Source organism: Sceloporus undulatus, chromosome 1 (genome assembly GCF_019175285.1).
Source record: "Sceloporus undulatus isolate JIND9_A2432 ecotype Alabama chromosome 1, SceUnd_v1.1, whole genome shotgun sequence".
NCBI lineage: Eukaryota > Metazoa > Chordata > Lepidosauria > Squamata > Phrynosomatidae > Sceloporus > Sceloporus undulatus.
The window spans coordinates 229,415,082-229,559,260 of record NC_056522.1 but is presented as its reverse complement, the minus strand read 5'-3'; the positions used below and the strand labels follow the sequence as shown (position 1 = coordinate 229,559,260).

Below are 144,179 nucleotides of genomic sequence, written 5' to 3'. Positions count from 1 at the left end.
AACATTGTTAAGCATGATTCACACCTGTACTGATATGGAGAAGAAGAAAAAATGCAAATTATTGTAAGTGTGTGTGTGTATCCAATAAGCAATGTTAGATTAGCCAGGTAAGATCTGTTCTATTGTTTGGGAAAATAGTAGAGGGTTGACATTGAAATGATCCAGTACAGAGAGAAAATCCTGCAAGTGAGAATGCACATGGAGATATGTAGGCACTGGATACACTCTTTCTCACAATCAGGGGCCCAGATTAAACATCACTTCTCAGCAACAGGGAAAATCTGATGGAATTCTCACCCAGGCTAGCTTTTGGGTTCCAGTAACTCACCTTGCTGTTTTACCCTTAGGATTCCTCTCTTAGTCTGATACTTTGGCTGCAAGATGACTGCTATTCTGTGAATGTATTGATCAGTGAGTGGGTCAATGTGGTAAAGCTAGCCCAGTTCTCCCATTCAGTTCTTAACTGAAAACAGACAGACCAAGTTTAAGAAATTAAAACTAATGAAGATTTATTATATAAAAATTAAGTTTAACATCAATACACTGAACTTTTTCCACAGTCCCAGATCCCAAAATCATATTCAGATCTTATTAATTCCTCTCTTCCTAACTGACTTCTGTCTCTCTTGAAAAAAGTTTCTGCAGACAAACTTCTATGTTACAGTCTTTGTCCCATGTTCCTCCTTCACAGCACTCCAGGCTGTGATTGCCTGGTTCTACCCAGGCTTAACCAGCTTCTCACTACACAGAAAAGCATACAGACACAGCAGCATGTACACTGGGTTCTTTCTCACCACTGTTGAATGCATGGCGTGGAGGTTGTGGCCAGTGCATGTGTCAGAACTGGGGAGGTTATAGAGGGAATAATCCCATTCCTCCTGCCCACACACACCTACCCACTGAATGCAGGGGGAGAACATTTTATGATTACCCTACTGCTTCATGTAGCCTGAGCAGAGCTTAGAAATAACTGGTTAGAAATTATTAGTTCCTTCCAATTACCAAGTTATATCTAACTTAAATTACACTGGAAACAAAAGAAAGATAATGCCACTCCTCCTTCTGTGATGCTACTATAAGATTTGACCATATAACTCCTGTTTTAAAATCACTCTACTGGCTGCCAATCAGCTTCCGGGCACAGTATATGGTGTTGGTCATTACTTTTAAAGCCGTATATGGCTTGGGCCTGAGTTACTTGCAGGAACGCCTCTCCCGACACAATCCGCCCCGCAATCTCAGAATATCTGGGGAAAATCTACTGGAAATACAATCTACCAGATTGCACATGACTTCCCAAAGAACTTTTACTGCCGCTGACCCTAAACTGTGGAACAGCCTGCCAGAAGAGATCCGTCTTATCACTACCTTAGATGCCTTTAAGAATGCAGTCAAGATGGAGCTCATCTGGCCTACCCTCCTGAGCTTGATTAGGACATTCCCCTCAAAGAAGACTCTTTGTATATAACCACTGATGTACTTATTGGAACTGGATGTATTTATTGGAACTGTTGGATTTTATGATTGCACTGTATGTTTTTATCAGGTTGTAACCCTGCCTCGATTAGTAGGGAGAGGTGGGCCAATATAAATAAAAAATTTATTTATTTATTTATTCATTTATTATAACATTTAGCATAATGGAGGAGTCTAGTGTCACTAAACGGTGGAGAAGGAAAACCACATGGTGCTGGCTCATGTTGTGCTCTGTATCATGCTCTGTTCTGAGTACAGAGGTAGCAAGGAGGTAGCCAGGAGGAGACTGTGTTTTGTATAACAGGCCTGCACTCTATAACATTCAGATTGATTGATTGCTTGCTTGGTTGATTTCTCCTTCCTTCCTTCCTTCCTTCCTTCCTTCCTTCCTTCCTTCCTCCCCCCCCCCCCCTTTTTTGGGAAAAAGAATAAAGTGAGAGCCACTGTGGTGTAGTGGTTACAGTGTTGGACTGGGACTTGGAAGATCCGGGTACAGGTCCCCACTGGGCCATGAAATTTGCTGGGTGACCCTGATCCAATTGCTGTCTGTCAGAAAGATCCACCTTAGAAGGTGGTTTTCTGGATAATATGGAGAATCATAGAATCATAGAGTCGTAGAGTTGGAAGAGACCACTAGGGCCATCCAGTCCAACCCCTGCCATGCAGGAAATCCAATTCAAAGCATCCCTGACAGATGGCCATCCAGCCTCTGTTTAAAGACCTCCAAGGAAGGAGACTCTATCACCTTCCGAGGAAGTGCATTCCACTGTCGAACAGCCCTTACTGTCAGGAAGTTCCTCCTAATGTTCAGGTGGAATCTCTTTTCCTGTAGCTTGCATCCATTGTTCCAGGTTCTGTTCTCTGGAGCAGCAGAAAATAAGCTTGCTCCCTCTTCAATATGACATCCTTTCAAATATTTAAACAGGACTATCATATCACCTCTTAACCTTCTTTTCTCCAGGCTAAACATCCCCAGCTCCCTAAGTCATTCCTCATAGGGCATGGTTTCCAGACCCTTCACCATTTTTGTCGCCCTCCTTTGGACACGCTCCAGTTTCTCAGTGTCCTTTCTGAATTGTGGTGCCCAGAACTGGACACAATATTCTAGGTGGGGCCTGACCAGAGCAGAATACAGTGGCACTATTACTTCTCTTGATCTAGACACTATACTTCTATTGATGCAGCCTAAAATAGCATTGGCCTTTTTAGCTGCCGCATCACACTGTTCACTCATGTTCAACTTGTGGTCTACTTGGACTCCTAGATCCCTTTCACACGTAGTTTCATTCAGCCAGGTGTCACCCATCCTATATCTGTGCATTTTATTTTTCCGCCCTAAGTGCAATACCTTACATTTCTCCGTGTTGAATTTTATTTTGTTAGCTTTGGCCCAGCTTTCTAGTCTATTCAGGTCGTTTTGAATCTTGATTCTGTCCTCTGGGGTATTAGCTATTCCCCCTAATTTGGTATCATCTGCAAATTTGATAAGTATGCTCCCAATTCTGTCATCCAGGTCATTGATAAAGATGTTGAATAGCACTGGGCCCAGGACAGAGCCCTGTGGGACCCCACTGGTCACTTCTCTCCAGGATGAAAAGGTGCCATTGTTGAGCACCCTTTGAGTTCGGCCGGTCAACCAATTACAGATCCATTTAACAGTTCCTTTGTCCAGCCCACATTTTACAAGCTTGTTTGCAAGTATGTCATGGGAAACCTTGTCAAAGGCCTTAGTGAAATCAAGATATACTATATCCACAGCATTCCCTTCATCTACCAAGCTGGTAATTTTATCAAAGAAAGAGATTAGGTTTGTCTGGCATGACTTGTTTCTCTGAAACCCATGTTGACTTTTTGTGATTATGGCATTGCCTTCTAGATGTTCACAGACTCTCTGTTTAATGATCTGCTCCAGAATCTTTCCTGGTATTGATGTCAGACTAACTGGACGATAATTGTTGGGATCCTCTTTTTTCCCCTTTTTGAAGATGGGGACAACGTTTGCCCTCCTCCAGTCTGCTGGGATCTCTCCTGTTTTCCAGGAGTTTTCAAAGATTATTGCCAATGGCTCCGATATTACATTTGCCAGTTCTTTTAATACCCTTGGATGGAGTTCATCTGGTCCCGGAGACTTAAATTCATTTAGATTAATAAGGTGTTCCTCTACTATCTCTTTACTTATTCTGTGCTGAAATTCCCCTATTCTGTCCTCTGCTCCATTGTCCTCAGCTTGAGCACCCTTTTCCTTTTCTGAGAAGACTGAGGCAAAGAAGGTGTTGAGTACTTCTGCCTTTGCTCTGTCTTCTGTTAGCATTTTGCCATCTTCTCCACGCAGTGGCCCTACCGTTTCCTTCTTCTTCCTTTTGCTGCGGACATATCCAAAAAAGCCCTTTTTATTGTTCTTAACCTCTCTAGCAAGCCTGAGTTCATTCTGCGCTTTAGCTTTTCTGACTTTACCCCTACACATGCCTGCTATTTCTTTGAATTCCTTTTTTGTGATTTCCCCCTTTTTCCATTTCTTATACATGTTCCGTTTCAAACTCAGCTCGGTTGAAAGTTCCTTAGTCATCCATCCTGGTTTCTTGAGACACCTCCCGTTTTTCTTTCTCACTGGAACTGTTTGAAATTGTGCCTTCAGTATCTCTCTTTTGAGAAACTCCCATCCGTCCTGAACTCCTTTATCTTTTAGTATTTCTGACCATGGAATTGCCCTCAATACTTCTCTAAGTTTACTGAAATCCGCTCTCCTAAAGTCTAGGATGCATGTCTGACTATGCCTGGCTTCTCCTTTCCACTGTATTACAAACTCCAGGAGAACATGGTCACTTCCACCTAATGATCCCACTACTTGCACCCCATTAACCAAGTCATCCTTGTTGGTTAGGATCAGATCTAAAATAGCTGATCCCCTTGTTGCCTCTTCCACCTTTTGGACCATGAAAGTGTCTTCCAGGCAAGTGAGGAATTTGCTAGGCCTTGAGGATTTTGCTGAGTTTGACTTCCAGCAAATATCAGGATAGTTGAAGTCGCCCATCACTACTACATCTCTCTTTTCTGACTGTGTGGTCATCAGTTCTAGAAAGATATCATCCAATTCCTCCGTCTGACTTGGGGGTCTGTAGTAGACTCCCATCGTAACATCCTTGTTGTTTCCCTCCCCTTTGATTTTTATCCAGATGCTCTCCACCTGGCTTCCATGATTGATGTCCAGGATCTCTTCAGTGGTGTAAATATCTCTGACATATAGTGCTATTCCTCCTCCTTTCCTGTTTGGCCTATTTCTCTTAATAAGGTTATACCCCTCTATTTCCACATTCCAATCATGAGACTCATCCCACCAGGTTTCAGTGATGCCTATTATATCATAAGATGAGAACCAACTTCAGGAAATGTATAAATGTAACAAATAAGTAATAAATATTTACTATTAATTAATTAGTTAATTAAACAAATGTTTACTTCATAAATGAGAAATATTGATTTTTGAAATGGTAATTAATTTAGAAAGCCTTTTTAAATATAGGGCTTTGATGAGGCTAGCAAAACTGCATTTCAGCAGGATAAAGACATTTTTGGGCAGTATTTGTCACACAACGTCATGTTTCTCCTGTTGCTGCTTTGCTTTTAAATCATTGGTAGAGTGCCCCTTTCACTGATGGCCAAAACTCATCAATAGCTCCCAATATCGCTGCTATTCCATTGGTCCCTCTTGTGCAATAAATCCCTTCTGCTGCAGTAACAATATGATGTATGAGGGAGCACAATTCTCCCTTTCTGCATCTCTCCCCACTTTCCTGCTAGCTATTACCAAGCACGCCAAGGTTGTTTTTACTCTGTGCCTTTTGTTTTGCCTGTGATTGTGTAATTACATCTAAATGATAAAATATTTTATTGTTTCCTCAATATTACAGAGTCACAGCATAAATTGAAATTACAATTAAATTAAATTAAAACATTGAAAGGCATATATGTGCTGAGTAGGTATTCATAAGGAGGAAGGTGGAGTTATGGAGCTGGTGTGGAAGGGACCATGGATTGACAAAGCAACACACGCGTGCAATTGCAAAGAAGTGTGATTCTGAACATTTTCAAATCAGCATGTTCCCATTTGCTTCGTTAACGTGATTGTTGCATAAAAGAGGCTGGTAGGATAAAGTCCACAGGGAACTATAACTGTAACTATTATTTTTAAAAGCAGCATCCCAAGCTGTGATCAAAATCCTGTAAACTTGGATAAGAAAAACCTCTCTGGGATCTCAGAACAATGTTTTGCTTCATCTTGCTACATGCTATTCTTTAGGGCCAAAAGAGACATTTACTTAATGTGCATGCAGCTACCTATCACACTAGTTAATTTCATTTTAATTAATAAAGGCACAAGGGGCACATTCTTTATCACTTCAGCACAGTGCTTGGGTAAGGAAAGCCATTCTTTTTGTTCCTCAGTACAATCACAACAAATATCACACAAACACCTACACACAAGCTTGGAACATGGAGAGAAGATCTTTCCTTTTGGCACCAATGGGATTTTTTTGGTAAAGCATTGTAAAGCATTCTAACTTCATGAGAGCGAGGGTGATTTTTGATTTTCCTGGATAGAGATAAATGCATCTCAGTATAGAGGGCTAGGAATAACAACTTCTGCATCTGTAATTCATTAAAGTAAAATTGGAGATATTGCTACATGCCTTGACATTAAACATAACATCTAGTTTTGTCCTTCCTCAATCTCGGCAGCTGAGCTGGCAAAAAAAAAGTTCCCTGCCCCTTTTCTATTCACTACAGCAATTCCAGCCCTCTGGAAATGCTACCAAAAGGACTGGGGAACCCTACTGCATGGTCTGATTTGTCATGGGGCAAATGAAGGGAATGCTCTCAAAGTAGGAAAAACCTAGCTTTCATTAATGGAAATCCTTAGCCAAGAGGGGGGATAACTGGGGTGAGTCTGTGGAAACGTTTTGCCCTGGGATTTTCAGAGGGCAGCTCAGATCTCCAGAACTGCCAAATAAATAAATACATAAATAAATAAATCTCAAAAGCAATACAAAACCAGAAATTGCCAGATGTTCATTTTTGTTTTGAAAAGCAAAACAAAATCAGAAATTGTCGGATGTTTATTTTTGTTTTGAGAAACAGGCATATTTTCTCCTGTTAAAACAATGAGGGGGGTGACTTATAAAACTGACCTGCTACTCTTTCAAGGCATCTAGGAGAAATAAGCAAAAAAGAAATGGCCAACTCTGTGGAACTAGGAGGGGTTAAGGGCTGCAAAAACAGCCTTGTGGGCTGCACTTTGTCCACACCACCTTATCACATCCCATTCAGGTGATCCTTAATCTTATCCCCTGAGAACTGAATTTGGGTATGTATATGTGTTTGATGAGGTGAAAAGCCCATCAAAGACTGAAGATTTAGGAGTGCGACAGACAGGTGGCTCAACGCCGCCCCTTTCAGCCCTGGAAGCAGAGTGCGGCAACCAGACACTGCACCCTGCACAAGGGGCAAAAGGAACCCACGAAAAAGGGCTTTTTTTTTTTACCGTAGAAGGGGTGCTGCTGTGGTGTGGTATTATGACACCCCTTGTGTGCAGAGCTGTTTGAGCACTACACATGATGGACATCATCATGGTGCACCCCGTGTAAACAGGTGCGTGCCTAGATGGCACCCCAGCAGAGGAAGAAGAGCTTGGAGTGTGTGAATGCTCAGCCCTTCTTCATCCCTAGTACTCAGTCAGGCCAGCACAAAGTGCCGGTCTGTACTGCCTTTTAGATCCTTATCCTAATATTTGTCACTGCAGAAGTGTGTGTGTGTGTAGCAATTCCTTATGTTTAAATTAAGAATGGAACATTTTCTATCTGCAAAATTTCTGTACTTTCTTATCTTACTTTCTCCATGATTAATTTTTACAGGTCCAGATGCAATTCTGGGCTGATGTCTGGCTGAGCTACCCCTGTTCTCATGTGAAAGATTCCTGTTTTTCACGTTGTTCACTCAGTTTTGAATTGTCTTTACATTTTTCCTTGCATTTTTTCCAGAAATAATATGTGGTTCTCTCATCATAAAAGACAAAGCCTTCATCTTCCTCCTTTTGCTATAAAACTGGAGCCAATTAAGTGTTCACTCACCCCAGGAACATACAAGCTTGTAAGATGTAGTTTATCAGCAGGGAAGTCACAAATTACCAGTCTGGCTTGACTGTAGACATCAAGAAGAGATCTTAGACTGGCATCTCGTTACCGGTTCCTGCTGAGTTTCTGCTTTCCCCTCCCTGGATCATTCATCAAAACTCATTGTAAGCACTTTGATACTATTATATGCAGGAAATTAATTAAGGTAAAAGGTAAAATGCAAACTGATAAAATTAAAGGGTTTGAAAGTTATACTGATATCCTACTGCTCACTCATATTACTGGAGATGCCTCTGCATGAGATAAGTATGAAGATTTAAAACTTCAGATGGTCTTATATGTATATTTCTTTATCAAAGCATAGTTTTACTTCAATTTATGCTTGATGTATGGAGAACTTTTCCTAAATAGTTACACTGTGCTGAAGTACCAGCTGGCAATAACTTGGATTTCTTTCAAAAGTTTGTTCATAGGAATCAACATATTCAGATCATAAATCCAGCTTAATTTTCAACATTTATTAGCTGCATCCTACAGCTTCCTTATCTACAAGGATTTCAGATTGGTCTGTTTGGAGGCTACATCTGTGTACTCATCATGAATTAAACTCTTGTGGTGTGCTCAATATATGATAGTGTATATGTAGGACATTATTTCCATACAGAATTATGCGATCTACCATATGAAATGGCCCTGAGCAAGAAAATGTGAAATATTTACATGGGGAATGGAAGTCAAAAGGAGAAAACAAGTGGAAATTGTTTTGCTCACAGTGGGTCCATTAATTACAATTACAGCACTATGATTCTACTTTAATTACCATGACTATGTCCTACAGAATCCTGGGATTTGCAGTTTAGGAAGGGGCATTTAAAATTCTCAGCTAGAGAGCTCCTCTGGTTCCTTTGATCAAACTACAAAATCCCAGGATGACATACGATGCATCCATGGCAGTTAAAGTGAAATCATAGTCTATAATTAAGTTGTGTGAAAGGGTTATCTGTAAAAACTAAATGAAGTACAGTGAGCCCGCGCCATATGTGGACTCCTTATAGCGGGGTAGGCAACCTACAGCCCGTGGGCTGAATCCGGCCCGGCAAGCCCTTGGGACCAGCCCCAGCCCAGTCCTGCTGCCGATTGGCGCTGGGGCCTTTGGCCTCTCGTGCGAGGGGGCAAGGGGGGGCAATTGTCTATAGAAGCCTCAGAAACATGCATTTATATTAACATTTTTTTAAAAAATCAACAATTTTTTTGCGTATCCTCCATTTTTAAAAAAAGTGTCCTCCATTAGAAAATTTTGTCCTACATTTGTTCCAGTTTATTTATTTATTTAATTTTTAAAAATTATTTAATTACTATTTTTTTGCCTCCAGCCCCCCAGTTGTCTGAGGGACAGCAACCTGGCCCCCGGCTCAAAAAGGTTGCCTACCCCTGCCTTATAGGCAGCTTTCAGCATACGCTGAAGCCGCCTAGGAAATGGGTGAATGCCCAGCACGCGTGCATGTCTGCGCAGCAAGCATGAGCCCCATTATATCCAATGGGGCTTGCGAATGGCATGCATGGCCACACAGTGAGTATGAACACCATTCGATATAATGGGGCTCAAGCATACAAGTTTTTTGCTTTATGCGGGGGTGGGGTGGTGGTGGTGTTCCGGAACAGATCCCCCGCATAAAGTAAGGGCCCACTGTATAGAAATTTCACATGAAATGCCCCATGTGGAAGCAGCTCTGGTATAAGAGAAATGACAGTAATTAGTAGGCCTTAACCTATGTCATAAGATTCTCCATAGCATTTGGTTGCTTCCACGTTGGTGGAGTGATGAATCAACTCTGATTTTCAGAATGAACTTTAAAGTACCTGCGGAAAGTACTGAACCCATTTTGAGGATTCAACATCCTGGATAGCTCCATTAAAGTTTAGCGTGGATTCACTGATCTACTGATGTGGAAACCATTGAGGATTGCCTGTGCATAACTTTCATTAAAAAAAACCACAACTCTAGTCTTCAGGTGCATTTTGATCCATCATTGTTCCTTGGCAACCTCCAAGTGGCATATTAGGAGAAGGTCTAACACTGTTCCTGTCATGCATGGTCTGATAGTGTTCTGTAAACATTTCTGTACTAAATGACACATTTTTACATAGTTGTAAAGATGACCTAGAAGCCTCTGCTGTAACACATTGCACCCACTCATTTATTACTGGCTCAGTAACAGTCCTGGCTTAGGGACAGTTAGCTTGACCCCACTGGCTGCTTTTATGGGAGGGATGAGGAAAATATGGCATTTGGGCCACACATACCCCTCATTTTTGCTTCCGGCAGCAGTTAATTTCTAAGCAATTTTGTGTTGAGAAAAGTCCAATTTTGGGCCTAAAATGGCCCAGAGAGGTCCCAAGGTGTAAAGAAATCGTCCTTTATGTGGCATTTTTTGGGGAAAGTATTTTCATATGTGGGATGGGGATGTATATCCTTCCATGGTCTTCTGATAGCTGCACACCTCTAATTTATAGAGGAGCCCTAATGTATGTGATTCCTATTTGTTTTAACCATAGGATTAATGCAACTTCTCTGTGTGTGTGTGTCTGTGTGTGTGTGAGAGAGAGAGAGAGAGAGGGAGGGAGAGAGGGAGGCAGGAGCCATGTAATCAATTATCACGTATGTCTTCTTCCTCTTCTCCTCATCCTCTTCCCCCCCCCCCTTTCTCTTCCTATTCTTCTTCCCTTTCTTGTCTATTATACATTTACATGGCATTATAAAATAAACACACACTTACAATAATGCAATTGAAGAATTAGCTTGTTCATTGTTGATTTATACCAGTGGGGCTTCTGCCTCCTTTCCTCTTGGGTGACAACCCTGATGTCCTCCAATGTCTGCTTCTTGATATTAGGTCTACTGTTTGGGCAGCGGGCAGCCAGCCAGCAGCATCTACCTCAGACATATCCAGCTCTCCACCACCTCCGTGTTACTTTACAGTAAAAGGAAGGCTAGTTGGCCAACTGCTTGGTTGCTGCTCCCAGGTAAAGATCCAAGCAGCCATTCAAGCAACAATTGGACAGCTGTCACCCTTGCCACAAGGCTGGAATGGGCAACAGAGCAGCTGGATATGTTGGCAGTGACCAAGAGGTCTCTCACTCATGCTGGCCTTGTGGCAAAGGCTGGCATGGGCAAGAGGCTTCTCACTTGCTGTTTCCTTTACACCTGGTCACCTTGGGAGCTGCAACTGGCCACCTTGAGTCCCTATATTGGGAGAAAGGCAGGATATAAGAAAGCATAATAATAAAATAATAGTAACTGAGCAGTTGGCTGAGCAGCAGCTGAGAAGCCTCTTGGCCACACCAGCTTTATGGCAAAGGCTGGCATGGGCAAGAGGCTGTTCTGTTCTGCTCCCAAGGTGACCAGGGTAAAGGAAGAACTCTCAATCTTTCATTGGGTAGAGAGGGGTGCTCTTCCCGGCAAGGAAGGACACATCAGAGAGAGGTAAGAGAAGAGAAGGAATCTTTAAAAAAAATATTGTAAGAGGTTTTTCCCGGAGGATCGGAGTGTACGGGAAGGATTATATGGGAGGAGGCGTTCCTACAAGTAGATTGGACCAAGGCCATGTAGGGCTTTATAGGTGATAACCAACACCTTGTACTGTGCCCGGAAGCTAATAGGCAGCCAATGTAATGATTTTAAAATAGGTGTAATATGGTCGAACTTGGATTTTCCGGCGACCAGTCTGGCTGCCATGTTTTGTATCAATTGGAGATTCCGGGCGTGGCACAAAGGTTGCCCCATGTAGAGCATATTACAGTAATCAAGGCGAGAGGTTACTAGAGCATGTACGGCTGTTTCTAGGTCCCGCTGCCCCAGGAGGGGTGCAACTGGCGTATCAACCGAAGCTGATAATAGGCACTCCTGGCTGTCGCATCATTCTGAGAAGACAGTTGAAGTGACGAATCCAGGAGCACCCCAAAGCTGCGGACGCGGTCTTTCAGGGTAAGTGTGACCCCAACTAGAACTGGTGAACTTATCTCCATACCCTGTTTGGGGTTACCTATCACAAGTACCTACGTTTTATTTGGATTCAGCTTAAGTCTATTTTCCCTCATCCAATCCATTACCAACTTCAGGCAGTCATTCAGGGGGGGAGATGCCCTCCTTGGTCACTGAAACAGTCCGAGACATAGATAAATAAATTTGGGTGTCATCAGCGTACTGATAACACCCCGCCCCATGTCTCCGGATGATCTCACCCAGTGGCTTCATGTAAATGTTAAACAGCATGGGGGACAGAATGGCGCCCTGAGGGATGCCAGATGTCAGCTCTCTCATAGAGGAGCAGCTGTCCCCCTGCATCACCATCTGGAATCTGCCCGAGAGGTAGGAACGCAGCCATTGCAGAGCAGAGCCAGCAATTCCCAACTCTCTCAGGCGTTCCAGAAGGATACCATGGTCTTTGGTATTGAAGGCCACTGAGATGTCCAAGAGCACCAACAGGGCCACACTTCCCCTGTCAACGCACAAACGGAGATCATTGACCAACGCGACCAGGGCAGTCTCCACTCCGTATCCCGACCTGAAGCCAGGATCTTTGTTAGGACAAACAAAGGGGCATGAGAAGAGAGTATGTAAAAAGTGTAAATTTCCCAATATTCAAGTAGCAAAATCCTACTTCAGTGCTAGATTTGGGTAGAGACCATAATGAGGGAAGGTTAACTGAAACTTCCTACCTCCCAGCAAGGTTCTGATCCCGATCAGCCTTCAGTTCACAGCTGAAAATTAAGAAAACAAAAATAGTGACCCCAGATGATTTACAGAACTTTAAAGTAGACAATGAAGACATTGAAATAGTTCAAGATTGTTCATACCTTGGCTCAGTCATTAATCAGAATGGAAACTGCAGTCAAGAAATCAGAAGTGGACTAGGACTTGGAAGGGCAGCTATGAAGGAACTAGATTTGACTAGACATCTAATACTAAAGTTAAGATTGTCCATGGCATTGTACTATCTGCCCTTCGTAGCTGCAGGGGGTCCAATTTGGACACTCCCATGGATAAGAAAAATGTGGGACTTCGAGTCCCATTGTCTTCAGTGGCAGGCACAATGTCCATACAACTACTAACACGGCTGTGTGCCTGCACCCCCATTGGAATTAACGGGGCTTGCTGTCTATGGATGCTTAAATCAAGCCCGTGGATACTGAGAGTCTGCTGTATTTCTAGTTTTTATGTACAATAGTAAAAGCTGGACAGTGAAGAAAAAAGGTAGGAAGAGAATCAACTAATTTGAAATGTGGTGCTAAAGAAGAATTCTGCAGATACTGTGGACTGCTAAAAAGGCAAACTGGAGCAAATCAAGCTTGAACACTTCCCAGAAGCCAAGATAATTAAACTAAGACTGTTGTACTCTGGCCATATCATGAGAAGACATGACTCCCTAGAAAAGATAATAATGCTTGGTAAGGTAGAAAGCAGAAGGAAAAGAGAAAGACAGTATTACAGGTGGATTGACTCAATCAAGGAAACCACAGCCCTGAGCAGGGCACCTGAGGATAGGTTGACATGGAAATCTCTCATTCACAGTGTCACTGTAAGTGAAAGTTGGCTTGATGGCAATTGACAACATTAACAATAAAATATATCTTAAATCTTGAAAATTACGTTTTATTTTTAATGGATTGAATGGATCAAAATATGAGAAACTGCATAGTCAAGTGCATGTACTGTATAGCTATAAATCTGTTATAGGGTTCTTTAGTGGATGTATGTTCACTCAGGAACAGAGTTGGATCCATCTGTTCAGTGTGAGCTTGAATAGTACATTTTTCTGTTGCTTGTCTTCCTCTGCTCTTTGAATGAATCCTAGCCCTTCATAAATTTACAATTTGGATGCATTGCTGCATTTCAACTGGGATTATACCAGATGGTTGACTTTGTCTTAAGGACCAATCACAGTTTTTGTAACCTGTTCTGAATTCAGAACCTTGGTTTGAAGAAACATGGACCATACTGTAAATGTTGAATCGAACACATTATAACAATGTTCTATTTTTAAAAACAACACTATATTCTTATGTCTTCCAGTTGTTTCATTTGTTTCCTAACTGGGTCAACATACATTCATGAAAAGGACATACATTTCATCAATTATTTGTTGGACTTGCATGTTTAGTTTTCATTATTTTTTGGAGGAGCATCTTTTTTAAAGTACTATTTTTTGCTGTAAAAATAAATACAGTCATCCCTCCATTTTCACATGGGATCCATTCCAGACCCTTTCCCCCCCCAAAATGGAAATTCACAGATATTCAAGCTTCATTGTCTTGAATGGCTTCATGCAACATGGGCGCGCGTGGCATTTTAACCCTCTCCACTGGCCAGTCCGTAAAGGATCGAGACTGCAGACTAGAAGTCTGCGAAAATGAAGGATATACTGTAATGACATATTTTATTTTATAATGCCATTTATAATGCAATAAATAATTAATAATAGCAGGAGAGGTGACATGGGCCAAGATCTTACAATGTTCTTACATGGAGGCTTACTCTGAACCATTTCTGGGAAGTGGCAGACTCCACAGAGCCAAAGTTATACAAGGGGGTGGCTTGGTCAATAGGTGCACTATGAAATAGGTGTTTATCCAGGCCACCCTCTCTCCCAGAGCCTTGGCTGTGAGGAATCAGCCCTTTGACCCAGAGTCACCCATAGACCCAGAGACAGCCAGCAGTCTTCCTGCCCCACCAATATCTTCTCCTTTACTTTCGTCCCTGTCACCTCCTTTGGCTCCACCATTGTGTGTGTGTGTGTGTGTGTGTGTGTGTGTGTGTGTGTGTGTGTGTGCTTCAAGTTGCCTGTCATTTTATGGCCCCAGGGAGCCCTAGTGGTGCAGTGGTTGTATACCAGTACTACAGCCACAAGGTTGTGAGTTCAATCCCAGGCAGTGCTTCAAGGTCCACTCAGCCTGACATCCTTCTGTAGGTCACTGAAATGAGTACCCAGCTGGTTGGGGGCAATTAGATTACACATTGTAAACCACTTAGGGGAATGCTTAAGTTCACTGATAAGCAGGATAGAAATGTACTTGCTATTGCTACTGCTATGGTGATTCCATGCACTTAGGCACACTCAGAGCTTGTTTTGCCAGTATCTTCTTCTGAAATATAGCCTACAGCACCTGATATTCATTGGTGGTCTCCCAATCAAGGACTAACCAGGTTTTAACTTTGTGGAAAACCAGGAACAAAAGACAAGTTTTTAAAATGCAGGACAAAGGGTGGAAATCCTGATTTAAGTCTGGGTATTATGTAAACTTAGACTTTTGGGGCCATGTAGCATGAACAGCATGCAGCCAACCCATAGGGAATGCACTGTGTATTGGGCAAGCCCTCAGTTGGGTAACTGAGGGATCCAACATAACTATATGCTGGCACGCAGTTATGCTACACTAAAAGTGTTTTAAAATCTTGGCCTTGTTGTTGGGGTAGAAAATGTATGTTTAGAGCTTTTCATACCTGAAATCATCTTTTTATTTTATTGCTTTATGTTAAGCAAAGTGTAGTAATTACATTCTCTTCCTTGAGCTTTCTTCTGAGCATGTTCTCAAGAACACAGCTAGGTTTGGCTATTGCCTTCATAGTAACATCTATTGCAGTCCTGCTGAATGCTATCTTTTACATTTGATTCTTCCTCACCCAAATTAAGGCCTAATTTCAGAGTTTTGTTTTGGTTTTGGTTTTTTTTGTAATTTTAGATCAGTTTCTGACTAGGATTTGTATTTGTTGCTATTGTAAAGATAAACTTAAAAGGAGAAAAGTGGGAAATAAATAGCAAATTGGGTTATTTTTAATCTGAGCAGGCTACATTATTGCAAAGGTTAAACTGTGCTAGAGAGGTGATGTGCTAGAAAACTGGCACCTACCTTTAGTAACAGGTGGTGGAATTTGGCATGCATCTTTTTGGACTCCCTTTACTTCTTCGTGGTTAAATGGGTAGTTTGAGAATGTTCTTTTTGATAATTAGATTAGACAAAACCAACAGCTACATTCAGAAGAAGGCTTAGAGAAGGTAAATGGGAAAAAAAAAGACAAGATGTTTGGTGAGATAGCTAAATTGTATGCTGTGAGGAGGGGTTTTTTTCCCATTTTTGAGAGGTTTTTTCGTTGTTGTTTTTTTTGGCAGCATTATGATCTTGAGAAAGCAGAAGTGATTGAGCAGCAATGGGAGTATGACATATATTGGCATAAAAACCATTTAAGAGTTGAGGGTGGAATTTTATTGTTGTTGGAGTGGTGTTGTTGCTGCTGTTGTTGTGTGATTTTCAGTTGTTTCTGACTTATGGCACCCTAAAGGAAACTATCATGGGGTTTTCTTGGCAAGTTTCCTCAGAGTGGGTTTGCCATTGCCATCCTCAGAGGCTGAGTGACTTGCCCAAGATCATCCAGTAGTTTTCCATGGATGAGCCAAGATCTGAACTCTGGTCTTCAGAGTTGTAGTTCAGTGGAATATTGTATAGTAAGGTGCTATGTATGTATTATCATATACATATATGTGAATGTTCACCTCACCTTTACTAATAACACTAAGCTGTATCCACAATGCACAATTAGAGCACTAGGATTCCAGTGTTACTGCTATGGCTCCATTCTACAAAACTGTAGGATTTTTCATTTAGTGAAGTGTTGAGAATCATCTCACAGAGAGTTCTAGTGGTGTAGATCTGTGAAGTGGACTAGAGCTCTCTAGTTAAGAATTCAAAGTGCCTCAAGAAACTGAAGATTCCAGGATTCTGTAAGCTGGAGCCACAGCAGTTAAAGTGGTGTAATACTTTTGAAATTGTGTTGCGTGGATATATTCTAGTAAACCTCAGCATTAATAATTTAATAACAGTTTCTGTATTTCTCTGAAATGTCTTACAATCTCATACAGCTATACTGAATGCTCGCTACAGTCACCTGGCATTTTTTTTAAAGGTTTATTTGATTTATCGACTTGACTGGTACTTTCAGGTGCTGCATACTTTTCCAGCATATGTTATGGTTCCTGTAACTACATGACTGTTTCACTTATCCATGTCCAAAAAATAATGTCCTCTCTAGGCATTTTCTATGATATGCTTCCAGTAGTTCTCAACCATAAAGTTGTGCTGAAGAACCAAGAAATGCCTAGAGAGGTGTTACCCCTGGGAATCACTAGGTCCTCTGGTGTGAATCTATTGTCAGCTTCCACCAGAAGTTCATTCATTCATTCATTTTGGAAGTCATTCATTTCAACAGGGTTCACTATTATCCATGGTATCACATTTCCATGATAAATCCATGGATGCCCATGGATATTGGGGTCATAATCTACATTTATCCACATGGCAACATTGCTTTACTGGGACTAGCTCTCTTAGGTGGCTAGTGCAGAAAAATTGGATGGAAATTTAAATAAGTGATAAACAAACCAGGCATAGCACAAGCTACTACTTCAGCTACTTTCACAGCCTTTTATAGCTTAGTTTGTCACCCTGGGGGACTAACATACTTGGACATGGATCAAAAGATTCCATGATGCAAAGTAAACATATTTCTATTCAGTCAGTGTATACTTGTGTGTAATACTGGAGCAAACTCACTTTTCTCCTGTCTTTATTCACATTCTCACTTGGAATCTAATTTTAGACGGCCAGGAGACATTCCCACCAGAAAACTGGAGCCACTGGGGTTGCAAATGGGGGGAAATCAGTGACTTGCCCCTTCATTTCATATTTTTGAGTCTTGGCTTTAAAATGGAGAACAGAAAGTAACATCCATTTTCTCTCCTTATCTCTCATGTCTATACAGTTAACTAATGTCCCTGGTCTCAGCAAAATGACCCTCTGAATTAGTTACCTATTTTTGCAACATTGGTTGAATCCTTACACTGAATATTGTCTTGTTGGAATAATATATAGTAGTGATAAGCTGTCTGGTGGCTTCAGGTTGGAGTTCACCATTATTTTTCATAAACAGCAGCTGGTAACAAATCTCGTTGCCTGGCAGATGGACCTTTTCAAAGCTAATGATCAAGTGAGCTGCAATGGCTAAGCCTTTTAGTCTGTTTGCTCCTTTGCCAGATGCCCCAGTATTAAGCCAAGAAATAGCTATTTTGAACTGAGGATGGAAAGAGCATAGTGATATATATATATAAGAATTCATCACAACAAGAAAAGAAAGAAAGAAAGAAAGAAAGAAAGAAAGAAAGAAAGACTTGTCACAGAAACTCAGATATATGACCACATTATTTTGAACTTTTGCATCTGGTATGCAAATATAGAGTGGGGGAAAACATGCACTGTTGATGGTGCCATGTGCCTACACAGCTATCGCTGATGTCATTACAGCTGCTGATTTATTTCTAGTGATTTGTACTAGTTTTTAAGATTATTTTCCCCTCTTCCCCAACAGGGACGTAGCCAGGATTTTGGGAAGGGGGGGTTCCAGACTATGTGCCACCATTATAACGAGGGCTTGGGTGTGGAGGCACAGCAGCTCATGCCATTCATTATATCTAATGGAAGGGGGGGGGCTGGACCCCCCCCCCGGCTATGTCCCTGTCCCCAAAGTCTGCAACAATCAAAGCTGGAAATATTTCTGCACAGATCACAGATTTATCCAGAATACTTTAAGGAGGGATTTAATTCTTTACTAATTTTATCCTCTAAGGAAGCAATGAGTAATTTTAGCAATTTTCTTTTCACTGTGAGACTTCGTAAACCACCCAGTGTCTGATGCCTATTTGCTTTTCAAGACTTATACTATGCAAAATTCACATGTAGTACTTTTGCAGAAGAATCACATTTTTCTACAGAGGAAACATACTTTTCTCTGAAGAAAATATATTTCTACAGTGACTTATCATTTTCTTTGCAGAAATTGTTATTTTCTTTGCAAAACAGCCATGTGCCATTTCCTTCCTTCTTTTCTTCACATGAGTTTTCAGGAACCTATCTCTTATAACAGACAGAGATAGGGTTCTAAAACCTCAAGACTGATGCAGGATATTTCACATGGAAAGAAGCCAGCATAGTTTGAATGCTGGCCTCCAACTCTGGAGCTCAAGGTTCAATTCCCTGCTTGGCTGTGGAAACTTACTGGGTGACCTTAGGCAAGTCACAAACTCTCAGCCACAGAATCTCTCTTGATAGGTTCACCTTAGGGTCACCATAAGTTGGACATGACTTGAAGGCACATAACAACAACAAATTTCAGATGGGAAAATTATTCCTTGGGAAGAATGATTGGCAAAATTAAGGATTTTAAAGGAATAAAAACAAGTTATGAAAGAATGGTGTTTTCCTCTTTGTCAGCTGCTTCCAGTGCAGGCAAAATCTTAGGAATTTTACCTGTTTTGAGAGTGGCAAAGGTTGAAGATGAGAAGGAGAAAGAAAGACAGGTACCGGGGTGGTGATGTGAAAGATCCTCTTTCACAGTCACTTAGCCTTTCAAGTTGCAATCCAGCCCATATTGACTTAACCAGGGGGTTGTAAACTCCACTGATTTCAGTGGGAGTGCAGAGTGTAGTCCAACACTCAGAGCACTACACTATACCGACACACTAGAAGGGTTGGGGGAATGCAAATACAGCCTTTGTCTCCCACATCTGGCCTCAGGGCCACACTTTGTACATTTCTCCATGATAGTAATGAGTTCTAAATCTGAATCATCAAATCAGTGTCTTCCCCACAATGGTGAAAAAATTGCATTTTTTTTGTTTCAGTTTCTTCAGTCCTGTCTATATTTGCATATATTAATTTAAATTAAGAGATCCAGCATGACATAGTGGCTTGATGGGCTATGACTCTGGAGACCAGGGTTTGAATCCTGACTCACCCTTGGAAACCCACTGGGTGACATTGGACAAGACAGTCTCTGTCAGTCTCAGATGAAGGCAAGGGCAAGCTCTCTGAACTTTCTGTTAGAGAAAAAGATGTTTGGGATGGTTGATGTCTCTTGTTACCGGTGGTTCTGGACGGGTACCAACTGGAAGAGATGCAGTCTTCTCAGCTACTCAGGATCAAAGTAACTTCCACACAGATTTTCACTCAAATGAGGGTTTATTAACTTTGTTGCTATTTACACTTTACGGCAGACCACTATACATCTATTCTCTTTCAGAGTCCATGCTAGAAGCTTGAATGTGACATCAGTCTTTTTTCTCTCACAAGATCAACTTTCCCATCAAGTGGACACTCCTATTTCTCATGAAGTCACCATGCTACACAAAAGCATAACAATAATACATTTGTTTATATTATGTCTCAGCAAATGTCCTTGAAGACTTGTTCTTCCAGGCCTAGGCTTTCTGGCCTTCAACAGGAACCATTTTAAACTTTAGTTAACCATTGCCACATCTGAACATTTTCCATACAAATTAGAAATATATTTTAACAATCATGCTAAGAAAACCCCAAATAGATTTGGCTTAGAGTAACTGGAAATGACTCGAAAGCCCATAACAACAAAAACAAAATTAAATTACTTCATTATATTTTTATGCATATGTTGTCCTTTTTGTGCAAAGGCCACCGTATCCCAAAGTAAATAGAGCAGGGTTATTTTTTTAAAAAGGAAAAAGGATCCCATATTTTTTCACCCAATGTAAACTAAACCCAGAATTCCTTGTCTCTGGAACTTCCTGCCACTGAATAAGTAGATCAGTATTTTTTTTTTCTGTTTTGTGAAGGCAAGCATTGCAAATATTGCCAACCGTGTCAATTAAAACCTGACAAATTGTGCTAGTGCTTAGGCGTTTGTGTAATCTGTACACAACCTATGTGCAAATATAAGATAATATAATAGGGCTACAAGTAGCCAGCATGGTGTAGCAGTTTGAGCTTTGGACTATGACTCCAGAGACCAGAGTTCAAATCCCAGCTTGGCCATGGAAACCCACTGAGTAACTATGGGCAAGTCACATACTTTCAGCTTCAGAGGATGGCAATGGCAACCTCCCCCAAAATTTGCCAAGGAAACCCCATGAAAGGTTCACCTTAGAGTTACAGTAAGTCAGAAATGAGTTGAAGGCACACAACAGCAACAACAACAACAACAGGGGTACATGATAAATCGTTTTAATAGCCAAATAACATTATATTTCAGCCATCAAAAATACATTCAAATCAAATACTCACTACTTCAAAACCTTCAGATACTATGACATCAAATACTATTGCATGTCAGCAAATATCTTCACACGTCTCCCACAGAAGTGCTGTCTACTGCCAAATTTCATTCACTTTTAAAAAATTCCTCAAAGCAGTATTCAGAAACAGAACAATGTTTCATGACAAAGATGAAGATATCCTTGATATAATTCCAAATAACATCCACTCAATACATGGCAAATATGAATATCACCAATGAATAAAAATGCATAGAGGGAGGAGAATTTTATTGGGAGAAAATGACCAAGGCAAACTTTATTGACATATATGTTTCTTCTGGAAAGAGTTGATGCGAATTTGCAAAGCAACAATTCAGGGATGTTGGTAGTATTTTAACTTCTCCATACTTCTGAGAAATTAACTGGTTATGTTGGAAAGTAGTCATACTCTTCCCCTGCTGAATACTAATGGGCAGTAATAGTGGTCCTTCAAAATTTTAAAACACAGTTTATTTTAAAAGAAGAGAATAAAAAAAATTGAGTAAGGCATTACAAATTATTTTATTTTATTCCATTTTCTGTTTTCTCTATAGAACCCCTGGCAGCCCAACTCAATTGATGTTGTCCTTTTTTCACATACACACAAAAAAATTATCTAAACTCTGTGGAAGCATGTTGGTACTAACAAACAAGTTAGTTCTGTCACTTTACTGTTTTCTCTTTAGGTTTGATTTTTAGCCACAGTAGATGCAAAGCAGATTCATGCTGCCATCTACTGGAACATTTGTGTCATACTTTATCTGAACTATTTAAACAATAAATGAAAAAATGCACAGAAAAAAGGATGAATATTCTCTTAAACAAGACTGAACATGATTTCCAGTTTGGAACAAACAGGTATACTTTACATCTGTACAATCTCTGAAGAATTATGTCTCATAGGAAGGAGGAAGGGGAACAAATTTATCTGTAATTTCTCTGTTTTTGAATCCAGAGCAGTTTAAAGCTCTGGAACATTAGTGCACAAGGGAAAAAAACCCAGCAGATAGCACAGATGATAAAATAATCATATAATACTAAATAATATAGACTAAAACTGGCATCACATTCTCTATTAAGTTGAATTGGTGGAGGCTGGTGGATTCCATATCAGTGGGATAGTGAACCTGCTCTTAGGGTGCATCTACTCTGTAGAAATAATGCAGTTTGTGCCATCCTGTGGAATTCTAGGATTTGTAGTTTTACAAGGTCTTTAGCCTTCATTGACAGAGTGGCTAATAAAACTATAAATCCCAAGATTATGTAGGATGGAGCCATGGCAGTTTAAGTGGTATCAAACTGCATTATTTCTATAATGTAGATGTACCCCCAGTTTCAGTCTATATATTGAAGGAACTACTGTATTTGGAGTGCTAAGTTCTGTCTGCAACATGGGTTTAGCAGTTTGGATAGCTCCTTTAAAGTGTGGAATAAAAGATGAGAGCAGTGCGGACCCTACTGACATGACCACTGGCATAGTCCAACTGGTTTGGAATATAACCCACTGAACTCAATGTGTTTAGGAGTATATATCTACAGGACCACTGTAAAAACAAATAGTCCACAGTCTTCTCATTATTGAAGGATGCTTCCAGGTTAAGCGCCCCCCCCCCCCAATAAATAAATAAATAAATAAATAAATAAATCCAGGCATGCTTTGTATGTTATCTGTGAGTTCTGTTTTCAAATGTCTTCACGTTTACTCATTAAACATCAGTTTTGATTTTGAATCACCCTCCAGTGGGTGGCATGTTTGTCTAACAAGTGGCTCAAAACCTAATGAGGTGCTTCTGAGAGCATAGATGAATGAAGGGTTAAAATCAAATATTTTTCTTGAACTAACCTAGGAATTTTTAATACCTTGTGTGAAATACATGCATTTTTGCACTATAACGTATATTGATTGAATATCAGAAATATGTATCCTTCAAGCCTGTGCAATGGATTTTTCTGGTGGAGCGCAGTGTGCACAGAACTGGCCTCACCCTTTAAACCAGAGGTTCGTCTGCTGAGGCCTTGACAAGCATGGATGGTAGCAGCGAGGTCCTCGGGTCATAGGTTTGGTTAGAGTTTTCCTTCTCCTAGGATGGTTGCCATAAGGCTAGAGAGCCCATCCTGCCCTTTGGTGCTCTTGGTCAGACCCTTCGGTTGTGACCTGTCTGGCATGGGAGGCCCTGCCGGTGGCTATTATACCACCACCAGCATAGCTCACAACTTCATTAGGGTGCGCAAGCCTCTCCCCCACAACAAGGGGGCGTCAATGAAGGACCATCGCTTCCCCAAAATAGTATTCTATGGTGAACTCACCATGGGTCAGCGTAAGAGGGGCACCCCAAAGAAGAGATACAAGGACTCCCTGAAACAACATCTCAGGCTTGGCCAAACTGATCATCAACAATGGTCCGCCCTGGCCTCGCATTGGGAGGCATGGAGACGCACTATCCACGATGCTGCAGCTTTTTTTGAAAGCTCACGCCAAATGAGTCTCAAAGAGAAACGACAATGCAGAAAGAACCACAACCCAGAAACATCACCCAAGGAGACTTTCCTCTGTGCTTTCTGCAACCGGACCTGTTTGTCCCGGATTGGCCTTTTTAGTCACCAACGCGCTTGTACAAAGTACGGGATGAGTCCTTCCTGAATCTTCGTTCGCGAAGCCAAGCCAGAGATCAGAAATATAACTGAACTCTTTTACAAATATACCTGTATAAGGCACACTATCTTTTGCAATTGTGTGTTTATTCCAAAATGAAGTATGTGTAAGTCTTAAAAATGTAAGGTGTAATTCATCCCAGAATAGGCATATATGATGTCATATGTCCTACTTAAAAGGCAAATCCATTTCCTGAAGTGCTGTTGGGGTACAGCTGTCTGTCAAGATATACCATTTGTTTGAAAGGCTCTCCTTTCCAAGTCCAGTTCAAACATTTAAAAAATAATAAAATAAAATAAAATAAAATAAAGGAACAGTGTTTAACTAGGAATCTGTGAGATTGGGGGCCATGGAGAGTCACTGGGTGACCTTGAGGTCACACTTTCTCAACCTTAGAAGTCAAAGGTAAGTCCCATCTGAAAAAATCCTCATAATAAGTTTTTCTTAGCGTTGCTATAATTCAGGAACAACAGTGTTCTTGACATTTCCTGTCAACTATCAGACAGGCATGCTAGTCACTGGATCACATTCTCCCACACAACAAGAGATGTGTTATATTTCTAATTATTTGGATATGTTTTAATCCTGTGTCAGGCCTGGTTTGAACAGAAATGGTCTTGGTAACTTACTGTGGAGAATGCATTAGGAGAGTGTGATGCTATTTGTTTCTCTGTACCTCTCAGCAGTACATGGCCAGTTTGGCTTTGGAGGAGATATCAAGTGATGTCACTAGGGGTGTGTGGAAAGTGTAGACCACACACCTTCCTTCTGGCAGAAATGGGCTGCGGCATTCATCTGCTTCATTTTAAAATTCTCAAAGAGATGGTAGCAGTGGGGTGAAGCTCAACAGAAGGAGAAAGGAGAGACAACAGCATTTTTTAAAATTAAAATTGCAAATTGCAAAATTGTATTTTTAAATTAAATTTTGAAATTTTGATTTTATCACTATGTATATATAAATACATTTAGGTTGTGTATATGATATTGTAATTTGACAGTATAATTTTAATTTTGCTAGCTCTTTATGTCACAACTATTAGCATTACATTCAGTGCTATATGTGAATTACAATTTATGAGTAACATTAGTGCAAAACAGCATTACTAAGGATTCTGTATGGTGTGAAATGGGAGGAGGTCAATTGGGGAGGGTGACACCAAGAGTTACCACACCAGGTGACATCAACCCTAATGACACAAATGCTATTATCCATTTCCATCTCCTGGGTTCAACTCAGGACTTTATTACACCAGCCTGATGTCCCAGCACAATCACATTAGTTTAAGAATGGAAGCATACCACCTTGGCATTATTTCTTAATCCATGGTTGCATGATCTGTTTTCCACATTGCCAAACACTGCCTTCCAGGAGGAAGGATTGGAACAAGCAATCATGGCCGCCAGCCTCCTCTTGAAGCCAGCTGCTGTATGAATGTGTACTCAGCAGATAGCTTGAGAAAGATGTTGGCTGCAGCAACCACCATGAGGTGGAAGGGGAAAGGAACAGAATCACACTGTCTCACACCACAAGTGCCTGCGAAGTGTAACTACAGCAGACAGGACCTATCACACAAAGACAGAATTGCTGCAAAATTGAGAGTCTACTGCCAGATTTTGCCCATCAATTAAAAGTAGGATGAACGTGATGTCATGTGATAAGTACTGGCCAAAAACACCTGTATCCTTTAAAATTCTGCTTTTTAGCCTTGTGTGATAATGCACTCAAAAGGAGGTGTCGGAGGACTTCTGCTTTGTTCCTATGATCCTTCCTGTGCACCATGCTTTGTAACATCGAGCTGCTGGGGAAAGCCCCCCACATGTTTGGACTCCATCAACAATATTTATTTTATGTATACTGCCCTATTTTTATGTCTCAATATATTGATGACATGCAGCTCTTCTTATTTTGCACATGCTGATTCCAAGAAGCCTGTGAAACCCCTGAATGAGTATTTGAAGGATCTTTTGAGAGGAGGACAAACAAGCTAAGTAGACAAAAGTATTGAAAGCAGGGATTCAGCTCATACTGGACAGGACTGCACTTGCCCTGAAATAGCAAATTTGTCACCTGGCAGTACTTAGGGAACCTATGCTACCTGTGCCTAGCACAGAATGCCTTTCGTCAATTTTGGTTGGTTTTCATAACAGCTAGAAAAACTTTTCTTTGTTACCAATTTTTCATTGATTATATTTAAGCTTTCCAGGCTCTGTTATATTTAAAAGTATGCCTTATCATGGTTGTCAGGGATGATGGGAGCTGTAGCTCTTCACCTCTGGCTCTAACTCACCACCTTGTTATGCAGCGGTGCTGACCAGCTTTGGTCAGTGGTTAATGCTTTTCTTCTAAAGCAGCAGAGTTTCAGAGAATAGGCTGAAGACCCTGACAAACTCTCCAAGCCTTCTCACTCTTCTTACTCAGAAGTCTCCAAACTTCTCCAGGATTCTGCTGGCTCTTGTATCTTCACTCAAGACACCAGACAACTCAGTAGTCTTATATAAAAAGATCTACTTTATTCTACTATATACAAATACTAATGCCCTCTACAATCTCCAAAACACTCCAACTATCCACAACTACCCACAAAATACATTGGCAAACATAGCAATTATTATAGCCATTGTTAATCACCACCCACTAGTCAGTTTCCACCCAGTGGGCGTGTACATTCATTCTGATTGGTTCACATAGTTCAACCCATACTTAAGAATTTCATCATCTCACCTTGTACACTTAATGAATCTCAGGTGTTTCCAATTGTACATTCTATAATTCTGTCCTTGACATTCAAGACTACTAAATTACATTAGCTTTTTCACCTGTGTGGCTTCTTAATTGCTCTTGCTTAGTCATTGTGACTTTCACATACATGTTTTATTTCTACTACTGTTGCATGTTGCATTTTCCTTAACATTTTTCAATTCATTTTGTTAATAGCCATTTGTAGCTTTCCTAATTGCTTATCTTGGAAATGATAGTGTTCTTGAAAGGTAGTTTAAAAATATTTAGAAATTAGTACATAAACTAAGTATTCTTTCTACAAAAAGAAACCACAAACACTTATACTGGAATTGGTACCGACTTACATTTGTGTGTACAGTCGACCCTCAATAGCCATGGACTTGCCATCTGTGGATTTAAGTATCTGCAAACAGCAACCCTGAGTTGTCTCCAATGGTATCACATGCATGTGGCTGTACTGCCATTAAGGATAAGGGGACTTCACCTGATGCCACATGTATGTGGCTGGGAGATTCACATGGGGAGATCTCTGGTCCCCCGAGTGAATCTGGGGTTCCAGGTCCCTCCTGGAGGGCGCCGTCATTGTCATGTGCCTGTGCACCTCCTGCTCCTGGCTTCCTTTACATGTACACGTGTATCCTGCTCACCCCAGCTCCTCTTCTCTGGCAGAGGGAGGGTGCCTGAAGAGGCATCTCTCCTCCAATGGGATGGATGGCAATGCCTGTGGACTTGTCCTCCCTCTCTCTATCAAGTCCGTGGGCACTGTCATCCATCTTTGGGTTCCCTCCTTCCACTGCAGAAGAGGAGCCAGGGCAAGGAGGATACACGTGTACATGTGATGGGGGCCAGGAGCAGGAGGCACACAGGCTTAAGATGATGAAAGTGCCCTCCAGCAAGGACCCAGAGCTCAGGGGGACCAGAGATCTCCTTCCCACATGAATTTCCCAGCCACATGCATATGGCTTCTGGTGAAGTTCCCTTGTTTCTAATGGCAGTGTGGCCATGTGCCCATGCTATCATTGGGGTCAATGTAGGCTTGAGCATCTGCATATTTTGGTATCGGCAGGGGGGTCCAGAATAGATCCTCTGTGAATGCTGAGGGCTGACTGTGTTTGTGTGTGTGTTTAGTGTGCGTGTTTGCAGAAAACTGAAATCATTGACCAATTTCCTTTCTTATATGCAGGATGCCTTACAGACCTGAAAGCTAATAGTTGACAGTTAATGGGAAAAGTACTCTGTAAAACAACTGAAAGAGAATAGAAATGGAGAAATTACATCTGGAATCTCTGGGGTACTATTTGATTTCACATACAAGGCAAGAAAAATGTTAACTGATAAATCTTGTCACTCAAAAGCATGGGAAGTGGTCTCTGAAGATTAGAGCAGGGACTGCTATACATTCTTATCATCAAGTCATCATAGGTGCAAAACACTTCTACTAAAATAAAACTCCTACCTACCTTCTCCCCCCCCCCCCCCCCGCGCTTCTTCTTGTGTTAAAAACACAATCTGAACTTACATTATGTCTTTCAAACAATCAGCTTCCCTCTACATGAAATGCACTCTGGGACTGCAATGTATTTCAACTCCATTTGGAAGTTTTGGCAAAATGTTTCCCACTCTGTTAAGATCAAAATGTGTATTATTCATTGTGTTATTTTAGTGAGCTGCTTGATATTCATCAATTAGCCATTACTTTAAAATGGGATGCACAGAAAATCTGCATTCCCTCTTGTGGGCCCTTTCCCCTTTGTGCTGATCATTTTTGATTTTCTCCTGTCCTCCTTCTGTTGGAGAAGCTTTTGTGCTTTTAGGAAAGCTAAGACTAAGGGAACGGTAGCAGCAAGCAAGCTGGCCATAAAAAGATCTATCATAAAAGAAAATGTATACATGTAATCTATACACATAGTGTGAGATCCAACATTGTCTGGCGTTGTGTAAGACTTCTGAAGACAACATTCCACCATGTCTCCCTACTCATCACCTCCAGGACTCACAGTTTTCCTGTGATGGTTCCCCTGAATGGCCATACCATGGCTAGTGGAGAGGAACATGAGGATCAGAGAACCATCTGGATATGCCCCATACCCAGGGTCCCATACCCATACCCAGCTCCAAGGACTCAGCAATCATCCTGGTTGTGGAGACATAGCAGGGCACCTTTCTGATACCTTTACCCACTCTCCATCAGCCACAGTGGCCATGCAGGGGATTATTGCAGTAAAACCACGAGTCCTGGGAGGGCTCTGGTTGTTTTGGTGGATATGAGAGAATACCAACCTTAGTAATGAAAAAAAAATTGTAAAGGCTAAGATGGGCTTATGCTTGTCTATGTTGCCAACAGGATGCCAGTCAACATGAAATACAGAACAAGTAGTGAAATTCATATTTGAACTTGAGAAACAGAAATGTCTCTAGGACCAGGAAGAGCTCTAACTTCAAATTCTCACTCACTCACGTAGCTCTATGGGTGAACTTGAACCAGTCTCTCTCTTTCTCTTCCCTCCACACATGAAGATGTAACCTATTTCATAGGATTTGATATTGTTAACTGCTATCAAATCGACTTTGACTTATGGTGATCTATGAATGAGAAACATTCAAGTCACCCTATCATCAAGAAACCCACTCAGATTTTGCTGGCTCAGGGCCATGGCTTCCTTGATTAGAGTCTATCCACCTGGAATGGGATCATCCTCTTTTCCTATTGCCTTCTACTTTATCAATCATTATTGTCTTTTCTAGTGAGTCATGTCTTCTCATGATATGTCCAAAATATGATAGTCTCAGTTTAATCTTGCCTTCTAGGGAGAGTGTTACCCAAAATGCTGGGATCCCAAAATGGCACCTACAAATTAATATGTTTATAGGGGAATTTTAATAATAGCTCAGAGGAGAGTTATAATATCGCTTGGGCAACAGGCAGCCAGGGACAGCAACCCAAATGTTTAACAGGTTCAAATCACACGGAACACCAGAAGCAAATGCAAATTAGTTGTAGTTTATTAAGGGAATGAACAACAACAACACACACAGGTGTGAGAGGTGAATAGATTTGATGCTTTGCTAATGACAATACTTCCCAATGATGAGTCTTGCTTCCACTTGAAGGAACAGAAATTAACTCAATAGCTGCACTGGAAAGTTGGGTGCTGCTGACTTTTTAAGGAGACTAGATAAAAACTGACAGCATGGCTGCCTGCTTGCCAACTAAACACAAAGAACAGGGGAGACTAGTGCCCAATTGATATAGTGAAATGTGCTTTGAGGGTGGACATCAAAGGCATCAAAGACTTGAAAAGATTAACTATGTGCCAAAATGTTTTCCAGGAAGGAACATTAGATGGGAACTGCAGTAGATGTGTCCATGATTGTCTGGATAAAAGACTGATGGCTACAGCAAATGTTCTCATGCCAAAGCCGAGAGCTGTAAATCTTTAGAGATAGGTATAACATCCTAAAACAAAGGGCACACTCACACCTTGGCAAAAGAGATCTTTGTTTCTACAAATACCACCATCTTCCTCTGCCGGCTCTCAACAACTCCCTTTATTGATCAAAGGTGATGTCTTTTGGTGATCTATTGTGATGTGTATCTAAATCACTCCCTCGCTAGCTTCAGGTCCAGGGACCTGCTGCCTTCTCTGGAGCAATCCTATGCAATGGCTCTATGGTTACTTCGATTCCCAGTGTCCTCTGTATTGAGTGTTTCCAGTCTGTGGGCTATTCTTTTGTTTTCCATTTTGTTGAGTTAATGTATTGTCAATGTTTTCTGGTGGTTAGAATCATAGAGTTGGAAGAGACCTCAATGGCCATCCAGTCCAACCCCCTGCCATGCAGGAATTCTCAATCAAGATGTTGGGCTGCCTGGTTCAGGTTCCCACTCACTGGGTAACCTTGGGCCAGTCCTGTATCAGCCTGACAACCTTCAAAGGGTTCTCATTTTTTTTCTTTTTTTTTGGCTAACTTTATCTGCCTCCTTTTTCTTTGGGTGTCTAAATGGCATTTCTAAATGTTCAACTAAAGTTCTAAGATGCTGTAATGCTAGAAATTTGGGGACTCAAGGAGAATTTCATTAGGGAGATGAATTGTGAACTCAGTGGTAGTTTGGCTCTGCTTTAATAAGCAAACACAGTCAATTAGTTGAAACAGAATTTCAGCCACAACTTTATTACTGTTGTTAGGCTTGGCCCTCTACATTGGTTTAGATCCAGGCACTGGCTGACCCAACTGATGGCAGACTGATGAGCTGTGCAAACCTGCCTGGTCTATCAGGCAACCACTTGGGATGGCAAATATGGATGCCATAAGATGATAAATCATGATTTCTCCAAGTCTCAACAGATGTTGAAAACAACAGAGAAGTTTTTCATCCATTATCTTCAAGGCACTCAGGAATTTATTTTCTTCCAATGAGAAGTGTGCACCTTACTCTGAAAACTGGGCAGCTTTTGATATAGAAAGGACTGCTTTCAGGCAGCCACATGTGTGTTGCACTTTTACATAGTAAACAGGAATGTTGCACAATAAAACCACATAGCTATTTGTTGTGTAACATTGTTGATTTTGCACATTTGATTGGGCAACATTGCTGTTTCTCTGACACTCACCTTAAAAATATATAAGACATGCTGCCCTAAACTGCATAAATGGCTTTCCAAGGCTTGCTTCTGTGGGCATCATTCTACTCTCCCAGTGAATAAACTCCATCTTCATGAGCATAAATTTCATTTTCTATTGAACCACTTCTAAAATAGTGGAACTGAAATAGTTGAGTAACTAAATGAAATATTTCATTCAAAAGTATTAGAAGTTCATATCTCCCACCCCTTTGATTATATTAAGACTCCATGTACATTAACTAGAAACAGAAGATAAGCTCTGGTTTCAATTCCTTGTAGGAGAGAACTAAGAACAATTTATTTGCTTGAAAGAGTCATTTGTCATAGGGATTTGGAAGAGTGACCCTGGTGTCCTGGGACATAATCAGCATTCCTGGAGAACAGAACACAGAATTATACATAGAGATTAAAGTGAGGTACAGAAACACTTTAAAAAGAGAGAATACCTAACATGTCACTGGAGGCCTAGTCAGGACCAAACTCCTTAGAGATGTTCTAAACCCATCTTTTTAGTCTTTTCCTTGGCCCAGTTCTATTGAACACATATATCCACATGTGTATACAGTGGGCCCTTGCTAGAGTTTGACTCCAGGACTCTCCATGGCTGCTCAATTTCCATTAAGTATAATGGCTTAGTAAAATGGTGTCCCTTATATAAAATGGCAAATATCAAGGTTTGATTTTGGGTTTTGTTTTTTGAATATTTTCAAGCTCTGGATGGTTGAATCCTTGGATAAAGAATCTATGAATACAGAAGGCTGACTGTATGTACATATACACACATATGTGTATGTTACAGACAGTGTGCTTGTCTACTCCACATACTTCATATGAGACATGAAGCCTCTGAAAAAGAGGCATGCATGGATTATCACTGAAACCATCCTACAGACTTTTGCTGCAAGGCAAAAGTTTGCTTCTATATTGCTCTGACCAGTTCTGCCACTGTTACAACTCAGTGATTGGTTTCAATTTTTGGAATCTATTTTTGCTACACTGATTAGAGTATGTTCATATCTAAGCTCTTTCCAGGCAGCTGGGCTATCACATTGCCTTAGCCACTAGGAAATGTCATTTATCCCCTATGAAATTAATTTCTGGCCTGCATCCCATTTAATGAAATATTACTGAAATCAGAAATTGCTTTGAATTGCATTGCATTGAATTTTATCAATCTGGACATGTGCCATGGTGATAAATGTTAACATGGAAGTACTTACGATAGCAATCCTCACAGCCATAATTTGAAGAAACAGTCCAAAATCTCAAGACAGCTAACTGACAAAATAATTCTAGCAATTTTTATTCCAACTAGAACATATCTTTTGTAAACCCAACATATCTTAATTGCTTAATCAGAATCAAGCCACCCCCAAAACATTTTACATTACGGCATGGATAGCTCACAATGATATATTGTTGCTAAGAAAAGAGAGGGGCCGGGGAGAAAGAGAGAGATCACACTTCTCTGGGGTGGCAGATGATGCTATGGAGTTTGTTTTTAGTATATCACTATATTATTTTAGTATCTTAATATTTTATCATCTGTTTTTTGATTATATATGTCTGACATTGCACCCTTTGGTGGAAAGGGCATTATAAATAAACATTACTGTTGTCGTTGTCATTGTCACTGCTAATGAAAAATCCTGGAACTTCAGCCCTGCAAGCCTTGGTTGCTTCAATACACAGGCTTGCACTTCCAGTTTAGGAAACTAAACCAGGCTGATTAGCCATGCAGCCCATGGGCTGAATTTGGTTCCCCGCACTCCCTGGGTATTCTCCCAAATGGAAAGTGGAAATCCTTGTCAGCAAATTTCAAAGTGCCCAAACATACTCCCTTCTCTTGTTTCCCTAAATACAAACAACAATGATCATCCCCACTACCTTTATTGGCAGTATCCTCATTCTCTAGCTTCAGTTTTGGACTCAAAGCTTCCTACTTCAAAAAAGTCTTTTATTTGGCAAAACACACCCATAAGTCTCTTGCAGGTCTTTATGGTTTGGGTCACCTACTTAAACAATGTCTAGAATCATAGAGCATCTGTTCATTCCTGTTGCTTTGGATAACACCATACCACAGTTATTTAATGACTGATTTAATGACACAATATATCATTGTGAGCTATCCCTGCTATAATGTAAAATGTTTTGGGGTGGCTTGATTCTGATTATTTAAAGTTATTTAATGACTGATATAGAGAACCAGCTGCAGCGTGGTGTGATGTTGGGCAAGTCACACTCTCTCAGCCTCACAGGATGGCAATGACAAAACTCATCTGAAGAAACTTGCCAAGAAACCCCTTGATAGGTTCATTTTAGGCTTGCCATACGTCAGAAAATGACTTGAAGGCACGCAACAATAACAACAGCAAATGTATCACTATATTAAAATGTATATATATACACACACACACACACACACACATATATATATCATCAAGAATGCCTGAAAAAAAAGGGAAAGGGGGAATAATAAAGTAATAGTAAGCAATAACAATGAATCCATTTAATTAAAATAATTTAATACAATATTAATATATAGAAACCCTATTTTCAGCTTTGAGGGCCTTTCACACTACACATTTATAATACTAAGATTCCACTTGAATTGCTATGACTGCTTTTCTATGGAATTCTAGGATTGGTGGTTAAGGGAGGAGCATTTAGAATACAAATGAGCATGAAAGCTAGAATCATACAAGCCATTGTATTCCCCATTACCATGTACAGATGTGAGAGCTGGACAGTGAGAAAAGTGTATTAAAGGAAAATATATTCCTTTGAAATGTGGTGCTGGAGAAGAGTGCTGATGATACTGTGGACAGCTAAAAAGACAAACAAATGGGTCTTAGAACAAATCAAACCCCAAATCTCCCTGGAAGCCAAGATTATAAAATTGAGGCATGATATTTAGACATATCATGAGAAGACATGACTCATTGGGAAAAGCAACAATTCTAGGGAAGGTGGAGGGAAGTAGAAAGAAAGGAAGGCCACATGCAAGATGGAGGACTCTATTAAAGAGGTCATGGGTATGCATTTGCAGGACCTAAGCAGAGCAGTATGGAGGACAGGGGTTTTTGGAGATCTCATCCACAAGGTTGCCATGGGTCAGGATTGATTCAAAGGCGGCTAACAACAAATTTATAATTCTCAGACACGGAGCCCCTCCAGTACCATTAACCAAACTACAGTGAATCCTCCATATTGGTGGGCTGGCAAACTGTGGATTTGGCAGTCTACAAATGGTTGTATCCCATATTATTCAACCGTGGAACATGCATGTGGATATGGCTACCACCACCATTGAATAATATGAGGCATGATTATCTGCATTTTTGCCATCCATGGGTGGGGGTAGAACCAAACCCCTATGAATGGGAAGAGTCCACTGTACAAACTCTAGGATTTAGCAGGATGCAGCCATGCCAGTTAAAATCAAACCATGGTGCTGTAACAGTGCAGTGTGAAAGGACTTGTATTATGGGCCTGCCTCTATTAAATGTGTAGCCCTGACTGTAGCCCAAGACGACCAGTGGCCCTTAGCTTCAGCCTCTTATATGTTGCTCCCTGCTGTCTTAAGCTATGGAGTGGAACTTTGGGCCCCTTTTAGTCTGCCATACTATGTATATCTGAAACATGTCTGGCAATGTAAGGGGAAATGTTGCTTTAGAAGGAAGGATGAGCTAGAACACTTAACACAGAGATCATGACAGCAGCTTTGAGAATATGTTTCTGTAATTTGGATTGTGACACTCTTAGTGACAAAGAGGTATAATCAGCTCCCTGTTTACAAAACTCATTACATCCCTCTGCTTCTCTTAAAACACCTAATACAACATTTATGTAATGTGGAGGATCTTTTTGGCATAAAGAGCTCACTTTCCCCCAAAGCCTCTGTAATCACTTGCCGAAGTTCAGAGATCAAAGTACCCTCAACTATATATGCCTCTTAGAAGGAATCATTAACTCACATATTCTAATAATAGTAATCTGAGGTTTTTTAAAATGTCAAGATTGATCTGATTATGCAAACAAGTTAAAAGACAGCCTCTTGAACCATAAATTACTGACTAATGCAAAGTCCTGCTTTCTGGAGAAGGAATTAGAATTACCTGCAAATATTTGAACACATAAGTGCCATTCAAGTAGTTGCCTCTCATTTACAATTTAAAAACCTTGCAAAGATCAAAGGAACTTGTGTGCCACCTAAAGATTTGCCTTCTTAAAACCCTACCTGCATACATTTGCATTTTCCATACATTATAAGATTTAGAATTGTCACAGGGCTGGCATCAAGGTATTAATACATATTAATTGCTGCAGTGTTTGTGGATATTTTTGTCAGCTGCAATTGATGGCCCTTTGTCCATTTCTCTTTGCATATATTTGGCTTGCAATAACTTCTTTAAATCCTACTGTGAGTACTATTTTCCACAGTTTGCTTCAACAAAAGCTGTTTTGTGTGGAGTTAGTAATGGACAGAACAAGGGTACTTAAAACATTTTTTTAAAATCTCCTTTTATGTTCAGGTGACTTGTAGGAATCTTCCCAGTATGATAAGGCACTTGGCAGCTTTCTGAGGTGATTCAGAATTCACAGTTTCAGTCACATTGTATGTTTGTGCGTGTAGAAAAAATATATAGTGCGGGAAGGAAATTTGGAAAACTCTCATGGTGTGTTTCTGACTTTTCTTGATCAATCATCTTGCCTTCAATGTCATTTTTTGTAGTGAGGTTACATGAGCATGCATCCTTTTTTTTTTGTGGGTTTTTCGGACTATGTGGCAGTGTTCTGGAATAGTTTATTCCAGATGTTTCACCAGCATCTGTGGCTAGCATCTTAGAGAAAGCTGGCATGGAATTGAATGGGGTATATTTACAGTGTGACCCTTGGTTGACAGGAAGTGATTTACATGTTAATCTGTGTGTTGGTCTGTTCTTGAATGGCAAGGCCGCAGGGTGTCTTTTAATTAATGATCCTCACCCTGGGTGGTTTTCATTTGCATTTGCTGGGTCTTGATTTTGGTGGTTTTCAGGACTAGTTGCCAAACTTTGTTTACTTTAAGGGTTTCCTTTTTCCTGTTGAAGTTGTCTAGGTGTTTGTGGATTTCAATGGCTTTCTTGTGCATTCTGACCCTATAGTTGTTGCCATGATCCAGAATTTAATGTTTTCAAATAGCATTTTATGTCCAAGGTGGTTTATAATGTGTTCTGCTACTGCTGATTTTTCTGGCTGGCCCAGTCTGCAGTGTCTCTCGTGTTCCTTGATTTGTGTTTGAACACTCCATTTGGTGGTCCCTTTGTAGACTGGTCCGCAGCTGCACAGTATGTAGTAAACCCCTGCAACCATGGGAGGGTCTCTCATGCCATTCACTGAGTGCAGCATTTGCTTGGTTTTCTTGGTCAGTTTGTAGATCATTTGGAGTTTGTGTTTCCTCACCAGTTTCCCTATTCTGTCTGACTCCTTTGATGTATGGTAAAAATACCTTCCCTTTGGGTGGTTGTTTGTCTTTACTCCTCTGGGTTTTTCTGGGTCTGAGCTGGAGTAACCATTAGCCAGTCTAGGGGCTTCAATTCATCTTCTAGGAAGTGGGGTTCACATATCCTTTTTGCCTGGCTCTATACCGCTTACCAATGCACTTAAGCACTTCCTAAGCAGTTCACAAAGTGTAAGCTAATTGCCCCCAACAATCTGGGTACTAATTTTAGCAAACTTGGAAGGATGCAAGCCTGAGTCAAGCTTGAGCCCTTTCGCTGGTATTGAACTCGCAAACTTATGGTTTGTGAGTGAGTGGCTGCACCACCAGGAGTTCTTGTGTAGGTATTTGTCTATGAGAGAAGAAAATCTGACTGTGTTTCTGAACCATCCAATCAAAATCCATGCGAACATCCAGTTCACGATGGAGAAAAAAAAATAGGAAGGAACATTGGATGTCTTGGTCATCCGCAAACCGAACAAACGTTTGGGCCACACAGTATACAGAAAAACTGCACACAGAGACAGATACCTACACAATGATGTCTTGCATCCAAAGTGCAAACCTTAAAGGGCTCATTTGAACCAGGCTATGAAATCAAGATCAGACTATTTTAAAATAAAGTTGGGAATGTATGTGTGTGTGTACATATTGGTTTGTGTATGTGTATCTTCATATGATTCATAATCGATGGAATTCATTGCTTTAAGATGAGGAGGTGTCCACTAGTATTTTAAAAAAAGGTTTTAGCATGGACAGTGGAACTCTATCAATGGCTACTAGCAGTCATGCTTTATGCTTTGCTTCCATTTTCCTAGAGATATTTGGTTAATCACTGTGATGAGAATTATTACGAGTGATGATGGATCTTTGGTCTTCTGTAGGTAGATTCTTCTCATATTCTTATGTCAACCAAATAAAGAATGTCAATAAGTAAACCTATCTTTTAAGTTAATGGATCAGTCAAGGCTAAGTCAGCATTTAACCCACATGTGGGCAACTTCAGCAGATCTGGAGGCCAGTTTCCACTTTGGAACACCACTCCATAGTCATATTTAGTTTTCAACCATGTTTGGCAGTGAAGTTTGGCTGGGAAGAGAGATAAATCATACAGAGGGGGTACACAGTTCCTAGGGATCATGTGTTTCCCACCCCAATATCACAAAATCTCAATATCTGCATATTTTTGACATATTAAAGAAAGCATATGAAGATGTAAATTTCTCTCAAGAAAAGTTCAGTCTTACAAAGTCTTTCTTTAATATTTTCTTTTTCATTCTCTATGCCAGTGATATGACGAAAACCAAATACCCTCAATTAAAAACAATATGTTTAACCTGCTGAACCACCAATTGTCAGGTTGTCCCTGGATCAGAGAAAAGGTTAATCTTTCAGGGGCTGTTTACTGGTGGTGCTGAACCCACCAATAGTCTTTGCTGATCATTTGCAGAGAGCTTTCGAAATTAGGACAAGGGATGCATGAAATCAGGCTGAGCACTACAGGTCACTCCCCCCCCGCATCAAACTACTGACTTTATTTTACAGCCCTAATACTAAACTGTTGCCTGTGGGAAATGGTAAGAACAATCTTTTATTTCCAAGAAAACCTGTTTTATGATGAAAGCATTTCACTCTGTATTCCATTTCATGAACATTCAGTTTTAATTTGACATATACTGGTGTGCAGTCAATTATAAAAGTGTATACAGACTTCAAGGAAGTGGGCATTCTTCTTGAGGCATCAGTGATATCCTGTTGATCATGAATATGGATGGTTACATCTTTGTCTCTCAGGTATCTTGAGTGATTGGTTCAATAAAGATGATTCTAGTGGGTTCCATGCATCTCAGAATTCATTGCTTATTATTCTCCCACCCTTCCCGCAGTTTATTTGGCCTTCTATGGGCATTCTTTTAGAGCTTTCACCTTCTTGTACTGTTTCTCTTCTCCCTTTGGATACGCGTGGAAAGCAGCCATTTCCTTCTGTTTGATTTCCTCCTACGCTCTTTGCATCTTTTGGAAGGAAAGTGTTAGCCTGGGAATTTGATATTAAGACAGCCGCTCAGATCCCTTCAACCACCCCTGATCTGCTATAGTTAATCTTAATCTCCAGGGTCCTTCAAAATAACAGGAATACAACTGGACAGGAGAATCAGATAATTTCCAATGAAGCAGAACACCCTGTATAACTTGAGAGAGTCTTGTGTCTGAAAACATCTACTAAGTGTTGATTAGGGACCAGGGTATACACTGAGTAAGCCATGTGAGAAGGAGATAGATGTCACTGTCCATCCATCCAAGGTGTGTGGAGAGTCTTCAAAAATTCATCATTTTGCTCTGCAACAGTTCTTTCTCCCCCACCCCCCTTCTGCTTTCATCTATCTCTATATAGCTTGCTTGTCTCTCTTTCTCACATCCTATTCATCTTAACAGGTCGCCTTAATAATGTCAAAAAATGCAGCAGTGCAAGCAATTTCTTTGCAATTGCACCAAGAGGAGGAAAGAGGAAGCTGTATCTTGGTTCATTTGTCCCACCAGAATAAATTTTAAAGACATGCTTTCTTCTGACCATAATGCATCTCAGGACCTTGGGGGAAGAAAGAAGATAAGAAGTAGGCACATCTTTAAATTCACAATCCAAGTAAAGAGTTTTCATCATCATTTTTCTTTCAAGCATGGCCTGCCTGAAAGGAAAGCACATTCTCTCTTTCAGAGAAAACAGAACTATTTCAGGAAAGGAAAGCAAGTTCATTTTTTTTTAAAAAAAGATAAAATCCAAGCTAAGAAAACCATGTATTTAACACAGTGCTGTGATATATGAAAACCAGACATAGCTTTTGTTCCAAGAATAAGCTAACATTAAAAAGGTAAGGGTTTTTCCTTGACAAGATTGTCTTGTCATTACTGACTGTAGGGGGCGGTGTTCATCTCTGTTACTAAGCTGAAGAGGCAGAGTTGTCAAAGACAACTCTGTGATCATGTGGCTAGCATGACTGCACAGAACGCTGTTACCTTCCCACCGAAGTGGTACCTATTTATCTACTTGCACTTTTTCATGAGTTCGAACATCTAGGTTGGCAGAAGCTGGGACGAGTGATGGGAGCTCACTCCATCATGCAGTGCCTGGGCTTCAAATGGCTGACCTGTTGATCTTGCAATTGTCAGAGTTAGCATCTCAACCAATGAACCACTGTGTCCCTAACATTAGTGCTTCTCAGTATCATGCAGGGCTAGAGACCATGGGTTGGATCTGTGATATGCTTTTCACTGATGGAAGGGTTCCAGAGCCACAGGAAAAATCCATCTGATTTGAGGTGGGGAAATCTCCATCTTCCCTGCTGCACACAACTAAGGGTATTCAACACAGGCTCTTTATAATTTGTGGAGCATTTTCAGGAGGCTGCCCAGCAGATGTGAGGATAGGGAACATCCCAATAGCATCCCACTTCTGTGTAGATTTTCAGGGCTGGGTGGAAGGTCTGCCCAAGGAATGAAAGAGTTTGGAAAATTCATTTTATGAGTCCTGGTACATCTAAATCCAGATCCATCCAACAACATGGATAGGACTGAATAAGAGAATTAGGAAACTGAGATTACAAAACAAGACAAGTCTATGTGCTATGTGTTCACAAATATTGTTCACTTAGTATTTCTCCACTTAATGATTGGTAATGAATGTGTAAATGGACTGTAAGAGATTGGGCTTAGGGAGGGCTGACGGAGTGAGGATAGAGGGGCAGGAGGACCCAGAAGGAGTGGAGCAGGCAGGTTCTGGAGAAGGGCGCCAGGTTGGGAACCACTGCTCTAGTCCATCTGCCATGGTCCAGGCCTTGGAGGGAGAGAAAGACCTGTCACCTTCATCAGGCTTGGCCTAAAATAATAATAAGAGCCATCCCTCCAGTCTATCTGCCATGGTCTAGGGCTTGGAGGGAAAGAAGAACTGCTGGACGTATTCCCCTTCCCTACTGCCATTCCCTTAAAATAAATAAATATTTTTTATTTTCATCCCACCTTTTGCCAAGCAATCAAAGTGGCGTACAACAGACTAAAATATATACATATATACATAGTACCCCCCTTTAAAACAAGATTAAACATAAGTTGGGAGTGGCTTGTGGAATGGCCTGCTGGACGAGATCTGTCAAATTACCAATCTAGAGAGCTTCAAAAAAGTCATTAAGACGGATCTCTTCCAGCAGGCCTTCCCGGAATAAAATACTCAGCCACAAATAAGACTTCTCCTTTTGTGTCATGTCTTTTTAGATTGTAAGCCTGAGGGCAGGGAAATGTCTAATTAGCTATATATAAGCCAATGAGAGCTTTTGTGGCTGAAGAGCAGGGTATGAATACGGTAAGTAAGTAAGTAAGTAAATTAATTAATTAATTAATTACTTCTCTATTGAGAATTATTGTCATTTTTATCATAATATGATAAATATGATAATTATAATTAATACATATGGGAGCAAAGTGGTGTGGATAATTCAAGGGTTTTTTGTTTTTGTTTTTTGAAGACAGTTAAATTCACAAGTAATTGACTTGTTGATGGAAGCAAGCAGACTGAAGGAAAAAAGTAAGCAGCAAGATGTTGGTAGTGGTGTATTACCAACCCAAGAGAAAACATGGTGGAGAATCTGCAGAATTAACAGCTAAAAAAATAACTGATGAATTAGGGAGTCTTAATATTTTATCTTCTCATTATCCACACCTTCACTATCAGTAAAGCTAGAGTGGATTGAAACAAATAGGTAATACCTCTCTTCTGCTCAGGTTCACATTGCTCACAGCAATTTTGGTGCTTTGGTTTTGGCTTTGGTGATTGTGCTAATTATAGTGTTCAAGAGCCAATTGTTGCTTTATGAATAAAATTGTCATTTGGAGGAAGCCAGCCAAGAAGCCAGGATAAGCTCTGTCCAGGAAGCCAGCCATATAGCTGCCAAATCATTATTTGGTGAGTGCAAATCGAAAGTCTGAGTTACTCAGAGCCTGGAAAAGCTGGTAACCATGCTTCTTGGGTAATTTTGGGATCTGGAGTAAAACAACACAAAGAAAAACAAAACAAAACAAAGAGAAACACCCTTAACTTTCCCAAGTGCTGAATATGCAGCCAATAATTTCAGTTTGGACTAAGTTCAATCACAGGAACAGCTGCAGCCATTTCCATCCCTTGTAGCATCTTGAAAAAGAGAAGCTGCGGTCATCGAAAGAGCACCGGCTGTCCACTATACATGGATGATTCACACAGAGATATTTCTACTAGTGGTCATATGTCTGAGCACTCTGTCAGATAAATATTCAGCTGCATTGCCTCCACAGACTGGAAACTGAGAGAAACTTATGTACAGTCATTTTCAATTTCCTCCTTGAAAAACTTTCTTCCTATTTTACCTATCTGCCCTGCACTCCTAAATGTTTTAGGAGTCATGGGTGTGCCTAAAAAGGGCAGGGAAGAAGTAATCTAGCAGAATTCTCTGATTTATTTTAGTATGTGTTTTCATGAATTTCAGTCCACTTTTTCAGGGGTATTTGAAGAAGTGAACTGAAATGAATAAAGAATCATGCTCAAATAGTTTTGTTTCTAAGGTGCTCTTTGAAAGCTCATCTTATTCCTTTTTTTAAGCTGAAACAAATTGTCATGGCTGTCTCCTTGGGAAAATGTTTTATATGTTTATCTTCAAATAGACCAACACACCTGGGAAAAGAGAGGTGGAAAATACTATCTCTGGTTTAAATTATTCATGTAGCAGCTATGGCGATATATAAAGCTTATCCTCTTTTGTTTCTGTGTTTTTGTAGTTGTGATTTTTGCCACATAAGCTTACCTGACTCTTTAGCTAGTAAGGGGAGAGCTAAGTGAATGATTACACTAACATGGTTGAAACTGAGGGTATTTCTATGTTACTAATTTAGGTGACTGGCACTTTGTGCCAGCCTGGGACCGATTTTAGGACTCAGGAGAGTGGAGCATCCGCATGCTCCGCTCCCAAGCCCTACCATGCCATTCAGATGCCATCTTGGCTCTCCCCGTCCACATGGGGGACACCATGATGATGTATGTGCAGTGCAGCATCCAAATGGCGCCGCACCATGCGGACACCATCAATGCATGCAAAGGTGCCAATGGCACCCAGCTCCCAGAGGCCATGCCATTTGGTTGTTGCGGCTTCCATCAGGGGCAGTCTTGGCGCTCCTTTCTCCCAGTCTGTATTCCCCCTTAGTGTAGAATTTATATACTTCATTCACTCACTTTAAGACTGGAAAAACATTGCGTGTCAGTTCCAGACTAAATGACTGTTGGGAAGAACCCTATTTCATACTCACATCTACCTTCATAGCAACCATATAAATGCAGAATTTGAAGGAACTGCAAGGGCAAGATAGTCCAACCCCCTACCATGCAAAAATTCCCTGATAAAGCACCTATGAGAGGTCACCATTTAATTGCAGTTTTAAAAACTTAATGAAAGGAGAGTGTAGAAGCTCTCCCTGTCAAACAACTCTTATTCTCAGGAGGTTCTTCCTAATGTTTAGTTGGAATCTCTTTTCTTGTAATTTATATCAATTGTTTTGGTTCCTGCTCTCTGGAGTATCAGAAAACAAGCTCACTCCATTATCTATATAACAGCAGATATTTAAAGATAGCTATCACAGGGCCTTATTACATTACAAAAGAAAGATGAGAGCCAGCAAAATAGAAGGAGCTTTCTGTATCTTCCCACATGTCCATGAAGCAATTCCATTGTATTGTCGAGGGAGGTGATTGTAAAACCATGCCTTTTGTCCTGCTGGAAAAATCCATTTAGCAAAAGTCATATTGTAATATGACCAGCTTCCTTTACAGGGGAAACTGAAATACTATGGCATTATGCGGGAATATGAGCAGAAAGCTCAATATGGATAAGACCAAGCTACTTGTTTTCCTGCCAAAGCCAACTCTGCATTATTCATTTTCAGTCACAGTTAGTGGCACTAACATTCAACCTGTGAAGGAAGCGTGTACTCTTGGTTTCATTTTCGATTCTTCCCTTTTATTTGTTCCTCAAATTCAGGCCATGGCAAAGTCATGTTGTTTCTTTCTTTATAATCTTGCGAGAATCGGGCCTTTTCTTTCAGTTTTTACTGCTAAGACTTTGGTTCGTGCACTGGTCATTTCTCACCTGAATTGCTGTAATTCTTTGCTAACTGGGCTTCCTCTTGCCTATCTTGCCCCCTTGATTTCAGTACAACACACTGCCGATAGGATAATTTTTTCCACCCACAGTTATGATCATGTCACTCCATTATTGTTGTCCCTTCACTGGCTCCCGATCCCATTCAGAATTCATTATGTTGTTATTACTAACTTTCAAAGCCCTTCACGGTTTGGCCCCCACCTACTTGTCAGCACTGGTTTCCCCCTCTCTTCCTGTTTGTGCTCTGCGCTCTAGTGATTCGGGGCTGCTGATTCAGCCAAAGATTTCCTCCGCCCCTTCTCAGGTACGCCCCTTCTCCCACACTGCCCCCTATTTTTGGAATCTTCTTCCCATGAATTTGCAGACCACCACCTCTCTAGACTACTTTAAATCTAAATTAAAGACTATGCTATTTAGGGAAGTGTTCCAACTTTCATTTTGATTTTTGTCCATATTATTTGTATTAATTTATAATTTTACAGTATTTTTTTAACCTTGTTATAGTAATATTTTATTAATTTTATAATCGTTTGGTTTTAGATTGGCAGGCTTTTGTTTTTATTTTGGATTGTTTTTCTCCTTTGTAAAGTGCTATGTAAAGTCTATGGCGCTATATAAATAAATGTAATAATAACATAATAATATTAAAAGCTGCATCTCACCGCCTCTCATTTTTCTTTTGTAATGTAAGAAAGCCCTCTGTTTTCTCTTCTCCAGACTAAACATATTCATATGTTCCTCACAGAGCTTGTTTTTCAGCCCCTTTGCCATCTTGGTCATCCTCCTCTGAACACATTTGAACTTGTCCAATAACCTTCATGAACTGTGGTGGCCAGAATAGTCCAGGTGAGACCTGACCAAATCAAAATAGAGTGGTACTGTTATTTCCTTTACTCTGAACACTATAGTTCTTTTGATGCAGTATAAAATTGCATTGACTTTCTTTTGCTACCACATAACATGTTAATCTTGTGATCTTTTTCACATGCACTACAGTTCACACCATGGCCATAAATTTGTACTCAATTTATATTTCCAACCAAAATGCAGTTTCTCACATTTATCCCTTAAAAAATCCTCATGCCCAAGCAATTCTCTTATTAAAGAGTTGCACACCAGGGATGCATTTACTTCAGACATCTTCATAGTCTGGTATGTCTTTCCTAACTTGGATTTGAAATTTTCAGTTAGATGGCTACTGTCCAATAGTGTCATGGAAAATAAATTTAGAATATGTCTCTTATAGTTTGAAATACATCTTTTATTTTCCTCATGAAAAGATTTATTTTCCCTGGTTGGCTACATTTGATTAAAACTTCTGATAAAAATGTATTGACTCAAAACCAGTACATTTTAGGACAAAATATATGAGTTCTCCATGGAAATTATCAGTTGGGATATCTGCAAAGTTCTACTAACTAGATGTTCTCAGTTCACATACTGCCTGACTTTTCATTGTGTCAGGGATGGGTTTGTTTTTGCCCTGTCTATAATGACCTTAGAAGGCCAGCATGCATCACCTGTTTATATAGAACTATCATTTCATTCTCTATTTATAACTTTCTATACTTGAACAAAGTGTTGGAATACTGACCTTTGCTGGGTCACACCTGTGTAGATCTGTGAGCAATATCTAGTTTGCTGTTATAGTTGATAAAAGTGTGGCCATTTAGAAAACACAAATCTCAGTATTAAAAAAAACACAGAGCCAAAAAAAGTTGTGTAGGGAGATCTCATATAGTGGAAAGCAAAAGACTGCCATATGATGCAGAAACTAGATAATATGGTTATTAGAACATCCTAGTCTGTTCACACTTATACCTCAGTTTTCAGTCTCTTTCAACTTCAGTGTTCACTTTTACTTGTATTTTAGTTCAGAATATTCATATTAATGCCATACTTATAGCGCAGATACCTATATCTCCTATGCAGTGGAAACAGGAATTTGGGGGGGAGGGCTTTTGTTACTGCAAAGCTAAAAAATTGGGGGCTGAAGGAAGATTTCATTTGAGGGTGCAGAATTCTTAACTTGGGGGCAATATCCTCATTTTGTCCTGGTCTAATAGCTACACCCCTGAGTGGAATTGTTAAGAATATTTTAGGTATCTACAAATTTTAGCTTCAATTCCAGAAGGTAAAAATATATATATTCAAATTTATATTATGACAAGAAAATAGTTCAGTCATTGCTCACTATTCATTTTATTCCAAATCTGTATGTTGGAGAGAAAGAGAGAGTGATCTGCACCTCAAAAGAAATTGTTTTAATTCTTTACATTATGATCTAGTCAAAATGAGAGTGTTTTAAATCTGCTTAGCTTCTGTGGGATTGTTAAATGTGAACTTAAATCTCTCCCATTTAGATGAAGAGTTCTTAAAACTGCTTAAATCTGCTTGAATTGTGTCCATCCTTATTCAATCAATAGTAAAAACTAATAGGAACTGGTATATGCATACTTAAATGTAAATGCTAAAATTAGCCATAAAATACCTACACTTTACTGAATGGGAATTTAAATGTGAATTAGTTTTTAGATGACATTTAAATCGGTGTTCCATTTCTTGCATTTGTAATTCAAATATAATACCTACTTCAGCTGGAATATATTCAACTTAGAACTTACTCTGATTTGCATATCTATCACACACAGAGAGCATTTATAAATGCGCCCAAACAACAAAAGAAGGGCAGAGGAGCACATTTGATGTCCTGAAGATAGCAACACAATAGGGGAGAGACACCTATTATAACCTCATACTACAAGAACATTTTGAAGATAATTCCTATGTATTCCTATATGTTATAGCAATATTGATTATACAGTTGGCCATCCTTATCCACAGATTTTTTATACACGGATTCAAGCATCCACGGCTTGAAAATATTAAAAAAAAAGTATAAATTTCAAGTATGAAACCTTGATTTTCCCATTATATATAAGGGACACCGTTTTGCTATGCCATTGTATTTAATGGGACTTGAGCATACACAGATTTTGTTATTCACAGGGGTTCCTGGAACCAAATCCCAGCGGATAACAAGGGTCCACTGTATGTAGCTCTGTGAGAGAGAGAAAAAAACAACAACATTGCTTCCAGTGCTACAACTAGGACTTCTAAGTCCACTTATTACATATCTCAAAGGTTGTTACAAGTAACTAGAGTCCCATAATGTATTTCAAAATGTGAAATAGACTTGAAGGAGCATTCTGTATCAAATGGCACATCAAATATATGCAGAATATATAGCCAAAGAGAGACCTGAAATGCCAAAACTGTGTGTTCTAGGGAAATCAAAAGGCTGACGAGGTTTTTTGATGAAGCCCCAGGTTCCACAACTTGAGAGGCAATTTGAACAAAGTAATTTTTAAAAATGGTGATAGTAAAAGTGATTCAGGAAAATAAATGCAAAAACCAGCATTGAGAAGTGGAGGGACAAGAAATTACTTAACAAGCACTTTCACACTGAAGAGAAGATTCAGAATGTGTAACTCTCCTCATTGGATGGAGTCCTCTGCCCAAATCAAATCAGGCCAGGGGTCTCCTGTGGTGCAATATCTGTCTTGATTTATGCCTGTATGTGTCCAACAAAGCTAACAAGTGTTCCTGGCACATAGAAAATTCGAAGGGAGTTTTGATAACTAAAGTCAGAGTAAGGCTTGGGTTAGTACATGGACAGAGCAGAAGCTCAATGGATGACACAAAGACAATAGTCAGAATGTAAGCTTAGGGCAGATAATAGAGAAGAGTCCTCCTGGATGATTAGGTAGAGAAAGGGGTAGCCAGAAGAGAAGGGCAAAATGGTGTGCGACATAGGTTGGTAGGACATCTGCGTAACAGAAATCCAAGGAATGCTGGTAGCTAGACGCAGGACTAGCAAGAGAGGCATGCTTTGCAGCAGGGGTTGCTGAAACAGAATATGCTTATATATACCATAGGAAGATTCCCTTACATACCTGCTGCATGAGATGTCTCCTGTCGTTGGCCAAGGCCTGATGTTCTGTATCTTCTGAAACCTTCTGTCCCTACAGTTTGGGGGAAGCTCAGTCTTTGAGTCAGCCCTTGATCCCCACTCTTGAGTTAGTGGATACTCTCTGGAGGCTGAGTCTAGGTCTTCTGTGCTTTCAAAGAATGGCTGATCACTGGGGCCTTGAGCTCTTCCTACAGTATAGACTCACTGCAGTCTATCATCCTGCCTCTCATCTTAGAAGGGCAGTTCTCCAGGTAAGGCATGAAAATATGCTGGAGTACGGCCCCTGTAATCCCATTATGTGTATGTGTGTACATGCATGCATCTTCAAACTGACTGTCAATGTATGGCAACCTCATGAATTTCATAGAGTTTTCATATGCAAGGAATACCCAGAGGCGGCTTTGCTAGTTACTTCTGAAATATAATTCATAGCATCTGACGTTCATTGGTGGTCTCCCATTCCCATCATACTTAGTATTCATACAACATTTTGAGGGCTTGCAGATCATTTTTGGCTGGGCATATTCACGCCTAGTTCTTGATGGATCCCCAGTCTGTTCCCTGTGTAAGGACTCATGTTTTATCTCTGTCCCACACTTCAAGCATGCATGTGGCTCACTTTGTTGTGCAGTTCATTTGTAGCTGGAAGCCCTCCATGCTTGCTTTTTTCACATGTAACAGATCTGGAACCTCCTAAAGCAATTTTAATAAAACAGCATAGATTGCCGGGATGGAATGTCTTCTGAGCCTTTTTGCTGAGCAGCCTGCCAAAAAAATCACACATACAGGTGAGGACCCTACACTGCCCAACATAGCATAAATGTTCCACAGGCACAACTCTGCTAAAGCTCACCATTCACCATTCCCAGATCTCTTAGTTTTTCTGCAATAGTCCTGCCAAACAACCATAGTTGGTGGAAAGCAGAGGGGGGAATCAGAGAGCCATCACCTTATGCTTCCGAGCAATATACAGGCTGGCATCCAGGGACATTGTTGTTGTGTTCATTCAATCGTTTCTGACTTATGGTGACAATAAGGCAAACCTATCATGGGGTTTTCTTTGCAAGATTTGTTCAGAAGAGGTTTTGCCTTTGCCTTCCTCTAAGGCTAAGAAAGTATATAACTTACACAAGGTCACCCAGTGGACTTCCATAGCTAAGCAGGGATTCGAACCCTAGTCTCCAGAATCTTCGTCCAACACTCAAACAACTATTCTATGCTGGCTGCTGTTTAGGAACAATACACTTATACAAGTCACACAATGCATGTGGGGCCAAAAGGTCACCAGTGCACAATGGACATATTTTACTGATAGCAGTGGAAGCAGAGTTGTGCAGAAAATGTGTTCCACTGCATCTTGTGTGTACATTGCATACTGAGTATTTCAGCTGCACATTGTAATTGTGTATTGTGTTAGTGCCATGTGAATTTCAGTTGCATATTGTATATTGTGCATTTCACATTGAGAAATGGCACCTAGTTATTGACATGTGCTGCACAGTGTTGCTATTCTACAAGAGGGCTGCATAGGGTTCATGTAGGGGGTGTTGGATTGTAACCACAGACTGATAACATATTCTGTTGAGATCCGCTAGAATTCAGAAACAGATGTTGTCATATTAAGGCCAACTGAGAGGTGTTATTAAAATATACCTGCCAACTAAACAACATACCCCCCCAACTTTTCTCTCTACTTACATGTTTTATAGAAGTAACATATGCCCTGACATTCACTTTCAGTGGCCAATAGAAGTCTTTGCTTAGCTTTCCTTATCACAATGTGTAAGAAGATCATGGCTGGAAAGCAAATGACAAAGTCTCTCTTCTCCCTTCCCCTTGCTGCAGCCTCAATGGAAATCACTCCTAATGCATGCATAGGATTTAAAAAATAAAATCATTCTTGACGTGATTGCAAGGTACACAATGAATAAAATGTGTAATTCTGATTTCTTCTTGGGCCTAGACAACTAACTGAAAGGCAGCATCCAAGTCATGCATAGCTCTTTGAGCAGCTTCTCCAATCTAGGGCCATCCAGATGACTCAGACTACAACCCCCATCTGTTCAGACAGCTGGCGTGATAGGCATTTCTGAATGGCAATCAGATTGGAGACAATTGTATTTGGGGGAGTTGGAAGGAGGTTAACCATTTTATTTTCTTGGCATTGAGGTCAGTTCTGCATTTGCCTTAATATATTCAAATGAAGAAAAAATTTGGGAATCATCTGCTACACACACAAACACTCATATCATTGGCCTTTGGGTGACAATGATATAACTCATCCCATTGGGACATGTGTCATGTTTTCTGTTTACCCAAGTCATTATTGTTCTTTGATTGGCTAACAGCCCATCCAGATTTGCTGCTTCTCATTCTGGATATTGTTTCTTTCTGAGAAAGCTCAGCTTCAAAGCTGTCTTTCAGGTAGGGGCACAGCTGCCTGATCCCATCTAAACCTGACAAGTGGCTGGCCTTTTCCTCAGGCAAAGTTTTTCTTTTGGCATCCCGGCTGTTGGGGGTAAACCAGTTCAATAACTACTGCATAATTTTCAATAAAGGATGGCTGTGGGGTTGGGTCTTGCTGGGCCAATACATGCAATTCCACTAATTCAAGAGGGCCCAGCAATTCCACTTCTTATTTGCAGATCCCTTGCTTCAATAAAAAAATAGTTTGGTGAAATGTGTGTGTGTATGTGTGCTTTGGGAGCCATTTTTTCTGGTGTGTGTGTGTGTGTGTGTGTGTGTGTGTGTGTAGACAGATTTTTATGTTAGAAGAGTTGAACATGTTTATTCAGCAGAAATTTTGGAATCCATCTGTTTACTTTCCAAATGTTCTACACCATATTTGGGATTGGATCAAGCTATTTTATTGAGACCCAAAGAACTTTGTAAATGTTATTCATACATTTCTGTAAAGGAGAAGAATTTCTCTCAACTAGTGAAGAGATGTTCTTATATGTGCCTAGAACCCAGAGTCCACTTTAGTAAAAAATTTGGATAAATTAACATGAAAGAAACCTGTTATAAACCTGTTATAAATAATTTCCCAAAATATCTCAAAGACTTTCTGATTTCAGCAGGACTTATAGTGGAAATATGTCCAGATTATTACACTTCGGAGCTTGATCCAATCCCAAATATGGTGTACATTTGTACAACAAATAAACAGAACAGTGCAGAACAGATAAAAGGGGCAAAAGAGATGATGATGTGGGGCAGCTTACTCAGGATTGCTCCCTGTTCCAAAGATCTAATCAAGACATAAACATCCTGGCATCACAGGGTATGTATTGTGCCAATTGCCCCAGGAAAATGTGGTTCTTTGGCTAGATCTGATGTGACAGCAGATCTTCCCTGAACAAAAAGAACTTCAATGGTTCTTGAATTCTCACATTCATGGAGGCTCCTGGTGTGCTTGATTAATATGATAAATAAAGCAGGCATTATTATCATTTATTGATCAGAAACCTCTGAGCAGCACACATCAGCATAACTTTCAATTATGCCAGAGTATGCATTTTGGAGGATGTTGAAGAAGAAGGTATTTTGTTTCTTGTTGCACAACACACCTCAGCCTAGGTGTACTACAGCAGCCACAGAGCTTTTAGGTACAGTTTTTTCCCTTGAGCTACCAACTGGCTGTGGGGACTACTGGAGGCAGAAACTGTTTGCTGGGAGGCTGCCACTAATAACCACATGAAGCCAGAGCTGGAAGAAAGGCCACAACTTTATTAGCAACAGCAAACAATTGGTAGGGTTGGCCAAAAGCATACGGTCAGGATCTGAAATATCGAACAACCCCCTGGTTGTTGGATAAGCAGCTTGCCTGGTGACCTCCAGGCGTTGGGATGACCTTGGGGCTAAGGAACACCAACTGGCAGCCATGGAACCAGCCACTCGCTTGTTCTCTAAGCCCCTAGTCACCAGGAGATGCACCTGTGTTGTGGCCCCTGCAATGGCCACAATGCATGCCCTGATCGCTCCCAGGTCCCGAATGGCTCCCAAACCAGTGCTCCGTAGCCCTGGTACCACACCAACCAGATCAATGACCTATGCTGCCAGCCCCAAAGTTGTGACTTGAATCACAAACCCTAGGGAGGGAGGGTGGGAGAGCCGAGCATCCAATGGTGCCGGGGCCAGACTGCATGGCCTTTATATAGGCCCTGGACCCGGCCCATCATGTGATGGCAGCGTTGGGATGACCTAGGGGCTAAGGAACACCAACTGACAGCCTCCTCCTCCAGGGCAGCCCAGCCAATGAGCCACCCTGGAGGACTGGAGTCGCCGCCATAGAGCGGTCCTCTGCCCCCTAGAGTGGCACAAGGCAGAAGGATAATAAATAATAAATGAAACTTGTATTTATATCCCACCTTTTTGTTACAAGACAATCAAAGCGGCTCACAACATATTAAAATCCACATTTACAAAATTATGTCCCAAATTCCCCCCTTAAAACAGAATTAAACATGTACAATTAAAATATCTATTAAAAACACACACAAAATAAAAATTAAAAAAAATACGAGGACAGAGCGGTGGGCTGATACATGATGTGGGGGGGCAGTCATTCTGTGGCCGGGCACTTTTATTCAGGAAAGGCCTGCTGGAAGAGATCCGTCTTGACAGCTTTTAAAAAGCTGTCTAAGCTGGCAATTTGACGGAGCTCGTCTGGCAGACCATTCCATAGTTTGGGAGCAATTGCAGAGAAGGCCCTCTGGGAGGTAGCAGTTAGTCTGGTTTTTAAAGGTGGCAATAGATTCCTCCCAGAAGACTTGAGGGTGCGGGGCGGATTATATGGAAGCAGGTGATCCCTCAAATAGGTTGGACCCAAGCCATGTAGGGCTTTAAAGGTTATAACCAACACCTTGTACTGTGCCCGGAAACTAATAGGCAGCCAGTGAAGAGATTTTAAGATGGGTGTTATTCGGTCACTCCTAGTTTTTCCGGTAACCAACCTGGCTGCCATATTTTGCACTAGTTGAAGTTTCTGGACTAGGCACAAGGGTAGCCCCATGTAGTGCATTACAGAAATCAAGTTGTGAAGTTACCAGTGAATGTACAACAGTTTCTAGGTCCTTTACTTCCATGAAAGGGCGCAGCTGGCGTATCAGCCGAAGCTGATAACAGGCACTCCTGATCGTCGCACTCACCTGATTTCTCATGTGAAGCGATGGGTCTAGGAGCACCCCCAGACTGTGAACACAGTCCTTTGTGGAGAGCGTGACCCCATCTAGGACTGGAGGTTGCAACCCTAAGGACCACCCCTTCCGCCCCGCGTGACCAAGTCATGCTGGGGTGAGAATTGCCGCCGCGGCTCCAGGCGGCAAAGCAGCCTGCCTGGTGAGACGGGTGGTCGCTCCTATTTCCAGTACCCAAGAGCAGCCTGAATAAATCTGAACAGATCCCATCCATTGGTCAGTCACTGGGGGCTGGAGCTATGTCCATCAGTACTCCTTGGCTTCTGTTATACAGATTGGAAGAGGAAACTGCAGTCACCTCCTAGATGATGGTGTAGGGATACTTTAGGAGATGTGCTCTACCAATGTTCTCACTGGATTTCAGTAATTAATATAATATAATTTTCTTTCATATGTTTAAAAAGAGCAACTCTTATTGCTGCAACATCTAGTGTGACACAAGTTATTTACAAATAAGAGCTGTGCAGCATCTTTGCATTTACAGTACATTAGCAGATAAAGGATCAATTTATCCTCTAGGGGATGATTTGCCCTAAGGACTTGTTATGAATTTGGTGGGTGGTGAAATAACTCAAATGTTCCATTGCTAAAAATTGCTTGATCTTCACTGAAGGCCTTGGAATTACACAGTAGTAATTCTTAGTAGCAGTTCAGAAAAAAGAGGGAAGAGCCAGAAAATGCCTGATGTTAGTCAATCTTTTGTTGGGATTTCCCCCCAACAGTTTGATTGTCAACTGCTGTATAGTTGGACGTCAGTATCCATGGATTCAACCATCCATGGCTTGAACAAATTATACCAAAGGCCCACTATAATATAATAATACTTTATTATGCTAATTTGGGTGAAAGACAGCAACAGAGTTAGAGTAGGAAAAGAAAGGTCAGTCAAACAGAATATTCTGAAGATTATGGAGAGCACTGTGTTTTCTTTGAGATCCTTCTTCCTTCTCCTCTCAGTTGGAGTCTTCTTGAAGCAGTGGTGGCAACTCAGACTTTGCTGTTAGTGGGGCAGTGAAACCAGACCAGGTTTAGTAGGGTTAAAAAGGTGCTTCCCAGGTACCAAATGTATTATCAGGATAAGTTTTGATGCCTTATATAATGTTTCGAAAGCTTGGATTAAATGTGGATTCACCATCCCATTGATCTGAGAGACTCCAGCTACTACACAGTTAGTCTTAGGGTGGAAAGAACGTAAGTGTACATAAGTGTGAGGACTCCTTCCTCAGACCCAGCTATTTTGAGTATGGTGTCTTAGAAGACTGACTATCAGTGAAGGGCAATCCTCAAACAATGCCTGATTCTGAATGCTTAGAACCAGGTACCCGGACCTCACTGGCTCTGAAGAGCAAGCCAAATAAAAAGAGCAAAGGGTTCTTCTCCCAAGGTGAGGGGAGCCCAGTTCACTGTCCTGGCGCTCCTTATTCTGTCCAATGATGGCTAGCCCTGAAACCTATATATGTGTGCTGACAAGTGGAAGATGGATTCCAGTAAGTTTTAACACACCTGTATACATTTGCACAAAACTAAAAGCAAGAAAAGGATTGTTGTGTGATTCAAATCCCATCCTTCTCCTAACAGATGGTGCTGCTGCTGCTGGTAACACTGTTGAAACAAGGAGTGTAATTGTATGTGACATCTCCCACCATCCTGTAATTAGGGACATAAGCCTCCATAGCTCACTGCTTGTGTGCGATTGTAAGGGAGAACCTTCAACAGTGAAATGAATATTCTGGACAAAACATAATGTAACAATTGCTTTAATGTTAATCTGTTTTACAAAAATACACTCTATTTTAGGGGAAATCACAGTTTTTTGTAAACAAATTAGACTCTTTTACACAGTTAAGATTATTACTTTTCAGCCCAAAAGACATTAATTCAAATTATAATAAAGGGATTTGTTTTTGTTTTGTTTTTTACTGGAGTACACATAGTCATTATTTGACATAAAAATAATCAGGAAGTAATTTTAAAATATTTTGATAAAATGCAATGGGTTGGATCTAGACTTAGGCTTAGGTTACTGGAGGGAGGGATGCATACAAACACATATCCTGGACCCAATACATTGTATGTGTCCTGTCAGTAGTAGTTCTTTGTTGGGTTGGAGCCAGAATCTACCTTTCCTGATGAATACACTTTACTAAGAAAAAATGGATCCAGTTACTGAAGAAAGTTGCATCCAGACAAGGTTTGAGGTGCCCTGCTGAATAGGTGAGATGCAATGCATGAGGGTGCAGGGCATAAAAAGAATGGATGGGTGCCCCTTTCTTTAAGCAATCCTTTTGGTCAGCAAAGATATATCCTGGATCCATACCACTGCATTTTTTGCTCTTTTATTATTAGTCATGCCCTGACTTTATTCCTAAACGTTGTTTTTAACCAGCCCTGGTCTGCTTTAGAATAACAATATTCAAAAGCAACATACAACGAGAACACCAAAATCTGTTAAAACGAGTTTGTAAAGTGGGGCACTCAATTTACAATATTCTTCACAATGTGTATTTACATAAAAAAGAACTGAGCTTTTCTGTTACTTTTTCCACAGGGGAATGCTCTATAGAAGGCAGCTTAAAAGCATAGTGATAGCTCCAGAGTGAATTCAAAGATTTTAGAGCACAATTTCCATCTGGATACTTTTTTCTGATCAAGAGAGCATGCTTTTGAGAAGCTCTCAGTCATTACAACAGAGATTATGGTGGATATGTTTGCTTTAAGATGGAGTAGTTCTATCTTGGGACTGCAGATTCCATGACTAGAGAGATAACTAGTTTGCAACAGATGCCACCGAACCAAGAATGAGCAAATGTGCAAGTTCCCCCTCTCCACCATCATAAACACATTTACGTTTTGTAAATTTTGCTAAATATTGATTTTAAAAAATGAAATGCAGTTCTTACCCACCTCTGGAACATGAACAAATATTTCAGTTTTGTTTTCTTCTCTCTTAGAATCTTGAAGATTGAACTCTGATGAAAAATAATGTAAAATAAAAATCTCACCCATATCTACACCCTTATCTTTTTATACATACAAGATAAAATTAATATATGTTGTATAGTGTTACAATGGCCAGATTCTACAGAGAGCTGGCTCAGCACAATGCTATACCAGCATAATATTCCCATATTGTGGAAGGAGTTAAGGCATTCAGCCCAGTGAGGATATGGCACAGCTATACCTACAGTACATGCTGGAAGTCCTGTTGACTTTGTATGCAACATGGGGGGGGGATTACATAAGGAAATTTCAGAGACCTCCTTAAGCAAGCAATTAAATATGTAGTCCTACTACCCAAGCAGAAAGCCCCAACAGGACTCTGACCAATGTGTACACATAGGATGACAATCAATGTGCAGATATGTGTGTGAGGTAACAAACTGAAAATTCAGAGGCACTAAGGCAGATACATAATATCTGGGTTTAGCACTTAGCCCAATTGTACCTAAATTGCTACAAGTAATTCTGCACACCCAGTTATTGTTCAAAAGAACATGGAAAACAAACTTCTAACCAAGGCTGGCCAAGGACCGCTTGTCATCTGAGAAAGAGCAATGTATGGAACCCACCCACCCTGGTACTCAAAGCCTCCAAAACTAACCAAGTTATTTTAGAACACAAGGCAGAAGATTTCATATGCATCTCTCCCTCTGCCTGCTGGTAAAAAATACAGTAATTTTTGTCCTTCCAGAACCATTCAAATGTACTGCCTCTGGTGGCTTCCTGACTTTGCTGAATGGTACAGTTGACCCTGACCCCAACAACAACAACAAGATAAAAAAGTCTTGCAGTTCTGTGATCCAAAAGCAGATGTGCTGGCATGTTTGCAACAATTCATTGGAAGGATGAACAAACTGCTTGAGCTCTGTCGCATCAACCAGTCAAGGGCTACCTGAGTGCCTGGAGTAATACTGGCATGAGTGAGCACCAGCAGGAGACCTCCATGATGATTGTAGAACTTTAACTTGAAGAACCTGTTGAAGGTTAAAGGCTTGCTTTATTATACGCTGTAGGATATAGTAATGATCACATTTGATAATCAAAAAAGGAACTAGTGCCATACTCAGCTTGCTGTTGGCTCTTAGTTTTTTTCCAGCCCTTATCAGTTATAAGACCCAGTAGGTAGAATTGCAAATGGAACAAACTATTTGTTCAAGAGGGGCTATTTAAGTAATAATTTCCTGTTTTCCAGTTCACAAATGGATAATGTATATGAAACAGAACCACAAGCATGTTACAAGAGAATTTGCTACATTTTCTGGTTAAGCATAGTCATAGAATGACATGCCTCTTTAATTTGTTTTCAGCCACATAGCAATCGTCTTCCAAAAGGGTCAAGACCTTCTGTTGGTTTGAGATGGGTAGGGGAAATGTAACCCGTAGGTAGATTTTCAGTGATTTCTCCCTGGAAATAGCCCCAAATTGTTCAAAACTGATCAAAGATGCAGTGCTTTGGCTTCTCCTCTTAAAACCCAATACCCCTCCCTCAAGTACTTTTTAGACATAAAGCTGATAAAAATTGTGATATCACTTCAGGTATACCATGCTACACACATGGTATTGTGTGAGAATGCTGTCAAAATTGGCATTTGTGAAATTATCCAGTCCTACTTTAAGATCTCTGTAGCAGAGCATGTTCAGCAGGTGCAGTTTTTTCCCCTCATTCACTGCAACATGATGGGGAAAGCTGCATCTATCAAATATTTGTTTCTTGTTTAATGTAATGTATTTAGGGTTAGCATCTCCTTTAGAACATAGCCATCCTGTTCAGAACAACTGCAAAATAATTATTCCAAGTGTATGTAGCATTTTGAAAACTGCAGAAGCACAATACATGAGGCACAAGTTTATGTCTGAAAGGTGATTTTATAAACCAGGACACAAGACTGTGATCCATGCCATGGCTGATTTTGTCTTGTCTCTGTGGTGCCTTTTATTGGTGATGAATTGTGCCTTCTGTAACTTTTTCATCATTACCAGGGCATTGCCATTCTTTCTACAGGGAGTAAGTTTGTAATGATGGACAAAATTTCAGCATCCTATTTAACAAGAACCGTCATGGGGGCAAGGATGGGACTGGAGGCGGGGGAGGTTGGCCACAAAGACTGACTCACTGACTTTGGATTCAGAAGGAGAAGTGGAATGGGCTTCATAGTCATTTAAATGGGATCTAGACAGACAAGGCATGGTGTAGTGGTTTGAACATTGGCCTGTAACTCTGAAGACTGGAGTTTGAATCTCTGGTCAGTCATGGAAACTAACTGGGTTATCTTGGGCAAGTCATTTTCTCTCAGCCTCAGAAGAAGGCAAAGGCAAACTGCCTCTGAGCAAATCTTGCCAAGAAAACCCTATGATAAGTTCTCCTTAGCATCCCCATAAGGTGGAAATAACTTGAAGGCACATAACAACCAACCAACACCTACAAGCTTAGTAGTATGTTTTAAATACATTTTAGCATAATGGTTCATGTCATTCCATAAATATTAGCTGCATTTAATGTACTCTTGAGAATCACCACTGAAATATGGATACTTATGATTAATGCAGAAGTCACTCTACTGAGGAGAAAATTTTATTTAGCATTATGTCTACCTGCTTTTAAGTTACTCTTTGACTATGATGGGATGACAGCATTATGACAACTATATCAGACAACTAGGAGAGTTAATGATCCAATTAAATTTTGAAATATATGCCACAAATATTACTTTAAGGTAGATTCACTCATGTCATATTTATAAAGATAATTAAAAGTTTAGGAAGGATGAGAAATCATAATTGCAGGATTGTTAATCTTGACTGATTTCCTCCAATTGATTTTAAATATGAAACATGAGGCTAGGTATTGAAGCTGTATCACAGTAGTTGCAACAGTAATTTTATCACAGTATCCTTCTCATACACACAAAAAGACATACATTTAAACAGGCAAGTTATATGGACTCTAGCTGATAAGTTTCAAAGTGTCTACGGTACATAGTTTACTGTACCTTATTTTTGTTATTTTACCTGTATTTGAAAAAATGATACGCTTTTTACATATCTGGTTCCATCTGAATAAGATAGAATACCAACGCCACAAGTAGTCATAAGATGTTCAAGAGTACCCCACTCCCCATTCCCTGGTTATGTACAAGTACAACTTGGAGGTAACCTAGCAGCATAGATAAATTTAGAGAACCCTTGGGAACCCCCCTTGCTCCACATATCACTGCTGAACAAATTTAGAAAGCTCGCACACTAGATCAAGAATTGGCCTGAGTCACTATATGGCCCTCCTCAAATTTCAGTCCTAAGCTGAGGAGCACTGTTCAGTTTGATGACATTTCTCTCAACATCCATTTGGTGGAGCTGATTTGACAGCTGTGGCACAAATCTCTGGGGATAGGTGTATGGCCAAAGATGGGTTTGCTTTGAAACTGACATCAGGCTGCTTTACTTGTCTCACTGTGCAAATTTATACTGCATGATGGCTTTCCATAGCCATTGTCAAATGAACATGTGTCATTGTCAAATGAAATGTGTTGCAGATGCAACTACAGTGGGTCCTTGGTATCTGCTGGTCTTTGGTCCCAAGATCTGCCATGGATAACAAAATTTGTGGATACTCAGATGCCATTAAATACAATGACATAGCAAAAGGGTGTTCTTAATTTAAAATGGTGAAACCAAGGTTTGTGTATTGGAATACACACACACACACACACACACACACACACAGTTTCAAGGTGTGGATGGCTGAATCAGTGGATAAAGAATCTATGGATATTTGTGAGGGAGAAGGAATAGCATATCCAATTGTTAATGTATAGTTGGACTGAAGTATTTGAAAGCTCTCAGGATCTAAAGAAGACAATCAGAAATCCTATATTATTTTGCCATCCCTTTCATAATGCAGATTGAGAGGGTGTATCAAAGTTTCAATTCTATATAGAAGAGTATTTAAACTTCAATACCCCCTACCTAGTGTGGTAACTAGTGTGTCAGAGGGAACGATTTTTTTCTTTAATCATCTTGCCAATTTGATCATCTGCCAGTTTTGTATGCATGGGATGGATTATAACCTTTTTAAAAGAAAAAAAAAAAGGTAGGGAAGCACTGAAACATCCCTGACCTGCAGTAAATCAATTGGGGTTCATGCTCTGTCTCTAGACAATGATATGGATGCTCAGACTGATATTTAAAAGACACCCACAGTGCTGTGAAGATCACTTTTAGATGTTCATGTGACTGTAGCATAACAGCAAAGTGTAACTGCTCTGCTACAATCCTTTGACTGCTGCTTCTTCCTCTTAGATTTAGGGAATATATTATTTGTCTTCTTGTTCCCTTTCTGTGTCATCTTTGTCCCAAGGAACTCAAGGTGGTGTGAGTGGACCTCATCTCTGTTTTTGTTCTTACAACAACCATGTAAGGTTGATTACTCTGTGTGTGGCCCCAGGTCAACCAGTGTACTTCATGACCAAGTGAAGCATGGAATGGATCTCTCCCCTCAGTTAAAGTCTGATAACTATATTGACCTTATCACACTGATTTGCTAGCTGTGATGAGAAAAAGTGTTTTTTCCTAGCACTTTTTTAGGCAAGGTGAAGCACCAGCCCTAAACATCAGGACCTGTTTTCAAGAAGGAATAGCGATTTGTCAGACCTCTGGCTCCCCTGTAGACCTCATAGGACCTTATCAGACATGGGCAAAACATCATGCAAATGTGGCAGTAACATTGTGGTAGCCCCAGGAATGTGATTATCCATGGAGTTTCTAAAGTGTAATTGAGGCTTCCCACTATGTTCCTGTCATGGAATCACTCGCGGGGAACCCAGGAAAAGCCATTTTTTGAATAACGAGATATCCCGTTATTCAGAAAATGGCTTTCCCATGAAAGATTAAAAGTGCCACAGATGATCACATCCCTGACGCTTCCACGACGTTTCTGCCATGTTTGGATGATGTTTTGCCCTGCATCTGATAGTAGTAGGCAAGGATGTACTTTCCCCAGTAGCAATCAGAGTAGAGAGTGCTCCTTTTTAAATGTGACCCATTTCTCATTAAGGATGAATCATGGCCCTTTATGATTGTATGGTACAAAAGGAATAATGTGTTACATTGCTTGTTAATACTGTTGGACCTTCATATTCTCAAGAGTTCTGTTCCAGAATTCCCCACAGATAACAAAAAGTGGGAGACCTCAAGTCCTCTTGTTCTCAATAGTAGTTCACACATGCCTGCGACTGTACAGGTGCAGCCCCATGCATGCATTGCCATTGGGCTAAATGGGGTGTGGTGGGGCGGGGCCTTCTGCGGATGCTCAGATCTGTAGGTGGAAGGTCCAAAGATGGCAATAACTGACTGTAGTGTGTTGCTTTTTAATTTTTTTTAAAAAAAATACATTTACAAAATACAAAATGCCCCCAAATTCCCTCAAGAGCAGTATCTCTGAGTAGAACTCATCATGCAATAAATAACTATCTGGATGTTCTATTAATATTTTTAAAATAACAACATTGGTATTCCAAAAAGTAACACATGGCAGGCAATTTGGCTATTGTTAGATTTTGTTCTACATTAAAATTCAGTTTCAACATTTTTGAAAAGAGCCAAGCTATCTGAAAAATAAATGTGTCTCTTTCAGCAGGTGTGGCTGTTAACAAGCTTCTCCTTGTGATTCTGGCAATAATGAAAACTACCTGTACTTCAAAATCTGCCATTACAGCTGGTTGCCATCAAGAGAAGAGAAAGTGGCAGGAGAAGGACTGAGGGCACAGGTGAGTCACCCACCCACCTCTGCTCTAATGCCATCTTCCTTTTTCTTTTGCGCATCCTCACTGATGACACCATTTCCTATTCCTGTTGCTGCCCAAGATGGAAGTGACTCATAGTTTGTTTATTTATTTTATTTATTATGGTATTTATTGCAACCTCTTCCCATCTCAGGAGAAATGACTGAGAGGAAGCAACAACAATGGAACATCCAATGAAGTGGCTATACCACTGCCACTTTTAATACTTTGTTTCTATCACATATTTAAAAAGTATATTTAAAAAGTGATCTGAAAGCACATTCTCAGCTCTTTGGGACTCTTTTTAACAAATATTCATCTCTCTAGGCCCTAACTGTTACATTCACTCTGGAAATTAGCGTCTCTGGGGTAAATATTTTACTCTTATAGAATCGACTACAGGAGCTGGGACCATAACCAAGGCAATGGCACTGGTCTATGAGATCAGAAAAGCTCATTATGTAAGTCCCCTGAGAAACAAGGAGTTAGCATCGAAATAATAGCTGAAAAGTGTGGGAAATTAGTCTTTGAGCATCTTCCAGTATCGGTGGCAAATATAACATGCAGACCTAGGTTCTATTCCCTGAGAATGGCATTCTGGTAAAAGGTAATTAGTTATATTTGCTTCACTGCTCGATAGCATTATATCCTTTGTTTCTCATGTGGCTATCTACATACATAATGATGCAAAATTTAACCTGAATTATTTCATGCTAGGCAGCTCCAGGACCTAGCTTTCATCATTTGAAATTCACTATAATGGCATCACATTAGCCTGGATTGGGAAATCCGTACAATTCACTGTATTTAAAAAAAATCTTGAATGGACAGAGAACATCTCATATAGAGCTTGTTTAAGGGCCAATTTAGGCTGGCCTGTTAAATGTGTACTCTCAGCCTTCTGTGTCCATAAATTCATTATCCAGAAATTCAATAATCTATAGCCTGGTAATTCCAAAAAGCAAACCTCTCTCAGCCAGAGGGAGGAGGAGGAGGAGGAGGAGGAGGCAGTGGCAGAGGAGGGCCCAGGACTGTTCTGCCTAGGCTCCCCGCCGGTAAGGCTGACAAGGGTGGGTAGGAGGGGTGGGTAGGAGCAGGGGGCCTAGAGAGGAAGCTGAGGGGTTCCCACCCTGGGTCATTCAAATAATCTGTCAAAATGACAAAATAGGCAAACGTTCCTGTTAGATTTTTTTTTTATAAAAAAAGGGGGGGGGGGAAGCACCCATGCCATTGGCAAATAGCTGCATGACACATCATCACTGCAAAAGCGGAAGTGAAAATGCAAATAATCTGATTGACAACAAGAAGGAGGCAAATGTGAACATCAGAGAGGTAAATTGCATTGGGGAGGTTAGATCGGGGTAAAAGTAGTGAGAACATCATTCTGGACAGATTTGGTATGGGGGTTACCAGATCTGCACAGATCTATCCAGGGCAAATGCACCAATGTGAAAGGGGCCTTTGATTTTGCCATTTTATATATGGGACACCATTTTACTATGCCATATTTAATGGGACTTAAGCATCCACTGATTTTTGTATCCATGGCATGTCCTGGAAGTAGAACCAAACCCCAGTGGATATGAAGAGTCCACTGTACAAGCATTTTGCATCCTTTGTTTTAACTTCCAAAATATCAACAATGAAGATCAGGTCCATCATTTGTGTATATGCATACAAAAAGAAAGGGAGTTAGCCTTTTCTCTCTGTGCTTCCATTCCAATGAAACACACAGAGAGAAAGAGTTAGGAGGGGGGAAGAATTCCAGAGGTGCTATTTATCTTAACGTGACTTAAATCACAAGCCCCCCCCCCCCCCCCCCCCCCTCGAACCATAACTATTTCCAGGAGGAACTGGTGTTCCCCCCACCCCAAACCTCTTTTTTTTTTTTTTGCCATTTTTCATTTTAAACAACAACAACAAGTTAAATGCCTGTATACATATAAGGCTATAATATGTTACACAACCCAGTGCTCTCCCTCTCTTAGGATCATCTTGAGACTTTATGAAGAAGCCAAATGTTTATTTTTTATTTTTTTAAAAAAATAAATCAACATTGACATAAGATACAGCTAAATAAAATTGGGGTGGTATTGTGGTATCTGAATCTCCTTTAATATTTCTAAACATATAATGTTTCCTTTCAGTAGAAAGTTATGGATTTGCTTAGAGAGGCAAATAAACATTTGTTGGGGGGGGAGGAGAAGAAAGAGAGAAGCACAACTTTGCTCCATCTGTCCAATTGCAGTTCAAAGCTCAGAGTCTGGTGCATTATGAGAGCCTTGACGAAGAAGAGACACTGGGTATTTGAAAGCTCAAGTTCCATCATGTGACTTAGGTTTAGGAGGCATCAGTGTCGGGGCTTGGCTGCTTAGCTTTAGCATTTCTTGCACAAAAATAGCAGCCACACCAGGTGCAACTTTCCCCACCGTGTTCAGTTTCATCTTTAAAAAAAAGCCCCTCAAATAAGCCTGCTGCAATGGAAAACAAAGTACAACTCAGGGTTACTTTAATCTTGTCCCCCCACTCCCTTTTTCCCCTCTAGTGCGTGCACACACACATACACACAATATGTACAATTTCAGCATAAACATTTTTATATGGAGTGCAAAAATATTACCTACAACTGTACTATAACCAGTCCAGCATTTGTGCAAGGTTCTCAGCTGAATCAATGTCCATAAAGCTTTTAAAGAGACCAGTGTTTCTCCTTTTCTCTGTGCTGCAAACAGGATAAAGGCACCTATTACACAAAAGCAATGCATAGACAGTATACATTCATGTCTCACGTCACTACAGTTACCAATGACCATCTCTCCCAAATTTTACCAGCTGAATAAAATGCCTAGCCATGAAACGAGGCTCATGTTTCACTTCACAGATTTTGGCTTTGGTTGGATTATGCTTGTAATTCCATAAAACCAGAAAATGCAGCTCTTTATGCTTTAAACATTTAAGTTTGCAAATAAAATATTTTAACCTTTTCCTCCTGTTAGGATAGGCCAGACACAATAAAACTAACTTGCTTCTTTTAAAAAAAAAATTCTTGAGACAAGGTAAAAGAACTCCCAAACTAAAGGGGAAAATGAGCTAAAGAAATGGTACTCAAAAATGCTGGAAATCTAAGAACATTGCAGATGATATTGGTAAGAATCTAAGAAACAAGGAAGAAATGTAGGCCTGTTACAGACAGGCCAAAATAAAACTGTTTCGAGTCACTTTGGAGGTATGGTATTTCAATGATGCATGAGTCCTAAGAGTCCAAAAGCCACACCAAACCTGCACTCCAGTCCTTAGGACTGGAGCGTGGCTTTGGTGCGGCTTTTGGACTCTTAGGACGCATGCATCATTGAAATACCATACCTCCAAAGTGACTCGAAGCAGCTTTATTTTGGCCTGTCTGTAACAGGCCGTAGATTCTTTTTCCCCACCTACTGAATCCCCCACCCCTGATGTTCCCATGTGACCCATTTTCCCACTTTGGCCAATTCAAGGGCAGGCTCTTGCATTTGCAAAGCAGCCAAATCTAGATCCGTGATAAATCCAATCCTTTTTTTAAAAAATGGTTGAAGAGTAGGGTGATATTGCTGTAAAAAGACTGTCCCTCCCTAAAGACACATTAAAAATAGGCTCATTTCACATGGGCCTTATCCATGGAGTGAGTGAATGCCAGACGGCAGCCTTACCAGTTTCCTCTGGTTGCTTAGACAGAAGGTGCAGATCGGTCTTGGTGTTGCTGTAGTGTTGCCGCCCTGCAGGATAGCCTGGTATTGAAGACAGGGCTGCCTCACCAGTATAGGTTCCTCTACTAGGCTCCCACTCTGTTGTTGTTGTTGCTGCTGTTGCTGCTGTAAGAGCAGCATGTTAGCCAGATGTGAAATGTAGCTTGAGGCCAGGCGCAGGGTCTCTATCTTGGAGAGCTTACGATCTGCAGGCTCAGTCGGGATGAGTGTGCGGAGAGCAGTGAAAGCTGTATTCACACTGTGGGTGCGGTCCCTTTCCCGAGCATTGGCAGCTTGCCTCTGCTTGCTCAGGCCACTCAGCCGAGGGTTCTTGCGCTTGCGTTTGCCTTGGGCACCGGTAGAAGGCAGGGATTTTCCGGAGCTGCTCTCGCTGCTGCCACTCTCCAGCTCCTCCAGGTCGGATGCAGCACCCCCGCTGGACTTCATGCTGAGCCCTGCAGCCCCTCAGCCCCATCACTTTTATGCACGGCAGCTGCCACATTGCTCCGGTTCACATCAGCCGCTGCTCTCTCAACTCCCCTCCAGCAGCAGGATCATTTTTTGAATGGTTGCTCCTTTTAGATCTAGCATATGGTCGCTCTGTAAATAAGGCGAAGGAGGTGGAGCTGCCACCTCAAAGTATCTGCCCGGCGACTGTAAAGCTGTGCACCTGTTTCCCCCTTGTCATGGAAAACTGTAGAAGCTCCCTGGGCAACCATTTTGAGCATGTGTGGTGGGGAAATGAAGGCCTTTCCTTACCCTTTGCCCTCTGTTTCATGAACTGGCTTCATGCTCTCTCAAGTGTTGGAGCAGGACAGATATTTCCCCTTGCCTCTCAGCATTTCCACATCTCAGAAGCTATTTTTGTATCTTGCTTTCAAACCAAAAACAAATAAATAAGGCTGGCTGGCTGGCTGGCTGGCTGGCTGGCTGGCCAGCTTCCTTCCTTCCTTCCTTCCTTCCTTCCTTCCTTCCTTCCTTCCTTCCTTCCTTCCCAAAATGACAGCATTCTTTATAGTCAACGCTATACAGTCAACTCTTCAAATTCACAGATTCTTTATCCACAGATTTAAGCATCCAGTGCATGGAAACATAAATTTCAGAAAGAAAACCTTGATTTTGCTATTTTATGAAAGGAATACCATTTCACCATGCCATTGTCTATGAATTGAGCATCCACAGATTTTGGTATCCATGGGGGGGGGGGGGGGCTAGAACCAAACCCCTGTACATTGTAATCATTTAAACATATTATACACATTGTGTCCTATGTCTTGTACAAATTCCAGAGATGGAAGAGACGATGATTTCTTACAGACATTCCCACAGTTTCAAGCATTCATCCCTCCAGTCATATACAGGGAGAGGGGGGCTATATATAAATAAAACTTATTATTATTATTTACTCATATAAGAAAAGCTCCAGCCCCTTTTACTAAATCTTTACTTCAAAATAATTCATGTCCCTCAAATTCAGACACCCACCACTCTTCCAACCATTCAGCATACTATTCTAATGAAAATACAGCCTTTAAAAATGATTGTTAAAACAAAAGCTTTGAAAATATAATTCACAGATAACGCTTTTATTCAATTTTCCAGTATATGCATAACAATAATAATTTCATCCATCATTAACAATGGACATCTTATCTCTGTATGTATGACTAGAGGGCTCAGGTCCTAATTATCTGAACTATACTTTCCAACAATTCATAGATAAAAACAGAAAAATGTGTGGCCGAGCAGCATCAGATTGTGTTCAAGATGTCAAAAAGTTAGATATGAGGAACAACAGACAAGCTAGGAGAGGCTGCAGCAGTTTGATTTTGTTTGAACACACTGGGAAAGGTAGAATTCTGTCCCCTACTTTCCTCTCCACCCTGCAGAGTTAACTTGAGTGCAAACTAGTTTTGCATTTTGGTTTCAGTTTGCAGCAATTGAAGTAAGCTGAGGATAAAGGGAGTCGGAGAGAGAAACAGGAACATTTTACTGTATGTACTCATGTATAAATTTAGAAATTTTAGTCAAAAAAACTGACCAAAAAAAGCCTGAGTTGTACTTTAAATCTTATTTAAAAAGGAACTATCTCCTGATGGAAAGCAAGAGTGTAATCTATCCTGAAATCACTAACACACACACCCTACTCTCTCATCCATCCAGTTTTTAGTATGTGCTCAAACAGTTATGCCTGCTGGAACTTTGTAAATCTTTTGGCATTGTTTTCCTCTGCTTTGTCCTTTACAACCTTTGTTATATGAACCTAAGTTTTACTTTCGACTTATCCATGGGTCACATCAAAAGCCATAATTATGGTTCTTAAACCTGTCCTTGACTTATATATGTGGTTGACTTATAGTTGAGTATATATGGTAAATACAGCTTAAAAAATGAGATGTCAGAGATACTTCTATCAATCCACTAACTTCACAGGACTGTTTAGTAGGAGCATGGGAGAGGGCCATCTCTGCCATTGCTCCTATCCTGGCACTTTCTTCCTAGTGTAGCTTGGCTGGCTCTCTCCTTAGTATCCTTTCATTGTTAGATGAACACCTTTCTATTCTAGCAGGCTTGGGAAACTGATTACTTAATATGTTTGGAAACTGACTGATTTCTGTTTTCTTGCTGTAAAGTTGTAATCTATGCCTTTAAATTGTGCGGTATAAATTATATTTTTTAAATAGTTTTAATTGTATAGACAGTTTAATATTATTTTGAACTTAATTTTTTCTATGCTTTTAGCTATTTTTGGTTTTACTTACATTTCTTTTTTATTCTGTAATTTGCCTTTTCCACCCATTGGGATCACCATTGTCATGGGACCACAGAGGTCACTATTAGAGTGGAAATTGATATTCTAAAGGAAAATAAAAATATGGTAAATACAGCTGAAAAAGTGAGATGTCAGAGGTACTTCTGAAAGTACCTCAGGAAAGAAATCCCAAAAGAAAACAGTCAAATGCCCAGAAGAAAGAATGGGATGCAAAGAATAAGATAAAAAAAAGGAAAAAAGGAAAGTGTAAATTTAACAGTCTAAAAGAATCTAAAAATCTAAATGCAACAAATGTATTGTCACTTAAAAGAAAGCAGTGTCACACTACAATTACAGAACCATGTCTACAACATGAAAGAATAATTGAGCCAATCTCAACATAAATGTAAAAACTAAGGCCCAAAACAGACGGCCAGGAAGCACCATCATGGGGCCGATAGGAGGGTTAGGGAGCATGCAGCAACTGCATGCTCCCTAACCCTACTATGTGTGGACATGATTACACAGCCCTGCCTACACGGGGCACGTATCCATGACGTGTCCTGTGCAACGCGTCCAAACGGCATGTCTCACAGGTCACAACACCGTACCGCTGGAGGGCATTTATGGCGCCTTACCAGTGGTGCGGAAAGGAGCTCATTTCGGAGCTCCTTTTTGGCGCATGCATCATTGGCACAGCAACTGTACAGCCACGCCAACGATGCAGAGGAGAAAGGGGACACCCCTTTCCTTTTTCTGTCTCCTCTGTAGGGACAGGGTGTCCGGGGGCATAAAGCCCCAAGGACACCCCTTTTCCAGGCCATGGAGAAGTAGCATTCTGCAGCTTCTCTGTGGCCTGGAAAAATGCCGGATTGGGGCTGCAGGGCTGTCGATGAGGCTGCCCTAGCCCCAATCCAGCAGGAAAAGGGGCAGTGTATACTGCCCCAATCTGTGTTATGATTTAAGTTTCCTTAAAGTTGCAGCTACAGAAAAGCTGTGGGAAAATAATCACAATATCCTCAGGTGTGACTATTCAAACACCGAGAAGCTCCTCTGAGCATTTAATATTCCGCCAAAAAGTTAAAAGATTTGGCACTGAACTGCCCTACCCTTATCAGCATCAGGTTCCTTCCCAGGTTTTTTCCCCCTTTTGTTTTATGTCCCACAGTATCCCAAGCAGAATGGCAGCTAGCCAAAACTAGTCAAAACATTTTGAACAAATAGAGTGAAATCTATGAAAGCTCATGCTATCCACTTTTTTCTTTCTGTCAGTTAGTCTCAAAGATGTTACAATGGCCCTTTGCTACAATATTGTAGTCTTTTGCATAATGTTCAAAACATTTTTAGTTTTTATTATTTTTTGTTTTCACTACATACATGCATAAGATTATCCCTTACGTATTATGGTTGTGATACTACTACAGTTGTAGGACTACTTTACTGCATTTTCAGTGGTGTTAACTTATTAATGTTTATTAACTTATTAACTGAATCTTAATCCAGTGCTGACAATGGGACAGTAACTACAGGTGACCCAGGACAGGTCAGGTGGCACACATATCTCTAACTGTGTGATGTCCCCCTGCATGTATGTAAGCATGTATGTATGAATGAATGACTTTAAATGTTTATATCCTGCCTATATCCAAAAATATATCTGAAAATATCAGGGTGTCTTACAATAAAATAAAACAATAAATAGCAGCAATTATTTTAAATGAAGGAAAATATGTGAAATCCTTGATAAAACCAAATGATTTAAAACCAGTAAAACAATAAAAAAAATCCCCACCCATTGTTCATGTGCAAATCAATTAGATCCATAGAGTTTAATAAAAACAATTTTTGTTTTGGTGCCGGAATGACATCAGCATTAATGCCACTTGGGCAACTAAGGGGAGGTCATTCTCTAACTAGGATACCACAGTGAAGGCCCTCTCCCATGTCCTCCCACAATCTCTTTTCTCCACTTGCTCGACTCTGCCAAATGATGGGGCCAATCCCAGATAATTCTGGACCAGTGATGGTTGCCATGACAGACATCATTCCCCCCCCCCCCTTGCCAAATATTATTACAGCATACCAATTCCAAATGTTTTATGCTTTTTTCAAAATGTGTGTTCTTCAGCCCTGAATTTATGAAAAGGTTATCATTTCCACTTGTCCATTATGTTCCTCTTTTACATATAAACTGACAATATCATATCACTCTGAACTCCAGAAAAGGCCATAGTCCAGGTTTTCCCAGCTGAATAGTGTGACAAGCACTCAAACTAATCGGCTGCAATACATGGCCATTTTTATTTGGTCCATCAGAGGATTATTGTCATTGTTTGTCCTAATATTAATTAAGTGTCCCAAAATTAATATTTATTTTTCCACATTAATGTTACAGTACTCAAGCTTCTTTCCTTGTATCATGAATGCAAATGCTCCAGAATGACAGCTGCTTTGACATTCTTGGCCTAGAGTGATGTCAGCATCCTATCCTCGTCCTAATAGTGCTAATGCCTGTTTGTGCTTTTCTGATTGTTGCCGCACAATTAGTTCTCCTTCATAGTCGACATATTCATCATGCTGGTGATATCTAACATGTGGTAAGGAATTAAGGAGAAGGCCTGCACTGCAGACTCTCCAGAAAGTTGCAGCAGTTCTATGTTACATGTAGGTAACATGGTAGCACTTCTGGTGCACAATATTATAGTCATTAAACGAGTTAATTCATAATAGGAAGAGTCCAGGATTTACATTGCATTGATGGAAACTTTCAGTACACAGAAGTCTCCTTTGCTCAATTTTCAAATATCTCTTCCCACAGCACAACTCAGCAGGTTCCATCATATTTGTAAATCATTTTTAAGTGTCTTGACACATTGTCGATGGTGAGGGTTCCCTACAAATCCATTTCTGCCAGCCCAAAGATCTAACTCATTGATTTTGTTGTTATTGTGTATCTTCAAGTTTTTTTCTGATTTATGGCAATCCCAAAGCAACCTATCATGGGGTTTCTTGGTTCTAAGCAGCATTGCAGAAATTATGGTTTGATACCACTTTAATGGCCATGGCCTGATGCTATGAAATCATGGGATTTGTAGTTTGTTGTGTCTCCAAAGTTCTCTGACAGAGAAGGCTAAATATCTAGCAAAACTACAAATCCCAAAATTCCATAGCATTGAACCATGGCAGTCAATGTTAATAAGCTGGAATGATTCTACAGTGCAGATTAGACCTTGGCAAGATTTGTTTAGAGGGATTTTTGCCTTTGCTTTCCTCTGAGGCTGAGAGAGTATAACTTGTCTAATGTCACCCAGTAGTTTTCCATCGCTGAGTGAGGATTCAAATCTGGTCTCCAGAGTCATAGCCTATTGCTCAAACCATTACTTGCTATGATTTTGTGAACCAAAGTCAAGTGGTTAATTCTATGGCGAGCCAAACTGATTCCAAGGAGGATGAAATTATAACCTGGAATTGAAAGGAATTTAATTGTTGTAACACAACAAAATATGAAATTGTCAAAGGGATGTGGATAGATGAAAACTTCTGCAAGGTGCTGCATTTACAACCTTTTATCAGATTTTCATTCTTTTCCAATAGTATAGGTTGGGACTGCAGAAGAAATATACTGGAAGAAGATGATCTAGAAGATCTCTCTAGAAAATGAAGCTTGGTGTCATCTCCTCTGTACTCAGTGATAGCTGGTGGTTTCCATATCAGTAGGACCTTATCGCATGGCCATAAAAAGCATGACTTACCCCTTCTGGGATACAGTCACTTACAGGATGCAGGCAGGAATTATCACATGGAAAATGCTGCTGATGCCGGGCTGAATCCCAGCTCTCAGCTGTGCTCAGCTGGCCAGTTTGTGAATACGAGAGCTTTCCGTAAGTGTGACTGGGAGCTGGGATTCAGTTGGAATGCCGTTGCCCAGTGGAATCAGCAGCAACTTTGGTGTGATAATACCCACTTGCATCCCGCAACCCGAGTGTATCCTGTTAGGGAGCAAATACGTTAAAAGTCGGTGTGATAAGCTCCTAGGACAGTGATTCAGTTCTTCATTTTAGTGCTATTTTGGGGAAAGGTTTTAGCACCATGGGCATCTTCTCTGGAGTTCAGAGGAAAACCTAAGTGGATTCACTGCCTATCTGACACAGAATCCATTAGGACTTATACCTTCCTATTGTTTGCCCATTGTACCAACTATGGTAGACACCAGCCCCACTAAACACACAACTGCACAACTTTGATTGCTAGAAACCATTGAAACAGTTGGTTGACCAACAGACAGGGACGTAGCCAGGATTTTGGGAAGGGGTGGGGGTCCAGACTAAGTGCCACCATTTTGAGATGCTAAGAGCACCCCCAAGACACAAAATGTAGGGAAAATGTAGGACATGATGCACAACAAAATGTAGGACAAATTGTAGGATGTTCAAAAATGGAGAACACACCAACTAAAAGCCAAAAACATTAATAAAAAACAATATAAATTCATGTTTCTCAGTCATGCTCAAAATGGAGAACATTTTGACATTCTTCCTGGATAGGAAGTTGGGATATAGCTTTGTGTGTTAGATTAGGAGGAACTTCCTGAGAGTAAGGGCTGTTCAACAGTGGAACACACTCCTTCCTCGGAGTGCAGCAGAGTCTCCTTCTTTGGAGGTCTTTAAGCAGAGGCTGGATGGCCATCTGTCAATGGGGATGTTTTGATTGAGAGTTCCTGCATGGCAGAATAAAGGAGTTGGACTGGGTGGCCCTTGCAGTCTCTTCCAACTCTAGGATTCTATGACTCTGGAGACCAGGATTCAATGAAAATCTGATTCTCTCCAATAGAGAAGGCTAAATATCTTACATGGGGTACGTGTCGATGACATGGCTTATGCATCATGTCCAAATTGTGTGGTGCATAAGGGACATCACAGCGCTTGTCACACTCTCTCAGCCTTAAGGGAAGGTGAAGGCAAATCCCCAAAAACCATTGGGCAAGTCACATTCTCTCAGCCTCAGAGGATGGCAAAGTCAAACCCTCTCTGAACAAACCTCCCAAGAAAACCTCTTGAAGGCACACACTCGCACACACCCAAGTCACCAAAGGCAGACTCTCTGAACAAACCAAGAAAACCCACTAAGCAAGGAAGTCACACACTCTCAGCCTCAAGGAAAGGCTGGCAAAGGCAAACTCTCTGAACAAACCAAGAAGACCCACTAGGCAAGGAAGTCACACACTCTCACCCTCAAGGAAAGGCTGGCAAAGCAGGATGTTTTGAAATTCCTCCTGGGCAGAAATGTAGGACGTGTCCTGGATAAAGGATGATGTCTGGTCACCCTGATAAAATGGTGGATGTTTTGACATTGCTCCTGGGCTGAAATGTGTGCCATATCCTGGATAAAGGAGGACGTGTGTTATCCTACCAAAAATGGAAGACATTTTTACATTCATCCAGGCCAGAAGATTGAAACATAGGACACATCCTATAAAAGGAGGACATCTGCTCATCTTACAAAAAAAATGAGGACTTTTGAAATTCCTTCTAGGCAGAAGTCTGAAATGTAGGATGTGTCCTATAGCAATGAGCCAGAAAGGAGCCAAGCCTTGATATCTGGACCCCAGAACATACTCTAACTCCCAGAATTCCATAGCAATGAGCCAGAATAGAGCCAAACCTCAAGATCTGGACCACAGAACATACTCCCAGAATTCCATAGCCATGAGCCACAAAAGAGTTAAGTCGCTGCCAAACCTGGTTATTTCTTGAGTGTGGATGCAGCTTGATACAGCCTCTTGTCCCTCCCTCCCTCTCCTCCAGGGCTTTTTGGCTCCTCCCCCTCAGGCCCCGCAAAAAGTTTAGGGGCGGCAGTTGCGCTCCTCCTGGCTTTGCCAGGGCGGGAGGAGAGAAAGGGGTGCTTGTTGGAGCGTGCGTGTGCATGCGCACAGCCCCCAAAAAACGCCAGGGAGAGCGCCACTTCTGCTCCTCCTGAATCCTAGAGGAGAGCAAGACTGGCGCTCTCCGTCCCCAGCGTTTCTTTGGGGCTGTGCACGTGCACGCGCATGCTCCAACAAGGGCCCTTTTCTCTCCTGGAAGGGGGGGGTCTGGAACCCTGAACCCCCCCCCCCCTTAACTACGTCCCTGCAACAGAGGAAAAATGTTTGCCATATCTTCCTGTTTCTACGTGATAAGTAATTCATGTCAATTAGCAAGTGTTTTGGAAGTATAGGCTGTTACTATTACTCCATACGAACAATAAAAGAAACCTAGAAGTATAGGTTGTTACCATTACCTCATACAAACATTGAAAGAAACCTGGCTTTAACTCCCCGCTTGATGCAGTCTTCCCACCCATGTGCCACAATTTGTTTACTGTTCTGAACGACACAAGTTCTTGCACACATGCTTATTAATACAACCATGCATTATGAAATGGAAAAAAATCTGCATACCACACAAAGTAGTTAAACTTTATCATCATTGATTGGAGGCTGTTTTTGCAATATGTGAAACTACTAAATAAAATTATTTTTTTAAGATTTAGTGGTACACAACTAAATAAATTGCAGGGATGACCAAATTTCTTACAAGACTAGGAGAAAATTATACAGTTCTTTGTTGGTGAGTGTTTTTAAATTGGTATGGAACGCCAACTGTCATTTTTCCTTTCTTACTATATGTAGTTGTAGCATTATTATCTTACAGTAATTCTTGTATTGCTATAAGCAAGTTTTTAGACTGATTTTGCTTTTCATATCTAATTGGGTAGCAGTCAATACTTTTATACATCACAAACGTAGGCAGGTTACAGACCGCCCGTTTGGGGCGGCCTGCACTCGCCCCTTTCCCCACTGTATCGAGGCCTCAGCTGCCAGACTGGCAGCCTCCGAGGCCCCGATCCGCCGCTTTACAGGCTGCGGGGGAAGCGGCAAAAGGCCGCTTCCCCGCAGCCTGGAAAGGGGTGTCCTTGAGAGTTCAAGCCCCAAGGACACCCAGCGATGGCGGGGAGGAGGAGAAAGGGGCCACTTGGACCCTTTCTCCTCTGCGTCGCTGGGCGCAGCCATGTAAAGGCTGCGCCCAGCGATGCAAACCCCAGAAGGAGCTCCGTTTCAGAGCTCCTTCTTGCACTGCAGAAAGGGCACTCTAGGCACCCTCGCGTGGCACAAAGACGTCATGTCTGCGCCACCTTGTTTGGAGGCGGTGCGGTCGTGACGTCGTAATGGCGCCGGCTGTGTGGAACGGCCACCGTTATTTTGTACGGACTCAGTCCGTGCTAGGGTTAGGGGCATCTGGAAGAGACGCCCCTTTCTAACCCTAGCACGGACTGAGTCCGTCCTAGGTTGCCCGTCTGTAACGGCCCTTAGTTTCAGTTCAATGTAGGATGTAGTTTTTAGCGTTCAGTGTAGTTATGAGCCCAGGTAGTAAATATAGGCTAAAAGAGCTCCAGTTTATCAGAACCCTTTTGTCATAGAAGGACAATAAAACACACCACTTGGAAAGTCAGACAAGAACATTATTGCCTCTCCTTAAAAAGAATAGAACAGAACTGATACAATTAAAATCTGTTTTCACCCAGATACAATTAAATCCAGTGCCATCTAGTGACTTAACTTTATAATGACACTATACCCACTCCTTCCTAAACTTTTATAATTGATGTCTTTTCTTTCTTTCTCTCTTCGATCAGTTTTGTGGGCAGGAGGAAGAAAAGGAAGACAGGCAAGCCAGCCCATAGAAGTATTTGCGAGGGCAGAGCCTTTGCAGCTGATACAACAAAGAGTTAATACAGTGATTATCAACACCAAAATGTGGTTAATTGCCCTTTTTTTCATCCCATAAAAGTTCAGCAGAAAATGGTTACACAGCTGAGAGAAGCTCATAAAATATTCCAAACATTGGTGCTGTTAATTGCTTAGTAATTGATTGTGACAACATTTAGGCAAACACTGGGAGAAATGAATTCCTTAAGGAAAGTCCAATCACTCAGGGTTTTCACTGTTCTCTGTCTGCCTATCATATCTGCAGTTTGCCTTGGCTGCTAATATAGGCAGGTTTCAGAGGATGGCAATGGCAAACCCTTCTGAAGAAACTTGCCAAGAAAACTCTGCGAGAGGGTCGCCTTAGGGTCACCATAAGTCAAAAACAACTTGAGGGCATGCAACAACAACAAAGTCAGTGCAAATATTTTAATGTCCTTTACAGATAACATTCTGACACACACCTGGATATCATGGAGCAACAAGGGGAAAAAAGACAATGTCAGAGAGCAGAACATCCAGCAGATCTTGTGTATGAATAAGACCTTTATCACGATGCTCTGGAATTCTATTTTATTATTAAAATGCCTGACTCATTTTACCCTGTGAATATCTTATTCAGGATGAAAACAGTCAGAAGAAATTTCTGACGAAACCTTTTCTGATAGAACTTAATGGGGATGTCAAGTACATTCTACTGGAGACTACTGGAATTTCTCTCTCCCCTGAAAGTTGTTAGCTCCTTTGGAGAAAGCCTCCAAATTTCTATTGAATGAAACATGTCAGGCATTTAAACAGTAAAATATCTTTCCATTGTGAAAAAAGAACAAAATTTAATCTGTCTCCTTGCTTAAGACAAAATCTTAATGGTAATAAAATGGTTTATGCAATTGGACCACCAAGCTCTTTAAACAGCAAGCAGGTGCCTTGCAGGGCTGTGTGAAACAGGGGAAATAGCTGACGATTACTTATACTATTCCTCATATCACAGTTTATGAGCCACAATAGAGCTAATGGCAAAGTCAATTTCACCTCTCAGAATGAGAAAGCCATTGCTCCAAAACAGAAGCTGCAAAATGAATCAATTTCATTTTCTACCCTCTCTCTCTATATATATATCATGCCATTTTTAACTATGCTGAAATGCTGGGTTTGTGGCATACCCTTTCAGCGTTTCCCAGAGCACTAGGACCTGGGGATCTTGTAAGAAGGATTTCCTAATACAGATGTCATTTCTCAGGCATACATTTTATGTAGATGTGATGCTTTTCTAACTTGTGTGAGTGCTTGCGTCCCATGAGTGTCCAACATGTTTCATAGCTCACTTTCTTCCTTGTGATTTAGATACAGTGGGGAGAATGTGGAAGATAAACAATTATAAATTTGGGCCAAGCTATATTCACCACCTTTTATTTTCTTCAAGGCAGGCCCTACCACCAGGTAAAGTGGGAAATCACGAGGAAGAGCAGCAGTGGCAGCTGTTCATAGAATCATAGGTGCTTTCTGCACTGTCATTTGGGACGTCCGGAGGATGTCCCATTTTAAAAAAGGGGCGTCTCTTATAGACGCCCCTGGGCCTAGTACGGACTCTGTCCGTACAAGATGGCGCCGGCCCTTCTACATGGCCGGCGCCATCTTTGCGTATCGGACGCTGAGCATCCGTACGCGTCGCGCCGCTTGTGACGTAGCGAGCGCGCCCCTGGCACCTCGCTACGTCGCAAACGCGACGGAAAAAGAAGCTCCATTTTGGAGCTTCTTTTTCGGTCTGCGCGGGAGTCGGGCCGTGTGAAGGCTCCGGCTCCCCCGTGGACCTACTGGCGGTGGCGGCAGACCGCCGCAAAGCGGCGGTCTGTACCCCGCCATAGATTCATAGAGTTGGAAGAGCTCTCAAGGGTCATCCAGTCCAACTCTCTGCCATACAGGAACTCACAAAGCACCCCTGACAGATGGCCATCTACCGTCTGTTTAAAAACCTCCAAAGAAGGAGACTCTACCATACTCCAAAAGATGTTCTTACCATCAGGAAGTTCTTCCTAATGTTTGAGTGGAATCTCTTTTCCTGTAGTTTGCATCCATTGCTCCATGTTCTAGTCTCTGGAACAGCAGAAAACAGCTGTAATTCATGAACTCTCTGGCTGCTCCTGACTGTTGGAAGGTGGAGCTGTATGTGCCTTCCCATTACCCAGTACTGTCCTGGGAGCCTTGAATTCTGACCTAATCCTTTGCTCCTGGTACAACGAAGGATGCTATTTCATTATCAGTGTTGGAGGAGAATTTATCTGCTGATCCAGACACCTTCTGGTATGGTGTACCTTCTTTTCTTTTGCCTCCACCTGGCTTTGGCTTTCAGTTAGAAATTGCAAGAGGCCAAGCAGAACTGCAAATGGAGTGACTGTGGCTATGATCCCCTTGAAAATACTTCCCCCTGTTGCCACTTTTGTACTTTGCTCTCATGTGCTATGAGGGAAGAGTTTCATATATCAGATATCTGAAAGGTGTGCGTGTATTTGTGTGAGTGGTTTAACAGCAAACTGAACAGGAGCACAGTCAGAGCTTCCCTGGATGCGCTAATGTATCCACTTTCAGTGCTTCTTTTCATGTAGTTGTATTATGTGAATGTAATGGGAGCCAATAAAGCATGAAAGAACTGTAATCCAGTATATAATTATTAGTGTGCTTCCATTACAATTGTGCCCATGGCGGTACATAGAGCTCCCTTCTTCTCCCCACTGTTTTCTTGAGTGGCCTCCTCAGAGGTACTCAAAAGGGCAGATATCTTTTAGATACTTCACCTTGTTCCGCGTTTGCCTTATGCTGAAACAGGCTTTTAATCCAGCTAAATGACTGGAACTGTGACCCTGAGCCGTCCTCCTAATTGAGCTCTTCTGTGAATTAGGCCTCCGTTATGCTGGATTGAAATCAGCCTGGGGAGGAACTCCCTTGAAGTCTTGTAAAGACATGCTGCATTTTCAACCCCTGTAATTAGAGCAAAGCCAGGAGCATACCATTTATCGCTCCATTACACTACAATAGCTATCCTCTTCTCTCCAAATGCATAAGGATTGTGAAATGAGTTATTCTCAGCAAGACGTTTTGTCTTATACACACAGATGCATGCACTGACATATGTTCACTAACAGACATGAAGGCACAAGAGAAACTTGTATTTCTTAACAGTGAATATATTGAACAAATCCAAACATTCTGACTGATCTCTAGCAGCACAAACCACTGTTTGAGAAAATCTAATATGGGGTGGGCCAGGTGCAGCGGACACCTGCGTTCCATTAACTTATTCTTCTTTAAAAGGCCTCTCCTGGGCCTAAAATGACCCAGGAATCCTCAAAGCATGGTAAAAATGCTCCCCTAGGTGTTAAGAAATATTTTGGGGCAAAAAAGTATATGTATATTGTGGAGGGTACAGCTCTCCAAGGCCTCCTGGGGTCCTAATGCCGAGTCCTAGCCTCCTACAGGTGTCCACCACTGTTCTAACTGATGTGTTCTTTTTAAACACCTCCCTAGTTCTCCTATTCAGTTATAATTTCAAAGGAACCAACTGCATACTGTGTCTATTCTTACGATTGTCAAAGATGTTTGGCTGCCTGAGGTAAAAGAGAAGAAGGCAATTGTAAACATTTATTTATTTATTTATTTATTTATTATACAGAAGTGAACAGAGCTTGCTGCTGAATTTTTATTTCAGTGCTGGCAGCCTCCTCTACTACACCTGAAGGAAGCAGGTTAACCTGAAGCAGGGATGGAAATGTATATATTTTTAAAAAAGTTGAAAATGGGCTTTCTTGGGTGTCAGGAAGAATCGTGGCCCAAGAAACAGCCCTGGTGATGCATTCTGTTTCTTACCCTCCTCTTCTCAAGGTTGATAAGAAGCCTTTGCTGAATTAAGCCTTTTTAGATAATGGATGGATGGATGGATGGATGGATAGATAGATAGATAGGCAGATAGCCAAGATCTTGGATTGAGGACATGTAGTAAAAAGTTCCTCAAGGGAATATGACTCCTGCTGTTTTCCTTTGCGTGCCATGATACAGCTGTGTTGTGGCAAGGGGAATAAAAGGGTAGCTAAATTGTATGCATGAGAATATCATCCCCCAGGACCATCAGAAGATCCTTGAGAGTCTCAGAGGAAGACTGTATTGTCATAAATCTGTCTATCAGAACATATTCAGTAAATCCTTTCCTGCCCATCACCACTTTCCCCAAACCACTGCATGGCTGCATTGTGGGATGCAGAAAAATGGTGACTCTCTGGGGAGGGGTTGGTCATTGTATGAGGGATATAGTGAATTCTTTCCTTTGCAATCCTGCCACCAAAAGTTGGATAGACACCTGCCTATGTCACTAAGAAGATGTCAACTATGTATTTTTAAAAAATTTTTTGCCCAGGTGCATGATCTGCAGAAGGAAGTGAGGGGACTAGACCTTTTCTGTTGGCCTACATGTTCCACCATGGCCAAGCCTGTCTGCCTGCCTTGCCTCTTCTTTGTGAGACTTAGCTAAGTAATTCATTATTTCTTGCAAGATGGAAAGTAACAAAGACTGCTGTTCCTAGTTTAGAGGGAAGTGCTATTGCCCATCTGTCAGTTGCCCCATTCTGGCCAATGCTAGCTCTGTTAGACTCTGCCTCTACCTTTCTCCTCATTATTTGTCTCCCCTAAGTCAGTTATAGATTGTAAACAAGAACTTCCCCTATTGTCCTCTGCAAAGCACTATGGACCATACACATTGGACCATACATACATATTATTTTATTTATTAATATACATAACACTCTCATCAGCGCATATATGTTTTATGAGGTTTCTGCCTTCAGGCTGTAGACAGTGGGGAAAACAATAGGCATCAGAGAAGGGAGAGGAGACTAGAGTGAAAAAATAAAAGTTAGTAAGGGATGAGTATAAACAGATTCAGTGAAACACAATAAAACTTGGCTACATTTGGGGCTATAGTTGGGCATGAAGTTATAAATACCAAAAAGCCCCTGATCAGTTCAGCTTGAAAGCACTGCAAGGTAAATTTCAGGAAAATGAATGAGGGAGATTCAAATAAGGTCGAATCCTGGATACAAGTCCAGGTTTGTACTATGTTGATATAACTAATCTGTTTGCTGTTGTGTCTGCCTGCCTTTAGCTTCAGCAAGTTTGTTTTTGGACCCATGAGACTTGCCCATGGCTATATGTGACTTCCCATTTTTGTCTCTGTTTAACAGATATGATCTATCTATCTATCTATCTATCTATCTATCTATCTATCTATCTATCTATCTATCTATCTATCATCTCCTTTGGGGTGATATTTATACCCTTAATCCATGAGAGTGCTAAAAGTATGATTACCTCTAACAGAACCTGAGAAGGCTTTGAAAGTGTAGAGTTTGTTTAGATATTAGGGGAAATAGGGATATTTGATTGTGATTAATGATGCCTCATAGACTTTACAAAATGCCTAGACAAGATCTGGATTACCCCAAAACATGAGGAAAGGTAGAGAGTATTTAGGAACATATAAAAGATAAAGGAGGTTTTGGTTCTTGTTTGATCTGGCAGAACTCATCTTTTGGCTGTCGGTTTCTGTCAGAAATGCAAATGGGAGGCAGGGGTATGAGGCAGTGTTCTTTCTTGCAAGCTCATTCTTCCCCATGACTTTCCATATGTCTCAATCTATGTGCCATCTACACTACCTAGGTCTGGTGCTACATATGCCATCACAGACTACGCCTACTAATGTTGTTGCCTTAATGTTGCATTAAACTGTATCTGGGTTGATAACTGCACTGGGCTGTCTGGAACATTACAATAATGCTTCCTCTTGTTGTGTGTACATTAAATATATTTCATGAATAACCGAACAGGGATTACCTGCATCTTTGTTACTAACACTATTGGTTCTTAGCTTCTCTCTCTTTCTTGGTGTAGGTCAGGGGTAGGCAACCTGTGGCCCGCGGGCCGCATCCGGCCCGCCAAGGCCTTCCAAGCGGCCCCCGAGCACTCCTGCCGCCGATTGCCGCTGATTTCCCCCGTTTTTTGCCGCTCCGGGCGCCATTTTGTTTTTCAAAATGGCAGCCGAAATCTCGCGAGACCTCAGCATGGCAAAGGTCACACAAGATTTCGCCGCCATTTTGAAAAACAAAATGGCGGCGCCCATGTAGCAGGCCTGTTGCAGCCCCTAGAGCACTCCAACAGGGCTCCAGGGGCTGCAGTGGGCCTGCAGCAGGCTCCACCTCGCCCTCCGCCCTCCTCCTCCCAAGAGCAGGGAAAGGAGGAGGAGGAGGCAGCAGAAGGAGGGCAAAGCCAGGGAGAAACGGAGCCAGAGCAGCAGCTGCAGCCACAGGTTGGTTCATTGAGGGAGGGGGTTAGGTGGGTGTTCTTTGCAAAATGCCCTCCCAGTAGTACTTTGTGGCTTTTCTTTGCTTGCTGCCTTTTATTTTGAATTGCATTTTAGTAATCTCCATGCCTGTAACTTTAATATTAATATTATTATTTAATTGCCCTGGTGTTCTTTGCAAAATGCCCTCCCAGTAGTACTTTGTGGCTTTTCTGGGTTGAAAGAGTGCATGTTTCCTGCCTTTTATTTTGAATTGCATTTTAGTAGTTTCCATGCTTGTAACTTATTATTATTATTATTATTATTATTATTATTACTATTATTATTATTTTCACTTGCCCTTGGTGTTCTATGTGCAAAATCCCCTCTCAATGAGAAAGAGGAGGAGGAGTGTGACTTTCCAAAGTGCATTTCTGTGTATTTTTGGTGCATTTATTGCTGAAAGGTCTGCTGTAACAATGATAGCAGTGGAGGTGGTGATGATGATGATGCTTCGGTGGAAGCTCCACCCCTGTTATGTGGCTCTGCCCTGGAGGGTGGAAGCCCCACCCCCAGCATGCGGCTCCACCCCGGGGGTGGACGCTTCACCCCTGTTATGTGGCTCCGCCCCCGGAGGGTGGAAGCTCCACCCCCGGCTTCAGCCCCCCAGTTGTCTGAGGGACAGCAACCTGGCCCCTGGCCCAAAAAGGTTGCCTACCCCTGGTGTAGGTTAAAGATCATGGGGTGATACAAACATTCTTGGTCTGCATGTGGATGTCCTTTCCCAATCGAATGCCCAGCTTGTACTGACATTGGTAGAATTTTGGTGCCAAGTTAAAACACTGATTTTAATTAAAAACCTTTGGGGTTTAATGATTTTATCCCAACTGCATATGCATATGGTTTTAACCATTTAAACCTATTTTAATGTGATAGACCATAAGGATGGAAATAGAATTCAGAAAGGTTGAAAAATGTTTTTCTTACATGTTGGGTTGTTTCTCATACTCATCTGCTCTCCACACCTGCAGGCAACAGCTTCTTTGTTGCCTTTGTCCACCAACAACCATGGACTTGCCACCTTATTTACCTACACAGAGAATTTTGAATTTGAATTGACATTCTCACATACAAATGACTTACATAGATCTGTCCCTGAGTTTTCCTCTCCACCAAATGTATCTGAGGAAGTAGGCTGAAGTCTACAAAAGCTCATGCTACCAACCTTTTTCTTTCAGTTAGTCTCAAAAGTGATACAAGATCCAGGGACGTAGCTAGGATTTTAGGAAGGGGGGGGGGTCCAGACTAAGTGCCACCATTATAATGGGGCTTGAGTGCGGCGGCGCAGCAGCACACACCATTCATTTTTCTAAGGGAGGGGGGGGGGCCGGCCCCCCAGACCCCCCCCCCCCGGCTACATCCCTGCAAGATCCCTGGTCTCCAGAGTCATAGTCCAGTGCTCAAATCACTAAGCCATATTAGCTCTCTGAATACAATACAGTAATATATAATAAAAATGCTGTTTCTGAGAAAATGCTGTTATCTGAAGTGTGACTTTTGTGCAGAAGAACTCCCATACTGCAGATAGTCTTTAAAAATGGCACAGTTTTCAACAACTCTCTTGTAGTGGCAAGAAAATTGCGAAAATTCCTTGTTGCTTCATTTGAGAATGAAACTGAAACCCTAGTAAATAGTTTAAAGATATAAATAATATGTTATTATTCTATATTTTAAATTGGTTTCAATTGTTTAAATTCATGTTAAAATCTACATCAGGGTAAAAAACAATTTAATAATGAACAAAATCTAAACACATTCTTTTCTGTTTCTTCTTGCCAGCCTTTGGCCTATCTAATTTTGCTTTAAAAGGAAATAGACTCCAGTAAGTTGATTAAAATGTATTGAAATGGAACATGACCAAATTAAGATGCTGTGCCTTTGGATCATTTCATAATATTGGAAAACAACATACTAGTAAGCTGGGAGCTATTTGATTACATTTGATTAATGAGCACTCTGGGAGACTTTTCATATATTGTTTAAAAAACCCTGAACAACAATATGTGCCCCCAAGGGAGCAATTTATGAGGAAAGCTTGAAATGAGTGGCTTTAGTAAAAATGACATGCTCACTCATAAAAATGAGTAAGAGGTATATTGGCACCATGTCAAGTTTGTTACTTTTATTGTGCATAATAAATAGATCTTTTGTGAATTAATGTGGCTTCTAAACACTTGCTTATATGGCAGAGTTAAATTCCATAAATTAGCACAGTTAAGACTTCATTATTATTATTTTTTAAGAAAAGTTATTTCCAGTAGGGGTGGGAATCATAGGATTTTCATATCATTGGATTGCAGTTTCTAGCAGCCATAACTAGCATTACTAGTGATAAGGAATGCTGGTAGTTGCAGTCCAACTATATGCGGAGGGCAGCATGATTCTCACCATTGATGTATGCTACAATCATATAGTGTTATTCACATATTTCTACAGCACGTAAAGTATTTATATGTACAGGGGACAATGAAATTCTCCTCTCAGAATTTCTACCCAGTTTTCAGATATCTGAATAATCTGATCATGCTTCTGGAACAATATCAAGGAATTGGATATTCCTCTGTGTGGCAGTGGAGTTTTTAAATTTCTAGACTCAGTTCCAATAAGTACGCAAGTATAGTTTCACAGAGTTTTCATTTCACATTTTCTCTACTTTCTTTCCAGGTCCTTTTGACAGGTTACAGGTCACATTAAACCAGAGCCAAGGGGGTTTAGATAGGATTGTGCAATCAGAACAGCATTCTTTTCTTTGTGCATTGACTTCATTCATGCCCAATACACTTCAGTAAGCCAGCAGAAGAAAAAGGCACAAACTGAATCCTGTAGCAAAGTGCAGTTGTGTCAATCCTGGAATTAATTAGAGCAGTTCTCAAACTCCTTATAAATAAGTAAGTGCAAGGTAATACGAAACAGACAGAGGTGCTCCTGGTCAAGACAGATCAGGGAATGGGGATTTAGCCTGTTGTGAATGAGGTCACATTCCTGAAATCCCAGATTCACAGCTTGGGTGTGCATCTGGACTAGGATCTGAGCCTTGATGTCTGGTCTTCAGATGTTTTCAGGACCACATTTGCACAGTTAAAATTAGTATGCCAACTGTGCCCATTCCATAAGATGTCAGAGCTAGCAATGGTGACAGATGCCTTGACCATATTCTGTCTGGAATACTGTAATACACTCTATGTGGGGCTGTCTTTGAAAACTTCAGTAGTCCAAAGTGCTGTGAGCAGGCTTCTTTGTTGAAGCAGCTACATTGGCCAGCAGTTTGTTTCCAGGTGGAATTCAAAGTGCTGGTTTTGACCTGAGTCCAGACTATTAGAAAGACTGTATCTCCTTATATAAACCAGCATGTGCCTTAAGAACTGCAGGAAGGGCTTTCTCTCAGACCCCCCAACTTTGCAGGTGAATTTGGTGAGGACTCGAGAGAGAGAAGCTCCTCCATGGCTGTTCCCAGGCTGTGAAACTCCCTTCCATGGGAGGTCTGGTTGGTCCCCTCCCTGCTCTCTTTCTACCAAGAAATGAAGAGCTCCTTTAAAAAAATAAACCTTAAGGGTGGCATTTGGTGAAAACAGATGGAGCTTTTAACAGGAAGATGGTGTAATTCACCATGTTTTAAATGCCTTTTAATGCTGTTTAAACTTGTGTTTTTAACTTGTATTTTTTAATTAATCAGTTTAATTGTATTTTAACTTTTTATAGTTTTTAAAATTGCATTGTATTTTTAAGGTGTTGCACACTGCCTTGGGAGTGGGAGAAAGGCAAGATATAAAATAAATAAATACTGTAAATCCACTGACAATAACAGAGGAAAATAAAATATGCCCAGCCCTAGCTATAGTTGTAAATCTGGTTTTTTAACCAGTCCAGATCTCATTTACACATGGAGCCTCCCTTTGTGATCATGTGGCAGCCAGCAAGAGGCCTTTCCTGATTAAAAGTGCCCGGCCACAGAATGACTGCCCCTCACATCATGTATTAGCCCACCGCTCTGTCCTCGATATATTTTTTATTCTGTTTTTGATAGATATTTTAATTGTAAAATGTTTAATCCTGTTTTAAGGGGGGGGGGGAATTTGGGACATAATGCTGTGAATGTGGATATTTTAATGTGTTGTGAGCCATTTTGATTGATTAGTCACAGAAAAGCAGGATAAAAATAAAAGTTTTATTATTTTTATTATTTATTTTTAAAGGAGGGAGGGACAATTGTGTCACCATTATGGCTGTCATGGTCGTGATGAGGGCAGTCTGATGGCCCTTACCAAACTATCCACTTCTCATCCAAACAATATTACATGAAACAGGACATGGCAGAATAGAGAGATAATCACTCCTTTCCTCTAGTAGGAAAATATAAGATTTGACCATTCTGGGACACTGACAGTGTTTCTGGTCTGCCCAGGCCTGCTCACACTAAAGATATCATAATGTTAAAGACGTGTATGTCCACAACTATGGATACACTGGTTAAAATCTTGTCTGACACAGTGTATTGTAGCAGAAAGATATACACAAGTGTTAGGTGGACCTAAGACTGCACATGCCACTAACAGGATGTCAACCATTGCCAGCCACCAGTTAGGACTTGGAGAGAATTGTATCCAGATTCCAGAATCACAACACGCTAAACTGACCTGAGTGGTCCCCCCTTTATTGTCATAGTAATCTTTGCTTGCTCTAGAATTCTGCTGTCATCTCTCCTTTGTCACTACTTTATTTATGGTTCCAGAGCTTCCAGGAAGATCTTACTTTCAGTGTCAGAATGGCCTCCCTATCCATCTAAGAAGAAAAGCCCTCCTTAAGGAAGTTTTCAGTTACTACTGCTATGTCCAGGGTTATAGCAATAGTCTTGGAATTACCCTAAGGCTTCCTTCTGTCCTTCTAGGATGGTCCAGCCATCTGTCCCAACCTCCATTTCTGACAGATTGATAGGACCTGTGCCTTTATAAATCTTTAGCTGATCAATTTGGCTCACCATATCCATATGTGTGTTGTGTTCTTTCTTCTCATCCTTTAATGTATATTGGGGAATTGGGACAAGATGTATTTTCCTCTACTCATGTTTCCTGCTAGCTGTATTTTTGCATAAACATCCCTGTACTGAATAGGCTTAGGAAATGTAAATAAAAATGTTGTGGTAAATACTTACCCTATAAACATCTCATGTCCATATAGAACACCAGTATATGAGTACCTCAAAAATGGACAATGGAAGCATTTTCATAACCTGGTAGATGGCCACATGTTCAAATTGTTTCAAATATGGTGGTGTAGTCAAATATGCCTTCCTTTGAGGCTGAGAGTGTGCGACTTGCCACCATGTGGTTTTTCATGGCTGAGCAAGGATTCGAACCCTGGCCTCCAGAGTCCTAGTCCAATATTTAAACCACTACACCATGCTGGAGGGCAACCCATCTCTGAACAAATCTTGCTAAGAAAATCCTGTGGTAGGTTTGCCTGAGGGTTTAAGACAGAAATCATTTGAAGGCACACAACAACAAAGTCAAATATGGGGACCCAACAAGGTCTGTGCCATGATATTCTCTTGATATTGTGGGTCATTTCTTATTGTTGATCATAATCTGCCAAAGTTCTTAAGAAGTGAATTGACTATTCCAGTGTTTTAGAAAACAAATCCCCAAAAACTGAGTAAAAATAGCATTGTATTTTTATACTAATAGAAATATGTTAGTTTAGTTCCAGAGAGTTGCATTGAAGCAGAGAGTTTGTATGATTTCTTACAGGAAACTTTTTTTTCTCAAGAAACCATTAAAATGAAATGCTTGATAACTCTTTGAAGCAATGGAAAGGTCGTCTTGCATAGTTCTGTGCCTCCTAGGCATAGCTGCATGCTGATCTGCTGTATGTTCAAACCTGAAAGAGTTGACTCTCTGATAGGTTATATACAAAAGATTCTGCTTTGCTTTCTGGGCAGACTTGTGAACAGGTATCTGTCAATGACCTGCCTGTAAGGCAGACCTGTCTAGTTATCTCACTGCCTTTTGAAACAGCTCTGTACAGAGTTGCATTCCTGGCAGATTGAACTGTTGTCTGCCTGGGAGGTACAAAGACTGACGGACTGCCTACTAGGTAATGCTGAACAATTATTTAGCTAAAATATATCTCTGGGAAATACAGTAACTGCATTTTGGTTTCAATCTCACATTAACATATACAGTCTTCTTGTTATTGATGCTTACTTTCTCTATATATGCATACATATTCTTGTGGTTGTTAGCAGTGCTTATGACACTGAGATATTAGAAGCAAGTACAAGACTAATTACTCCTTGAGGAATAATATATCCTTTGGAGGGCACAGACATACTTAGTGCACAGCAAAATAAAGCAATTTACTGCTCTCAAATTCAAGCCAAATTTGGGCTGCCTCTGGTATTGTTGCATGGCTTTTGCCCCCAAAACTGCTATCCAGGTACAGCCCAGCTCCAATACTGGTCCCTGAACTCACTTCGGTGACCATTTTTCAAAGTCAGGAACTTTCCGACTTTGAAAAATGGTTGCCGAAGTGAGTTTAGGGACCAATAGTGGAGCTGAGTTGTAGCCGGATGGCAGTTTTGGGGGCAAAAGCGATGCAATAAAATGAGGCGGCAGCCCAAATTTGGCTTGAATTCAGAAGTGGTAAGCTCCATAAATATAGGCATATTTGTTGTTGTTGTTTGCTTTCAAATCATTTCTGACTTATGGCGACCCTAAGTGATACTATCAAGGGATTTTCTTGGCCAGATTTGTTCAGAGGATGTTTGCCATAGCCTTCCCCTGAGGCTGAGAGCATGTGACTTGCTCAAGGTCATCCAGTGGGTTTCATGGCTGAGTGGGGAAATAGACATGCCCAATTTACCATTCCATTTGCAGGTGCTGAAGTGGAAATATCAGTTCCAGTATGCAGTTTTGAGAGCTGTGATTTGATCCCTAAAATGATTTCAGGGAATAAGAACTCTCTCTGTGTGTTTGTGTATTTGGAAAGAGAGTGACTTCTGTACTAACTGCTTCCATTCTTCAACAATGAATGTGTAAAAATAGTTAAACTTAAACAAAAAAAAAAACAAAAAAAAAAAAAAAAGGAAGGGCTGTGGAAAGAGATCTTTAAAACGCTTTACAGTTGTCATGGCCAGCTGTTAAAAAGTTTTGGGATGAAGTTCTGGACTGGCTGTTATGTGTGAATAATCAGATCTTACATTCCAAAGATTTGCTGTTTTCAGTCTGATTGAGAAAATGAGAAACAATCACACAAATCTCTAATTTTCATGTTATTAAATGTTACCAGGTTGGTGATTGTTTAGCCTTGGAAAAATCTTCACAATCTCTTTGTTTATCATTGGCTTACCAATGTTTTATCACACTGGCTGAAAACCAAATGCCATGGTTGGAACTGTGGGCAGAGGGAGGGGGAATAGACATCTGAAAACAGTAAAACAAATTTGTTGTTGTTGTTGTTGCTGCTATATACCTTCATGCTGTTTCCAACTTATGGTGACCCTAAGGCAAGCCTAACATGAGGTTTTCCTGGCAGGATTTGTTTGAAAGGGGCTACCTTTGCTGTCCTGTGAAGTCAAGAAAGCGAGACTTGCCCAAGGTCATCCACAGCACTTTCATGGCAAGGCAAAGATGTGAACCCTGGTCTCCTGAGTTATCATCTAGTATTCAAACAACTACACCACACTGGCTTGCTAGTAAAACAAGCAGAGATTATTAAATCACAAGAAAGTATTTATAAAGTTTTTATAAAGATATTACCTATATATTGAGGCCAAAAATACCAGCACACACCATACTGTTAGTGGAAAGCATCATAGACTTGGACCATTTACTAAGGAAAGTTAAAGAAAAAAGTACAAAGCTAGGCTTACTGCTGAACATAGAAACAAAAATAATGACCATGGAGGATTTACATAAATTCAACCTAGATACCGAGAAAACCAAAATAGTTAAAGATTTCCCATATCTTAGATTACACATTGATCAAAATGGAGAGTACAGTCAAGAAATGATGAGGCAATTAAGAATGGGAAAGGCAGTGTACGGATGTGAGAGCTGGACAGTGAAGAATGTGGATAAGAACATCAACTCGTTTGAGATTTGGTGCTGGAGAAGAGTGCTGAGGATACTGTGGATGGCCAAAAAGACAAACATGTAAGTCCTAGAACAAATCAAACCTGAACTCTTCCTAGAAGCCAAGGTGACTAAATTGAGGCAGTTGCACTTCAGCCACATCATGAGAAGGCATAATTCATTAGAAAAGACAATAATGCAAGGAAAGCTAGAAGGCAGTAGAAAAAGCAGAAGACTGTATACCAGATGGCTAGAGTCAATCAAGGAGGTCATAGGCCTGAACCTGCAGAACTTGGACTGAGAGGTTGAGAATAGGGGGTCATGGAGACATCTCATTCACAAGATTGCCAAGAGTTGACGTCAACTTGAAGGCAGCTAATACATACACACACACACACACACAGAGAGAGAGAGAGAGAGAGAGAGAGAGAGAGAGAGAGAGGTCTTCCTAGCTGATCTTTCCATGGAGTCCCTTTTAAAGAGTTTTTAAAGATCCTTAATATATTTTAAAATATATCACTTTAAGAACTATGGTGGCCAGAGGAATTAAGAAATGCTTTTAATAAGTTAATAAGTTTAAAGCTTTCTAGTGTTCTGAAACTGGAACCTGGACGTGTGTGTGTGTGTATACTGAAATTGATAGCTAGCTGGCTAGAGTAACATGGAAAAAACTATCTAGGGGTAGGTGTAGCATCTGAGGAAGTAGACTTATGTCTATGAAAGTTCATGCTGCCAAATTCTTTCTTTCAGTTAGTCTCCAAGGTGTTACAAGATCTCTCTAGAGGTAGGTGTGTTAGCCATGTAGTAAAATACAATAACATCAAAAATCCACAAAACAATGATACCTTTATTTTAACAACCAAAATACACAAAATGCATGTTGCAAGCCTTCAATGCTCCACTGGCTTCTTCATCAAGCAAAGGTATTAAAAATCATACAGGAGAAAAACAATATATAAATGACAATGTTAGTCCCAAGCCTGCATTTGGTCAAGATTTTGCTGCTCTCAGGTCAGAGAAATGTGCGTACTACAGAAAATAAAATTTAAGTTCCATTAGCAAGACAAAAAGGATGCTTCTATTGACATCCAAGTTCCTTTGTGAAGGTACAAGCCCCTTTGTAAGGCAGAGATAACAGAGAGAAGCCATCCATGTTTTTGTATTAGGAAAATACATTTTAGGTGCTTTTTTTGGTTTGTTTTTGTAAGACAAGCCAAATGTAGTCCAAATTGTTCAGAATTTTTTTTTTTTGCCTTTGTTAGAGGTCAAAACCTCAAATAGTAAAGTCCCAGCCCATTGGACCTCTTTTTAGGATTCCCCTGATGCAGCTAAAATGTGGTTGCGGATTATGTAAATAACTAGTTACAAATGATATCAACGTTTTTTTGAAATTAATTCCTGTTTGCAACAAATAAGGCCACCCAACTCACTGGGCCAGCCTTGTTGCTGGGGAGGACCATTGATCCACTTCTGGGTCCTCCCCGGTCCCTGTCTCCCCCCAGCAGCCCTTGCGAGGGCGGCAGGGCCTGCCATTGCCTGCTGAGGCAGATGGGGCAGCCCCTTCCACTCCGGAGGGGCGTGGAATTACAAGTCCCAGCGTCCCTCGTGGGTTCAGGACTACCAGGCACAGCCATAGGTCCAGGGGTCAGGGAGGGTAGTGCCTCTGGCCCTATTGGAAGACTGGCCTATTTAAGTCCATGTGGACACCTTGATCGGAGCCATTTGCAGCTTGGCTATCCCACCCTCCCTCTGCTTGGCTAGGGTGTTTTGTGCTGTCCCAACATTGGGGGCGGCAGCATAGGTCTTGGATCTGGCGAGCGTGATTTCCAGGGCTGCGTAGCACTGGAGCAGGAGTCCTTCAGGACCTGGGAGTGCTGATGACAGGCGGTGTGGCCATTGTGGGGACCACATCAAGTCAGCATCTCCTGGTGACTAGGGGCTCAATTGGGAACATGCAATCGACTGATTGCATGTCTGCAGGGAATTTTGCGTTGCCACTATGTCATCCTGAAGCTTGTCCGTGACTAAGCTACTCTGTTCATCAAACAGCCGGGGTGTTGATCGATGTTTCCAGATCTATAGCTCATGCTTTGGAACAGCTCTACCCTTGTTATTGTTTTAATAAAGTTGTAGCCTTTCTTCCAACATTGTGTCCTTGTCTTTTAGGTTACTCCCTCCCATAGCAATTAAGGCATTACTAAATTCATTATAACTGTAACTTAACGGAGATGATAACTTTAACTTTTAATTTTATTTATAACTAGCTTTTCCTGGCCAGGTGTTGCTGTGGCTCAGTCTGGTTAAATGGAAAAGAAAGAAAAGAGAAAGCTGTTCCATTGTCTGTGTAGATATAGAGATTGTCTGTTTTGAAAACTCTAGAACACACAACATATAATTGTCCATGTGAGCAGCAATCCATATCTAAAGATTGGCCTTGAGCTTTGTTGCGATAAGGGAAAGAGCTTCAAAGCGATTCTCTAGCTGTAAGCTCCCAGAACAATCCCTTGTTAGCCTAGTTCTCTGTGTGACATTCCTCCATCTGTCTGCCTCCTGTGTATGCGAAGTGACCTCCTCCGCCCCAGCAACTTCCTCTGTGTGGTACTTGTGCAAGACCGTTGGTTTTATTCTGTCCAGGAAATCCTCTTGCTTCCTAATATGCTGAAGTGTAGCTACTCTGGACTCCAGCTGCTGTACTTTCTCCTCCAAGAGTGTTACCAACTTGCACTTGGTGCATGTGAAGTTCTCCACATCTGTAGGCAAGAAGGCAAACATCCCACAAGTGTTGCAGGTGACTGCAGCAGTTCCATCAGTGTCCATACTGAAACAGGACTGTGGGCTTCTTCCTCAAAAAATCCTCCGGTAAACACTAACGTTAAGCTCCTGATGACCTGGCCTTTTCAGCAATCTCTGGCAGTGAGTTCAATCAACTCAGCCTCTGCTATAGTTCTCTTTGGATGGAAAAAAAATCTCTGTGGCAGGAACTGCTCTGGAAAGGCTCTGGGAGGAGTTAGATAGAGCTAGTCTGCTAGCTCCACCCCCTAGTGACTCACAGATGTGACTCACAGAGGCTCCACCCCCTCATCACACTCTCCTAAGGGTTTTTAAAAAAATCCAAACACTCACCACTCAAAAAGGCCACCCAGCTACTTCTCTCCTCCTCCTCTCTGTGGCAGGAATGTTGTGTCAAAATTTCAAAGCAATCGGTGAAGAACTTTCGGAGATTTAAGATTTGAACAAAGAAACGTTTACATTTTTATTTATATAGATTATATAGATTAGAGGGGTATGAACTCATTAAATGTTGTACAAGGAGTGGTTCAAACTGAGGATGTTGCGGTGACAAAGCAGATAGGAGAATAATATGTTTCGTGCCAGAGCTGGCAGAATTCTGATGTGCTTTTTTAAAAAAATAAAAGTACAGTGCTCCCTCGGGTTACGAAATTAATTCGTTCCGCCGCGGCGTTCGTAACCCGATGCATTTCGCAAGCCGAAAAGGGCTTTCCGTTAGCGCTGGCAAGCCGCGCGTTTGAATTTCGCGCCGAAAAAAAATTCGTAACCCGAAAAAACCTTCGTATCCCGGAACAGTTTTTTCCAATGGAACTTTTTCGTATCCCGGAAATTTCGTAACGCGATCAATTCGTATCCCGGGGTACCACTGTAAATGATTAATTACTACATTTTGAAAAACAGAAAATAAAGGTTTACATTTTCTAAAATTAGAATTATAATTCAATGAATGACTTTGAGTGATTTTTTTTTGTACTGCAGCTGTAACTAGTTGATTTTAAAAGTAACTCCCCAAAACTGAGAGCAAGAAAGAATGAGAGAGTGGGAGGGAGAACAGAACCAACATACAAAATGTGAAATATTTTAGGGCCTTCACAATTATCTGGTGTAACAAGACTCTCAAGCAAGTGCCTATGCACCTTGAAGCTGATAGCATCTCCATCAAATATGTATTTTAAAATGGATATTGGTAAATTGATATTGCAATTAAATGGGAGGTAAAGGAGGGGATTCCCCACCCAAAGCACCAGTGCATTCCAAAAGCATATTGAGAAGCATCATCCATAAACAATCTTAAAATATTTATAAAGGGTGGTCCACTGCAACTTTATTTTCCACAAAATAAATGATGTAAACCCAGGATGTGTAATAAAGGTCTTAGATTTATTAGTGGGGGAAATTGAGCAGACACTGCTAAATTATGAATGATACTGGAGCTTTCGTCTTATCCTCTAGAGAAAAAGAATACAGTGTTAGGAAAGAAACTAGATTATTAAGAACCAAGTCATGATAATAAGACCATTGCTGGTGTTACCAGTTGTAATGTCTGGCTACTATCAAATATGATTTTACAGTGATTCTAATTAGTATCAGAAGAAATTCATTCATGTTCTAAAGATGTTCTTTTCTTGCTAGTACAAAAATCTATCTAGAGAAACATAAATGAACTCAGGGTGGAAATACACTGGCTGCCTCTGGGTTATTCTGGCCCCAAACCTCTTTTGAAGTTATTCCTTTACCTGTGCATTCTGGAATGAAGCCAGGCAGTTTTGTACATTTTATCCTGATGTGCCACCGTTGGCACATGTTGCTCCCCTGACAAAGGCAGAATCAAGTGACCCAGCCTTGGTCACGTGTCTGAGCAACATGTGCTGATGGTGGCAGTGGCAGTGGTCACAGTGGGACTTTGGAGCTTATTGCATGCACATTTAACCTGAGTGCACCCTAATGGGATGCAGTCAGGACGCAGGATGCAGATGGGAATTGTGACACATAATTCGCTGCCAATTCCACTGGCCAACTACAGCCTGGCTGCATCCTAGCTCCCAGGCATGTTTTGGAGCCACTTTTCCAAGTCGGAAAGCTCCTGTTTTTGAAAAGCGGCTGCCGAAGCATACCTGAGACCCGGGATATAGCCAGACTGTAGTCAGCTGGCAGAATCGGTGGTGAATTACGTGCGAAAATTCCTGCCTGTATCCTGCATCCCAGCTGCCCTGTGTAGGCATCATGCCCTTAAACTGCCTTGGGGACTCTAAATGGAATCCACCAACTATTAAACATCAGGGTTGGGAAACTGCAATGGCTCTAGGTGTCTGGGGCTTCCTGGGGGTCATATGATCTTCCAGCAATGGTTTTTAAAAAATGAAAACAAACTTAATGGCCAGACATCTATTTCTGCTTTTGGAAATGGGTATTTTAAAGTTATGCCCAAATATTCTGAAGGCATTAGATCTTTTCTGCTCTTGGAAAGCAAGCAGGGTCAGGCCTGGTTAATATGTGAATGGGAGAAACTAAGAAATACTAAAAGTTGTAGGCTATATCTCAAAGCAAGATAATTTTAATGTTCAGCTTTTCAGGAGATCCTGCAACATATTTAAAAGTGGAATCAGGCTTCCAGGAAAGCCTACTCCATGGGAGTCTGGGGGTTTAGGTGGCTGGAAAACAGTCTTAAGGCCACTTCCAGCCTTGGGGCCATACCTTGTCTACTTCTGTTTAATATACAAATTCTACAACCTACGTAGGGATATACATCTTTTCTTCCTTTATTTCATCATGCAAGAATGAACAATTTTAGATACATCCTTCAGTTAGGTGAGCTTACAAGAGGTATTGCACATATGTTTAGCAATTTTTCATATTTTAGAACTTCTTTTATGATAACTTCGTTTATGGATGTAGGATGGATTGTAGCTTGAGAGACAATGTGCCCTGTGAAAGGGGATCATTACTACATTTCCAGCCATTCCCTCTCCCTGCCTTTCTCTTTTACACACATTATTCTGTCCCTCTCAATGAAGACAAAACGAGGCTACAAAATATAAAAAAACTTCCTTCCAAGTTGAGGAAAAGAGGACAGAAAGCAGATACCAAACATTGGAAAGTTTCTAGGTGTGTTTTTGCATACCATCCACAAACATGCACATTTTTGAAACAAATATCAAGGCTTCTTACATTTGCCATGACCCCTTACTCTTGGATAGAGTAAGACCTCTTACTTCCATTGAGTCCTCTTACCTCTCAGGATTTTGCCATCTAGTGGAGCAATAAGTCAATGGGTACAGTTTCTCAAGGTGGTAGTGTAGGGTACAACCAGGTTTTAATAAAGTGAAACAACCCATTTTAAAAACAAGGTGACTTGAACATGAGGGCCATGTATGCATAGCAGGTTTCAGATATCTAAGTTGTTGTTGTTGTTGTTGTTGTTGTTGCTGTTGTTGTTGTTGTTGTATGCCTTCAAATTGTTCATGACGTATGTCGACTCTAAGGGGTTTTCCTGGCAAAATTAGTTCAGAGAAGATTTGCCATTGCCTTCCCTGTGCCTGAAAGCATGTACCCTTCCTCACTATGGTGAAATGAGATATCTGTGGGATAAACACAATTAATGGTATAGAGCCAAGGCCTGATATTTCCCACAATGTTGGTTAAACTGCTGCCCTTGAAGAAATATAGAAAAGACTCTGTGTAGCAATATGTAGCAAAGTCTCTAGCTGCTGGAGGCCCAAGAGCAGAGAGAGATGTATATTGTGTTCTTTCAGATCATTTCTGACTTATGGTGACCCTATACAACCCTATGATGGGGTTTTCTTGGCAAAACCTGCTCGGAGGAGATTTGCTATTACTTTCTTCTAAGGCTGAGAGAGCAATTTTTCTGGCAAAGCCCAAGGTTAACTACATCATCTGACTACCTTGTGGTAGAGTTTTCTCATTCGACTGCATTGTGTCACATATACATGGACAGTAGTTCATAAGACTGCACCTCTCCATTTGCTTCCATGGAGAGATATCCCTTCTGTATCAGGAACATGATTTTGTCTTTGGTGTACATTTTTCATATAGAATGCTATATTGAAAATGCTGTACCACATGAGGCCGTGGCTCATACATTTGATTAAGACATAAATAGTCTCTTTCCTTGGCTTTAATTTTGTAGCTTAACCAGTTTGTTGGACTATTTTAATCTTGACATCTAGATGAAGAGTCAGAAAGAAGATTTTTGACATTCTGACAGAAATCTGAGGGTTCTCTGTGTGGTCCTATGATCATTCCTTCCTCACTGGTTTTTAATTTTAGCATTATTTAAATAAATTAAAAATGTTTCTCTGTGCTAAAATGGAAGGATATTTAATTTGGAATATTCTATGAATAGAGAAAAGGGCTGCTTCCCCCATCTGAAAAAAATAAATGATTAATTGTTTCTTGGGACAGAGAGCACAGCCATTGCCAGAAGGACTCTGATGCTGACAGTGCTCTACAAATATAGCTAGAAGAAGAAGAATCCACAAAGCAGGAAAAGTGACGATGTTCCCAGTTTTAAATTAACAGAAATGACAAAATCAATTAATTTTTGTAGAAAATGGTTTTGCCTGAGTTTCCCATGCTCTCTATCTCTTTTATTTTTTTATTTTTTTAAAAAAAATATGTTGAATTACAGGACATGCTCAAAGGGTAATGGTGTCCAGTCTTTCTGACACTGAATTCTTCCTTCTAGGAGGAAGAAGACATTATATGTTTGAAGCAAATAGAAATTATAAATGGACCGATTAAATGGTCTTGGCCCAGTTATTGGATATAAACATGGTTCAGTGCTGTGCACACAAGATTATGCAATGACTTTCATTTATTTATTTATATTGTGAAGAATCAAGATAAGAAGAAATGATAAGAATCAAGCCTAACCAATAAAAAAATCTTTTAGCTTGAATAAACTGCATCTGTCTGTATCCAGAAATTTGGGAAGCCCTGACAAACTATCCTGGTTCATCTTTGTCTCTCTCTATAAAGAGAATCATCAGTTGAAAGAAATAAATTTGGAAAGTGATTAATATGGATTAGGTACTATTTCCAGTTACCTGCCAAGGGACAATGGGAAGGTTGTGATTTAAGAAGTCACAATAGTAAAAACTGGGGAAAATGTAATATTTGAAGGAAAGTTTTAGAAAGGTTTTAGGATTACAGAGCAATAGTTAAAACTATGAATGTGAATGGAATTATTTATGTGATCATGTAATTGCAATTAAAGTATTGTCATAGGTTTGAACTCAGAGGTTTCTTCTTGTTAGCAGAAGGACTTTTCTGCTTACACAAGCCATTAAATATGGAAACCATTGCAGATACGTTTTGCCTTGCACAAACTATTTGTCAGCAAATAAACAATGCAAGCTCATGCTAAGTTGTATTTTGCCTCTGAAAAAAAATCTGCTTCAGATGTGGTGCAGAGTGCATGAACTAGTCTGGGGTACATACATAACCTCCAATATCTGAGTAGCATTTGTACAATCGATCATGGAACCAAAGACTGGACAAAGATACTTTACTACCTCTCACAAGGGATAACAGTGGAGCTTAGCATACAACAAAATTAAGTGACCTACCGCTCCCCATTTCAAGCCAAATTCGGGCTGCCCCCTGGCGTTATCGCATGGCGTTTGCCCCCAAAACTGCTATCTGGGTACAGCCCAGCTCTGATATTCATCCCTGAACTGACTTCGGCAACCATTTTTCAAAGTCAGAAAGTTGAAAAATGGCTGCCAAAGTGAGTTCAGGGATGAGTATTGAAGCTGGGCTGTATCTGGATATTGGTTTTGGGGGCGAAAGCCATGCCCAGGGGGCAGCTTGAATTTGGCTTGAATTCAGAAGTGGTAAGCCACTTTATTTTGCTGTGCACTAAGCTCCATGGTGTGTTTCCTGCACTCCACATACATAAATCAGCTGGATTGAACTCAATTTTAGATCAGGACATCCAGTAAGACTGCGTAGTCCACCAACTTGAGTTTGCAGTCTACTTCAGGAAGATCAGTTAAGGCTGTCTAGAATAGGATAGGATAGGATAGAATGCTTCTGTTTTTCAACAGAGTAAACTAGCTAAATAATTCAGGAGGGGGGGGGGGGAAGGAAGCTGTCACTGCTTTTTCCTGATTCCACCACCTGATATGGTAACCATATTCTGCTTCATAGCAGAGTTAGATCCATTTAGAACAACATTTTTTCCTTTCCATGGTCCATTTCATGCACAGTTCCTGAACCCAAGCCCAACTAATTCCAACATGAGCTCCTGTATATTATATGACACACTGTATAAGACTGATATTAAAGAGTTTGATAGTTTGTTAACACTGGATGTATCTACACTGTAAAAATGATGAAGTTTGGCAACATTTTAACTGCCATGATTCCATGTTACAAAATCCTGGCATTTGTGAGGCACCAGTACTCTTTGGCAGATCAGCTTTTGTAAAATTACAGACCCCAGGATTTCAAATGGTGGAGCTACAGCACTTAAAGTGGTGTCAAACTGCATTATTTCTACAGTGCAGTTGCACCCCTTATCCCATGTAGCATGCAAAGAGAGACCTTTTGGGGTGGCCTGTACCCGCCCCTTTCCCCACCGGATCAGGACCCAACAGTGGCGGGGATGAAGAGAAAGGGACCACTCGACCCCTTTCTCATTTGTGTCGCTGGCACAGCCTTGTAAATGCTGCGCCCAGTGACACAAACCTGGAAGGAGCTCCATTCCAGCGCCGTTTGGAGGCGGCACGGTTGTGACGTCCCAATGGCGGCGCCCATGTAGAATGGGCGCTGCCATTTTGTATGTACTAGGTATATACTTAGGGTTAGGACATCTGGAAAGGATGCCCTTTCCTAACCCTAGTACATACCTAGTACGTACTTTTTGCGCGTCTGGAACACGCCTGAGTGAAAGAAGTTGTAGTATAATCTTTCCTAGACGTGGTCGACTTTCTCAAATGAATGGATTCAAGGAAAGCAGACCATGTCTACAAAAGCTTATCCTACATCTTTTGCTCAAATTCAAACGTGCTACAAGATCCTTTTGCATGCTTATATTCCATACTAACACATCTAAAGGGACTATCGCACTAGCTGCCTTTTCCTATTCTCAGCATGGGGTGAGACAGGGCTGGGACCGTGTCTTATTGCACCGTTCTATGCCCAGATCATTGCCATCCCCCACTTCTCCTGTCCTTAGGTAAAAACACTTCTATTCCATAATGAGAGATGTTCCAATCATGGACAGGATTGTAACAATCTGGACACAGAGCTGTATGATAACACATAATCCCAGCCTGGTCTCAGCATGTGCCCAGATCAGGAAAAAGGCAATGTGATCATCTCCTATGTCTCTGATTCATCCCACTTTGTTCTGAGGCACCTGGATTGTGTTTGCTGGTTATGAGGGCTGAGAAGCCCTAGAAATACTTAGGCTGGATAAAATACATAAAAATATCCTTCCATCTAATCCAAAGGTAAGAGATGGGTCATTCACCAGATGGTTTACAACTGAAATGCCTCTTAGTCCTATCATATATGACCAATGGATGATAGGAGATGCAATCTAATAACATCGACCCACACTTCTATTGTATGCTCTAATCACAGATAATTTACTTAAGCAAACATTGTGATCAGCATCTGATATCTAATTTCTATTCAAGGGCTATAGTATATTCACAGACAGAACTAGAACTATTTTTCCAGTCACATGCATGGGAAAGCCTGAAGAAGCTCTGTATGTTATTCATTTCTAGGTAGGAATGGACAACTATCTTGCCCCTATGTATATTCCATGCTGTTTCCATGTAATTTGTGATCTGAAATAAGGAAGGAAGGAAGGAAGGAAGGAAAGAAGGAAAGAAGGAAGGAAGGAAAGAGGGAAGATTCTAACTGTTACCATCCTGCCCTTGGAGGGAGAAAAGGACCTGCAGGCACAGCTCCCCATGCCTAGGCTCAGAGGCAGATAAAAGGTCCTCCCTCCATCTTAATTACTGCCACCCTTGGAGGGAAAGAAGAACCAGTTTGATCCCCTTCCTCATTGCCATTCCCTTTTCCTTTTGTGTTTTGTCTTTTTAGATTGTGAATCTAAGGACAGGGAACTGTTAAATTAACTATCTGTAAACTGCTCTGAAAGCCTTTATGGCTGAAGAATGGGGTGTAAATGCTCTATACATGAATAAATTATAAGGAAACTAAATGTATGAAATTCACATTCAGGACTGGCTCTGCCATTGAGCAGAGAGGGACAGCTGCATCAGGCAACAGACTTGGGGTAATATGTAAGAAAATTGTTCTTTTATTTGTTACTTTACTCCCAGGGATATGAAGAGTTGCTTGTGAGATTTTCTGCCTCATATGGCAAAACAATTGATTTGGATATGGTTACCATATTGAAAACTGGAGAAAGCTCCTGTACTTTTAATGACTGGGTAGAAGAAGGAATCTTGTTTGTTACTTAACTGTGTGACAAACAGTACCTGGTGAATTCCCTGTCTCACACAGCCACTAAAAGCACTACAGTTCAAACATAGATTAATTTATATTTATAAGCCTAGCTGTGGTCTTCCAGAAGTTCAGGGAGGATTATAATCAAACTCTGATCTAGCAGTGCCACAAATTAAAGCTAGGACTGCGATATATACATGTCCGTGTATTTTTTACCTGTAAAGATACAAACATAGTTAAGCAGACAAAGCCATGGTGTGTGTTGCTATGTGAGTGCAATATTGCCTTCACTAATAATTTTGCAGATAACAGTCTCAAAGGTTTCCTTACCCAACTACTCAGCACTCACTGTCAAAACTGACATATAATCTCTTCTCTCTCCCTGTCTCTGTGTGAAAATCTTATATTCTTCATAACAAAATACAATGCTTTCTGTGCCTGGAAATGTGATATACCTAAAATACAAGTGCTGCTCCAATGAAAGGCATTTGGATTTTCAGCAGTCTGTAATAATTAAGCATGTACCTCTCAGTTTTTAGGGTCTTGGAAGAGGTCTAAAAGCAACACACATAAACACAGGTGTGTGTGTGTGCACACGTACAACCTACACAGTTTTTTTTGAGGGGTTTTTTTTTTTGAGGGAGGGGGCTTTGGGATATAAAAGACGATTTGTCACTCTGATTGCATGTGGAATATACCATATTCCACAAGATGGCAGTAACTTCCTTCTTTTGAAAATGAATTTAACTTTCTTTTAACCTTGTTCTAAATAAAGTATTTCATGAGTAGAATTTCTTCTAAACAAAGATTACATTTTCCTTCTATAGCTAAGTTGTTCAGAATGTTATTTTAAACAAGGCCTCAAGAAGATATGGCATAATCTTTTTGTTTTTAAAACTGCACCACTAGTATTTTCCTTGTTTCCTTGTCTTATATTCAGTATAAGCTTCTTTTTAAAAATTATATACAGTATAAGATTGTCATTGTCACTGGATTTTCATACAGTCATCAAAATACTAATTGACCTTGTGTTCCTGTCTTCAGATTGTTATAACTGTTATAATTCTTTCTCTTATGTCATGCAATTTAATTTTCTTTCCTTCTTAATTTTGAAATCACTGTAGAATATTACGAGTATCTGAGAACTGCCTAGAGAGATATATAAAATCGTGTGTGTGTGTGTGTGTGTGTGTGGCATCAGCTCATGAATACCTTGGATTGTTGGTAATGTAAAAGCCTTTTATAAATATTGCATGATATGACCATGGAATCAGTTTACAAAGACCTATTTGCATGAAGTGTGCTTTTAATTCTTTCAGTGAAATGTCTTACGGATAATGTGAAATATATTCACAGAGAAAAGACTAAATTGTATTATGTCTGCAGTCATCAAATGATTTATTCTGAAGCAGCTCTTCAAATTTAAGCAGAACACTGCCAAGCCAATTCATGTATACTATTTCTGACCTGGGTCTTACAGCCTCAAAATGCACTTGTGGTGTGAGTATTTGCAGAAACAGAACAGTTGGTTTTATGCAGTGAAAGATGGCGTAAAGAAGAGGAGTCTAAGGCTCTGCCATGCAAAGGCCTTGCTGTGTCACTACATTGCAGTCTCCAGTGTCCTTGGTTCAACCTCCAACTTCATTTCTAAACCAAATACCTCAAGATGTTCTATATTCTGCAGTTTCGGCATTTGGTTTTAAACCTCAAATCCTAAATGTGCTCAGAAGTACTTTTTGGAGAAGTAAATATGAGTTAGAAACCTACATATTTTGAAGACACCACATCCCTTCCAGTCTTGGAAATTAAGTAGTGTCAGACCTAGTTAGTAATTGGATGGATGACTTACAGGGAACACCAAGTGCTGTAGACTATGGTCCAAAACATACAGCAGAAATAATCCAGTTTCAGACTGCTTTAATTGCCCTGGTTCAATGCTAGGGAATTCAGGGAGCTGTAGTTTTGTGAGACATTGAGCCTTCTCTGTCAGAGAGAGAGCTCTGGTGCCACAATCAGCTACAGTTCCCAGGATTCCCTAGCACTGAGGCAGGGCAGTTAAAGCAATCTCGAACTGGACTATTTCTGCAGTGTGTTTTAATAATAATAATAATTTGTTTTATTTTGGACCTATGGCTGCATCTGAACTGTATACTTAATGCAGTTTGACACTGCTTTAACTGCCATGGCTGTATCTTATGGAATCTTGAGATTTGTGGCTTGTTGTGGCACCAGCGCTCTCTGAAAGAGAAAGGTAAATGTTTCACACAACTACAATTCCCAGAATTCCATTGTATTGAGCCATGACAATTAAAGTGGTGTCAAACTGAATTATTTCTGCAGTGTGGATGCAACCCATATGTCCAAGGAAAGAAAAGGCAAAACCACCTCTGAATATTCCTTGCTGAAGAAAACCCCATGAAATTCCCATGGTTGATACAAGTCAACAGGCAGCTTGAAAAGACATGTATACACATAGGTAAGTTAGCACTTAGTGAACATCTCTAAAACATTTTATTTATTATTCTAAAATAAAATATTTCATAATCTTTTAAAATTTTTGATTACTTTTTCAGAAGAAAGAATCAAAAGAAAAAAAATCCTGTTAGGGGCGAGAGGAAAATACATCCTCTTCCCAACTAGCCTCATCATGGGATTGGATGAAGAAAGAGGACACTGTAAGACATACCAGCATTCTTCTATGGGTAAGCTTTCTTCCATGGCTAAGCTTTCTTTCAGAGTATTGTGTCCACTATTTTCAGACTTCTTAATGGAGTGCCCCTGCATATAAAGAATGCCAGGATTTTCAGCTTGTGTTTATTTATGTGAATCCACAGAGACTGTTGTTGTTGTGTGACTTCAAATTATTTCTGACTTATGGTGACATTATCTTAGGATTTTCTTGGCCAAGGAGGGGGTTAGCTTTTGCCTTCTACTGAAGCTGTGAGACTGTGTCTTGCCCAAGGTCACCCAGTGTGTTTCCAGGGCTTAGTGGGGACTCAAACTCTGGTCTCCAGATGCTCAAACTACTACACCATGCTGGCTTGCTGACACATTATTAAAGCCAGCACAGTTTACAACATGGGAAAGATGTACTAATCCACCCGCTTTATAAAAATATAGATATCACACATGGCTGGTTTAAGACATTTTGCTTCCTCAGGTAGAGAGCAAATAGCAGCGTCTGACCCGCCCAAGTCATCGTGCAGAGTGCCTAATGTCAGCCAAATTATTTTGGCATATGAGAGGAACAGTCCCATAAATACCTCTTTCCATCTCTGGCAGAAAAAGCACAATGATAAACAAATTAAACAGCTAACAATTTGCTGCTCATGGAAGAGTAGCAAATTGTTAGCTGCCTTTCATGACACTCAGTATCTATTCTCTTGAAGTTGCTGCCTTGCTCTGCCCAACAGTAGGGTTGGTCCTGACACCCACATCCCTTTCTTCCAGTTTAGCATTGTGTACAAAATTGTCAGAGGAGGAATCTCCTGTGTAGGGGCTGCTGCTCCCTTGGCCTTATCTAATCATGCATTTTCCAAAAGCGCCTATTTCACTTAACCTGGCAAGGGTTGAAATTATTTTTAATAGCTTTCAAAGCATGGTACATTTTTATTTGTCTTCTGCTTTTTAAAAAAAACCCACTGCATTTTTAATGTCAGATTTGACGCTTCAAATGCATTTGAATTATTATAAAACGGGGAACTGCTGAAGGAGTGAAGGAATGAAAACTTGGTTCAAAAACAATTTCATGAAGGTTGACAGCTATGTAAAAATCTTATTAATTTGTCTTGCAGTCAGTGCTGGGGATTCAGAAAAGAAGAAATGTAGAAAGGTGTGCCGCTGAGAGACTTTTAGAAAAAAAAGCTTGATGTGTGACTGTAGATATTTATGAAAGGCATGGCTTCTGGCCTCTTGTTATGTATTGTTTACACACAACTAGGTAGGAAATTCTTCTTGATTTGCAAAATGAATTCCAGTCAGAGGTAGGCTAAAAGCTTCATTCATTCAGATTAAAGCTTCCTGAAACTATCACGTTTGCAACCATTTGTTACACTTTAAGCAGCAGTGCATAAATGCCTTTGCTGTTGGTATACAATTTAATCCCTGCTGACAGCAGCTCCATTTTTGAAAGTTTGAAGCGCATCACTTTTATTCCCCTTTTCAAAACATATCTGTAAGTCACCAAGCCTTGCTGATTATTCTGTCCCACTGGGTTCTAGTGGCAGGAGGCCAGCAGGATCTTATTCCTGTCTCAGATGAGTTGTTGGCATGAACTGGTCTTTCCATTCTAATGTTAGCAGTATGCGGTAGCACTATGTGTAGTGGCTAATGAATATATATTTGAGTTTCTTTGGGCCATTACTATTTGTATTTGCTGTTGCAATCTTTCTTATTCAGTATCTCATAAGGAAGGTTAGCAGTCAGTCATCACCTCCCAGCTTTCCCACATCTCAAGGTCATCTAGAAGTACATACATTACAAGAAAGGACATTCCAAGTAAAGGTGAGGGAAGACCTTTCTGAAAGTAAGAGCTGCTTGACAGTGGAATAGTGAAGAAGGCACATTCATTTCAAGTTTTTAATAAGAAGATGGCAGGTTTGGACTTAGGATCTTTTGCATCTCTCGTTATTGTTGTTGTATGCCTTCATGTCATTTCCAATTTATGGCGGCTTTAAGGTTTTTCTTGGCAAGTTTTTTCAGGGGAGGGGGCAGCTGTCATTGCCATCCTCTAAGCTGAGAAAGTGTGTCTTGTCCAAGGTCACCCGGTGGGTTTCCATGGCCAAGCTGGGATTCAAACACTGGTCTCCCAGTGTCCTAGTCCAATGCTCAAACCATTTCTATTATCATTTTTTTAAAAAAAACAAAACCCTAGACTACTAGTAATCCCATTGTACTTCTGAAAGCTTAGTCCTTTATGGTTTGTGACTCATGAAGAACATGCATGGACACAACAGTTCAAACACATTGCTTTCACATTAGGAAAGGTATGATAGAGGAGAAGGGGCTTGCTTCCTTCCTCCTCTCCTTCTCCCACACGGAGTAACCAATCCATGCTTAGTTAATGCCTGAAGAAGGCTAGTACTAATAATCTGCCCTTCTGTGATAAATGGGAGTCCCTCTATTTATCGGAGGATTTTTTCCCAGACAACAAAGGGTTGAATGTTGGGGGGAGGTACATGTTAATGAGGGTTTATATCACAGCTGATGAGATGGTGACTGACCAATGAGATGGGTGAACTGGGAAAGAAGTGCAAACCCTCAAGATGGTTCTGAGAGAGAGACTTTAAAAGGCTGGATGCAACATGAGGCTTTTGTCTGAGTCTGCCTTTGTCTGCCTTTTGGGACTGTCTGCCCTGAAGCAGACCATAAGGAGCTGTAGAGCTGGACAATGGAGTCCAGGCTCCCAGCTATTCAGAAACATCAAGAACTACAAAGCCCATCTGAGCTGTAAATAGGATTAGGAACATGATCTAGTCAGTTGTGTTAGAGCAGGGGTAGGCAACCTGCGGCCCACGGGCCGAATGCGGCCCGGCAAGGCCTTGGGACCGGCCCCAGCCCAGTTCTGCCGCCGATTGCCACCAGGGCCTTTGGCGTCTCACGCGAGGGGCATGGTGGGGCAACTGTCTATAGAAGCCTCAGAAACATGCATTTATCTAAACATTTTTTAAAAAATCAGCAAAATTTTTTGCATGTCCTCCATTTTTTATTTAAAAAGTGCCCTCCATTTGAAAATTTTGTCCTACATTTCTCCCGGTTTATTTATTTATTTATTTTTTAAAAAAATTATTTAATTATTTTTTTTTGGCTTCGGCCCCCCAGTTGTATGAGGGACAGCAACCCGGCCCCCGGCTCAAAAGGGTTGCCTACCCCTGTGTTAGAGTTTTGTTTTATTTTACTGGCTTGGCTGAAATGACTGTATTCTGTAACTTACAGTACCTTTCTTTGTGCCTGTGGGACAAGTGGGCTTGCATGTAATGATATCTTTTCCTCTAGAACCCCTTAGTTAGAATAAAGCTTTTCTTTATAGTACCTCTCCTCTCTTTCACTCCTCTTTCACATGTCTTAGTTTGGCTAGTTGTTTCCTAAATTGGAAAGGGAAAGTATTTGTGGAATTACTTAGCAAAGTCTTGGTGTGTTGCTAAGGGGAAGGATAAGGACATCCACCTGGTGTTGCATTGGAAGACATAAATATTCCTAGAGAGAACATATTAATAAAATCTGTGAATAATCAAATCCACAAAAGTCAAAACCGCAAATGCGGAGGGACGAGTATATGTGCTGGCAGCAAAAGGACAGGAGAATACTATTGCTGTTCTGCTCTGATTTTAAGCTTCCCTGTTGCATCTGGCCACCCACTCTTGGGAAGAGAGTGCTGGGTTTGATACAGATCACTGTGGCCTTCAACAGACTGACTTAAAGAGATGGCCTCATGGCAGAGTGGGGGCATGGCGTCTGGATGCCGGCCACCCGCACACCACCCCCATGCTGCCCACCTGACCAGACAGTGGGTGGCATCATGCTGCATCTTCAGCACAATATTTAGATGTTCTGTGCTGAAGAAGCAGTGAAAAGGTACCACAGTGCCAGCTAGGGCACACTTTCTGCAGTGCAAAAAGGCCAGATCGAGGCTGCAGCATGCAGGTGCACCACTCCCACCCCCTTGCTAGTAAACACATTCCAGGTATCTCTTTTTCTTTGCTCTCACAAGTGGAGAAAGTCAATAAAGGATGAATGTCTGCTGTCCAACCAGTATCTTGATAGCCAGCGTGCTTTGGATTGTCTTCTTCCAATTATCATGGAAGATAATTGGTTCATTGCCCTTTCTACAGGGAGGGGAGAACATTGTGAATCCAAGTTGTTCTCTGCTATGTCAGTGACCTAGTAGTGGCTTTCTAAGGATATTAAAAATAATATTTATAAAGTACAGGAAATATTCAAAGAAATTTAGCTGGTTTTATGGACTTCATCTGCATCCCATTCTTTTCATGGATGGTGGATGTAAATAGTATGATAGTCACTGCAGCATGACTAGTCTTTGAAGTGGATATAAGTGATGAAAGGCAGAATGCACTTTCCATGAACATGCCAATTTATAGCATCCCAACTCTGTTCCAGCTTTTTTGTTTTGAAAGCACAAACCTATCTTCCTCTCAGAGTCAACCCCCTCTCCCAGATTAGTTAAACTGTAAATATTCTTCTCAGATATCTTATTCTAGTTGGTTTGTTTGGTTCCTGCTCCCTGTATATCTTCAGCAACCTTTCAAAGAAACCACTGGTAATGACTTTGAACATGTACCATAAAGAGTCCCTTTTGTAGGAGCTTTTATAATGTATCACATCATGAATTACTTTCTAAAATCTGATTTTTCAAGCTCTGTTTTCTCTTTCCCATTGTCTGCTACGTAACTACACTGCCTAAATGGCTTTTTTTAGAAGAGGATCAGTATGTCCCTCACTAATGTGACAATCCGGGATGACATTAGATTTGTCTGAGCATACTGTATAGTTTCAATTGTGTTGCCCAGCACCACTAATAATGTACTCCATTGCATTGCACTATGAATTTTTTTTAAAAAATGGTTGCTGCCAGTTGGGACCAAGCAGCTGATCGTCTCCTAGCATACAGATGATACTAGTAAACCCATTTGGTGCAGTGGCATTTGATTGATGACAGTCCTGTAGAAGATGCCATGCCACCACAGAGAAAGTAACCATAGTGCTGATCAGTTCTGCATCACTGGTGAATCCCTGAAGCTTCAGAAGTGTGCTAGGCAGTGATGCACAACTGCTGATCACTGGACGGACTAAGTATAGGTGAGATCACTCAGTCTAGAGGGTTGCACTTTCAATCAAAGTTAAAGAATCTGGGTTCCATTTCACTCAAATTCCTGGAAAGTAGAGATTTAAGAATTCAAGAAATTATGAGAGGATCTTGAATGGATTCATATAATACACTGGTGCCTCGGGTTACGAAATTAATTCGTTCCGCCATTCCTTTCGTAACCCGAAAATTTCGTAACCCAAAAAGGCTTTCCGTTAGCACTGGAAAGCCTATAGCTGCACTTTGCAGCATTTGAATTTCGTGCCGAAATGAATTTCGTAACCCGAAAAATATTTCGTAACCCGAAACAGTTTTTGCCAATCCAACTTTTTCGTATCCCGGAAATTTCGTAACCCGATCATTTCGTATCCCGAGGCACCAGTGTACTGGTAAATCCAGTCCTCATATGGCATATGAATAGAAGCATCTGATCCCTATGCTACACAAATTGTAAAGTGGATGGTTCATTCAAACGCCTATTTATATGGAGGTGCTGCTCCAGCTTATTTCTTTCCTGGTTTGAAATAAAAAAACATGGAGTGCCCTCGTCATCTTTTCAATTTTTTTATTTTTTTTTTTTGAAGTGAAGAGAAGAATGCCACCTGTTCTACCTTGTTAGGAAGAGTGACATTGCTAGTCACAAGTGAGTTGTTATATAGATGTGATGACTAGTGTGGTGTAGCAGTTTGAGTGTTACTCTAGAGCTCCAGGAGACCACGTTTGGATCCCACTTGAGTCATGAAACCCCACTGGGTGGACTTGGATGAGTCATTCTCTCTCAGCCTAAGAGGATGACAGTAGCAAACCTCCTCTGAATAAATCTTGCCGTGAAATCTCCACAATAGGATTGCCAAAAATTGGAATTGAAGGGACATAATAACAGCAGCAGTAACAAGAATGACAACTACAACTATGACTACAACAGTAGTAAATAGTCCTTGCCATAAGAAAGTACAGCTCTTCATAGCATTTCAGTTACTCTTTTATGTTGTTCATTCCAATAACTTTTCAGATACACAATTTTCTCCTCAATGTGTAATACATAGGAAAGGACAAGGCTTCCAAGTGAAAGAACAGCTGCGAGGTTCAAACTTAATATCCAACTTTATGGATACAGAATCTATCCTTGGTGTCACATTTAAGCCACACCATTGCCAAAACACACAGCTAGCTGATCAGGGTGACAAGGAAATGTCAACCCTGGAGTGAACAGCAGTTTACTAGAAATGTGGTGTGAATAAATAGGTGCCTCAGACAGATGAACAGCAGTGATGGAGAGAACAGAGGTGAGATTGGAATTTGGAGGTAGTAGCTGGCACCTTGACAGCAGATGGGGAGAGATGCATTTAAATCCTTTATTTGCAGTACTGTCTGAGGCTATTCTGTCTACTATATTCTCTGAGACTGTTCCAGTACTTGATTTTCAAAAGCAAATGCTCCCTAACAGCCTTGATAAGAGGAAATAAATAACCCCCCAGTCCTATTTTCAGAGGCATGTATGCTGGCCTCCATATCTACAAGGCAGCCTTTTCTGTGACTCTTATGGCCTAGATCCAGTTGTTATGGCCTAGATCCAGAGTAAAAAGAGTGATTAAATCAATGAAATCTTGGTAAGTCAACACTTATGTAACTAATAGGTGGAACAGACCATCATGAAGGGGTGTCTACAAGCTGCCCCTGAGAAAGATGGATCAGGGCTGCAGCAACTGCACACCACAGCCCCAATCTACCTTCTTGCTTGCCCAAAAAGAAGCGGCAAAATGCCACTCCTTTTTGCACTGGCAAAAAGCTGGATTTTCCTGTAATGCCATGGCTTTATAGTGCTCCTGCAGCATGTAAATGCCATGCCACTGGAGTGCCTGAAAGCTGGCCCACATCTTGGGGGCATGCATCATCTTGAAGCCGGCTTTTCATGCTGCTATCTACTGGCTGTAAATTCCATTGATTCCTTGGTTCTGTTCTAGAACCAATTCTTAGTTGAGGCAAACATTTGGATTTAGGCCTTTATGTTTAATTGAATATGTTATATTTTTTGCAGCTGTACCATCTATATAATTAGACTAACAGGTAAATCAAAATTTTAATGGAAAGTTGTTCTGAGACATTAGACCCTTTGTACAGCAAAGACCCTGGTGGTTGTCGTGCATTTCAGTGCATTATAGATGGTGGAAAGAACATTTCACTTTCATACATCATATGTACAACTATGTGACAGAGCAGCTGGTGTCAGGAATGGAGAAGACCCCACATCCTCACTGCAAGAGACTCTTCAAGGGTAGCATTTTATTTTGCCTCACATTAATGCATGACCTTTATTCAGTTACAAAATATATAGGAAAGAATTACATTTGGGCACCATTGGTTTGAATGAAATCTGTTTCCTGTCACAAATTTGGAAGATTTCCTTTTTGAAGACTATATTGCAGAGAAACTTCCTGGCAATGACATCCAACTCTGAGAATAAAATGGTCTCCAACCAATGTAGTTACCTCTCTTCTGCTGTATGTGCCAGCAAAGGTTCAGTTTCTTAGCTGATATAAAGTATAAATGTTGGATACTCTCTTTTATAAATCCAGATACTTAATTTGAATTTAGACAGTTTTTGTTGCCAAATGGTAAAATGCTGAGAAGATTTTTGAAAACAGGATACAGTGGGTTGGTTTTGTTGTGGGAACTGATTCCATTTGTGGAAATGAGAGGTAGGTCAAAGGAGGTGCCCTCCTTTGTGCACCCCCAAAGCTGTCTAGGAGAGTGGTCTAAGAAAACCTGAGACTGTTTCTAGCAATACAGAGATGGGAAGAAATTTCAATCACACTCCCTTTTAACTATTTGTGTTATGGTGGATGCAAACTATAATACAGTATTATAGTATAGTATTTTACAATATATAAACCATGTTATTTCTGACACAAATAATTTGTCAATAATAGTAGCACCTTGTGGCACTTTTTACAGGCACAAACTGACAACTGTTGTTAGGTTTTTAGCCTACTATTCTGTAAAGTCATCTAAGCAATAATTATGCTGGCATTTATAACAATATGCTTATTGTGGTATAAGCTTTTCTTATCTAAAATTGACCTCATCAGATGCCTTCTATCATAACATAATCATGCATATGATTATAAAGGCATGGCAGTGTTTGTAAGAGTATACTTTCCCACCAAAACCTTCTCTTTCTAATATAACGTAGTGTGACCTATACGGGCATTGCAGCTAGCGATACACACAAGTAGGAAGTTGTTGACCTGTAACATCTCTAAATATGTTGTTCTTTTCACTAAAAGAGTCCTTGCTGATCTGCTATCAGAAAATAGTGAGCTGCTGTGTTTAAGCACTCTAAATTTCATGCCCTTCCTACCATTAAAGTGAAAGCACATAATGAGAAGAGCATTCTTCAACAAGGTTATAAAATGCTAGTAGTGCCAATTGCTTTTTAAATGTAATCCAGTTCTTCCATAAAATCTTTCAAAATTCAGGTTTGGCTTTACCCAAACAACAACAAAGCCCCTGGCCCCCCCAAAGGTGATTCATTCCCAAAATGACCTTGGGTTGATTGATCCATATGATCAATATGCAACATTCTAGAAATTAATCTAATCGCCCAATATACTCTTCTGTATTACAATTGCTTAATACATGTGTTTGAAGTCTGAGCACAGTTCTCCAAAGCTGGAACTCAGGACCAATCACTGTCCTTTTGTTTAGCTGATTGCATCTAATTCTTCCAAGTTGGAAACGTTATTGGTATAAGGCCTTTCAGTGCCATTAGCATGCACTACACAGAATGCTACCCAATCTTGCCTTTCAGTGTGCTGTCCATGGTAAAATGCTGCTAAGTGAAGCAGAGAAATGTTCCTGGACAAGACAAGAAATGAAATCATTCTCCATGAACTAGCTATGATTTATGACATAACCATGGCTTTATGATTCACTTCTTTCCTTAACAAGTGTAGCCATCTATTAAAAGGAGACTTTTCAGGCCTTTGACCTTACACCTGTTATCCCGACACTGATTTTGTTTTAAAATGGACAAACATGCCTATGAGATTAAGTGAGAAATTCACATCGCTGCCCAAAGCTTGTTAATCAATATCACTAATCCATCAAACATTCCAAGGAGGAATGATGTGCTTTTGTTGCTTTCTCCTAAAAAGGAAGTGTGAATAGAAATAGAAACGAATAAGGTGCATGTAGAAACATTCAAAAAGTTGTTGCTATGTACAACCCACACCTTGGCTGATTTTGTTATTTAGCAATCTTTGCATGCCTGTGCTCACTGGATGCGACTTTGGATATTTGCTGGCTCTCTGTTTGCATTGTCACACTGCCTCTCTTCCTGCTACACTGTAACCTGCAGCTGTTTTCTCTTTCATCCCTTTGTGTCCTCCATTACATCATCTGTTTGATTAAGCACAAGTAATTTGTAATAAAGCTACTTTTCTTTATTTCATAAACAAAACTAACAATTTATTGCAAAATATGAGGTAGTAGTGTATACAATGGGCCCTTGTTATCTGCTGGGGTTTGGTACCAGGAACCCCCGTGGATAACAAAATCCATGGATACTCAAGTCCCATTAAATATAATGGCATAGCAAAATGGTGTCCCTTATAAAAATGGAAAATCAAGGTTTGCTATCTGGAATTTATAATATTTTGAATATTTTCAATCAGTGGATCCTTGAATCCATGGATAAAAAAATCAGTGGATAAAAAATCCGTGGATAATGAAGGCTGACAGTATTTCTTAGCAGAGTAATCAGATCAGTAAGGCAGAAGCTAAACAACAGTCTTACACACACACCTACACAGGGAGGGTCTAGCAGAGAAAAGAAATAAACAGATTTATTTTCTCTACTAGACTCTCTTTGTGTAGGTGTGTGTGTAGACTGTTTGTTGTTCAACTTCTGCCTTACTGATTTGATTACTCTGCTAGATCAAAACTATATCAATAGATCAAAACTAGGGGACTAAATACATAAAAAAGTAGTACATATAGATTTTATTATAACTACTCCATTAAAGAAGTCTGTCCTGAATCAATTCTTCTGGTAGAACTTGAGAATATTGTGAGAAGAAGAGAAATACATTATAACATCCAAAACAATGACCAGTCACATTACCGTTTAATCCTTAGAACAAAAATCTTTACTTCCATTTTACTAGTTTTCCTGTTATCTAGCACTTGATGATGGCTGTGTTGAATAGAACTGTGTTGTATAGCACTTTGATCCTCCAGATGTTTTGGACTTTATCTCCCAGAATTCCTGCCAATTGGCCAAGCTTGCTGGGCTTCAGGGAGCTGAAGTGCAAAACACCTGGAGGATCAGAATTTGGAAACCACTGCCATAGAACAATACAATAGAATTGTTGGACATCACCATTTGTTTTATATTGAACAGAACAAGAACATTACACTCTTATATCTGATATACTCCCTGTGCCACAATTCTACTTTACAAGTGATCTGGGGAGTGAATGTGTGTCAAGAATGGTGAGAATTAGAACTGGCAGTCCATGGAAATGTGTGCTTCTTTACATGGAAATATGTGCTTCTGTACATGGTAAGCCACCAATGATATGGGTTACAACATTCCTTATGTGGTAAAGTGTTTCTATGTTCCACATGAACTTCAACTACACAGTTGGATGGAACCATGGCAATTGAAGTGGAATCGTAGAACTATAATTCTGTAGAGCACTAGGAGAGATAATTTTAAACATTCTTGCTGCAAACAACTGGATTGAAGTCTGAATGGAAAACTTTCTTTCTTTCTTTCTTTCTTTCTTTCTTTCTTTCTTTCTTTACAAGTAATTTTATTTCCCTTTTGGATGAATAACACCATATCCATGCAATGTACTATTCTTCCTCAAGCCAAAATACAGTACTGCAAACACATACAAAACCACAAAATACCTACATGTATGCATACATATACTCATTTCTGTCACTATTTCGGATTTTTATATGTTTTTATTTAAGATGGGTGGGATCAGTATTCTACCACTGAATTTCTTTATGAAATGGTTTAAAGCAAATGGCCATAATGCAGTGCACAGTAACACACATGCATAAATGTCTACTGAGTTATGGCCCATTTTACTTTGCCATACGCCTTGAAAATAAAATTGTAGCAAATCATAATGAGCTTTCAAAATAAATATGAAGTTTTTCCATTGATTTCATTGGTGATTGGGTGAGATTCATCACAACTAATATGTATATTCTCTGCATCACATATTTGTCTGGAATAATATACTTTCACTCATCAGCGATTTGAGAGTGATTTTACATGAGGCATCAAGACTGATGCAGAAGGGATGAAACTTCAAAAATTAGCATAAGCACTGTCAACCTGCTGTCTTGTGATTTAGTGCCTTTCCCCTGAAATTTCATTTTATTACTGTCAGTATTTTCTTTTGATTCCCACCACCATGGCATTATTTTCTCATGGAAGACTGACTCCATATAAACACAAATGTTCAGTAACGTCAATGATGAAGGGCTCATATGGTAACTACCCTTCCTCTGTCAAGTTATTTTCTTGAGGTTCATTTTCTTTACATTTGGTTACATTTTCTTTATAGCACACAATATGGAATGAGGAGGTCATTTTTCTTTGTATCCAACAGTCTTCCAGGAAAAGACACAGAGACAATTCACACATTAATCAGAATAAGACAGTACATTGAGCTGACAAAATTCTGGGCTGTAGACTTCAGACTGGAACTGCCAGGAGTGACACATATTTCAAATCTCCCCACAGGTAGTAAATTAGGGAGAAAAGTAAGTGTCTCTAAATAGGGAATGTGACTTATGCTGGTATGCCTTGCTCAGGGCTGTGCTGTTGGTAGAGAGTCTGTGCATCAGCAGAGCTCGGAAGTCACTAGTTGTTTGCAAGTAATCCCCCCCCACACACACACACAGAACTTAATCATAACCAAATTACATCATGATTATGACATAGCAAGGGATAATGCCCCTCTTTTTATTTTTATTTTATAGCTCTTTTTTATTTTGGTACAACTCTGTTGTAGTTGCTTGCAGAGTTACAGGAGTTTGTGTGTTTACTGCTTGCATGTATTTTCTACCACAGGCCACCATCCCATAGCATTCTGGTATTTCTTTTAAAAACTAATTAAAGTAACCTGGGAAGGCCAGCTATGAAAGAATTCACCAAGAGCCTAAAGAATAAAGATATACAACTGAGCACTAAAGCCAAAATTATCCAAACCGTTGTATTCCCCATCACCATGAAGAGATGTGAGAGCTAAGCAGTGAAGAAAGGGACAGAAAGAAAATCAACTCATTTGAGATGTGGTGCTGGAAAATAGTGCTGTGGATACTGTAGACATCCAAAAAGACAAACCAATGGGTACTTGAACAGATCAGACCTGACGTCTCCCTGGAGGTCAAGATGATCACATCGAGGCTGTTGTACTTTGGTCACATCAAGAAAAGGCATTGTCATTGGAAAATATAATAATGCTAAATAAGGTAGAGGGTAGCGGAAAGAGAGGAAGGCCACACAGCAGATGGATAAACTCAATCAGGTAGGACATGGGCCTGAGTTTGTAGGACCTGAACAGAGCAAGTAGGATAGCAGGGCTTGGGGATGTTTAATCTACAGGATCTCCATGGTTCAAGGTCAACTTGAGTTGTTAACAATAGTTAACAACTTGCAGCTGTTAACTTGCAGTTAACTTGTAGTTAACAACAACAATTCTAGTTACTTTTGAATAACAAGAATGTAAGAATTTCTTCCTTACAGTTTACAACTCTAATGATAACATAGACCCAGTACAGATCGCCGCTTCGTGGCAGCCTGGGGCCAGTTCTAGGGTTCCAGAGCAGACAGCATCCGCATGCTCCAGAAACCTACCATGTATGGATGGCATCATCTTTACACAGCGCCGTCCATACGGGGCGCATGTGCATGACGCAAGCGTGGCACTGCATTTTCACCTCAGGACACTGTGCTTACATCACGGATGCATGACAGGCGCAGTCATGGTATGCTGAGCATAATACAAAAAGAACACGCTTTCAGCAGGTTCTTTTTACTGTGGAGGAACGCTGTACGGTTTGGCTGCTGCAGCGTCCCTCGACAGCAGAAAGGAGTGGGTGCAGACCGTCCTTTCAGGGCGGTCTGTACGGCCCCTAGGTATGTTTGCAGTGCTTTAAAGTGTATGAGTAACCACTTGTTCTTTTCCAGAGTAACTTTCCAAGCTCTGTACTTAGTAAATAGATGTATGTATTCCAAGCAACATGCTATATATATTCTCAGCATGGCATATCATTTTATTAATTTTCCCCAGATTTTGTCTGGATGTTTTTAAACTCTATAGTATACTTTTAATATTTTGCAGTACTTACATGTTCCTTTCTGAGAGCACATCATCACAATGTCTAAAAATATGATATATCTGAAAAAAGAAAGAGATTTTTAGATGGAATTAATAAATAAGAGAAATACTGACTTAAAATTCTTGCACTGGAATAGAAACAATTTGGAAGAATTCTGTTGATGTAAATTGATGAAGGCACCAAATCTTGTCTGATCTTGGAAGCTAAGCAGGATCAGTTCTGGTTAGTCTTTGGATGAGAGATCACCAATGAATACCAGGTGCTGTAGGCTGGATTTCAGAGGAAGAAACTAGCAAAACCAACTCGGAATATTCATTATTATTATTATTATTATTATTATTATTATTATTATTATTATTATTATGCTTTATTTATATAGCGCTGTAGATTTACACAGTGCTGTACATACAGACAATAAAATGGATAAAGTAAACCTGCCCATGGTGTACAATTTGCCAAAGAAAACCCTTTAGAATTCATGTGGCCATCATAAATTGACGGGTGACTTGAAAGTGTTCACACATATAGATTTTGGATATTTTTGTAATCTGGAGGAAAAAAAACAGAGAGGAGGAATGTGATGATGTGTTAGAAAGAACTGCTGTCATGAACACTTTCTACAGATGAGATGTTAAAAGATCTACTTCAGTGCTTATAGCATGATTGGATGGTGGTCTTTGCCTGAATTTTATGTCAGACTGAAAAGTACATGCAAGCAATAAGAGATGGATGCATTCTCACTAAACCAGTCTCAATATCTAAAATAATCTCTCTTCCAGCTATATTAAAAACAGTGCAACATTTGCAATGATGTTAGAGAAATATTCATGGTGACCACAGAGCTGTTCTAGTTCTAGCCCTTAGGTATGAATTAAACAGTCTGATGTTGCTACAGTAACATTGCTTTTATTCCATGCTTGAAATTCAAGAACTCAGTGTTCTTGAATTGAGAAATTCCTGTGGTAGGAAAGTCTACAAGAAACACTGGTCTCTGTGACTTCCTTTCAGCTCAAAAATAAAGACTACTCTTTCATCTTGAAATAGGGAGACATTTCAGAGAACTAGGGACATGGAATGACAGCCTCCTCTATGATATTGCCATCTATCTATCTATCTATCTATCTATCTGGGAAAAGGCAGGCTAAAAGGGCCCGATTTAGTCTAGGAAAACATAGCAGATTTTGAGTATATTGCAAGAAACATCAAAGAGCAGTCCAATGTTGAAATCCCAACCAGATGGTAAACAGGATGCTTATCATCCAGTAAGAGAAGGTGAGAGAATCAGAGATGTAGACTTGAGCTGATTGACTTGGACTCATGTTGGACTCTAGTTACTTTAATGATTTGAACTGGATTTGATTCAGCAATAAACGATGCACTGACTTGACTAGACTAATAATTTGTATATTTTTAGTCATCATCTTTCTGGCCTTGGTTCAGTAATATCTTACCAGATTTTAAATATCTTTCCAGTCTATGGATCATCTTCTCATGCCTCCAATAAATAACCCGTCTTTCCAACCATGCCAGTTATCACTCCTTTTCCCACCTTGCCACCACAGTGCCTCAGCCAGATTTTAAACACCTTCCCAGCCCTAGCTCAGCTCCCCACTCCTCTTCCTCCCAAGCCTTCCCTCAATCCCTGGAGAAAGGATGGATTGGGAGGATGAGGAGTTGGAGGATTAGAGAATGATTGGGAGGAACAATGAAGATGAAACCAGTGCATTCAAACAAAAGATTGTATCAGAACTTCACCAGTTCTGTACTTAAGGCCCGGTACACACCGCCAGGAAGAGGTGTCTTGGAGGTGATAGTAGGGCTCGGGAGCATGCATCAACTGCACGCTCCTGAACCCTACTACGCACTGGCAGCACCACTATTGCGCGGCACCACCCACACAGGGGGCGGGTTGATGACATGTGGGCGTCTTAGCGCCCACACATCTATTCCAGGGAGTGGCATAATAAGGGCTGTGATGCAGCTCATAGAATCATAGAGTTTGAAGAGACCACAAGGGCCATCCAGTCCAATCCCCTGCCATACAGGAAATCTAAATCAAAGCATCCCCAACAGATGGTCATCCAGCCTCTGTTTAAAGATCTCTAAGGAAGGAGACTCAACTACACTCCTAGGGAGTTTGTTCCACTGTCGAACAGCCCTTACTCTCAGGAAGTTCCTCTTAATGTTGAGGTGGAATCTTATGACATCGCAAAAAGGAGCCGCTCAAGGCGGCTACTTTTTTGCTATGCAGTGGTGCCTCGCCATTTGGTTGCCGTGGCAATGCTACGCAGCAAAAAGGGGTGGCATTTTCCCACCCATATGTACTGTCCCATACTTAATCAGATTCAACCAAGGTCTCAGTCTTTGGTCAGTGAAGGAACTAACCATGAGGCTGGGGGCAAATCTTTTTGGGAAAAAAAGTTTTTCTAAAATACAATTTTAATAAATTTGATTATTAGCACAGCTTTGTTTAAGTAATGTCTGAGCTCGCCTTTGAATGTTTTTAACCTAACTTTGGCGCTTTACAGACCGCCCAAAAAGGACGGTCTGCTGGTGCCTCCGTTTCCGCCTCCAGGAAGTCTCAGCCTCCAAATGGGGAGGGTTCCCGGCAGTGGAAAAAGAAGCCACAAAGCAGCTTCTTTTTGCGGTGCAATAATGATGCCGCAAGGCGCCAATGGCGCACTTTGGGCATCATTTCTGCACCGTGACATGCGGACACTAAGAGTTCGCAACATCAAAATGGCAGCGCCCATGTCTTTAGGGCGTCACCATTTTGTACATACTAAGTACCTACTAGGGTTAGGGCGTCCGGAAGGGACGCCCTTTCGTAACCCTAGTATGTACCTAGTACGTACTTTTTGCCCGTGTGGAACGGGGCAGCGTGCACATCTTGATTTTCTAGCCATTAAAACTCCATCCCTGCATCTCCTTTTTTATTCTGTTCAAGTTGGTTCCCAAACTTGAGGCTCAACTTGAGTCTTGAGTTGAAAGTATCTTGAACTTGAGGACTTGAGAGACTTGAATTGAAGGTAGAGGCTTGAGACTTGACTTGACACTTGGAGTAAAAGACTTGAATACATTACTGGAAAGATTCATAAATGCACAGAGCCATTGTGCATATTGTATAATGAAAAAGAAGGCATTACCTGCATTCTGATGAATGTTATTTGAAGGAGAGTATATCCAATATTTTGGGTATGATGACCACCTCTGGTTGTGAAACAGAATATAAACAGCAGATAAAGAATTCCTTTGGAGGGTGGAATGGCATCACAACCAGTGGTGATCCCATGTCTTTGCTCTATTGAAACTCTTCTGCAAACTGTGATTGGCCCACACCCTAAAGAAGTTTACACTTTCAGATACAGTTAGATAACAATCTAGCATCTCTGTTTCTACCAGAAAAGATAAAGAGTGAATCCCAAGGAAATGTGTACTAGTAGAAATAATTTTAGATGGAAGTTTTTTTCCAGAAAGTAAAAGCAAAATAGCTGTTCATACTCTAGCTGTTCTTGCACTCAAATGATTTTAAAATTCCCTTCTACACCTAGGGCCGTCATCTCTAATGGGAACTGCTTGGTTGCTATGTGATGAAAATGCTATGGGCCAGACATATCATGAGGCATACCTAGATGAGGTGGTCAATTCAAGAATGGGATGTAGGGAGAAGTAAATGCAAAGACTTCTCAATCCATTGCCAGGCAGAACAGTGAACGGGAGAGTGAGTTTAGCTGTCTCTCAGCCAGAGTGTAGTGTGGACACTAGTCTCTCCTTGCTTCCAAGCCACAAGCCAAGTGGCTTTCCAGAAACCTCTTACTTAGTGCTGCTCCTGTATGGGGGTGTCACTCCTATGGTATGGGGGTAGGTAAGAGGAGAAAGGCAGGCAAATGACATTGACTCCCCCCTGCTGCCCTGTCCTACTTGTTTCTCCTTTGGATGCTTTCACCAGAAACTGTAAGATGCATAGTATTGACAGAGCTGAAAACAGGATTTTTTTTTTTTTTACCAGCCCTGATATTTCTCTTCCAAATTCTCCTCTTCTCTGCAAATCATTGCCATCCTTTCATCTCCAACCTCTTTACCCATCTTCTTCCCCACCTTCCTTTTCATCCATCCCACCATGGAGTCTTGGGGTGGGCAGCTGTGTTGCCAGAATGTTCCTGGGAGCTTCAACATCAAGTGTACCCAGGTTCTGCTGTTGCAGCTGACATTACGTGCCTGCCTTCCCCAAACACATGAAAGTGTGGGGAGGGTCAAGAAGGAAGTCAAGAACAGTGCAACATGGGCCTGTAGTCAGTCTGTTTGACACCACTTCTGTCTCCACTGTTATTTGAACTTTTAACTTGTTCTGTCTCAGAAGAACAGAACAGGGAAAAGGCACTCTAACTGTTACACCACACATCCTTTCTGGTTTACAAAGATGGCAGCTTATTCAATTTAGTTCTGGTTATTTTGCATGATTTGAAAAGCACTCAAGTGATGTACAATAAGAAAAAGTGCTTGATTTATATGCATTTGGTAATGCTATGGAAAGTTTAACCTGGTTTTACTGGTAGCTGAGCTGCAAGTTCCATTATGATGAAAGTCTGAATTTTAACATAAGACATAGGGATTGATCTGAAGTAAAAGGCACCTATATATGTTTTAAGGGTTCTGCTAAGCCATGACATGGACAGAGTTCAGGGACATCCTTATATATGACTCAAGAAAAGTGTATACGATTAAACAAGGCTGGCTTTAACCGCAAGCAGAGGAAGACAGCTGTCTCCGGTTGCAGATTCATGATAACATGAAAAGGTAGTAAATGTTATTAACTTTTTTTTATTATTCTATACATACTGCTAGGAATTTTGCTGCTAAGTCTTGTGGGAGTCTTTCCCTTGGGAGCCAAAATAATTGGCTTTGGGTACTACTGCATACCATGACTTCTGAGGGTAGGGGTGCCATTTGCTGCACAGCCTCACACAGCAAAAAGTCTTGGGCTGCTTTGAGGATTCTGGACTAGATGAGCCTTTGTTTGGATCCAACACTTTTGATATTCTTAAGACCCTGAAATCTTCCTTTCAGACTGAATGATAAAATCATTGAACTGGAAAGGACTTCCAGGATGAACTGCTACATTTACCAGCAACAAGAAAACTGCAAAGAACTGTCCATTTTGGCTGAATCTTTCAAACACTATGATGGCTGCAACTGCCCTGATTGCATTTTGTAGAGAGGCGGGATATAAATAAATGTTGTTGTTGTTGTTGTTGTTATTATTATTATTATTATTATTATTATATGCCCAAGGGAAACCTCACAAGTGGTGAACAGAGTGAAATAGCTTTGTTAAGCAGAGTTGTTGATTGTTTTCCATGTCTGGAAAAGGCTGCTTCAATGAATACAGTCTACATATTTTCTTGACCCTTCTCTTCAGCCAAGTCACATCACTGACTGATTACATTTGATTAGGTGACAGAATCAAGTGAAAGTACCTTCAGACTGTCTCTTTCTGTGCCGTTAAAGCTTTTGGCATAGAAAGCATATATTTTGCAAATCATAATTCATATAGTGTTTGACTTAAATCTTCCCCTCCCACCCGCAATGTGCAAGCAAAAGCATGTCACTGAGTTGGAAGAAGAGATCTTTCAAAGCATCAGAGTGAATAATTGTTTCCTCCTGTGAGTTTCAGTGTTAGTAATATTGATGATGTATCTTACAAGTCACACAGATTACGCTTTATCGCTAGAGAAAACAAAATTACTTTAATATTTTCTGTGGCTTTCACTGCTTTCTGTAAGAAGCATCTTGGGAGCTTATTAAATTCATTAGAATCCTGAAACATGTTTAACAGCATGTCTAAGTGCCCACATTTCTCCTCTCTTTTCTCAATAACTTTTCTTGTTGTTTTGCAAGAGGAACTAAAAAGAAGTAGAAAGATTCCTTGGTAACTATGGTAAAGGTATTGTCCATATAGGCTTGTTTTTTGGTATAAAGATATGCAATAAGGATTTCAGTTAAATATTATAATATATATTATATGAGCAAGCATGGTGTAGTGGTTTGAACACTGGACTAGGACCCTGGAGACCAGAGATCAGCCATGGAAACTCACCTGGTGACCTTGGCTGAGCCACATATTCTCAGCCCCAGACAGCCCCATGATAGCTTCGTCATATGTTCATAGTTGGAAACTACTTGAAGGCCAGCAACAACATATTATATAATATATACAATACATATAATTATTATAGTGTAGTTTAATATATTATAATATCCATATAGACTGAAAAGCTATCTGGGACGCCTTCCTATTTGACTGCAGTTAAAAAATGCTGCTCATCTGCATACACAAATACTAAGATTTCCCCCCTGTTTGGGGGGTGGAATTTTACACCTATGGTTTGGGAAAGTGGTTTCTTTTTAATGTAATACTTTATTACCATGTCACCTCTTTAAGGACTTTAAAGACTCAAATATAACAATCTATTTTTGCAATATCTTGAGGGGATGCTGAGGAGAAGCAGTTCACACTGTAACATTATGTAACATAATAGCCAGGACCCCTATGGCTTACTCAGTGTTATGGTAGATCCAGCATTGCTCCCTGTGCTCGATGACAAGAATGATATCTTCTGTGGAATCTTCTGATATTATTAAAATATGTTATATTGATGAGGACATAGCAATCTGTCTTTGCAGACTGAAATAATTGCAGACAAGCCCAACATGTGATAGATTGTGACAGTGTGACATTTTGCTGATTCTTAGTAGAAGACTCTCCATATGTCATTCTTTCTGAAACCTCAGAGTCAGGATTTGAGTCCAGCAACATCTGGCCTACCTAATAAATTATTTCTCCCAGTTCAGCATTTAATTTGAGATTTCTTCCATTACTATCATTAGTATTAAGATGCAATTCTTGCTCAGTTAGACTAATTAAGGATGTTGTAAACATTTGAGAAGCTTGTTCAGACAAATCTTTTCTTTAAAGCTTTCAAGCTTTGCAAAGGCTCAGGGCAAATACCTTCCTGTCTTCAATCTCTCTGAATACCCCACCTTGTCAATTTCTACCCATTCCTCACTTGTCAGCTCCAACTTGAGAGGGGGAACTTACTCTGGAGAAAGGGCAGACAGAGGAAGAAGTATGGTAGAAATGCTACATCCAGCATTAGTCTCTTGCTGGGAATTCTGGAACTCAAAGTGTTGTCTCATTTTTGTGCAGTACAATATTAATGCATCTCTGAGGCTGAATCCATTGCTAGTACCTTGAAGAATAAAAGAAGATAGAAATGACTTATTTGGATAGGTCTCTATTGATGAAAGGAACCCTAGTGGTGCAGTGGTTAAATGCTGGTACTGCAGCCACAATGTTATGAGTTTGATCCCAGGGGGCTGCAGGTTAGCTTAGCCTTCCATCCTTTTGTGGGTTGATAAAATGAGTACTCATCTTGTTGGGGGTAATTGGCTTATATGTTATAAATCACTTAGAGACTGCTGAGTTCACTATGAAGTGCTATAGAAATGTAAATGATACTGCTATTGCTATCTGAATATAATAGTAGATGGCTATTGCTTAGCCCAGTTGTATAGTCTGCATTAAATAAAAATCCCATCTTTTCTCTTATGCCACCATTAAACTATACAGTTCTTCATTTTAGTGTAAGGCAATGGTTTGATTGTTAGACTATGACTCTGGAGACCAGGATTTGATTCCTTGCTTGGCCATGAAACCCACTGGGGGACCTCAGGCAAGTCACAGGAGATTAGTGCACTGGCTTTCATTTTCGTGCTAGGTGTGGGATGCAAACTCACTGAGATGGACTGTATTGCACAGCTCTGTCCCCTGGCAATACTCATCCCATATGCAATCCGGGCTTCTCCCAGGCCTTTTAAAATATAGGAAAATCCCATTATTTAAAAGCTCCAAGAGAAGCCTGGGTCATGTACAGGATAAGTACTGCCCAGGGATGGAGATGTGTGATACAATCCATCTGGGTGAGTATACATCCTGTGCCTAGCGCAGGAATGAAATCAGTGTGCTAATCTCCAGACTTTCTCAGGCTCAGGGAAAGGCAATGGCAAAACTCCTCTGAACAAATCATGCCATGAAAACCCCATAATAGTTTCACCTTAGGGTTGCCATAAGTTGGAAACGGCTTGAAGGCACACAACAGCAGCAGCAACAACAAGCTGGGTATTAAGGTAAATTCTTACTACTACCAAGGATGCCCACAGGCAACAAATAGTATAATAATGTCTAGTGTTGGTTAGCTAAGCTAACGAGGAAGATCAACAAAGATCAATACGGTATAATAGAACTATAATGTCTATTCCATACAATGCCTTTTCAGATGTTTGGTAAGCATGTGTACACACATGAGAGCTCTTGCCCCATCTCCTTTCTCATTACTTTTGTCACACAAATACTAGAGGTCTCTTTTATCCAGGCAGAAAATTCAGGGTCCTGCCTTATGTGGAGAATCTCCATGGATATCACAGGCTGGGTCTGTTCAGCTACTGTGTTTTTCCATCAATAAAGGTAGGTGGCTAACATACTTCCTTGTTGTGTGTGGAATACACAGGTTTGCTAAATGCATGAATGGAGCTACAGCTTTCTATACACCATTCTTTCTGTTTCCAAAGTTCAAAAGCCAGAGTTTAAAGAGAAATAAAAACCATTGGCTGGAAAACAACAACAACAATTAAGATATAACCACCCCACTCTCACTTGAAATGATCCAGTAAGGACCTGAAATGATCCAGTAAGGCCATGAAATGCTGGTTTTTCCCTCATACCCCCCCCCCCTGTGTGTATAAAAACCAGAGAAAGGAAATGGAATGGAATGGAGTATCCTGGAGCAGGGCATAGCCCCCTGACTGAAACAGTGAATAGGAGTACTCTATATGGCTACCTTTTGTTGCATTTCCCACCTGTCCATTTATGGATTATTTCAACCTAAATGAAAATATATTAGAAATAATTTTGAAGAGGTTGTACCTTTGGCTTCATATATTCCTCTGATGTTTTCTTAAAACAAACCAAACACTGGTGATCTAAAAAAATATAGCTCTTTCATCCTTTTAACTATGGGTGGCAGAGAACAAAATGAACATTGGTTTTTCAGAAGGTTTCTTTTCTTTTTATTTCATTTTTTAAAACTCTTTGAACATCAAGCATTTACCCCCATCCCTTAGTCCTTTAAGTTAGGAACAGACAGAAGATGGTAGCTACTGAAAGCCTAAAATGAACACCTTAGGAGCCAGGAGCTTTATTAGGAGCTGAGGTGATCCATGCCATTAAGATCACTTGTCTTTATGGATAATGGAACAGAGTTTCAGTTTAGAAACTTTTTCTCTTGAGTTTTCTGAACTTTTAAACAGATCTTGGTGGAGTCGAAGGCTTTCATGGCCGGCATCCATAGTTTTCTGTGGGTTTTTTGGGCTATGTGGCCATGTTCTAGAAGAGTTTCTTCCTGACATTTCGCCAGCATCTGTGGTTGGCATTTTCAGAGAATCTTGCCTGGAAAAGTTTGTTACACACACACACACACACACACACACACACACACACACACACACAATGCATTCCCAGGCTCACACAGTATATATATAAAACCAACTTTTTCCAGGCAAGCATTCTCTGAAGATGCCAGCCACAGATGCTGGTGAAACATCAGGAAGAAACTCTTCTAGAACATGGCCACATAGCCCAAAAAACCCACAAAAAACTATATCTTGGTGGATTGCTACTCATTACCTTCTCAGCCATTTGTGAGCTTTTGGTAGGTATTTGGGGTTGGCTTTTATCGGGAAGTGTCTTTCATTGATCCTTGAATTACTCTCCAGTAGCATGCAAGGCCATCCTTGGTTGCTAAATGTATAGGTGTTATTCCAACAGAGTCATCATACGGCTTTCATGGTAAAAGGTATTCAGAAGTGGTTTTCTAGTGTCTCCTCTTGTGTTGTACTAACAAGTGTTAGGGATGGTGTCACTGCCACTTTCTCTGAGAGAACCTTCACCTGTTTTAAGTGGCCATTCCAAATACTCCTGTTGCCCAGTAGCTGCATGACACATTTAGTCCAGTTGCTCAGCAAAATCCTGTCTGATGTGGGAGACCCTATCAGCAACACTGACACCAGGGTTTATTTATTTATTTGTTTGTTTCAATGATTTATATCCCGTCTTTCTCTCACAATGGGATTCATAGTCTCTTGCCTCAAAGGGGCATGCAATCTCACCATCACAGAAGGGTAGTCTCAAGGAAGGTTCATTTTACATTCCCTTGTCATAAAGGGCTTGAACACACAGGCCAGAATAAAATTGCTTCAGGTCACTTTGGAGGTATGCTGTTTAAATGATGCACACATTTTAAGAGGCCAGAAGCTGCACCAAAGCTGCAATTTATTCCTTAGGACTGGAGTGTGGCTTTGGCGTGGCTTCTGGCCTCTTAGGACGCATGCAGCATTTAAACAGCATACCTCCAAAGTGACCCGAAGCAGCATTATTTTGGCCTGTCTGTTTGGGCTCAGAGTTTCCATGGTAAAAGAAATTCAGAAGTTGTTTACTGGTGTCTTCTTCTACACAGTGCAGATAGGCCTCCGGTTTGTGGTGATGGAGGAGACGGAACTCTCCTGAGACATTTAGATTACTAAACTGAGACTGTTGTACACTGGACATGGCTCATTATAAAATGACAACAATAATGCTTGGTAAAGCATCAGGAAAAGAGAAAGACCATATTACAGGGGGATAGACTCAATCAAGGAAGCCACAGCCCTGAGTTTGCAATATCTGAACAGGTTAGCTGATGACCAGAGATCTTATTGGTCTCCCATTCATAGGGTCACCATAAATCAAAGTCAACCTGATGACAGTTAACAACAATATGCCAAATAATCACCCTATCATCTGGATTCAGGGCACAGTCTTCCTTATGCAAGAGACTGAAATTAGTAATTTAGACTTAAATACACCTATAGCTAAGAAAATATAACATCAAGTTTTGTATTGCAATATAGGAGCTATTGCAAAAACTGTTGCTCTTGGGTTTTTTTATATACACTAATAGCACATTTGATATTAGAATTAATGAAATGTAATTCATTTCAAAATGGTAAATGATACTATCTGCCCAACTTGTTCTCAAGGAACATTTCGTATTTAAAGTAAGAAAAACTGGAGCAACACTTATTTTAACAACAATCTTCTGAAAATGCCAATCATTTAGGGTACCATCAGAACAATATAGGTCAGCAAAGAGCTGTGTCAAACACACTGTTAATTACAGGCTGAACTGTTTTGATCATATATCACTGTTTGTTTTTTTTCAGTGGTTTAAGCCAGTAAACACACAACTTGTGAACTGACTTTCTAACCTCCTCCCAAAATCTGGTTCGAAACACGAAAGGGCAAGTTTAGCCTACACTGCAAGTAACATATTGATCTCCTGTCTCTTATTACTAGATTTCTGGAGCTTCTCTACAGAATATGAAAGACCATGCCCTTCATCCTGAAAGACTGGAGATCCTGAAAACAATTATGTGAATCTGTCCCACCAAAATCAATAAAACATATACATATATAACTGGATACAGAACTGATGCTATTCTATAACAATTGTAGAGATGATTTGTGTTACGAAACAGCAATTACTCCCACATCAATACTGGTTATTGAATTTTTCTGTATGTAGATAAAATATGCTTTGGATAGACAACTATCACATCAAATTTCATAATGTGGCTGTACCCACTGCATAAGCATGCACTAAACTGAATGAGCTGATGATAAGTATTTGCAGCAGACTGTTTATTCAGAGGCTTAACATTTATATAACTTTTAAAGCAAATCTAACCAGTACTAAAAATGGTAAAGGATTAGTGAAAGACCTTAGCTCAGTGTCAGCACACATACTTTCCATGTAGATGGTCCCAATGTGCTATCCTGTCTACCAGTATGAGAATGGATGGTAAAATTATGGATCTCTCCCAGTTCATATTGATAAATAGCCAGCCTCAAGGACATGGAGAATAACCTCGTTTATGAAGATTCCACCTGCTGAGCAGCTTGGACTTTTATTTAAAGCATAGCAAGAAATCTCTTACTACCCTTAGTTTCAGCAGAGATATTTATAGCTCTCACTGTGCAACCTCACTGGCAACACTGAGTCCTCCTAGGTAGTCGAGTGCACCTCCTGGAGTGCTTAAATCCCCATTGTAGTCAGTGTTATTTAATGCTAGAATAGCTGAGTTGAATATTCTAATTGCCAGTAGAGCTTTAAATAATGAGCTGGAAAGCTTGGCACTGAAAATCCAAGACAGGCCACAACATGGTCTTTGACTGTGTTCCAGCTGCTCTCAGTAAATCTCCTTTCATTTATAATTTACTGTTTTATAGGTCTTTGCACCAACTAAGAGGGTAAAGTATCGACATTAACTTTAACTGGAGAAAGATCACCAATTCATTCAAGACATAGTAGGTCACTAATCACTATTCGTGCCTTTCATCACCAAGGTACACAGTACCCTCCTGTGCTGGCATATGACTAAGAATGCTGATTTTCTAATTGAATTTTAGCTTGTTTCTTTGGTTAAAAGGATGGCACATGATCCCAACTATAAACGATACTGGTTTAATCAATTATTTTGTTTTTGAACACCATCCACACCAACAAACTGTGACAAAATTCATTGCATTCAAGTTACAGTATTTGGAATACAATTCAAATAGAAGTTGAGTGTTTCATGATCCAATGCTTTGAAACATGCCATAACTTGTAGCACATACAGACCTCCTTTGCCAAGAGAGATTTCTTCATAATTCGTAGCAGGAGGCAAAAGATGCCACATGCAACAGATAGATGGGGTAACAGATGTACCATCTTCACTGAAATGAAAGTAATAAGTTTATAGGATCTGCACATGGAGTTGGCCTTTCTTGTTCCATGAGTCTTTTACTGTCATTAAATCAAATTGACATAGAGCTGCCATCTTGCCTTCTACTTACTGTAATTTTTATTGTGTGTACTACTGAGAGACAGGTGAGATGGACCTGTCTCAGCTTTATCTGCCTGGGAACTTGGTATAACATTAGACCAACAAAGTGTCTCCTCAGATTCTCAGGATCTTGGCAGGCACATATGTGTAGATAGTTTGTCACAGCCCGGGCCTAAACCAGGATTTATAGGACATATCCAGAACTTTGAATTGTGTCTTCCATAAGGATTCCATCTCCTTCAAATGGAGAGATATCTATTCTGGTGTTGAGGGTTTGTACCTTGCACTAGACCAAAAAGACAGACAAAAATGGCAGACATTGCTGGTACATCATCTCAGATGAAGAGGAATGGACTGGAAAAAAGAGCTTGACTGGCAAGCTAGAACTCTAATCAAAGACCCTGCTGCAGCTCCAAGAGATATTGGAGTTGCCTGCCAACATTGACTTTAGGATGTTAATTTGGAGAATTGAGCTGAAGAATTGCTGTTAAACCTGGCAAATATATATAAGTATTTTTATTGTGACACTATCTCTTTTCTCTTTACCACCTCATGTTATTTCTACAGTACCCGTGATACAATGGATTGTGAATAGTGAGACAGAATGGATTCTGGGAGAAAAAGCATATTTATATGTATTTAATATAGTCATGTGACTGTTCTATTTACTTGTATTTTAAAGTGTGTGAAAAAGAGAAGCTCAAAAATTATAGCACTTAACAAGTATGTTAGTGTTGATTCACTATTCAACAATCAATTCAATTGGTCCACTTTTATTTGGTCTACCAATACGCTTCAGGTGCGAATGTTAGCAATATTAAAATTGCGATTTCTGTACAAAAGCGATTGACACAGCCCACCAAACAAATCTTCAATTTCTTAATTTGACAATTGATATTCCTTTCCTAGAGAGTATTTTCTCACATTTCTAAACTTCAGCAGTTCTTTTAAAATGTTAATGGAAGAATAATAAGTTTAGATATTTTGATCATGACTTCTTTACTGAAAAGAGCTGCTAACAATGTTGTGCCTCTGTTATTTCACTGGAGCATGTAGAAGCAATGAGATGCAATGGGTGGCATTGTTAGAGTATGATAATCACACCCCTGAGGTGTATCAAGACACAGTGCGGCTGATTGCCTCTAATCCTCAAGAGATGTAATTATTACATGACAACTACACTCTTGGAGTTGCCTTGTTGCTGTTACAATATTTCTTTTTGCTTTAAACCTAAACACATTAAACAATGACTTTGTCAACTGTGAGGTCCATCAAGATTAATCTATCCGTTCACAGCATTTAACTGGCAGCTGGAACACTTCTTGAAGCCTATCCCCTGCCCCCCAAGAACCCCACAGGAATTGCTTTTTGAAGTCAGAACAAACCAAAATAGCTGAGGATTCCAGTGGCAGCCAAACGAAGCTGAGGTGTGCAAACATGTCTTTAAAAAACAATTAACAGTGAAGACATTATTCACTTAACAGTCATCAGCTAAGGTGAGTACCACCTGGAATTAGCATCTTCAAGAATGATGGTCTCTTAGGATTTTAAGGTTACAGTTACTAAACCCTAGAAGGTGAGGATGCATGTTCTCAAAATCCAAGAGTGCATTCCTAGGGCCACTCACTTCTGAACTCTCTAGATATATTCAGCGAGTATTGGATTTGTACCAAAGACTGCATCTTTTCTCAAAAAACGTGGGTAGGCTGCACTTGGAAGTATTCATCTCATCATCCTTCCTGTTAGAGGTCCTCAGTGGTCAATTGCTTAAATGTTTCACCTGTAGATTTCTGAGGGCCACATTTCTGATGGCCATTGAAGGTATAGCCTACATGTACATTCCCTTACAGTTGTGGGAAACAATTGAGCAAAAGAGCTATGGTTGATGGAACTTCAATTTGTTCCATCAACCAGATGGTTCAAAGCAAATTCTCCACTTATACATACAGTGCAATGGGCAATCTTGAGCACAGATTGGAAAGTTAGGGGAAAGTGTCAGTATGTCACATTTGCACTAAAAAGCTAAGTGTGTGTGTGTGTGCTAGGCTTATTTGTGCTAATTCTAATTTTGGGTTTAAATCTATGTTATACATTAAAAGCCTTACTAGAATGAAAAAGATAAACTCCAATCCATGCTTTTACAGCTACCCTGCCTTTGTTTTGAGCTTCAGAGAACCAAAGGCAGTATCATGGATTTTGGAAAATCCCATTTCTTATCCACCTATTCACTGCAAGGAAAGGAGTGAGATTAAAAAGATCAGGAGGAAAAGTAGGAGAAACGTATCATATTCTTAGACAATAGTATTTTGGAGAAGCAGCTATTTCAGCAAATATCCTGTTCAATATCTGTGTGTTCCAGGGGGTGGGAGGTATTTGCTGTCCATTGCTGTACTTGATATTTTCCTCCTGTATCCTTTTCTCCTATGAACTCCATGAAATTCTTCCAATTCTCAGGAAGTGCTTTGCTGAAGTACAAAGAATAAAGCCAGATGTTTTTAAAAAAAAACTTGAAAAGAAAGCCATTTCACATTCATAACATGGTCAAAATACTAGCACATTCTTTGTTACACGAAAAGCAAAAGCAAGCTAGGAGACTGCCACTCTGATAAACAAGGCTTGCCATAAGTAAGATGATCCACATTGGCTGAGGATGTGTCTCTCTGCACAGATGGCCATTCGTTTTGGGTGGCAGCAAGCCTTGCACTTTACCATTAAGTATTCACAAAAAACTTTTATGAAGCTTTGTGCCAAAAACCTTGCAGAGACAAGTCTTTTGATTTCACACACATTAGGTTAACTGTCATTTAACTTCAGGACATGGGGCTAAATCCAGCAATCACTTTTTTGTAAATTCCCCACAAAAAAAACCCCTCTCTTCCTTATAAAGAAATGCATTTCTAAGGCTGAGTTCTATTTTATAACTCCCAAAAACTAGGCTTATATTGTGCTAGGACTAAACTGAAACCCAATTATGTCAGTACACATTTGGTTTTAATTGGATAATTTCAGTCTGATTATGTCTGAGATGATAGATAATGAAAAACAAGTTAGAATGCAGAAGAGTATGGATCTGAGAAGGAATTTAGCATGTAGGTATCAAGGTTTCAGTAATAAGCAGGTAAAATGATAATCGAATTGCTCAAATTAAATTTAAAGGTGATTACAAATTGACAAATTGTCTGATATACGGAGAGTCTGTGGGATTATTGGATCCAGTAAATCTGGAATTCTTATCCTTGTGGAAAAGATTTAGGGAGCTACATTGGCTGGGTTTAACTGTCTTCAGACAATATCTCTGTGTTTAAGTTTTTATCTTTTCTTCCTACTCTCCCCTGCCAAACTGGGACCAAATCTGAACATCTGTCATCTCAGAACAGGAAGTATACCCTAACCAACTTTGTGAAAATTGTTTCTTTGGCCCATGCCTTGTAGTAATCTCCAGCCCGGAGTTGCCATGTTGGCTAGGGATTTGGGGTAATTATAGTCCAAAAAGTAGCTTTTCCAAGTTCTGGTCCTCACTGACATGCTTGATCAAGTGGGGAAAACCCCAATCTTTGATGAAAGTATGAAAAAAAATTATAATCTGAACTATCCTACTGTATAGTCAGCCCTTCTTATAAATGTATTTCTTATACATGGATTCAAGCATTAAAAAAAAGGATAAATTTCAAATATCAAACCTTGATTTTTCATTTTTTATAAGGGACACCATTTTGGTATTTAATGGGACTTGAGCATCCACAGATTTTGTTTTCCACGGGGGATCTTGGAACCAAACTCTAGAGTATAACAAGGGCCCACTGTATATCTTTCCTTTTCTGGCATGCACTATCCTGGAAGGTTTGCATCATGTCTAACATATATTTAGTTTTCCTATGGGAAAGGTTGAAGCTTTGGAGATCAGGCATCCTTTATAGCTAGAGTTATAGCTAGGGAAGGGCCTTTTCACCAAGCTGATAAGCCATTCAAGCAGAAGAAGATATCCAGTCAGTCAGACAACCAACCACCCAACTGGCTAGGAGAAGCAAGCAACTAAGCTTGGATAGAACTACCCAGTTCTTTACCAGTATTACATTTGAGAATCCCTGTTTCTGTCATGATGAATAGAACTGATGTTGATAACAATAAGCTTCCCTAAAGAACTCTTTGCTAAAGCAACCGCTTCCAGCCTTACTTAGGGGCTTGACAGACCGCTCTTTTGGAGTGGCGTCCTGCCACCCCTTTCAGCACTGGATCAGCACTGGATCATGGCTCTGATCCGGCACTTTGCTGGCGCCAAAAGGAACAGCAAAATGTCATTCCTTTTAGCACTGGCAAAATGCCCTTGCTGCCACAATGGCAGCAGCTTTTCAGCGCTCCTTTGGTGCAGCATGTCTAAATGCTGCACCAATGGAACCCTGCCATGCTGTTGGACGCACAGTGTGACACCAGCAGGGGGGCAGCCCCCCCACTGCCCCCATGATGGCATATAACACTGACCTGTTTAGCCCCTTAGTTCCCAGCTTTCATTTTCATTCCCAATAAAACTCAATTCTGAAGCTCAGGTGTCATCACGTACTTTTGCACACATCTTAAAACAATTCTGATCAGTCTTTGGAGTGGACTGTAGAATCTACCATATCTTCCATAAATCGTACCACAATCACTCCCCTGCCTGTGTCAGAGATGGTTAGACATGGAATGGGAGTAGAGTAATCTCCTAGCTCAGGCAGGAGACTATGTTATAGCAGAATCCTGCCCGCTCAACTGTCATAGTCCAAGAAACAAGCAAGGATAATTTGTTGTGCTTGACGCATATCAAAAAGAAACTGACAGGTCTGTAAATGTCTTTTCCATGTTCCTAAAAATATATGTGAACTATATCTGTAGGATGCCAGAAACACTGGTACACTGCTGGCTTTACAGTTTTATTGTTAGAATTTACTGTATTTTCAGTTTTTTTAAAAACATTGTATTATTGTAATATGTTTTGTGATTATTATTATTATTATTTTAAAAAAAGCAGGTATAAACATGCCTTAAATAGAATTGGAAAGCTATTGGTGTGCTATGCTGTCACTTTGTACCAGAGTGACACAGCAGTGCTGAGGGAAGGCAAACAAAGCCTGCCAGCCCTGAATAGCCCATTTCTACAATTGCTTCCTTCCTTTTTTGTGCCCATGACCTTTTTAAAATTTCTTTCCATCACCATCATTCACTTCAACAAAGTTCTATTAGGCATCAACCAGGTTCTGGACACTATATTTTACAGATGGTGGCTGAGCGCTCTATAGTTTTCTCCTCTTTCTCATATACTTACTCTGTAGGTATGCCTCTTAGAAAAGCCCATGTAGGCACCTTATGGCCATTTTTTTTTTTTTTTTGAGATGAGGTGGAAACTACAAAAGAACCTTCTTTCCCAGCAGCCAGAGCAGAATGAGATTTTAAAAGAGGTGTATTTTGCATTAGTTCTTAAAAAGGCATGCCCAGGATGCCTCAGATGACATGGGGGAGAAATGGAAAGAAAAGCTTTCAACACAGAAGCCAGAAGGAGCCACTATGGCCTGTATCACTTCTGCAAAATTCAGGACAATCATGGGCCCATTCAGTTACACTGCAGAAATAATGCAGTATGACACTACTTTAACTGCTACGGTTCAATGTTATAGAATTTTGAGATTTGTAGTTTTGTGAGATATTTATTGTTCTCTGACAGATTGCTCTAGTGCCACAATGAACTACAAAACCCAGGATTCCATAAGATGGAATCATGACAGTTAAAGCAGTGTCAAACTGCATTAAGTCTGCAGTGTAGCAACAGCCTTTGTGAAGCCACCTGTGCAGTTCTGTTTGGCAGCTTGGTCGACCCAGTATTAACAGTTTTTGGTGGTCTGGAAAGGGGAATATAGGGGAAATCAAATGTATTGTAAGCCCATAAACAACTTGCAAGAGTCATGTCCGTGTACCATTCACACTATCTGAATGACCTCTAAAACAAGCTTTTCAAATTGGTTTTTCTACTAAAGAAGTAAGCCACTATTCTTTTTAAACAGCTTGTTTCTTTGCCAAGGAAACTGCTGTCAATAACTTGCATCGGCCTTGCTCCTTCTCTGCACACAAACATTTTTGGAGCAAGGCCCAAAGCTTGGTTGACTAAACAGGAAGCCTAAACCAGATACATTAGTCTCAAGAAAGGCTGGAAATAGCTTCTCTGAATATCTACCATTAGAAAGCAAATCATTACAGGTATAGAGGCTGACAATATATATTTGGTTGCCTTTCCCAATAATCGTGGCTTGAAATGTCACAGCCATTATGCAGCACATTTCCTGCTATTTGTAAAATGCCCTTAAGCAGACTGTCTTACTAAATATAACTGCAAATTACTGGACCTGGGTAATCTTCCTTCAGCAGCTTGGTATTTGTGCTTTTAATTGTCAAAGGAATCATGGCTTGTGTGGGGAGGGGGATTATTCTAGAATGGCTCGTATTGTTTTGAAGGGCTACAAGATGAGGTTTTCATTATTAGGGGGAGTATTTTAAGTGAACAGAAATGCAAAAAGGTGTTTATGAGAGTCAGAGGCCCGAGACAATCAAAATAATTTATCAGTTTAGAATATGGAATGCATCTATGCTTGACTGAGAGGACGAATTAATTTTATTGTAGAAGTTGGCTATTAATTTGCCAACATCCCCATAAAGCCTGAGGAATATAAACTAATTGGAGGGAGCTGTGAGGAAATTGTACAAGCAATGGCAAATTTATCATCTTCATGAAAAGTATTTCAGTGGATTTTCATAAACAGGGTCAATGCAGGTTTATGCCTGTGTTAATGTGATCTTTTCTATAATAGGCAGGTGAAGGTTTTTCCTTCCTTCACTCTTATGTCTCCCCTCCCCATTGGCAGAACTATTTTAAAATCCACAGACAGCCTCTGCAAGCATGTAATAATTTATGCTTATGCAGACAACAAACACCCACCTAGAAGCCCAAAGCTAACTCTTTCAAATCAGAAGGTTATTGGATTGTTAACAAATAAATCCTGGTAAGTGAGGCAAACATTTTAAATCTAAAACTAATTTATTCAAAGGGAAAGAAAACATAGTTCAGGTAGCAAAACCTGTGACCAAACAAGGTGAATGTAACCCATCTGCTATGTTCTGTGGTGTCTCATTTATTGACAATTCCCAGCCCTCATCTGAAGCCCTAGTGAGAATCAAAGATTAAGAGATTTGCAAAGTCTTTGGAAAGACACTGAGTGTAACTTGTGGCCTATGTTTGTCTGGTAAGTCACAAAGTGTAGGTCCACATAATGGGAGCAGAGTAGATTGTCACCTTTTCCTATGTTGTGGATTGCTGGATTGACCACATCAATGCATAATCATGCTGTTCTAATGCCTCTTCTAACCAGCACTGACTTATTCATTTAGTGATCAGCAATGTCTTGAAACTATCTTTGAATAAAGTGCATTAGAGTCCCCGGGCAGTAATAACTAAGAGGTGAAACAGACCACTTTGGAGGTGTGCCAATTAAACAATGCATTCCTCCAAAGTGTCTGCAAGTCATGCTCTGGTCCTTAAGACTGGAGCAAAAAGGAGCCAGGATAATCCTACTTTTGGTGGTGTTGGTCGTCCCCTGTGTCCATGGTCTGCCTTGAGAGCAGTCCATGTGGACAGTGGGGTCTGACCTGCTTCCAGCAAGAGTGGACTCAGGCTACTCTTTCATGCCTGTCTGCTCTGGCCCTTAGATATAGAGATGGAAAGAATGTTTGAAAATGTATATTTAAAATGGTCAGAAAACATTTTCTTGAGTTTCAAAAAACCTTGGTGAATAAAATCCAAGGTCACCCAGTGAGTTTCTGTGGCTGAGCTGGGAATCAAACCCTGACCTCCAGAGTCACAATCCAATGCTCAAACCACTATACCACACTGACCTGTACTGAAGTTAAAAATTGAAGAAATATAGAATGTGAGATAAATTCCAGGCACAGAAGCAGACTCAACTGACACTGGATCTTTCTTCAACACTGACATTGGGTCCTTCACCAGCTCTAAGGCAAGGCGAATTTAGGGAATGCAGAACAGTTTGCCACATCTCTGTCCTTGGCAGAACAGCCAGAGGAGTTCAGAAAGAATGGTGGTTGCATTGGTCTGTGGAGAGCTACCACTACTGTGTCTCAGCATCTGCCACATGAGGCAGTTGCCTCACTCTGCCAATGCTAGGATTGGCTCTTAATACAAAGCAATGCATTGTTCTCCTATGTTGAGCTCAGGCTTGCTACGGAGGTTGAGAACAATAAAATGGGCTTTTTGAGGTATGTTTACAGAAAAAGAAGAAGGAAATGGTAGGGCCGCTACATGGAGAAGATGGGGAAATGCTAACAGGGAACAGAGAAAAGGCAGAACTACTCAACACCTTCTTTGCTTCAGTCTTCTCACAAAAGGTGCTCAAACTGAGGAAAATGGAGTAGAGGACACAATGGAATGCAGCACAGAATAAGTAAAGAGGTAGTACAGGAATGCTGAGTTAATTTAAATGAATTTAAGTTTCCTGGACCAGATGAACTACATCTAAGGGTATTAAAAGAACTGGCAAATGTAATCTCAGAGCCAGTGGCAATAATTTTTGAAAACTCCTGGAGAAGAGGAGAAGTCCCAACAGACTGGAGGAAGGCAAACTTTGTCTCCATCTTCAAAAAGGGGGGAAAGAGGATCCCAACAATTATCACCCAGTTAGTCTGACATCTATACCAAGAAAGATTCTAGAGAAAATTATTAAACAGAAAGTCTGTGAACATCTAGAAAGCAATGCTATAATTACAAAAAGTCAGCATGGTTTTTCAAAAACAAGTCATGCCAAACTAATCCGATCTCTATTTTTTGATAAAATTACCAGCTTGGTAGATGAAGGGACTGCTGTAGAAATAGCATATCTTGATTTCATTAAGGTCTTTGACAAGGTTCCCTATGACATTCTTGCAAAGAAGCTAATAAAATGTGGGTTAGACAATACAACTGTTAAACGGATTGGTAATTGGTTGACCAGCCAAACCCAAACAATGGCTTCTTTTCATTGTGGACAGAAGTGACCAGTGGGGTCCCACAGAGTTCTGTCCTGGGTCCAGTGCTATTCAACATCATTATCAATGACTTGGGTGATAGAAAGAAATAATTTGATCTGCATCAAATTTGCAGATGACACAAAATTAGGAGGAATAGCTAATACCTCAGAGGACAGGATCAAAATTCCAAGTGATCTGAATAGCTCAGAAAGCTGGGTCAAAGCTAACAAAATGAATTTCAGTACAGAGAAATGTAATATACTGCACTTAGCGGGAAAATGAAATGCATGGATATAGGATGGGGGACACCTGGCTTAATGAGACTACACATGGAAAGGATCTCGGAGTCCAAGTAGATCACAAGTTGAACATGAGTAAACAATGTGATGTGGTAGCTCAAAAGGCCAATGAATCAATAGAAGTATAGTGTCTAGATCAAGGGAAGTAATAGTGCCACTCTATTCTGCTTTGGTTGGGCCTCACCTGAAATACTGTGTCCAGTTCTGGGCACCACCATTTAAAAAGGATGTTGAGAAACTGGAGCATGTCCAGAGAAGGGCGAACAAAATGGTGAGGGGGTCTGGAAACCATGCTCTGTGAGGAGCACCTTAGGGAGCTCAGGATGTTTAGTCTGGAGAAGAGAAGGTTAAGAGGTGAAATGATAGCCCTGTTTAACTATTTGATGGGACATCATATTGAGGATGGAGCAAGCTTGTTTTCAGCTGCTCCAGAGAATAGGACATGGAACAATGGTGGCAAGCTACAGGAAAAGAGATGCCACCTAAACATTAGGAGGAACTTCCTAACAGTAAGAATTGTTTGAAGTGGCAGAGTGGTAGAGTCTCCTTCCTTGGAGGTCTTTAAACAGAGGCTGGATGAACATCTGTCGGAGATGCTGTGATTGTGAATTCCTGCATGGCAGGGAGTTGGGCTGGACAGCCCTTGTGGTTTCTTCCAACTATGATTCTATGATACTAGAAATAAAAATGGGGAGAATTCCTCTTCTGTTACTAGCCTTGTAATGTTCTTCTTGGCATAAGTGGTTGAGCAGATCTAACAGGTATGGTAATCTCTCTTTTGAGGGGATATAATGGGCTTTACATTGTTCTGAGGGCCTTGGTGTGCTGAGAGTTGATAAACAAATCTTCATATAAATAAACAAGAGTATCTAGTTTCTGCAACAAAATTAATTAACTGTTCAACATGTGCCAGAATAGCCTCAAACTATCTACTAGTAATTCAATACGTGGTTGACAATCAATCAGGACAATAAGGCAGTTGTAAACATGGTGAATGTGGTGCAGGAAACAGACTGTATTTCTAAGGCCAGTGAGAGATAAATTTGACCCAATGTTCAGCCATAAAATTCACAGCTACAACTAGATGTGATGGGACAGGTATATATACATGTCTGTCACATTTCCATTTAAAAGCTGGAGTGTGAGAATCCATCTTTACTAAGAGCTGAACCTTGTACTGAATTGATCTGATTAAAAATGATTGTGTGTGGGGGGTGTTATCCAAATCAAAGAGGAGTTCGTTCAGAGGGGATGAAGATGAACTTTGCACATCTTTGTTAGTGCTTTTGGTGGGTAGAGTTCCAGATGATATATGTCTATAAAGAGGGAAGCATTCCTCCCAATTACTACATAGAAGGAAAACAACAGGAGAGAAGCAGGTTAGTTTTGTAACTCACAGCTCCAGTTTATCAGAATAGTAGAGGGTTTTACCAGGGCTCTCCAATCCCAGTGTTTTGGTCCAGAGCTCTGACAGTAAGTTGTGCAGGACTGATTCAGTGCTCTTCACTAGTTCCCAACAGCAGGAACACTGAAACAGTTTTATCCCTTAAAAGGTCTGCAGGTCTTTGGAACTTAGGAGACTGTAGCACTGGCTGCTTGCTTGAAAAAGGTTGGATGCTCAGGTCCTTAAGCCTTTGCCACCAGATGATGGAATCCTCATCCATCATCTGCCCCAGCCTTGTCTGCTTTTGGGTAGCAATGGAACGTAAAACAAAAGCAGTATTAAGCTTTTGTTTCATCCTTTATAACTCCCTACCATCTACCCGTAGGCTTTTGGAATTTTTGTACATTTCTTGTCAACAGAATTGCCCCTCTCCCTCCAAAAATAAAAATCTCAGGAGAGGGCAGATGAAAATTTTCCCCCTCTCAGAATGGAGAATTCCCCTTCCACAAAAAACTCTTGCACCATGCTTGAGATGCATCTCAGCTAGCATCACTATGGCTGTTGTGTATAATAATAGACTACAAAGAGTGGGAAAACAAGCAAATCTTTTGGGACAGCCTCCATATTGTAAAAACTGCTCTTGTGATGTACACATGCTTTTGCACCTATTCATCTGATTCACGTATCCCCACCCCTGACCATAGTGTCTCATAACTGGGGAGGAAGCAACTGTGTGAACTAGTAGAGAAATGGGGCAATCCTTCCTCCGATGTTATTTTATAACATCTATGATGGACAGGCCTATTTCCCTGATGTGCCCCTGTGGAAAATCTTTCAACTGCAGATGTTTATATAATAAAACTGCGGCAAAATGTTTTTAATAGCATGTTCCCTCTAAGTGAGCCATTTAAAGTTAAGTGTTTAAATTAACTGAGCTGAACAACAAACTTCAACATGCCTCAGGCAGTGTACAGTTTCCTTTTTCTTTCCAAGCTGCCATCTCTCTAGTGTGAGTGTTGTATGCTTGTGTGTGTGTTGGGGGGGATGACTAGAAAATTATCCTGATTAATCTCTGGCATAGTTTCCCTTGAATTTGGACCAAATGCATAAGAATGATATTCTAAATCCCATTGTGATTTTAATATAAGTAGCAGCATCATATTCTTTTTGTGTGTGGCTGCAAAACTTGCAGTTTTAATTGATTTTCATTTAATTGCTCATATTATAGCCAGATTTTAACAAACACCTTTGGGCCCTTCTTCCCCCCTCCCCTTTCCCTTGAGTAAAAGGAAGCAAAGTGCTTTGCAGTTATTATGCTTCTGTATAAGCATAATAAGGAAAGCAATGTTATTTCTTTACTTTTCATTGCAATTCTAAACACATTCAGTGGGCAATAAGGCTTGATTGCTTGATAAATTGATTGGAGGCCAGATACAGCTATATACTGGATTTTTTTTTATAAAAAGGAAACAAATCATTAAAATGAAATTAATGTCCTATAACAGTGAAATCCTAACCATGTATTCTGAGAAGTAAGATTGTTGAATTCAATGGACTTTACTCCCAGGAAAGCATGTATAGGATTGCAGCCCACATGTTAAAGAGTGATAGTGACTATATATATTTGTATAGGCCCAATGGAGTAAGCCACAGCCCAGAGCTTGGAGGACTTGAGCATGGCTGTTGATAACAGGGTGTCTTGGAGGTCTCACAGCCATAGGCTTGCCATAAATCAAAGCAAACTTGACAATGATTAACAACAACAATATATATTTGTCTTGCTGACTTTTGTTATCAATTACTTTTGTCATTTTATAAACCTCTGCTTTCTGCCTATGGAATTTTTGAGTTTTGTTGGTGATGGTCCTGACTTAATCATCTGTATCACTTTCCCCTAGCTCAATCCACTAATGGGAGGCGGGCATAACTCCATGGTAAACTATATGCTTTGTATGCAGAAGATCTGGTGTCAGTCACTGACATATCGAGTTAAGAGAATTAGGTGGAAGGCAATAGGAAGGACTTCTAGTCCAGATTTTGAACAGCCACTACCAGGCAATTTTGTATATTTGTAATTGTGCTGTTCTTTTAAATTGTAAGCCACTGTAAGTCCCAATTTTGGGGGAAAGTGGGATACAAATAAAACAACAACAACAACATAGAAAAAGGAGAAGAAGGTGGTGATTATAAAAACCTTTATATCTGCCCTATATCAAATATCTCAGGGAGGCTCAGAAATAGCATTAAAACATGTTAAACAGTTTAAAACAATAAAATAAATAAATTAAATTAAAATAAAAAATAATTATATAATTAAAATAATTAAGTAAACCAAAATATATTAAACACAATAATTCACAAGTTTTTAAAACTATGTGCAATCATATTTGGGAAGAATTAATGAGGGCCAAAGGCTTTGGTTACCAGCCAAGCACCTAAGTGACATAGCACCTGCATGATGTGTTGGCGCCAGTCAGGCCTCTACGAGGAGGGCCTTCCACAATTAGGGTCCCACAACTGAGAAGACCTTCTCCCATGACAGTGTGTTGATCTCACTTGTAGGAAATAGAGAAGCCCTCCCTGGCAGAGCTTAATCCTCAGCCAGGCACATATGGCAAGAGACACACTCTCATATATCAAAGTCCCAATTTGTTTAGGGCTTTGCAATTCTTTTAAGACTGACACTGATCTGTCATCAGTCAAGCTGCTCCATGTTGTACTAACTTCAGCTTCTCAGTGTTCCTCAAGGACAACCCCAAATTGAGCACTTTACAGTAGCTTACCTAGGAAGTTACCAGGACATGGACTACCATGGCTAGGTTATGTCTATCTAGGAAGGGCCATAGCTAGTGCACTAGTCCAAGCTGGCACCACGTACTCTAAGCCACAGTCCACTTGGGCATCAAGTGACAGAGACTGGATATAGCAGCACACTCAAGCTATACACATCCAGAACATGCTATTTCCCCAATTCTTGGACCCAAGAATCATCAATCCAC

General features: G+C 40.5%; 1 protein-coding gene and 1 long non-coding RNA gene across 4 annotated transcripts; one reads left to right on the top strand and one right to left on the bottom strand.

The window, feature by feature from the left end:
• The first annotated feature begins 37,708 nt into the window (after positions 1–37,708).
• Positions 37,709–130,412, top strand: LOC121919646. 2 transcript variants are annotated; one of them, XR_006101539.1, is made up of 4 exons: positions 37,709–37,832; positions 61,228–61,360; positions 103,856–103,984; positions 128,924–130,412. It is a non-coding gene; the product is annotated as an uncharacterized LOC121919646 (long non-coding RNA). The 2 variants fall into 2 exon arrangements; XR_006101540.1 differs by lacking the exons at positions 37,709–37,832; positions 61,228–61,360 and adding an exon at positions 62,643–62,707.
• On the bottom strand, positions 54,340–65,839 carry LOC121919645 (transcription factor 15-like). Of its 2 annotated transcripts, none has more exons than XM_042446474.1 (3): positions 65,062–65,839; positions 64,000–64,097; positions 54,340–56,572 (listed from the first exon to the last, which is right to left on the bottom strand). In XM_042446474.1, exons 1-2 carry the CDS (start codon positions 65,542–65,544, stop codon positions 64,065–64,067), a joined length of 516 nt encoding a protein of 171 aa, XP_042302408.1. In that variant the 5' UTR covers positions 65,545–65,839; the 3' UTR covers positions 54,340–56,572; positions 64,000–64,064. The 2 variants fall into 2 exon arrangements, with proteins under 2 accessions (XP_042302408.1, XP_042302407.1); XM_042446473.1 differs by having other exon boundaries at positions 63,996–64,097; positions 65,062–65,838.
• Positions 130,413–144,179: the final 13,767 nt, after the last annotated feature.

What these genes read in the sequence shown, in the direction of transcription:
- LOC121919645 (XM_042446474.1), bottom strand. Translation starts at nt 65,544, where the DNA reads ATGAAGTCCAGCGGGGGTGCTGCATCCGACCTGGAGGAGCTGGAGAGT. An exon ending in TAAGCAACCAGAGGAAACTG is followed by an intron (nt 64,098 to 65,061) that starts GTAAGGCTGCCG and finishes TCCTGTTTGCAG; the next exon opens with CACAGAGAAAAGGAGAAACA.